The sequence below is a fragment of the Melitaea cinxia genome, chromosome Z (assembly GCF_905220565.1).
Source record: "Melitaea cinxia chromosome Z, ilMelCinx1.1, whole genome shotgun sequence".
NCBI lineage: Eukaryota > Metazoa > Arthropoda > Insecta > Lepidoptera > Nymphalidae > Melitaea > Melitaea cinxia.
In genome coordinates, this window is record NC_059424.1 from 13,636,785 (window position 1) to 13,758,695 (window position 121,911).

General features: G+C 31.9%; 2 protein-coding genes across 2 annotated transcripts; both read right to left on the reverse strand.

Moving 5' to 3' along the window:
• Positions 1–36,554: 36,554 nt before the first annotated feature.
• On the reverse strand, positions 36,555–105,110 carry LOC123668943 (protein apterous-like). The gene is made up of 6 exons (XM_045602635.1): positions 104,966–105,110; positions 99,236–99,558; positions 56,974–57,147; positions 56,580–56,836; positions 45,188–45,390; positions 36,555–36,761 (listed from the first exon to the last, which is right to left on the reverse strand). Exons 1-6 carry the CDS (start codon positions 104,999–105,001, stop codon positions 36,555–36,557), a joined length of 1,200 nt encoding a protein of 399 aa, XP_045458591.1. The 5' UTR covers positions 105,002–105,110.
• Positions 105,111–109,891: 4,781 nt separating this feature from the next.
• Positions 109,892–115,272, reverse strand: LOC123668827 (probable NADH dehydrogenase [ubiquinone] 1 alpha subcomplex subunit 12). The gene is made up of 3 exons (XM_045602519.1): positions 115,159–115,272; positions 111,862–111,987; positions 109,892–110,163 (listed from the first exon to the last, which is right to left on the reverse strand). Exons 1-3 carry the CDS (start codon positions 115,270–115,272, stop codon positions 109,963–109,965), a joined length of 441 nt encoding a protein of 146 aa, XP_045458475.1. The 3' UTR covers positions 109,892–109,962.
• Positions 115,273–121,911: the final 6,639 nt, after the last annotated feature.

Genomic DNA, 121,911 nt, shown 5'->3' on the forward strand with positions numbered 1-121,911 from the left:
ATTTTAAGGTAAGTTTGAGGTAAAATTATTTATACAATGACTTTCATATGAATATGAAACTTTAACATAGCCTTAATTACTTCAAGCATAAACTATGACATATTTAGCAAGTTGAAGTGGCAGTGGGCTGATCACCGTGGTCGCAGGACCGATGCCCTGAGGCGATTAGAGGCCGGGAGTGGCATATGTCCAGCAGTGGACTGCGAAAGATTGAAGAGAAAGGAAGACTGTGACATGCACTCACTAGCTCATACATAAGCTCATAATACTTTTAAACCTATTTATTAGGCAACCTTAGCTTTCGAGACTACCAATATTCACAAATATTACTAACATTTTATTTATGAAAGGTTTATCAAATGAGTTTTTCCACTTGTATCATAAAAATTTATTGTATTCTGGACTGTTAACCACGGTCAAATTTTGTTATATTCAGTCTCTTTCTTTAAAAAACTGAAATAAAAAAAATTTACACACCTACGGGTCTACTTTAGCTGTTCATTAGATTTGTGTTGATTTGTATACTAAAAATGTCTAGGTCACAGTGACCAAAAGTTTTTCCGTCTGATTATAATTTAATTTCAATAACCAGTTTGTCAATTTAGATTTGCATACACGATAAGTTAGGGGATAAATATTTAATTGCTTATTTATTTTATTGTATAGTATAGGACTCAATAATTCTGACGAAATGAGGAGACTCTGTGACAAAATTGTACAGGGCATACTCTATCACATCTCCGTTTTCCGGACAAAACCGTTCATCAAATTAATGCTGTAACATGAATGAAAAGGACTCAAGCAACTTTTTCTAATCTAACTTCTTGTAGAACTAAAATTTTCTATTACTCAAAGATATTTTAATAACGTTTTTATACAACAAAGCGATGTAGTTTTACCTAATTAGTAATAATTCAGTAAATATTCATCTTTAGGCGTCTGATTCTAGATTCCCGTTGTTCAAGGTTCGTTAACTTCGCGAAATTTAGAAAAAATACATTGAACAGTCGCATACCTGAAGCTGCATTCCTAATCGCCACATTTATGTGACTTGATTTTCGTGACCGTGGCGATTCCATCATCTTTTATATATCAAAACGTGAAGCAAAAACTTTGTACCCCTTTTTATGAAAATTGCGTGGACGTAGAAATATGAAATTTCCCATACTTATAGTTTATATAGACAAGAAGTGCTGAATGCTAATACTTTTTTAAAATATACATAAAAATATATTAAATAAAAAAAAAATATTACAAATATTACCATGTATTTTACACACTCACGCATATATATTCTTTTTTTTTATATTATCATAGAAGACTATAGTCTTTGACTACAGAACCTTAACAATGTTCAAACTTATAATATTTAATTAATTATGGTCAAATTTCGACCACTGGTCGACCACTAGAGTTACAAATAGGTACGGAACAAAAAATAAAGGAATCGTTTTAATGTTAATAAATGTACTTTTTGTTCTAATTATTACAGTTAAAAGTATAAAAAATGATAATTTATCATTTTAAAGAATATTGTTTACAATATAAGTTGTACCTACCTGATTGTTACTACAGACTGTTACAAGAAGTTTTAATATGACAAAAACTATTGATGCATTGTAATTGTACAGTAATTAATACAATTGTACAATCAAACTGATTGTGTATCAATGGAAACAACTAAAATTGTTGTCAAATATTTAATTATATTATGCCAAAAAAACTTTTAGAAACGGTTGCTTATTTCGGTAACTACGTATGTGCATGTTAACGTTGACATTTCAAACATCAGGCTACGTCTGTGTGTGTTGCATTTGTAAATAGATCAGGTTACAAGACGTACGACAAGTTTGATAAGTTTTATACTTTTCCAAATTTAAAACAATAGCTTGAGGATCGATTTCAAAAGTGATGTTTAAAAATAGAAACTAATTTTACTTTGTTTCTTATTCTCAATAAAAATATTCTTGATTTATATTTACAATATTAGAAATATAAAATCTGATATAAACATGGATTTATCGTTTTTTTCCCAAAAACTTAAATAATAGTAGGTGCGTAATATTTTCTAACTTAAATTATCTTCAAGAAGTGATAGGTAGAGCATTCATACATCACACTTTTTTATCGTAAAAGAGAGGTGTAGGTACCAGATAATATTCCAATGTCTAAAATAAGGCATTTAAAAGTTTATTTTTAATAATTTTGTAAATAATAATATTTTTTCTATAAAATTGTTTAATTTTAATCAGAAAAGCTAAAGTATCCCAGCTTGTGTGAACTTTTAAGTGTAATATCCCACTACTGGGCATAGGCCTCTTTCCCCATGTAGGAGAAGGATCAGAGCTTAATCCACCACACTGCTCCAATGCGGGTTGGCGGATATATTCCCTACTATGAGTAACGATCGCTATCAGATGTACATAATAACAACCGGAACCGACGACGGCTTAACGTGCTCTCCGAGGCACGGTGGGGAGACCCACAAGGACTACACAAACACCCAGACCACGGCAAACACCAAAAAAGACCAAACTACAAAAAAGTATTTTAAATACCAATTACTCTGCTATCGAATTTGTATTGACATCAGCAGACTAAAACTAATTAATTAATTCAGATTTCTATCAATAAATATGATACAAATATAACGTATAGTTTTAATCTTAAAAATGTATTCTTTTTATAAGAGTAGGTACATTCATTCATACATACATATTTCAAAATACAAATAAGCTTCGTGAAGGTAAGCCTGCCCATTGAGTATTATGCTGACCATAAAAAGATTTGAAATATTTTAAAAAGGACTTAATTTGACAAAAAATATATATGATTAAAGTTAGATAAATGCTAAAGATTACGTCTAAACGGGCTTATATGACCATCATTCATAAACTAGACACATAATGCGAAAAAAAAATTAAGCGATTATTTTGAGGATGTGTCGTGTTTTTGCGTGTTGCGCATGAGTGCGGGCGCGACGACGGCGCCTCGGCGTTCGACTCGGATTACAAAGAGCAACCCGCTCGCGGGCCCTACTACCATACTTTACGAGAATCGAGACACATAAATTCGAATAAGAGTAAAAGTTGTTAAATATTGGATATTCTTATAGCAAATTAACGTATTATTTGAGCTCCGAAAAGTACCTTCTTCGTTAAGAACCCTTGAACATATATGCCGTGTAATCAATAAAAGGATTTTTTAAAATCCTTAATTGTACTTCAAACCCTGACGCTTGATTAAGTTACGGATCACTCTATCTGCTTGTATTATTATAACCCTGAAAACGTACTAATTCAATCGTATTCAAATCATAGGTTTCGTGCGTTTTTACAAGCGTTTATTTGCCATCCTAGTCAGATCGATGGTCACATAATTTTACTCACAGTATGATGTTTATTATTTATTCGTTAATCGTTTTGCTTAATTCGAAAAAGAAGAAAAAGAAAACACACGAAAATTATTTAACTTTATCATACCAAACCAACTACTAAATAGGACATCGAATAGCTGTCTCCATGAAAATTGGCTTTTTATGAATATTGTACTATCTAACATAGATCTCCATTACAAATTTATTATTATTAATATTATATTTAGTAACACTGTTATAATCACCTAACACAGCTTTTAAACCAAAGATTCTATAATTTTGGTGTTGGTTACATGTATACAGTTCATGTTTACACAGGGTAAAACCGGGATAGATGCCTCACTTTTTGAAATAGCCACCTAATTTTAAAAATATCATTTTTATACGAATAATTTTTATTAATGTAGCTAGCTTAATCCTTCATGTTGAATTATGACTATTTTTTTCAACCTAGCTAATGCAGATTAAGCAGAAATTAGCTATTCGTGAACCCTTTTTTTTGAGGATAGATGCTTACCTATATGGATAGTTGCCTCACCATGAAAATAGTGAGTAGGATAGATGCTCTTTAAACCGTGTAAACGAAAAACCAAAAACCAAATGTTAGGTTAGGCTACTCCTAAAACATCGATTGTCTCCAAGAAACATGGGCCATAGCAATGAAAAAAATTTTGTGTTTTTTTATATCTTTTAATTGTTATAATTAGAATATAATTTTTATGTCACACAGATTACTATATATATATATATATATATATATATATATATATATATATATATATATATATATATATATATATATATATATATATATATATATATAAATTTAATTGAATTTTACAAGCATTTATTCAACAAAAGTATAAATTCTTAATTGTTGGTCTAAAATATTCATATCAAGAGTCAACATGCACATTGTACAATCATATTTTCTCATCGAAAGGCTGACTGTAGGTTTTCTATAGTCCAAGAACATACTCGAGCTCGCATTCCTTCCTTTCTTTTATATTTTCGTGGCATAGTTCTGCTAGAATCAGTAAAACATCCAAACATAAATATACGTAAATACATAAAAAATATAACAGACACAAAAAAAATTTAAACATATAAACTTTACTCTGTATATGGTGAATGAAGGGATAGATGCCGCTAAGGGCACCTATACCTCAAAAAATCAGGGCAACTATCCTTTGTGATTGGGATAGATGCCCACGTATTTTTTAAATAAATTATAAACAAAATAGCATCTATTTACAACTATATGCAGACTCAATGACCCAGTATGTAAACGTGATAAAAAATATAACGGAATTTATTACTATTTATAAAATTATACAACCTTAAATACTAGCCTTTAAAACTTTGACGTGTTTGTAAATTTCGCCACGGAGAAAATTACACACACGATCCAAACGCGTCCTTGCCACACGAATATCTGTGGATATCTGAGGTACGGGGTGTCTTCGACTCCTACTTATGGGATTAATTTTTATTTGTGAGTTCGGGATGTTAGGTTTTTAGAACATGAGGCATCTATCCCACTGCGGCATCTCTCCCGGTTTTACCATACATAGCAACTAAAAATATTACAATGTTTTTTTTATAAGTCGCTGTTTGCGTAGATATATTTTGATTATCTAGGATTTTTAATGGAAATACACAATACAAATCACAAAAATTTTAAACTCGTAAACGAATTTCGTAGTTCGAGTAAAAATGGTTATTTTATTAATCGTCAAAACATTTCGTGGTGTCGTTTGCTCCACCGTGAAGTGGGTGTTACATGTCATAATTTATGATACATTCGCTTTTAGTAGAAAAAATGTACCATTAAGGAACATAAACGGTAAACTGAAGATTTAGTTTCCTTCCAAAGAATCTGCGACAAGACAAACTCATTTACCGATGTCAAACTTGTACCATTCAAATCTCGCCTTTACGCCTTAAAGATAAGGTTGGCAATCACCGCTTATCAAATTAAGAACTGAAATGCTTTGAGCACCTTTAATAATTCATTAGACCGTACGAGGGCCGACGAGCCGTTATTTACAGTATACTTTTGATAAATTGCAATTGGAAGTTACTTTGTCTAATTCTAATTTTGCTTTTAACTTTTAAATTAATTATATTCTTGTTAGTCGCAAGCAATCGCTGAAGTTTTAACAAGACAAAGTTTATTCTTAATTGATAGAAATTCGAAATAAAAATGATCAAGTTTTATTTTTTATATTCCGTCTTTTAATGAAAATACACTTTAAAATTCATTTTGTATCTGACCTTTCTATAAATACATATACTTATATCATCGCAATTTCTTTTAGCAATACTAAAACATAAAGTAAATTTTTTAATCGTAAAAATTTTAGAATTCCACATTATTCTCAGCTGTATAAGAAATTTGTATTCACGTTTTCAGTTATTTATATAGCAAAATTATGTTCATTATTAGTTTTAAAAATTGATAGTATATATCCAAATTAAATGTAAAATCTAAATTATAGTATACTTCTTCGGTATACAATTATATATATATATATATATATATATATATATATATATATATATATATATATATAGATATATAGATATATATATATATATATATATATATAATTGTATACCGAAGAAGTATACTATAATTTAGATTTTACATATATATATATATATATATATATATATATATATATATATATATCACTTCAGCTTATCGCAGTCCACTGCTGGATATAGGCCTCCACAAGTTCGCGCCAAAAATGGCATGAACTCATGTGTATATTTATGGATAAAAGACTGAAGGACTGTTTTGAGTTGCTTTGCTATCACAAATTGACGCCTCATAAATATTTTTTTTTACATTGTATTGAGTCACTTAAAAACTACCTCCAAACTTTACAGAGATGACAATTAAAAACCTCGTTCAAATTTATTTAACATTTTATTGTTCGGTGTCTCATACATTTCTTCTAGTGAACTACTGCTATTATCTACAAATCTTCGGCGTCATGCGAGAATGAATCGCTCAATCAACAAACTAACATTTTAACTCTTACGTATAGAAATGTATTTCATACAGAATAACCGCTGACCGAAACCGCGGTGAGTTGGCATTATGTTACTAGTGGCGTATAAGTGATAGAATATACGAGCGTAAGCGTATCATGTTTTGATCAATTACAATATCTAAATTGTCATTCACCTTTTAGCTAAATTTTTTCAAGTCCATTTTTATCACCAAACACGATGATATATAAATATCTAAACAATAATTGCTATTCTACAGTTAATACCCTTTATTCACAAAAAAACTTATGAACTTATAACAAACGTACTTCAATTAGCGCTGCATAAAACGCCGTTATATAGTTCTCAGTCTGCACAAAACTAATAAAACTCAAAACTTAGTATCGACCGCTTTTTATAGTTATCTCCATTCTTATACAAATTACAATTACATATTTTACAAATAAAAATGATGTGGAGTTTCGTTTTTATACGAGTATATAGGCCAATAAACCGGTGCTCCGAGCTTAACACTTGTTCCATATGCGCGGGAGCTATACAAGCGCTAGACTTGCCCGCAATCATCAATAACGATTATCATTAAATCTGGCAGACGATGACCGCGCGGACAGGAAGTGCACGCGCTCTGATCGTAGATGCTTCACTGTTGCCATCTCTATTATTTCAATTATTTATTCGCTTTAAATTTTCTAAAAGTTTACAAGAAATCAACGTATTTTTTATTACTATTCATCCTACATACAATAATTTCTTTCAATGATATAAAGTTACAAAAAAACATATTTCAGCAGTCATTGACACGTGACATTCAGAACAACGCAGTGCCGTGAACAAGTGGACAGCGGTAACGTTTCAATCACGGCTAGAAGTGCCAAGTCACGGTGCTGACCGAACCATGCCTGTAACAAGGAATGACTAAGAATGAATGTGGTTTTTTATTATTTTATTTTTTATTTATTTATTTATAAGATCACCAACATACTGTACACTGATGCTACATAAAATATAATAATCAACAATAATATAACCAAGTGTCAGCACAATTACAGGTGACGACAACATGCAAATGAATGGTAATAAAATTAAGACCGGTACGTTACAGTGGCAAAAATATTCTATTTACATAAGGAGAACAATGTTAAAATAGAACAATATACAATAGATCTAGTAATCAGAATAGTTTTGGAAACAGAACAACAATTCATGGTTACTCAAATGATATAAGAATTTTTTATAAAGTTATTCAAATTAAAAATATCATTAAAATTAAAAACTATGAGTCAAAATAGGTAATAAATTATTTAAAAAAAGTGCATACGAAATTAACATCATTTGAAAAAAAAAAATTTAATTCATTCAACAATGTCATAAAAATTATTATTAATTAAATTATTAATTAAAACAACCAATACATAATATCAATTAGTAAGATGTCCTAAACTAGTTAATAATCAAACAATAAATCAAAAGTTGTACACAAAATTAACACCTATATGACAATTGACATGTTTACCCACTATCTATAACTTAATAATTTCCTTCTTAAATTTGTAGAGGCTGTCTGAAAAATGGTCTAACTGATCAATTTTTGCAGTTTCGTTGAATTCTTTTACAAATCTATTTAGAGGAGCATTTTTGCCTTATTTGTATTCAATTTCGAACCACTTAAAAAATTATGGGACTTTGATATTCTTGGCAGCTTATAAGGAATCGAAAAATTCAACGATGAAAGTAGTTCGGGTACGTCTAAAGATCTCACAATCTTATTAAAAAAAACTATATTTTTGTCTATGTCTATGTCTATCATTATACCTTACTTTTTCATTTGTATCTATGTTCTATACAACAATGAAAAAACACGTAATAATAGTAATAATACATAGTAGTACCAGCAGAATGAGAGTACCTAAATGAAATAATTAAATTATGAAATTATTAAGCTGTATTAAAAATCCTTTTTTTGTTAATAAATCTAACATTATTACGAATACCTTAAAATATTAAGTAGATGTAGAAAAGAATATTATCATCGCAAAACATTCATATTTCAGTTTGTATTAAAATTTTGTTACATTTTTTCTATCAGTGTCAAAAAAAGATTTATTTTCGAAATATATTTGTCTAAAATGTGAATTTTATTTCATATTCACACAAATACAAATTATTTAAATAAACTTCTTGAACACTTTAATATTGCACTATCCAATGCTATACTAATCGACGTTGAACGCACTGTCATATTCAGCTGTAGTTTGATAAATGACCGCTGCCTGCTACTATTCGACGAAGTTTCAACGCGTCTTCATTTATGATATTCAATAGAATTTAGATCTCAAATCACAGTCAATGGTGCAAGATTAAAAAACGAAGCCTTTTTGCTGGAATGTTACATAAAAAGTTTAATACTTTGACTTTAGTCGGAATTATCGTATGTACCTAAAAGTTTGGCAGTCGTATGCATTTCTACAAACAAAGGCATTCCGATATTAAAAGCTTAAGTTTTATAAGGTTCATTATAGAGTCAGACTATTATCGCAATGTCACTAAAAATATATTATTGAATTTTTTATTTATTTATATACCGAATGGTTTTATTTCTCTTGTAACTTGTACCATAAATCTTCATCTGGTATTAATGAATTATAGCGAAAAACTAGAATCCATTACATTAAATCCGTTCTGTTTAAAACTGACTTTCAAAAATAATTAGAATTAATGAATTGTAATTATTTTAATAGTAAACACTTTATATATTTTTATGATACTGTGGTAAAACAGCAGATATAGATAAAGAAAAAATAGTATATTTAAGATTAATATACAAATATGTTATACACATAAAAACCTCTCTGGTGTAGTAAGTAGTTCGACTAGCTCGTTGGCGCAGTTAGTGTGTGTCCTGCTTTCTGCTCCGCGGATTGCGGGCTCTATTCCCGCCTGAGTCTGGCTGTAATATTTGTATTTATATATAATTATATATAAAATATTTCTATAAAAAGCTATTATTCTGCGAACAGAACAAAAACTTTTTCGTTAAATGTCTAATATAAAATTTTCAAAGATATAATTTTTTTAAAATAACTCTGTAACGAATTAATGATTACTATAATTGTGTTTGCTAGGAAACAAAAAAAAAAAACGACTTCAATTACATCAACAAGTAATAAGTAGACGAAACAAATTAACAAACGTACTAGTCGCCAATACGATTTCCGAAGGTTCCCCTCGCTTTATCTGCGATGCCATCATCAGATCCTGGTTACCTTTTCATTGTACTACCCTTGGGATATATTCTTTCCAACAAAAAAGAATCAGCAAAATCGGTTAATAAACGACGAAGTTATACACGAACACACATAGGAAAAAAATATATATATAAGGTCGAACCTCCTCCTTTTTTGAAGTCGGTTAAAAATTAAAACATGAATTTATTGCATTAGTATTAGCCAGGCATATGAATCCTTACAAATGTAAAATACTTCATCAACGAGGCAATTTTATGAAGATAAACTTTCTCTTTTATAGCCTTTAATTTGGACACATAATTTAGGAGATAATGTAAAATCAAATTTAACATCTCCGCGTCGCACCGCGCGTGTAAGTCGCTCAAGTTGCGGTTTTCCCTCAAATTAACGTGGGTAAAGTCGCTAGGCATAGCTAGTACATTAATATTTAAAAAAAAAATATTAAGATCAAGTGTCAACACAAATTCACGAGATTTTTGTTGTGTGTAATAATTTAGTAGATACGTGTATAGGGCATATTTTAAAAACTTACTTCACTAAAATGTCTCCTATTTATAATAAACTGAGAGAACCTTCGTCCGCGATAAAGTTTTAACCGCCACGTTAATTCAAAGCAGCAACTATTCCCACAAGCGAAATATCAGTCGCACGTACGTCTAGCGTTATCGCGAACGCTGCGACGTGAGGTGCGATGATGTTGCGATACGCCGCCTCGTACGTGGAGCGCCCGACGCTAAATTTACGGGACGCTGCGTCTCAAACTGTTATGCAAACACACCCAGAAATAGAATAACTTTTGAAGTAAAACTTCTTTACGCAAGCTTGGTTCGGGCAGTAAGCTGGTGAAAGTGTAATGAGAGCGTTTCAAAAAGTGTCATCAGACGAGGAAAAGAGAAGTTGAGAGGGAGATATAAGTTATTGAAGATAGAAAGAGAGAGAGAGTTAGGTTTCATAAGTTTTGTTTCATTCTTGTGGCCTAAAGCACACTCGTTTTAAATGTTGGGGACGCTGCGGCTAAACTGCTCTATAAACATATCCATAAATGATATACATTTTATTATATAATTATATCGTTATTTTCCATTTTGTTTTAAATGAATTTAAAAAATTAAAATCACGCGTACCTATTTTTTAAACTTTATTGTCTATGATATATATAAGTTTGAAAAGGATTTCATATTATTAAGTAAACTACGCGAAATCTCTATATCCACTCTTTAGAAAGTTATCCTTTTTATTAAATAATCTATATTCTCAACATTAAAGAACACTGGTCTAGATCATTATAATATATTTTGTTTGTATAACACATCAAGCGCTAGTGGATAGTAGATTTCATGATATAGCGGTCGGGGCTAAGCGGGAGACTCTAGTTAACGGACTACAGAAATCTAAATGCTAAATAAAATCTTTAATTGATAAAAATATAGTTCCATATCATTAACAAAAAAAAAAAAATATTCATACAACATTGCAATCGAATAGATCGCCTAAAGTCATAATTGTTATAATTTAAGTCACACATAGTGACGATATTAGTGAAGACGTAGATAGTGATTACTAAAAGATCGTTAGCAGTATCGTAGCCATAAATTTCGCGTAAAAGAAAAACATTACACAAGTACCTACATAAAATACTTAAAGTTTAATAACATAAGAAACATTGCAAAGCAATATTTACGATCGTAAAATTCGTAGAATAAATAAAATCAACAGTAGCAAATAAAAACACTATTTATCACATGTTAACAAACCAAAAACTTATCAATAATTCACTATTCTTCGTGGCATGACCTATGATTAACCGTTGTGCTTCGTTACACCGACCTGCAATTAACATTTCGAGTCACGAAAGCTCCAAAAACAAGAGAAACTTGCCGATCTAGGGGCAAGTGTTTTTTTTTTAACATGTGATATTACGTATTTTTCAACTCACGTCTGAGCCGGAAAGCCCTATTGAACTAGTCATTTCACACTCATAGAAAACATACATAATTATATTATTCGACAGTCGTGATTTTTTGTTAACTACAAATTATGAACGATTGAAATTATCTCGAGGAGCCCATGATTATAGGCTGGCGGGTGACGCAGCACTTTCGCGGGAACTGGGGGCTATTTTATCATTACTAATTTTATATTCTTACTGCTTTTGATCTTATATAACTTAACCTACAAAACGTAGTAAGCGCGTCAAAAACGTGTACCTACTTTAATATTAATTAAATCATTTAACTTTCAGACAAAGTAACAATTTTAATAAAAACGTAATCCTCATAAAAAAAATTGAAGTAACAAATAAACTATTCATTTTGATTCTTATTTTGATTCAAAATTCAATTCCAACTTGTTTGTGCAACAGAGATCCTTTATAAGATAATTTATATCGCACGTTAAATCTATGTTGTAACATTTGCAACGTCTGACTAAGAATATCATTTGCAACACTTAGCGATGGTTTAGTTCAGAAAAACTAATACAAATAAGAATAATAAAATTTGTTTTTAAGGAGTCAGTATTAAAATGTCATTTTTCGGAATAGACCCCCAGTTCAAGCAAGTCGGTGGCATTAAAGGAAATCGTTGGCAGACAGGCAGGTGAGGCTTAGTTATGGGTACGGACAGGACGTGTTGAACTCTGATCTAGTAGAGTTTCTTAGTTTATCATTTAAAAAAAAACTGACAGGTAGGTACTGAATTCTTTTTGTTGTTTGGAGTTGCAGGGTATGGGACCGCAACTCTACCCGTGTTGTAAAATTAACATCACCTGCATGTGGTGCCCCTTACCTATAGCATCCAAGGGTCATAATTCTGAGCACATAGAGGAACAGATGCTAGGGTAAGATATGAAGACATTTCAAAAAATACACAAAATTCAAAAACAAAGTACGATATTGAAAAGGATTATTTTAAGGCAAGGCTAGGTAATAGAAGCAATATGTAGTTGTGGGTAGATAGTAATTTCGCTATAGGTGACGAAACCAAATGAGCCAATCTTAGCTGGCTTTATGAATAGAAAAGCTTTTGGTTATGATAAAATTCTTCTTCGAGTAGTCACTGCATAAAAGGTAACTTGAAGGACTCTTACTAAAATATTGTAAGTGTTGAACTGTATTAATGTAGGTATATCTAAAGTTCAAATATTTTAATTATTTATGATTTTTTGTGCTTTTAATCATTGTATTCCAAAATGTTACTTGTAAGTGACATGCGAATTAGATACTTTGTTTAATTAAAAAAATATATTATATGTATGTTGTAAGTGTGCTTTTGAAATAAATAAAAAATAAATAAATAAATAAAATTTAGTCATTTTGATCATATATTCAAAGACATCTCTGTAAAGTTGAAAAAAGAAAAAAAAACAAATGGTAATAGATTACTTAATAAAAACATTAACCTTAATATAGTGTGTATTAAGGCTGTCATCAAACAGAAAAAGATATTCAAATAATGTAGAAGAGATCGGTCTATCGGACAGAATTAGGTTATGCGTCTGAAGACCTATTAAAGCAGTATCAGAGAATAAAAGTAGTCGAAATGTTTTAGGGCTTGTTCGATTCCGTGGAATTCATGTGAAAGTAACGCCTAAGCTTGGGACAGATGGCCATTTTGTGCTTAAGAATCTTGACGTGCTTTTTCAAAAAACAGAATAACCAGTTAGTTTAACATAAAATGTATCAATTTGATGTATTTTATAACTAACTTCCTAATCAAAAAGGCTATCAATAACGAAAATTTTTTAAAACTGAATTGTATTAATTCTTGATGCAAGTGCAATCACATTTTTAGCCTTTTGGTGTTAAAAAAGATATAACATCCAGTAGTTATTTTTAAAAAAAATCTATATTTTAGACACATTCAGCGAGGAAAAGAAACGTATGTGTACTTTACAAGTTTTTTCCTAGCCGCCACTTTTACAAATATGTGTCAAGCATACCTACTGCGAGAGTTACCTTAATACGAACGAGGTGTGGCTGTATTTTTACATATATTTTTATTTATTATGGAACCTTTCATACGGAATAAAAAAAATTAAATATTTATTTGTTCCAGATTATCTGCATATAATTAAACAGCTCTTTTGCGTATGAATGTAAAATTTCGAAATTGGTTAATATCATTAAATTAATGAGTAATTTATGACAATTTGTTAAAAAAAATTAAATTAACTCTTTAATTATTATTATTTTTTGTTAATTTATGGAATTATTAGAGAAATTAATATATAATAATATGAAGAAGTACGCGCATAGCACACTTATTTTATCACGGACTGTTTGAAGAATACGTAACTAATGTATGCAAATAAAATTTGCTACATATGCGTTACATAATACTAACAGTTTGTAAAATAAAAAGTCAATATGTACACACATCAAGCGTGCCCCCTCGTTAGCTAATCTACAATATGAATAAAATAATACTATAGTCATTTTCCGCATCTCATTTCATAGAGATCAGGTGGCGAGGGAGCATCGAAGCGGCTAATCCGTAAAATCTGCTTCAAGTGACGCTTGACTATACCATGGGGGTCACATAGGATACAATCGACCCCCGTGACTTATGATACACCCAAGTAAGATTACACACGTTTGATCTCGCACCTGTCGCTCCCCGGTCCGGCGATGCTTTTACTATTGCACGTCAACAGATAACGGATCATACAATTAAAAAACGCCTCAAACTTTACATTTGCATAAAGATAAAAGTACTTAACAATCTTTATATCCCACATTTTAGTTGTTATGGTTTGTTTTGAATTAAAATTTATAGCACACACGAATGATGTAGTGTACAAGTTTTTTTCATATACAGTTAGTCACCCACTGTTTCGAATCGCTTTTTATTGCGTGGAGCACAGTTGCGTCTGCCAAGCGGTGAGAGGCAAGAGACCGAAACTCCTATCTATAATTCAATTACAAAAGCCCACGATACACAACTTTACAGTCACAATCACACTCTCCACGTTAATGATAACGATGTTTGTGTAACGAGCCTCGGAAGCCGGCAATAAAGGCAACCGACATCATTACCACGCCAGCAAACACAAATTGACAAGCAATATTTCAAACTCGATGATTATCATATCGGGCGGCGAATACCATAAAATTAAATCGCTAGGGTTGAGTTCAGTGAATGGAACAATTACTCGGTTAGAGTGCATGTGTCGTTGTCGCGACAATGACTTCATTAGTAGCAAATTGCGTGGTGTGCGAACAACCTTATGACGTATGGTGCTTCAATGTTGTAATTCGTTTTGTACAATTGTCACATGCCTGTTTTATTAACTTTTGTTTTTTTTTCTAAATTAAAGATAAAAAATATACCTAAAATATCTGTAGGTAAAGAAAAAGACGAATTACATTAAGAATTGCACTCAAGTTTTTTTTTTACGAGAAAACTAAATCTATTGCAAAAGCAAGATTCACAGAAAATGTGTGAGTCATTTTTTTCGGCCAAATGCCGCCAAGCCCAACTGGATTCTGCTATCAGCCTCGATATCGCTATGAGATACGTGAGATTCTATTTTTAACCGACTTCAAAAACGGAGGGGGTTACTCAATTCGACAGTATATATATATGTATGTTCGAGGATAACTTCGTCGTTTATGAACCAATTTTGATCATTTTTTTTTTTGTTGGAAACGAGATATCCCTGGTGTAGTACCATGATAAAGAAACCAGGATCTGATGATGGGATGCCAGAGAAATCGAAGGAAACTCGAAAATCCGCATAACTTTTTACTGGGTATACCGATTTTGATCATTGTCATTGTGGTCACATTTAAATTTCATTGAGATCTGATTACAACTTTTGGAGTAATCTTTGATAATTAAAGTCGGTTTTTTTTCAATTATTTAGTCGTATTTTCAATATAAAAATAAATAATTATATTAAATATATGAATATATATTTTTATTATACATGTATATAACTGATACGTTAACTTCACTATTATATTTTATTGCTAATTATTACGTAGCTATCGAGCTGAAAACTGATAATATTTCTAGACCAAAATAAGCAATAGGTCGAGGTAACTCAGCTAAAAATAAGGTAAATTTAACTAATTGAATTGATATTTGATTTCAGCGAAAATTATACAATGATATGAAAATATTTGTCGTGAAATATAAATTCGATGAGCACGTATCACGGTTGATTGGAGATAATGATCCAGTCAAAGCTTGGCATATGTCAGTGATCATCCCCCGTGCTCCTTGCCAATTAGAGGCGAGCTTGCAGGGGGCACAAAGAGCGATCACTCGACCGATAACTGATAATGATTTTTTTTTTTCATTGAAAATAACCTGTTCTCCCATTACTGCTACATAAAATGTTTAAAAAATCGTCAATTTATAAAACAGTAATTATGTTTTTTTTTTCTTAACTACGAAGCTAGAATTAGTAGCCTCGATTAGGAATATAAGAAATGATTAACTTATAATATGCACTAATCTATATTGTAAAGTTGCACGTTAATCTTCTAAAAACAAATTCGTATACAAACGTCATACTTATACATTACACGTGTAGAGTACCGAAAACTCCCTCCAAATCGATTTATTTGTTCCTCCAATTGGAACAGTCGCTATTCAAGTCCTAAATAAAAGTATTTATTTTTAGGTTTTATTGAGTATAATTGTGTTTGCTAGCAAACGAAAAAAAATTAACTTCAACAAGTAATAGAATGTAAGTAGACGGAAAAAATTAACAAACGCACTAGTCGTCACTACTGTTTTCGAAGTTCCCCCTCGATTTCTCTGGGCTGCCATCATCAGATCCTGGTTTCCTTATCATGGTACCACCCTTTGGTATATCTTCTATCCAACAAGAGCTACAAGGACTGCACAAACACCCATACCACGGCAAATACCTGTATGGCCAATACGAGAGTTTGTCATGAGCGGGGATCGACTCCGCAACCGTCAACGCAACCGCCACAAACCAGTGCTGTGACCGTTGCGCCAACTCGTTCCATCAATTTCTACTAATATTATAAAGCTGTAGAGTTTGTTTGTTTGTTTGCTTGAACGCGCTAATCTCAGGAACCACTAGTCCGATTTGAAAAATTCTTTCAGTCTTAGTAAGCCCCATTTATCGAGAAAGGCTATAGGCTATATATCATCACACTTATATCATAGAACTATACTACTACGGTAATAAAGAATGTTTCAAATTCGGGTTTTTTTTTTCCTTTTGAGAGCTTCCGCTGCGTGGGTTGCGTAAAGTTACGCAAAAATCATGTATATAATTGTTCCCCTTTAAAAATTCTAAAAAAAAAGTTCGCAACAGCGTATGTCTATTTCTTAAGGTTGGCTCACTATAACCTTTTTTGTGCTAACCAAATTGGTGCTAAAATAATGCATAATTTGCAAAGGTGTTTTTATAAACATGATATTAATACTTATCCAAATAAAAACGTTATTCATCACATGTATTTAATTTAAAACAAAATTTCTCTTTAAAATATTCAATTTCAATCAAATCTTAGGTCCCAGAACTTAGGAGCTATCGCAGTTTTAAAATAAAATCGCAGTAAAATAATGATCAAGTAAAAGAAACGAATGTAATTTAGTCCATCTACCGAGAAAGGCTATAAGGCTTTTTTCCTCAAATTATAACGCGTGTGAAACCGCGGCACACATCTAGTTAGAAATAAAGACAATAAAAATTAAATTTTTTTTTTATTAAGTGACACAAGATCCACTAAATTCCCTGTACCTTTTCTCGTAAACCATGCAATATTTTGCTTACCTGCATGAGCTTAAACCATGCAATATTTTGCTTACCTGCATACGCCACTTAAACTCCGGTCCGAAACTGACAGTTTTTTTCTGTTACAAGTATATTATTATTCTTCAAAGTTAATCTTCATAAAGCGCTACACGGAATAATTACAACATTCATTGAATTGAATAGAAGGCTTAAACATTACTAACCATAAAAAATTGCCCATTCAATTTTAGTGATAAACGTTAAAATTCTTACCGCAAGACAAAACAATTGGTTGAATATATTTTTTACAATAGTTTAAGATCAGGTTTTCTCCATCAATTTCTATGAGTGCAATCCTCATTATTAATATATTTTTTGTTCCATTCGATACGGTACGACATAATCGTGGCCATTTTTAAAACGGGTTTCGTAATCTCAACCCATCACAATAAACAAATAAAAATTACAATTATCATATCCTATTGTTATTTACAATGACATAAAATTAAAGTGATTATATAAGTAATTGTTTATTTATATAATAAAAAGTCATATGATAATAAAATACGCCTATAATACAATAACTGCATTATGAAAATCACACTTTTTTCGAAGTAAGAGTGTGATTTTACTATAAGAAATTAATTATAAGTGTTACCAATATATAAAATGCTTAGCACATAGCATAATTATGTAACATTAATATAGACAAATAACTGTTACTCTAATATATAATAGTCGTTGTAAAACTTACTAAAGAAGTCACAATAGGTAACTTTATATAGGTTTATATATACAACACATGCATAATATATAAGAGGAACACTGATAGTTTTTGAGCTTTCTAATGTGATGTCGTAAAAAACACATATTTTTTGTACACATATTTTATATTATATTTATTTTATATTTAGTATCAGCGTTGCACCCGTGCGAAGCCGGGGTGTGTTGGTAGTTTTACCATAAATATAGATGCTAAATAAACTTACGTAATAAATTAATGTTATTACTGTATTTATTTATACAATGTAAATGTAAATTTTCCAAATTTTGAGATTTATGATTATTCAGCGCTAAGAGTACCTGCTTGGAGTAATTGTTTAGATACACAAGTATGCATTTTATATGAAAACAATACAATAATACAAAAGAAAAAATAAAATCAAACAATGTTCTCGAATTTTAACAATCTGTAAATACATCAACCCCAACATTAATATTTTAATGTCGACTAAACACTTGCAATATATTGTGGTATAAGTAGGTATAGAGGTGAGTCATATTACTCCGAATAAAAATATATCTATACATCTATACAAATAAATAAAATTGGAGTGTCTGTTTGTAGTATTAAAATAATCGATTTTTACTAAACGCATTTTACGCACGATTTTTACTAAAATAACATTTTTTACAATTTTTGTCTGTCTGTTTGTTTGGTCTGGCTCATCTGTGAAACGACTGGATCGATTTTGACGGGATTTCCACTGACAGATAGCTGATGTAATAAGGAGTAACTAAGGCTACTTGTATTTAAGAAATTTATTTATTTTATAACACTGCGAACTGAACAATAACTTTTTTGTTATTATAAATTCCATGCTGGTAAAGTCATGGACACGGCTAGTGAAATATAAAATAGTTCGACCACGTGACATTAACCAATACACATTTTGATTTTCAATATTTTTATATTCTGTTCTAAATGGCAACATAATCTTTTAGCCTACAAAATAGTCCTAGAACTTTGTTTCTTCTTTTACAAGGTATAAGTGTAACTTATTTCCTTATATTATACGTCTTTTAATTATGTTATATTACTGGTTACATTAAACTTTTATTTGTTAAGTAATAAATGAAACGAATTCTTTGATATTCGCTGTAATATTTTGACTTGCACCACTCGTTTAAACAAATAAAGCAAAGAAGATTTGAAAAAGTATAAACGAAGGGGTGGAAACAATTAGTTCTATTTGAACGTAGTAAGTTAGCAAATATTATAAAATATGAACAATTTCACGGTCCTACTGGTGTTGATAATCATTGGGGATGGACGTGTTTGAATGTGTGACTTTTACTGTAATGTTTCTATTGTCCCTCTTGCTTACACCCCCACGGGGCAAAAATAATTCAGTTTATCTACTATAGTATGATACGAATTTATATATCAGAATAATTTGTTTTTAGAAATTTTTATTTGAAAAGACATTTTTTATTTAAAAAAAGTATAATGCCTCTTGTACTACACATTCATAAGTTGTCTGTATTATTATTATTTTCTATTTGCATATTGTGGTGTACATAAAGAGTAAATAAATAAATAAAAATAAAAAATTGGCTTTGATATATAAAAAAATCAATGATACTTGGTAAAAAAAATCTTATATTTAAAAATCTCATGTCACAATTTTAGTTAAAATACTCCTCCGAAACGGCTGGACCGATTTTTATAAAATGTTGTGTGGATATCGAGTTGGTCTGAGACTCGGCCAACATCTAAATTCATACCCATAAGTTATTAGGGGGGAGAATTAAGGGGGTTTATAACATATATGACAAAACAACGTTTGCGGGGTCAGCTAGTACTAATAAATATTAAAAGCTTTTATCTGATTAACGAGTTGTTTAAAAAATTAATTTAAAATAAAAATTCTTTGAATTATCGTGGAAATATTGCAGCAATATCGCGACGATATAGTCATGTTTTTTATAGAAATACGTCGGCAAACAAGCGTACGACTCACTTGATGCTAAGCGATTACCGTAGCCTATAGATGCCAGCAACACCAGAAGCATCGCAAGCGCGTTGCCGACACTAACCTAACATACCCCTAACCCCTCTCCCCCCCAGAAGCTCTGGTCACCTTACTCTCCACAAGAACACAACACTGAATAACATCGATTTTAAGAATGACTTTTACGAAAAAAATTGTATATTATTATATATTAGTATTCATCTAGTTTATCCTATTTTAAAATATAAAGTACACCGACATGACATGTATAAACCGAGCGGCAGCCGTTAATGTTGACGCATATAGATACGAATGCTTACAACAACAAAAGGAACTGCTGTAGTAATTCAAACTGACCTCAAAATTGTTTTAAGTGTCCCTTTATTTCATTGTTTTCAATAAACTACATATAAATTAAAATAATGCCTTCGACACCTGCCTATTGTTTCTATGAAAGGTGTTATCTTCACCAAAGACATCTTTATCATTTTCTGTCTGATTGAGTTTCGAGGCGAACCGTCATCATCGCTTACAATACTCTGAACCCTTTTTAGATGGCTGAGAACCGATAAATCCGATGCTTAGTGACAAAATGTCCGCTCGTTTATCTAACTCTGGTTAAAATAATTTTTATAAAAGATTACTATCATAGTCACTTTCATACAAACAATTGGTTAAACAATGTATCGTTAAAATGTAGATACACAATTTGGTAGAGACGGTATCTAATAAACTTTGGTAAAGTGATGTGATTTATGAACTATCTACCTAATTCCATTTTAGAGTGCAATGAGATAAACAATAATATAACAGAGGCTCCTATGTAAATGATATTCGGTGTTCTTCGGAGGTAACCGGGCCGCGCGGTGCGGTCGGGGCGGCGTGCGCCCGCGTGCTCTAATGACTGCGCACGGCCGACGCACGCGTCGCGTCACGCGCCTCTCTTCATTACTAACCTCTTTGCCAACTTTATTATTTTTCGCCACGTGTCCATTATAGCGGTTTTTATTATTTTTTGTCATAAAATCCTTTTGGGCCATGTAATCGGATCCCCATTGCAAATACGGGCGGATTAGCAAAGGCCTAATAGAATAGACGCGATCGTGAGTGATATGTGATTCGATCAACATAAACAAGCTATTTAGTGGGGTTTGAGAGGTTAATGGTAGTATTGGTCAAATGATAACTGCGCGTACTTTTACGACTTTGTGATGTAACCACTCATGGTTGGATGACAATATTTTTGATTGTATAGATTTACAGTATAATTTTCCTTAGTCGTGTCCGTCCGTTTCGTGTCCTTATTTTCCTTCCTAGTTATAGTGTAGTATAGTGTATTTCTTTTAGTCACAAACGCATTTAAGCTACTATTTTTGTAAAACCAGAATTAGTCTAATCATTGAAGTAGGTTTTACTGAACAATAAAAGTGTATTCAAAACAATGTTAAAAAATAACATCAATAAACAATAGCAAATAGAGATTAAAAAAAAATCTTTTTAATTCATGCATCTAAATCATCATGTTATGTAAAAATGGATTAAGTTATATTAAAACGGAAAAAATATATATGTGTTTAGGTAGTTATTCAATTACTTCGCATGAAAATTTGAACAAATTATTTAGACGAGGGAGCGCGTCGCTGTTAGAGGTGGATGCGAGCCGCAGTGGGGCGTCCTTCAACGGATGAAGTTTAGCAGTCCCTCCGGAAAGCACACGCTCATTAGAAAGGCCTGTCGGCTTTCCTACATTCACCATTGCCGAAGAACGTGCACTAGAGCATTTTATACGGTTGAAATTGAGTATTATTTGTAAAGGCGCGTGTCCAACGCGTGACCTATTCTATGCTCGGTTATTTGTTTTTACGTGATTTAACATGTTTATTCGGCGAAAATATCCACTAGGTTGGCAGTTGACTCTCGAGTTCTATAGCCTTAGTACGTATTACATATGGGTATAGTTAAGTTTTATTGCTTAAAATTTGTAGGAATCTACTGACGCAAATGCAAACACCATCCACAGTGACGAACTAACTTTAGTTGTTTAGTTGTCAGTATGGTTTAATGTGAAGTTTTAAACAGCCAATGAGCGCACTTGTGATTATAAAGTTTCGAGATTACATCAAACGTGAATTGAAGCTTAAAGATTAGATTAAAAACCTTTGTACGTCTTTAATTACATACATATATTAATTATGTAAAATATATGTCATATGTACCTACAAAAAATTAAACATATTTTGTTGCTATTTGCAAAGATATAAATAGATACATGTTTCTCGTTTTCTATGCGTTTTTTTTCCATATTTTACATGAAAGATAAAAGACATCGAATAATGACTTTAATTTAAACCTCATATATTTGATTTAAAAAAAAAATACCACGAAATTAATACAATATTAGTTTCTGAGTTTTAGGGAATTAATATAAGCTATTTTTTCATCGTAATTATCATACAATTAAAAGAGATTAAACACGTGCAGAGTGTTGCAGTTAGGACAAACGTCGACCCGAAATTAGATTATTTCTGTTCACTGAATGAACTTGATAATGGGGGTTTCGGTTGACTTACGCGAAAGTTTACCAGGTGTTTAATATTGAACTTTGAATCTAACTTTTTTTCCTTATTTAACAAACATAAACTGCCTCGAACAAATATTTTCGAAATACTAACAAGTAGTAGTATGTATAGTAAATATGGCAGCAGCAAAATATAATTTTTTTAATCTCCAATTCACAAAAAAAACGTAAGTATTTTTCTATGGTAAAAAACAGAGTAGTGTTGAGATGTTATACCTGTGAAAAATAATTAAAATATTTTTATTAATATTCTTGTCCCAGTCTCGCCCAAAGATTTGTAGACTGGGTCAAGAAAAGGGTTCGCTGGAAAGTTCAGCAATTGATCTCTCGATGATAACAATAAAAAATATCAGGACATGTAGATCCAGCTAAACAAGTGGCTATTGTTTTCAATGGCCATAGTGCAGAACTCATAAAAAAAAATTAATATTCTTGTAGAGACAAAGATTTTTACAATATTAGTATACTATATAACAATGCTTTCGTGAATAAAATGTTTAATTTGAAATATACCTAACGTCAAAATTGATAACTTTCTTTTTTTTAAATTCTAAACTGCGCCCACACGAACACGCCACGGGAAAAAAATAATACAAAGAGATGTATTAATAAAACGTACTATTGCTAAATCTACACCGCTTTTTCCCAAGAATACTTGTTCTTTTGTTCCACTAGTGAAGGGAAAGGTACGTGAGTTTTGGCTTGTTTTTTGACCCTAACAATGAGCCGATAGAGGGTACGCCACGTGTCGAAAATGTGAACCCATGATTAATTATTCGGAGCCAAAACAAATCCTATGCTCTTGTAACAAGGTAGGTAACTCTTATCCTACAAAACAGTAACTTTAGCAGTCTATTAAATAATATCGTGTGGTGATATTATAATTACTCGTGGTTCGTTGTTTTTTATACACGTGAAGGCAAAATTGAAATCTTCATTTGATATTAAAAAATAAATTATTTATTTATTTAATTGCATACGATAAATTAATTATCCATAAAATTAATCATGCTCTAATACGACAATTTAATGTGCGTGTTAATTTATAAAAAAAAAAGTTATATCTAATCTCCGAAATTGAAATCAGCATTTCTAAAGTTTTTTTACTCACATACTAGTCCATATAAATAAGATTTAGTTACATTATTTAACGGGGGTTCATTCACTATGAAACATAAAAAAAGTAAAAAAAATAAATCCATATTAACTTGTCAACGACCTATTTATGAATTTAAAACTACATGTTTGTAATAATAAAGCTTATCTAATTTATTTCTTTTTTATTGTAATTTTGTTAATTATAAAGGCTCTACGAGATTATTGTTTTATTTCTTTTATAACACTTATTAACGTATTATGCACCTTGAGAAATAGCAACTATCTTAATAAACGACTGAGATTAGAATAATTTATTAATTATTTTATTTAAGCAAAACTTAAATAAAATAATAATTTCACGACATGATGTTTTTGTACTCAAGTAATACAAATTATTGCATCGATAATAAATCTTATACATTAATAAATTTTGTGTAAAAGTCTACAAAAGTAATCAATTAACATTTGAGATATAACCTCGTCAAGTATATGAATGAATCATGGTAAGTTAAATGATTACAAATATGTAGCAAATGTCAAAGAGATAATATATCGAATGTAAATCGAGGAAACGAAAACAATTGATAAAATCTTGAGGAAGAAAAAATATTAACTAAACATTATTTCCTAACACACTGACAACAGAAACCAGTGCGTCCAAGCATAGATTTAAAAAAATACATAACTTATACGAAAGTGACAAAAACCCGTGTACGAGTTGACAGGGTTGACAACGTCATCGCGCGACCACGTCGGCGTTCGATCAATTATGTTTGATTCATTGAGTTCACCTGACAGAAGGTATCGGCGTCTCTCGTCGCCTCCAAATATTGTGATTTAGATTTTATCTGTTTGGAGCCAAATTAATATTACCTAGCGAAGACGAAGGTGACACCCTCTTGGAGGATTTTGAACACATATTTTATAATAAAGTAATATTACAAGTATTATAATTTTGTGCTATTATAACACTTGTAACATTACCATTAGAATAAAAAATAATTACAAAAGTATACATGGAACCTGTTCATCGAAGTATGTAACTTGTGATGAGCAAGTTGTAGTGATGTTTATCATTGGAAACAAATGTGAAACACTTTCGATATTTCGAACACTTTACGAAGTATAAAAACGAGTTTGATTAATTAGAATGCATTGAAAAAATAAGTTAATTATAATCTTAATTTAATTACTATTTCTAAAATCCGCTAAATAGTTTTAAACAAAAATAGCTCTAAATTTTTCATGCACGTATGATAATATTAAGTTAATGATATTTATTTACGTCGGAACGTAATTATAAATTAATACAGTCGAAATAATATGTGTATATTTTTTCCATACATTTGCATAATTAACAAACGATTCAGTGATCACGTCGGTCGTTGGTAAACCACAATATCCGAGCGGTTGGAAATTTCATAACATCGAGATTGAGCTATTTATTTATATATATTAAAATACGACCATTTTTGTTTACTTTTACCTCTCATTTATTGCCTATATCTCACAAATGAAAATTAATTATTGGTAAATATATACGTATAATTTAAGATACTTGAACTGATACTGAACCTGTTATTTGATGTTAAATTAAAGTAATATTAATCAATGACAGTTACTATGAAATAATTAATTGCTAGCACTCTAAGATTAATAATGAAGTATATGCCCAGCAATTGATAATTTTAGTTACTAAAACATAGCCAGCATTTATTTATTTTACACTCTCTAGAAATTCTTCTAGTGTACAATCATTACATAGTATTAACAAAGTCGCTTCCCACTGTCTGTATGCTTAGATCTTTAAAACTACAGAACGGATTTTGATTCGGTTTTCTTTAGTAAATAGAGTGATTCCAGAGGAAGGCTTATATGCATAATATAGTAGAAGAACACTGATAGTTTTAGAGGTTTCTAATGTAATGTCGTAAATAAACATATTTTTTTGCGTTACATTGCAAATATTAATTTATATATTTTATTTTATATGAATTATTGCACCCGTGCGAAGCCGGGGTGGGTTCTACTACTAGTAATTATATAAAAGTTAACATAACTAAGATACTACGAGAACAATGCTGAATTAATTAATGGTTACAATTATTTAGACGATATATGACAAAAAATAGAACAACCCTTGAATTAAATTTAGTAGTGATATTTCACGAAATTCCTACCAATCTTATCACAATGCAATCAAAACTACACAAAAGTAAAGCTAAAAATAATTTAAGAGTCGTATAGTAAAAAGACGCTGTAGTTACGGTTTGTTTTTTTTTTACCTTTGTAATAACCTTGATACAACTTTTAAGACCTTGACAACAAGAGCGGAAATGTTTAAGGCGTAAAAGAGAGTTCATTCATAAATTAATCAAGTTCATATTGGGCATACTAAATACATATTTATTATATATATACGTAATATTACTATAAATATTATGTAATTCTTAAAAATAACCTCAAACTAATCAACTTAATTTATAATCGTTATTAGATCAAATATCACTTTCCATAAATGTATATTAACATGATAAGAAATTTTTGAATATATCTACTATGAACATGTAATTGAGATATATACATAATTACTAATGGTATGAATAACACTTTAAAACGAATTCAGACAATCTTAATTACGCAGTAAATTTTACTTGTCTGTAACAAAGTTATGTCTTTTTAACCCCCGACGCAAAAATAGGGGTGTTATAAATTTGACGTGTCTGTCTGTCTGTCTGTGGCTCCGTAGCTCGCGAACGGGTGAAGCGATTTCAATTTAGTTTTTTTTTTTGTATGAAAGGTGAGTTTGATGAAAATCGGTTGAGTCGTTTAAAAGTTATGGGGGGGTAGAAAGTGGGAAAGAATAACCAAATGTCTGCAAATATAATCTAGTGGGGTCTCAAATGAAAGCGCATCACGTGCATATTACAAAATAACGTATTCAATGAAAATCGGTTAAGCCCTGAAAAAACTCTGGGGGTAAGTGGGGAAAATACCCAATTATTAACAACTTAACAAAATCTACATTATAATAAGTGTACCTATAAAAAGTATAAAATAAATATTAAATTAAAAATTAAAAAAAAACCGACACAATAAGGTTATTGTGGTCCCCCAACGCGATGTATTTTTTTTAGAATTATTTTAATACTCGTACATACTTAGGTACTTTAAGATTGAGTTTCTTTAATTATTTTTTACTTTTTAAAGGCAACTCAGGTTATTGTGTCGGGATTTTTTTTTAATTTTTAATTTAAACAACAATTGAATTGGAAACCTAACATTACAATAAATTGAAAGTCTTTCGATACTAATAAATCTGTACTAATTAACAAAATCTAGTAGTTTACCGTTTCACCAGTTACGTCATTCGTCTCTCCTTACTTCTGATAGTTTTTAAGACGGTCATGGACCATTTGCGGCCCGGATGCGGTAACTTTAGAACTCCAACCTATTTCTGTACACGTTTTTGCTGGCGCTCAACTCTGAGCCTGTGTTGCTACTGTTCCGATTAGCGTTACTGTAAAACACTTTCTGTGCAGTATGACTATATATGGTTGATAAAAAAAGTTTATATTCTACATGTTGTTATTGAATATAAAAAAAAAAATGATTCGACTGATTAAACTGACAAAAGAATAGGAAAAATGATGTAGCAAAGAAAAAGAATAAGCAATGTAACAGACTAGAAAATTCGAATGTATTTTAGGATGAATAAATAAAAATATATAAAATATATCGTTATTACATAATTAAAGACCAAGACACTTTTGGTTATGACTGTATAAAATCATTTGACACAGCCAAATGTGGCCTGAACGCCCCAATATTTAAACTGCACGCTACATTGCGTACGTCCATGATTTACGAGTATAAGATCTACTCGTACCAAAAAAAGAGACGTACAGTTGTGGTTTGAGCTCAATGTTCAACGGCTATACCAAACGGCTAGTTATAGTACATCGGTCATTTCTTTATGGGTTATTTTATATTTATTATTTTTTAATCAAATTTTATCAAAATGTAATTAATTTATACTAATATTATAAAGAGGCAATGTTTCTAACTTTGTTTGTTTGTATATTTTAAATATCTTCCCAAATACTCATCCGATTACAAAAATTCTTTCACTAACAGAAAGCTACACTATGCAGGAGTGACATAGGCTATATTTTATTGTGAATGAACAAAAAAATTCAGTAAAAAAAATCTTATATGTATAAAATTTTCGTGTCACAATATTAGTTACAATACTCCTCCGAAACGACTGGACTGATTTTTATGAAATTTTGTGTGCATATCGGGTAGATCTGAGAATCGGGCATCTATTTCTCATATAGCTAAGTTATAAGGGGGTAGGATTAACGGGGTTATACCATATATGGCAAAACAACGTTTGCTCATATAGCTAAGTTATAAGGGGGTAGGATTAAGGGGGTTATACCATATATGGCAAAACAACGTTTGCGGGGTCAGCTAGTATTGAATCAATTTAGATTCGAAGTGCATATTTGTAATTTAGATTTCACATGATGCTCAATTTTTCCTAATTTTTTTTTTTCAAAACCACGTTATTTTACAGATTAAATCTACAAATAGAAACAAGGAGAAGATGACTTGTGGAATATTTACTAATCGCTGAAATTTCAGCTATAATAGTAGTCAATTTTATATCTGTTATACTGTAGTATAAGTCTTCGAAATAATTTGGTACTCACCCTTGAGCCAGCTGTATACGCTACGATTCAGGCTGCAATATCCCACTGCAGGCCTCTTTCCCAATGTAGGAGATGGATCAGAGATTAATTCACCACGCTGCTCGAATGCGGGTTGGCGGATATATTCACTACTATAAGTAACGATCGCTATCAGGTGTACATGATAACAATCGGGACCGACGGCTTAACGTGTTCTCTGAGGCACGGTGGGGAGACCCACAAGGACTGCACAAACACCCAGACCACGGCAAACATCTGTTTGGCCAATACGAATGTTTGTCATGTACGGGATCGAACCCGCAACCACCAGCGCAACAGCCATAAACCAGTGCTGTGACCTTGCGCCAACGCGTCGCCAGCTGTATACATTTTATCTGAATACTCTCAATCACACTAATATTAATATTATCGTAATAAGTTGACCGATTTGATAAGCCGTGGTCACGTCATACCGTGACCTGGCTGTTCGCTTACGTGCCACATCGGCCTTCACGTAAAATAATCTCATTTTTCTCTACAATATATTTCTGACAACCGTCGTGGTGTGCGTAGCGCAACGGTAAAAAAAAAGTTGTTATTCGGACTAATCATCAATTTTAATTCTTACTCAAAACTGAGGATTTGTGTTTATATTATATACATTTTATAATATTATTTTACTGGAGTTTAGTATAATTGATTGATTATTTTTTGTTTGGGCATCTGCGATACAACTGTGCTGTGTACATTTGAATGTCAATAAACATGTATTTATTTATTAAAGACTAACTTGTACCCTGCGCGCGTAGTTCGCTTTTTTTATTGTTGTGCCAATTCAGAAAACTTTGTAGGCTCATTCAGAACACTTTCCTGTCATGCACATGGCACATGTTTACGGTTCTATAAAGGACATAGTACAGACAAACATTCATGTATATAGATTTAATTATTTAAACACGCGACAAAACATCCTATCAGCGATCTTCGAGTCTAGGGTGCTTATTTATGACCATTGTTCATCTTTTTAACCGACTTCAAAAAAAGGAGAAGGTTACTCAATTCGACCGTATATATATATATATATATTTTATGTATGTTCGGGGATAACTCCTTCGTTTATGAACCAATTTTGATAATTCTTGTTTCGTTGGAAAGAAGATATCCCTAGTTTGGTACCATGATAAGGAAACCAGGATCTGATGATGGGATCCCAGAGAAATCGAGGGAAACTCTCGAAAAGCAGCATAACTTTTTACTGGGTGTACCGATTTTGATGATTTTTAATCGAAAGCCGATATTTATCATGTGGTCACATTAAAATTTCATCGAGATCTGATTACAACTTTTGGAGTAATCTTTGATAATGCGTATTTACCCGACAATTTTTTCGACTACCTACGTTGTAATACTTGTCGATATAATTGAAATCGGTTTTTCTTCGTTTGCCTGCAAACACAAATATTATAGAAAATGTTGATCAATGAAACGTTTAGTGAGAACAATGTATTGTATAAAATTAAATAATTACTATTTACTCTTGACCATGTGTCCTTGTTAGTCTCCATAATATAATATTGATAATGATTGTTACTTTAGTCGGTTTTAAAGCTATAGAAATTATCCGTATTCCCCTTTTTGAGTAGGGTGCTAAATGAAACTGCAGCCTTTCTTCTATTTATTAGTAGAAGAAGTCTTTGTCCAGCAGTGTGTCATTTGAAACCTATTTCCATAAGTAAGTAATAAAACATTCGCAATTATTCTGTCATTTACTTTTAAGAAGGGCAACATTTTTTACGCTTGATAAATTTATCTTCTATGTGTATGGAATCGGTGAGTCATTCACTCACCACGAAGTTTCATAAACCGTTGACTGGACTCCTAAAAATGAAGCACTGGATAGTTTATAGTTAGTGACGTCCGCTAAGAACAAACGATATTTCGATAAGTCTGGATCAAAAGAACATCACAAGAGCGGTTTTTGACTCTACAGTACCTACTGTTTGAAACCAATTAATCACGGTCACTTTGCTTGTCGTTTTATCCATGTGCCCCTAGTGATGTCCCTAATGAGCCTCGAAAAGTACGTGAATATATAGCAAAGGTAGGTTGGGCTGAAACGGCGTAGTGAGAATAATACGTGAAGCGATACCATATGGTAAGTGGGTACCCAATGGTCCAATGGTTAATGCGGTTAGTTAGGTTAGTTAAAACAATACTGAGTTTATCGTTTAAAAGTTACCTTTAAATTTCATCGTGTCCATCTTTTGAGCATACCATGATGAGGAAACCTATATATTTCGAATAAAATTCGGATACGCTTCACGCTTCAGCCTGTAATATCCCACAACTGGGCACAGGCCTCTTTCTCCATGTAGGAGAATGATCAAAGCTTAATCCGCCACGCTGCTCCAATGCAGGTTGGCGGATATGTTCCCTACTATGAGTAACGATCGCTATCAGGTGTACACGATAAGAACCAGGACTGGCGGCTTAACCTGCTCTCCAAGGTACGGTGGGGAGACCTACAAGGACTGCACAAACGTCCAGACCACAGCAAACATCTGTATTATATATAGTATTACTGTTACTAAACTTACTTAACTTCATTAAGTTAAGTTACAGGATATGTAGGAGATATTATATGTTTCTATAAATACAATCAAATATTTCAAACAAAAAATTAAATTTTTAGAAAAGTACAAATTTTACTGACTATTTGTCAGTAAAATTTGTAAAATTTGTAGTCAGTAAATTTTGTTTTTCAGTCAGAACTTTTACTTTTTTAAATAACAACTAAGATTTTTATTTTCGATTTTTAAATAATCACCGTTAAGGCATTTCCTTTCAAAGTAAATAGAAACTCGAAAACATAAATCGATGAAGCACTTTTGTTCGATTCGAAGAATTATTTACATAAATAAAGCAAGTCTGCGCCAAACTTGAGACGAAAAGTTGTCTTCCCGTTAAGCGAGACAATATATCTGTCCTTTTTACTTATTCATAATAAATATATGTTGCATCTCTTTCACCCTTGAATGGTGACTACCGGATTGCAGACATACAAGATCGGGGACCAGTTTTTGCGCACCAACCGGCACCCACATCAAAGACAAGCCCTCCGATAGAAATTTGTTAAGATGGAGTCACCCGCGAGGGAATAAGTAAGAAAGTAGTCTGTGGTGTGACACACGAAAGCGATATGTTGTCCAATTTCTTTTTTATTTATTCCTAAATCGTGCTGTTTACATAATAAAAATAATCCTTGACACAACAAGATAAATCGTTTAATTATCTATTTATAACCTTATTGGTTTTAACAATTTCTAAAAACTTTTACTGGCAATAACGGAAATTCGAACACAGGAAACCTGAACAGTAATTATTAACACTTAAATCGTGATAGACGACAATTTTTTTATAGCTTTAGGGAAAAAAATGTTTCATGAAATAAAACGTACTACATTACAAACTAGGGACATTAAAGTACTTTGGAAAAAATTTCCGCATTGATTCACTCTTCGTGTTTCCCACTAATAAAATAGGTTTGTATACGAAAACTTAGACGACATATATTACAATTTATTCTTATGTACTTGTAGTACATAACATGTGATTTGGATAGGCATTAAATTGTCTCGCTATTTCTTCAACGCCTAACGCGGACTGCGTTAGGCGTAGTTCAGATCTTCATCGTACTGATAAACGCCGGTATTTTTGAATGAGGAATCCAATGGGACCACCCAAAGGCCCATCTGCCGACCCGCCTTATTTATTGTTTTAATTAAAACAACATAACTCAAGTTCCACCATTGGACGCGCCTATGTGACAGCTCGTAATTCTAAAGTTCAGCTTCTCTGAACGCGATCCTTAAATTAAACGACGCGTGCAACTTACGTGGGGGCCTATTCCTACTTAAATACGCAGGAACTGTTGAAATATTATTTTAAAACCATTCATAAATTGCATTTCCGCTGCTTCAGCCCTTAACACTTGATTATTTCAGAAAATGGGTGTATAGTTAAAATGGTATGAATATTGCCGATTTGTTTTATTCACAGATCTTTATCAACAGATTCTTAACCGATTTAAAAACAAAATCAGATTAAACTATTCAGGATTTTTTCTTAAAAACTTCAAAAGATAAAAAAATGCAATTTCTCTCATAAGTAGCCTATCTTTTATAATTAAATACCACCATCAAAGCTTGAATTTGGTTGGAACTTTGTTTTCTTAATTGATACTAGTGTTGCAGAACAATTTCATTGTAACATGAGTTTACTACTAATTAAAAATAAATTATAGTTAATAATTTTAATTAATTTTAGGCTATGTTAATTATTGTCAACAGTCTGTAGGTAAATGCTGGCTATACTAACTCATAAGCAAAGACTTGGTGTTAACACAATATTTCGTTAATCGTTTAAAATAAAATATTTTTGCTATATCTAAGATATAAAATTCTCGTGTCATGGTGTTAAACATTGAACTCCTCCGAAACGGCTCGACCGATTTTAATAAAATTTTGTGGGCATATCGGGTAGGTCTGAGAATCGGCTAACATCTATTTTTCATACCCCTAAGTTATAAGGGGGAGGAGATTAAGCGGGTTAATAACATATGTGGTAAAGAAACGTTTGCGGGTCAGCTAGTTAATAATAATAATATTTAGTTATTTCAAATATTTGGTAATAGCAAAAACAATTTGTAACGATGATAACTACCTACATTAGTATAAACTGTGTCGTAGTCATTAACAGTACGAATGACTGGACTTAATCAGCCTGTGAATGCTAGTCGTCTCCTATCAAGCTAAGGCATCTTCATCACATAGGATGATGATAAGATATAAGGTATATATACATAGAAATGATGTAGGTATATACCCACTCAAGAATTGCAGCTTTTTATGAAATCCTAATGAAAACTCGGTTTTGCTATTTATCAATTAATATTTATATATCGGTTTATTCAAAATAAACGTAACCCCTGTACAAATAAATGTGAAAGTAATCTTGGCGTATTCAATTCAGACTATAATTGTCTATCATTCTAACGAATATTTAAGAATTCATCAAAAGTTGATATTTATTCGTAATCTAACATTCTCCTCCTCTTTTTTATCCAAATGTGAGTGAAAAAGAAACACGTATGAAGTCAGAACGGGTCCAATGCGTTTAAAAATAACTAAACATAACAAGTTCGTAATAGTTTTCTATAGCATTACCAATCAGCTCCAGTTCCGAAGTTTCTAACAATACCTGATCTCATGAAGGTTTTTTATTGCCATTTGCGCACCATGTAGGTATTTACTGAGACACTATGGTAAAATTTTCTAAAATTATAATATTAGCCTAATCAATAAATAACTTGAAAGAGAAGAACATTACATGTATGAATTATCAACCTCTTAAAACAAATATGAAAATGGCACATCTAATCAGTATTTACTTTTTATGCTGTTTGGGTACATTACTGCAATATATTTTCGTTTGTTCTAATAAAAAAATTACAAAACCTGTTAAAATATTTTTTTTACAAATATTAGGTTTATTACTTCTTTTGTCTAAAATCATAATAAACGTGAATTAATTATTACATTGTTTACTAGATCTGTAACTTTAGTACACAGATTATACGCAGAGGAATGATTTGTTTTATACACATAGGTATGTACTAAATGTCTGTACTAAATACCAACAGTCTGTAAAAATTTAGAAATTTATGTTAAAAAAATGGACATGAACCTTGAACAACTTAAAATTCAACTCCACTTAAAAATAAAAAAGGTTCTAACATACGGTGGCGAGAAGCGGGCACTGACGAAGGGGCTGGACCACAAGTTTAAAGTAGCTCAGCATGTAATAGAACGAGCTATGCTTGGAGTTTCTCTCGCAGATAGGATTAGAAATGAGACTATCCGAAAGAAAACGAAAGTTACCGATATATCCTCCAGAATCAGTAAGTTAAAGTTGCAATGGACTGGTCACCTATATCACAGGACTGATGGCCGTTGGAGCAGACCTATCCCAGAGTAGACAACGCGTATAGGCAAACGCAGTGTGGGACGTCCTCGGTCCCACTGTATCGATGATCTACGTACGATTGCCGATGTAGGCTGGATGAAGATTGCGGAAAATCAGTATGTTTGTCGGAACTTACGGAGGCTTATGTCAAGTAGTGGACTTCAAAAAGCTGAACTGGCCTGGACTGGATATTTATTTGAGGGCAGGTATTCAAACACAAAAATTCATAAGTTGGAAATATTTTTATTAACAGATCGTTATAACTTTAGACACGTGAATAAATTAGTCCAGTTTAATTGCTATTGCGAATCTATACTCAGAAACCACTTTTAGTAACCTTAAGCACTTACAGTTTCCATTGCTTTTATACTAATATAACCTATTATATGGATAATGGATACATACAAAAAACTTACTATAAATGAAATGAGCATTGTGACCTTGAAATTTTAATATTTATTTGCACGTGAATTCGATACTGTTGTACCGAATTAATAATCACTGTATCGTCACAACTACGCCTTTTCCCTATGTACGATAATATATTTTGTATTCACTATATCCATACGATATTATATGTAAATAATTTTATTGAGAAATATGTATAATGTTTATACAAAAAGGAACTACCAGTGCATGTACTTAACTCAAATGTAATATATTCTTAACACTAAGATCATCGTTACAGTTTAAAGTATAATTTAAATAAAAAATAGTAGTAACATTTTTAGGAAAGCATTAGTAATTTGTTGCTTTTTGTCTTTGATTGGTTAATTGAATACAAAAAAAGCAATTTTATTTCACCAAATTGTATTTTGACAATTATTGTAATAACGATTTTGTTTTCGTAATCCCTAACATATACATTTACAAAAGTGATTAGTAACTTAAAATAAGTTATCAATTTAGTAATAATCACAAATGTTTTTAGAGAGAATGTAACAAAGAATATTTTCAACTCAAACTTCGGGAGCAGCCGAATGCCGAACTTCTTTTTCATAATTACTTACAACTATGTGTACAAGCCTATACTATCTTATTATGGAAATTTTTTATACTTACCTACAATTTCTTATTCTATTCTTACTTACTATATTAAATATAGGATTCAATAAATAAATAGTATATATTAATTAAAAAATCTTCCATAATTTCAATGAAATCTAAAAATTGTAACTTCCTTCATTTTAGAAGTGATAAAAAATAATTACCCTCAACACTACAGAAATAATTACTTTTCCATGTAGTAAAATGTGATGTTAAAGTTATCACCAAAACAGAGAGACGTCAGACTCATAATTTTTACAATTTTTAGTCGAATCGGTCAATTAAATGCATTTATGAAACCAAACAAAAGTTTACTTTACTAACCACAAATTTAATTTTAGTAGCCCATTACTTCAAATATCTTTGTTACCTCAGTATTTAGCAAATTAAAATATTTTGTATGTCAATTTTGTAGATTGAATAGAAACACAACGACCGACAGATAGTAAAAAGTTTTATTTCAATTATGAAGAGTTTTGAACGTGTCATCCGTCTTTTCAATACAAAAAGAACAGGCTTTGACCATAAGATTTTTTCAAAATGGACGGATATAATTAAACGCTGTGTTTCAAATAACGTGAAACTCCCTCACATCAATGAAATATTAATTGCATAAAACCATAAATTAACGTTTCTCCATCGTGTAAAGCCATTTTTAATATAATCATGCAAAGTAACGATTGTCATAACTACTACTTTTGTTACCAGTTACATAATAATACTATAGGTACTCTACATTGCAATTTACAACTTTATGTCTTGACCACAAATAGTATGAACATAATTATGGATTTTGTTTAACACTGGGATCAATATTTTAAGATCATTTCATAAATTATCATCATTACAATTACGTTGTCCTCGGTTAACTTTACGTAAAGGAATACAAGATGATCAATATCACTGATAAGTTGCACAAACTTTCACACAGTTCTTACTGAGCGCTGATCGTAAGTACACTTCCAATTATAATGTTCAGTTGCAGAGCGCTCATAAGGCGCAAAATTGTGGCTATGGACAGTCCATCGAGTTGGGGCTCGGCGGGCCGCCCATCACGCTGTAGGGCGGACTGTGCGGAGGTAGCGACTGGATCGAGCCCATCGGCCCGTGGTACATGTCCATCTCCAGCGACCCGTCCGGAGAGCACTTCTCCGCCATTTTGTTTTCTTCCTTCGTTACCATACGTCTCCATTTCGCTCGTGCGTTCTGGAACCATACCTGTAAACAAAAAACTTAAGCTTGATGTCGGCAGTGGATAAAATGCGAACGCGTTGCAATAAATTGTCGCAATTGCTATAAAGGTGGTTTTGCCTTTTAAAGTACCAAACTCAGTGGGCGCGTTGGCGAAAAAGATACCGTAAAACAAGTTACTTGACTTCAAAATCTTAACAAATTACTTGACGTTGCGATAACGAATAATTAGTAAATCGCTACTGCATTGACGAGCTGAATTTTATTGTACCTACGGTGCAGAAATGAAACGCCAAAAAACTATTTTCGCTTTTAAGATATTATTATATAAGCTTCCAACTTGAAACTTTCTTACAGATATTTATATACACAATTTAAACATAGAATTAAAATATATTTTGAGGCTTATATTTTTGAATTTTATCTAAATTCAATTACAGGTACAAAATTTTTTAATCGTTTCATTTTTATGTCACTTCTAAAATGTAGTAATTGCTCTTTAACACGTAAAGTTTTACTTAAAAAAATTGGCTGTCTGTAAAGTTGGTTTACGGACGATAGTTCAACGTGACAACATCATAACAAAACATCTCATCGGACGCATAGGCCCATCGAGTCGAAGAGAAATAGATGCGGCAAAAGCGTACAATGAGCGTAACGCAGCGTATGCAGCTGGCGTTCATCGTTGTCATGTCAAAAATATTATCAAGTATCCAAAGGAAAGTAATTTTACAATTATATATTATCTTTAAAAAAAATTAGTATCGTTTTAAAATAAAAATGGATGTTCCGTAGTTTTAAATAAGCGTTTAGTTAAATGATTAACTAATAGTTAATTATGTAGGTATCTACGTTTAGCACGAACTTTACATATAATTAAGGAATCTAGGTTAGACTAAGACAAGTTGTTATACAATTAATTTAAAATTAGCATTAGAATGTTGTTAATATAAACTTGGGCCTCAATTGAGTTTATCTTCTTATTTGTGACTTTTTTAAGTCGTAGATATACATATGCGTTTTACGTTCCAAAGTGTAGATCCAATCTTTAATTAGCATGATTACCTCGCTGTACTCCAGCCGCCGAGCGTGACGCTCGCCGACACCGTCCGACACGCTGCGAGCTTGCGCCCGTGCAGTGCCATTCTATACAAAACAGCGCCCGATCTTGCAAAATATATGCTTAACATTCCATCACGATGTTCCCGCCGTAACAATTAAACGCACGCGCTACAACTGTATTCTAAGAACTCGTGATAATTGTTAGTCATCAGGATATTAATTAAACGCTTTACCGTGGCTGCAGAAAGTGGTATCCTTTTTAATTCCACCTTTTATTAACCGACTTCGAAACAGGAGAAGGTTATTAATTCGACTGTAATTTTTTATGTATGTTACCTCAGAACTTCTGACTGGATGGACCGATTACGATGTTTTTTTTTATCGAAAGGTAGCGCGTGATAATTATTTTTTTATTTGAAAGCTGGTACTTGTCACGTGGTCCCTTTTGAATCTAATCGAGATCCGATAAGTACTTTCTGAGTAATTTTGTTTTGTTTTTCGTTTGCGAGCGAACACAATTATAATGTTTGCACTTGCTTTCGCAAATTCGTTAGGCGAAATATTTAGTCTTTTTTACTACTCTCTTTCAATACTACAATGCTCTACACCTTAGATAAGATGTGCAAAAGTAATCTATTCTACCACATTAACAGGACGAGCGAATATGATCACCAATGGCGCGCAGTTGCCCGACTGGCCCCGCCCACTGCGTCATGGCCGCTTCGAATGTTGTCTAATGCCAAATTTAGTCATCAATCAAAATCTAGCGAAGGAAATATGCGAAAGAAAAACATGAATCTGAGACTATTTTTTCGAACCAATTAGCAACAACGGTTACCTGAACGCATCAATCCGTCTCGTCATAAATTCATCATAACATAAGAAGTATGACGATAGCGTTGAGGGGCATTCGGATGAGAAATGGGAGAAAAGCAGCAGACATGCACGCGCGCACGATTGATGATGCCATGTCCGCACATACCCGCCGCTGTCAAAGCGAGATAAGACTGTAGCATGGTGGTCCTAAAATGATTTTTTTCCTTTTGAACGGCTCGACTAGAGCGTGCCGAGGCGAACATAATATTCTGTTGATTCATAGGCGTATCTTGACGGTATAATATATGGCAAAATTGATACAAATATTTTTTTATTAACTTTTCATACAACTTTTCACATACAATTATTATGAGCATGTATTCAGACCAACTAATGAATCTCTATTTTTAAGCTTTCTTATTATTTAACACATTAAATAGTACAGTGTATTTTTATATCAGACTAAATATATTTGTTCATTTAATTCAAGTCAACAAGCATCATAAAGTAATGAATGCCGCGTGCTTGGGTGTCCCTCATTGTTTTAAAAACATAGCTATCTATTACACGAGTAATCCTAATAATGAGAAATATCATTAACAGAAAAATATTATCAATCGTAAAAGATATTTTATATTCTTACAACAACAAAAAAATACTCGTAATAATGTATAAGCTGTAAGCGGAAAATAATTTTGATGATAGAGAGAGATTAATAGCATTGTTATGAGAATAATTTTTTAAGAAATTAAAATAAATATTACACACAGATTCCATAAGCATTATAATGATGGTCATTAACTTTTTTATTAGAAAATGAAAAAGAGTGTGTTATAACATTATCAAAGCGGGGGAAAGTTGCGTCTTTCTAATAAGTACTCGAGGTAGAAGCTTAATCGAACTAATTCGCTAACCAGAGTCGAACAAAGAAGATGACGCTCACATACATTATGTTAAAGGAAATTTTCAAATTGGAGTAAAGTTCATAAGATTAGAGTGCTCGTAGAAAACAACAAGACATATCGAACTTTTTTATAAACTTAGACCCTATATACCAATATGTACATTAAATTCGTTTGCAGAGAACGTTAATATTCAAGATTTAATAAATGTACGAACATACATAAAAACGAAAAAAAAAGGTTGTCGGTAAAGTCGATTTACGGACGATAGTTTTACGTGATAACGTCATAAAGAAACATTGATAAAACTGACGTCACGCGAGAAGAGAGATAAATGTGGAACAAGCTAACGCTTGGGCCGATCGTGCCACTCTATCGCTTGTTAGCTCTCGCTTGCACGCTCAAGCTCAGCCGGAACGTGACACTTTTTCGTGCGTGCAGCTGTTGTTCATCGATTTATAAGACGTGTATTGAAAAATGTATTATGTATTTCTAAAATGCAAGCATATGTAAAATGTACGCAATAGTGTAATAAATTGAAAAATAGTAATAATCTCTTTTCCTCATCACTTGGACCACGACTGCGCTATTCTTGCGGCAGGTTCGTTCAAGATTGCACTGGCATGCCTTCGGACAAGCCATTTGTTATACCGTCACAACCATTTGGATGACATTTGAAAATAGCTTTTCTCATCAAACACTATGTCTTAATTTGCTAGAACATTCATATCATAGCAATAACTGGTGTACATGTCTGTAATTTTTCAGTGAACACATTGTCTTTAGCCTGGTAGCAATTAATGTAATTGCAAAGAAGCTGTTACGTACCTTTGATGTCTACAATTGCATTTTAATGCATAATTTACAGGTGCATTACCTTTTTGAAACCGAACATAATTATTAACTCGTATAATAATACTAAGTATAACTATTTTAGGGGCATTTAATCTTCAATTTAGGAAAATGTATTTGAAGCTATAAATTTATATTTAAAATATAGATGCTGGAAAGAGACGTCAAAGTGTAATAGAACTATTTCTCGAACATGATGTTAACCTGGAAGAAGGTACAGGTACATTGACTAAGTGCTTTTAGTCGTTACGCTTGGATGACCGAGCTTTGCTCGGTATTTTTTTTATTTTTAGGTAAATCGTGTTTTTTAGAAATTTTATTTAAATACAAATTTTTCGACCTCATCGACATAAAAAAAATATGAACTGGTTATTTAAATAAAAAATCACGAGTGCAATTCGAAACAAAAAAGGAAAAAAAATAACGATCTGGTGACATGTGGACTTGAACCGGAGTCATCTCATTTCGGGATCGCTCGATTTCTGAGCTGTTATAACTTTATAGAAAATTTTCCTTCATATTATAATAATATTGTAGCAGTATTTCATTTCTTGAAATTACAGATAAAACAATATTTTCTACATATGAATCCTAGCTAGATCGAATTATCGCCCCCGAAACTTTTACTTTATTATTATCAATCATTATTTTATAATTATTATTAAAATAATAATCATTATGTTTAATTAGTATGTACTGTATATTTTATTTTTCAAGACACCTTTTAAGATATTGAAACGTATTTATATTTTACTTAGAAAGTAAACAAAATTAAATTAACTTTTGGAGCTAAAGCCCATTTGATTGAGTGCATACATAATAACTAAAGTAGTTTACATACAAATATGACATATATTAGTTTAGTTAGTTTGTTTTTTTTTTTTTTTTTGTTTTAATTTCTGGTTGTATTGTGACTTTTATACAGTTTACTAAAAATTTAGTTAAAAATGAATGATTCAAACAATTATTACATACCTACATTAAAAAAACTTGAAAGCAAATCAACTTACTTATCAATATTGTGTATTACGATTTTACTTCGTTTACCGACCAGGAATACCGTAATACCTGAATCGTGACCAAATTACTTATTTATATAAGATTTATACAAGAAATTCTTTTGAACATTATGTACACTATAAATAACTCAGATATTATTTGTTAATTACAGTTTTATAATAAATTGGTCATACGTGATCATTCATACACGTCGTAGAAGTAAAAGCGCTCCTTTTTATACATAAGTTGTTAATGCCCGTAATATATTTAAAAAAAAAATACATGTGATTATGTATTTTACTTTCAAAAAGTACGTACAATTACGTAAAGACGTATCAATAAAGCTTTAGTAATATTAAATAAAAATACATTTCTAAATAAACACGACGATCAAAGACGACACCCGAACATTCCGCTAATGTGTAAATAAAAACTGAAGAGATGTGATTAATAGTCGCGTTTTCCTTATATAAATAATATTTAAATAAATTAGGAGGCAGACATAGCACGTCCGCTCGGCGTGAGTACGCCCGACCAAATGACAAATGGATGCCTTTTGAAATCGCGGCGGAAATTATCTGCCCAACCGAGCGTCTCATGGCGATGCGTTCGTACTAATTACTAGAACGTTTGATTGTGATCTTAAGCCCTAAACAAACGGATAAACAGCTTATCTTCCAGGCCATAAAGACCTATTTTCTTCAATCTCTTCCCCTTATTATTGTCACTGAAAGTACTTAGAAAGTAAAATTATATCTGCTCTAATGTCGAGGTGTGACCATCCGCTTCTAATTGCTGGGGTTGAAACGCCTTCTGAACTTCTCGGGTTATTTGTGGGCCGTCAAGAAGCATCTTTATAGTGTCCGTGATAAAAATAAAGCAATAAAGTTTAAAACGTTTTAAATTTAGACGGAAAGCATTTAAATTGACTTTAAATTAAGTCACATCTCATTGGCAGAATATATTTATTACAGAATATTAACAACAGACTTTTATTACAAGTAATTTAGTTACAAGCACCAGTATTATCATATCCCTACCGATGTCTGCTCAAATTTTAATTGAGAAAAAATGTTAAAAAATAGTTATATTAAGATCCACTTATCAAACCAATTTTCAAAAACTTTTAAATTACAATTTTCCAAAAAATCAAAATCAGTGAAACTGTTTTAACCTTATTAAAAAATACAAACAACAACGCACAAAAAAAATTAATTATATTAACTATTATATGTTTAAAACTAAAGGGCGCGAGCTCCAAAAAGAGGAACCGATTGCTAAGACAACGAAAAACGGCACTTTTTCAATCAACTAATTATACCGTGCCACTTGATCTTGAGTCATTTTTACTTAAAAAAAATACAAACGGAACGAGTGACAAATCACGCAATTGCGGACGCACGGAGAGAATTATGGCCCGGTTTGTTCTAAATGTGCCCGCGTCGCGAGTCGGATCTGCGGTGACGTCGCGGATATATGTATTGCCTTCTCGAGGCGCCCGCGCAGGGCGAGCAATTAGACGCCTGCTCGTTTGTACCCGACTACCTTACTCATCTCAAACATAGCTCTGAAATGCTTTCGATTTATTTGATATTTAAAAATCATTATTTTTAACAAATTTACGTATAATAGTAGTTTGTAAGTTTTTGATTAGAATAACATACGAAATGTACACAACACTAATCGGTAAAAGTTGAAGTAATTTACTTAAACACCAATTCTGAGAACTTAATTAGGGATTGTTTGCCTAATTTTTGACAAACGGAAATGAACGAAACGAGCAAAGTAACAAACAAAAGTAACTTGATAAAAGATCTAATGCCGTCAGTCTAGAAATCGAGCTGCAACTTTAACTAATAACACCGACAACAGGATTAATCTTCGTAAAAATAAATCGCTATTCGATTTTATTTTTAGCAACAAATTAATTTAAATTTACTTTAATTATCAAGAAGTAAAACTTACTATTAAATTAATTTACCATATCTTACACCGTAATTCATATCACAGAAACGTAGGTCATTCAATCAGTTATATTTGACTCTTAACGCAATCGCAAACTACGAGTGTAACTTTCTATAACGTAGATAGAGTCAATTTTAATTAAAACATCTTAACTAAATAACTCTCGCTTGCCGTTGAAAAAGCATTTCATCAAGATTTTATTCAATGTTTATAAAGTGAGAATTAAATGTATACATAATTTCGTTCAAGCACTATATGATACTGGTATGTGAGTGCTTTAACATATTTAATGTAAAGTCAGCCTTCGAAGTCCATTTATTAAAAACTTGTAAGTCAACTATGCTTTTAGTACGTTGCAATCTTTTACAAATAAATATCAGAATTCCATCTGATTTAATCTTTAAAAATAAATAAGAATCCCAACATTTCACCACGGGAGCGTTCAGCCAAAACTGAATATACACAAAACGAAAAAGCTCTTATCTCGGCAAAATGGCGAACGTAAGCCGTATGCTTTTTGTGACAAAAAAAAATCTCGATCAATATTCGGAGGTCGGAGGGAGAAGGATTCTCTTTGCGTTCGTATAATTGGTTGAGGGAAAATTTATGCGGCGCGCGCTATCTACCTTTCGGGCCAAGTCGGCTTGGCTCGGCATGTCGATAAATGGTAAGGGTACGATGCCTACCGCTATATGCCTCACTACGACTTTCAAGAAGTCTCGACTTATATGTATGAATAAGTACATATAGTTGTAGGGCAACATGCAAAATGACGACGACATTCTCTTCGTCTTTATGAATGCGCAACTTTTTTGTAACTTTAAAATCAGTTTTAAATTATGGAGATAATTTCATGACTGACATGACTGAAATATAATTTCAAGTCGGTTATGTGAACATGTTTTACTGTACCGGCAAACGTGAAATAACGCTCAAAACAAATCTTACGCAAGATGTTCGTATCCAAAAATGTTGTAATTACGAAAACAAAGGAGAACTCTTTGAATTCCCCGAACGAGATCCACATTAAAGGGCCGCAGCAACAAACAAATTAGAAGCAATAGAAAGGTCTAAACTGTAAAGGTACGCCGAAGTGTATTCAACTTATTAGTAGTACGAACGAATGTAACAGTGGCAGATGCTATGTGGCTAGAAAGATATTTTGCTTTCAAATTGTATACGTTCATGTGGTATGCGGTATGTGGTTCAATTAAATTATTACAGATGCGTTGAATGTACATCGCAATTAATCCAAAATAATTATTGGAAGTAATAAAAATCTTTGCATAATACAAATAATTTGAGATGTAAATTAATTTGAAAGTAGCTTAAGTTGCAATTTGACTAGTTCGCGTGAATGCTATCACTTACCTTTTTTAAATCAATAAAATAGCTGACTCTAACTTGCGATAGATATTCTGTAATGAAAAACTAAAAATAATGAAGTTTCGTATCAAAGGTTACAATTTATCTGCAATAACTCTTCCACAATACTTACCCTTTAATTTTACGGGCCGAGAAGTCAACAATGCTAAAAATAATTAAAATGGTTACAAAAACATTTATCACTATTGCAATAGACGATTAATTCGCAATGCAGAACCTAAAACTCAGTAAAAAGTAAAGCCAAGCATGTACCTGTTAAAAGAATTCGCCATTATCGTGTTAACAACCGTCTGATTAAATACTTAATAACTAAAATTAATGATGCATATAAAATGAGGATTAGAGAAATACAATAATACGAATTTTTAGATTTTTCGATGCAAGTTTCTAGTAATAAAATTAAATGAGGCGACTCCTTAAATACTCATTCTATATGCGAGGAATATACACGTAATAAGGAATTTGTTATACCTGTAGAACTCTTTTCGGGAGACCGGTTTTCTGGCTCAACTGCTTCAAGTCTTTCGCATCCGGGTTATGGTTGATGGCGAAGTACGACTTCATGGTGCGTAGCTGGTGGTGCTTGAAGCTGGTGCGCATGCGCTTCGTGCGCGACGTAGTTCCAAGGCCGCCACCGCCCCGGAAACCCATCTCCAAGTACTCAGGATTCAGATCTGATAGGAGAAGATCACGCTGCTAAATGCTAAACATGACATGGATTAGTTCGAGCTGAGGGTACGTTTGTTTCACCCTTACACTCATGCATGATATTAATTTGTGATAAGACCTTTTATCGCAAATCAATATAATGTTTATTAAGAAGCCAACGATAATCAAGTTTTCTTTATAGCAAATTATTTATATCATAATTTTCAGTGTAAGTACACTTTATGTGTACGTATATTACATTAAAAAATTAAAAATACAAATAATACGAGAGTAAGCACAGATCTAAACACGAATGCCAAAGAAACAAAAATATATATACTCAAAAATTCGCATCGCTCTTTCGCTATAGCCAATAGACGAACATTTAGCTATTTATCAAAATTCATAAGTTTAAGACGACTACGTATATTAGATACATAAATTAAATCAATATGAAGTACCTAATTTATGAAAAAAAGTTATGCACTATTACGTAATAAAACATATCTATATTAATTAAACTATTGCGGTCCGATATTTTGGTAGTAACACGATCGTGACGCAAACTGCTCATTGTTTTCCGTTACAATTTCTCAGTTACAGCGTGACGTATCCGTGACGAGAATGGAACGCTGCTGCTACGCGACGGGTTTAACGACCAATAAAACTGCTGCCAATAAATATTCAGAAACCATAATATACGTGCCGATCTGGACACAAAAATGACACGAGAAACTTTTACTTATTGCTTACTTTAACTATCTGCACTTTACCTTCACGTAATTTTTTGTTAATATTTTAGAAACGATAAAAACAAAAAGAAATACAATAAGCTTTGTAATTTTTAAACACATTTTGATGTATAAACATACATAAATCTAGCTAATGAAAAATGAAAATTTTAAGACGACGTGACAGATTTTATCGACCTTCCGCGTGAATATTAAAATATAAATAAAAAAGCTGCGAAAAGTTTTTCAAAAACAACGCGTTCTTTAATATTGGCAAATGCCATTGTTTAATTTAAATTATGAGTAGGTATACAGCTGAAGAACACGTGACACATTTATTTGTTTCGAGATGTGAATGTGAACAATTAGCTGTGTAGGTAATTATCCGGGTACCCGTTGTATTTTACTCTTGAGCTAATGGCCGCCGCGTGCGATTTGCGTAAAATGGAACGCTTTCGAGCGAGCCGCCCGCCGCGTCGGGCGAGAATGTTTACCTTACGGGTGAACTTGATCGTGAACATAATAAAAGTTACTTACATTTGAATTTGTTTGACCCGTGAGACCTAGATCAAGGCTATCAGCGCCGAACTGATTTCAAAATAAACAAATTACAGACTAAAGCAACGATGTCTGTCGTTTTGATAGTTTTCCAGGAGCAAAATTACTATATATAAAAATATATTAAATTTTTGATTATATGTATTGTCAGAAATGTAACTACTTATTACAATAATAATCATAAATGTAAACCATATTCCATAACACAACGCTGGGCAGCGGAAATGAAATATTGCCGCGGCTATTTTAATGTTGGAGCATTTGATGCCGTCATAAAATTAATTCAAAATATCATAAGCACTTATCACAATCTTTGATAACAATATTTTAAAAACTAAAAGGTTATGATAAATAATGGTTCAATAAACGCTTCATTTTTTACTTTAAGTTACTACTTATTCATAATTGTGTTTGCAGGCAAACGAAGAAAAACCGACTTCAATTATATCGACAAGTAATACAACGTAGGTAGACGAAAAAATAGTCAAGTAAATACACATTATCAAAGATTACTCCAAAAGTTGTAATCAGATCTCGATGAAATTTAAATGTGACCACATGATAAAAATCGGCTTTCGATTAAATTAAAAATCATCAAAATCGGTACACCCAGTAAAAAGTTATGTAGATTTGCTATAGTTTCCCTCGATTTCTCTGGGATCCCATCATCAGATCCTGGTTTCCTTATCATGGTACCAAACTAGGGATATCTTCTTTCCAACAAAAATTTTTTTTTATCAAAATCGGTTCATAAACGACGGAGTTACCCCCGAACATACATTAAAATATATATATATATATATATATATATATATATATATATATATATATATATATATATATATATATATATATACGGTCAAATTGAGTAACCTCTTCCCTTTTTTGATGTCGGTTAAAAATCCAAGGGTCCTATTGTTTTTTTGTACCGCCGTGGTGACAATCAAGCGTATGATTTACCTGATAGTTGTAGGCGACAGAAGCCCGCAACACAAGGATCATCACATATGGCCGAAACTAAAAGTATTCCTCATAAATGTAAAGTAAAGTTATATACTACAATTGAATACACATTTATGAAACGATTCATTAAAATAGACAATGATTACAATGTGGCTTTATCGCGTTGAAAAAATTAGAGACGCCATTTGATTGTATCGTGGTGTCATCATTTGAGATCGAAACATTTTAGTATTTTATTTTTATTTGCAGAATTCAAGATAATTGTTACATAAAAATTGTTTTACATAAAACACTCATTATGAAACCAAACTAGTTTGTTGGCTAAAGAAGTAATTACACCGACTATAATGCAGAAATAATATTCAAACACTCTATTCATCAGACAATCATCCAACATAATAAAGGTGGTCCCACACCGATCGCAGTCAAGATGCGTTGCGTTGACGAAACGTTTGTATTTACTTGACATGATTTACGCACCCACTGTCAGCGATAAAACCGGCAACAAAACTATTAAGAAACCTTAGCGACTATGAAAATCGCTCTTTTAAAGCTGCTATATTTGTTGAGCAGTGTATAACGATGGGTCCCACCAAGCTGGTTGCGATGCATACGCCTCGAGCACTCGTGCACCGGCTAACTGATACGGTCGCTTGGCAAACAGGGAAGGATTTGCATACAAGAGAATTTCCATGTTTTGCTTACCATACCTACTACGTCTTCAACTGAAACGTTCTAAATAAATACGTTCTTATATTTTTATTTATTCGACACGTTCTGTTCTTGTAGAAAATTTTTTTAATCTTAATTTTCAAATACATCCTACAATCGATTAACCGATGGAAGACGTCACACTCGCTAAAAGAAGACGTTAATAATAGATGAAGACACAGATATACAGAGATAAGTCGAGACAAAAAATGGGTGACTTATAAAAAGATCATTGTGATCTCATAAATCGTACGCACCATTCATGTTTTAAGGTCAGCAAAAAATCGTGATTTCCTACACGATATCGTCTCGTCCGGTGGCCGCTAAATTTTTTAAGTCAAACTTTTTGTAACCAATGATGATGCAAAAACGGAAACCCTGAATGGTCGTTCGTAGGAATTCTTAAAGTATTATAGTACGTCTAAGTCCACGATATCATTAAAATATTTTTCAAATTGTCAGCATACCGTACCAGTGTGTAGGAGTAACGATTATTAATTTTGTCGGCGTTAGTGTTGTAGCGCATAGCGTGTCAGCAGGGGGCGCTACTGGCGGTCCTAACTCATACGCGACTGACTGCCGAGTGGCGCGAACCATTGAGCGCTGGTCATATTTTAACCGTTATTACTACTAAATATTGTACACTGATAGATATCAAGACAGACATAAAAACAAAATATGTATTTGTTTTATTATTTTATATTTTTGTTTCTACAGCTGCGCTACCAATAATATTTAAGTATTAGTCTCATAAAAAGATGTCCATTAAAAATCCCTTAAGATTGTGCGGCTTGGTAGCACTTTTATGCGGTTTATGTTTTATTTTTATGTGAATAAGTACGAAATTTGAAATTATGAATATATATTTATGTCATTATTGCATTTGTAGAAAATCTTGTTCAACTAGTGACACTTATATAATCACTAGCTGATGCTGCAAACGTTATTTTGCCATATACTCGTATATTACTAACCCTCTTAATCCCCCCCCCTCCCCTTATAACTTAGATGTATGATAAATAGATGTTGGCCGATTCTTAGACCTACCCGATATGCTCACAAAAATTCATAAAAATCGGTCCAACCATTTCGGAGGAGTACCCCAAGTTACAAGGGGGGAGAGGAGGATTAAGTGTGTTAATAACATATATGGCAAAACAACGTTTGTAGGGTCAGCTAGTAAGACATATAATTATTTATGTGACGTCCACACAATTATTACTAATTTTTTTATCGCCACATTGATTCATACGTATATATATATATAGTTATAAGATATACTTCATCTCGACTTTGGATAATATGTTTAGCAGTAGGTACATAATAGTTGAGTAAAAGACTTTATTTTTAATAGCTAACAGATGAAGAACCAAAATTAACGCTAGTAAGTAATATATATCCTATTTATATTATAAATGCAAATGTTTGTGAGGATGGATGTACATATGTATGTGTGTAAGTTTGTACTCTTTCACGTAAAAACTACTGGACCAATTTTAACGAACGTTGGTAGGTAGATAACTAGGGATCTAGAATGACACATTAGCTAGTTTTTATCCTAACATTCCCACGGGATCGGAAATTACGCTGGTGAAGACGCGTGGCACAGCTAGTGTAGTATAAATAACATAAAATACACGCACAAACCAATGTTGATTAAACAAAAACGTAGAACATAAATTCCTAAACTCTTGAAACCTAAGTGATACGAAAATATTTCTCACGTCTCTTCCGAAGTAACTTAATCGAAATGTATGTCTCATTTTTTGCTTTTAAAAAACAACATCTTTATTCTGAGTTCCACAAACAAAGTGTCGTATTCTAAATTCGAGAGAGGGTGGAGTAATAAATAAGGCTTTAATATAAAGCTATTGAGTCGGTGTGCCACTGATACAGATGTCTTGTGTGAGATAGCGGCGGTTACAAAACGAACTAACATGGATATCACATTAGCCGACTGACGCGTAGTAAGACCATGATCCAAAGAAAATTATGTATATTTTTATTATGTTAATATTTTCAGAACCCTCAAGTAGCTTGTCAATCAAATAGATGGTATAATAATTATTTTTTGATTAATCATTTTTGTAATTCGTTATACCTTGTTCATCAATGATTGAGTATTTTTTTTGTAAATGTAATATGGGTATGTTTAATAACAAAGATAATGCATAACATATTTTAACTGAAAATAGCCAGTGGTAATAAAACATTAAATATAATAAACCGAGATTTCTAACAACAGCTTTTAATCTTGTTTGACTGTGTTAAAAAGTTTGAATGAGTATTTAATACCCCAAAAACCGAAAATAGTGAAACAATTATCTTTTCACAGCAGTTTGTGCGAAATAAATTAACTTCATCGATACGACAACGCATCGTTCACAACTTTCGTGATGGCAGTATCTTTTAACGAAACAAAACAAAGAACAGAAACAACCTTAAAAGTATTCAAAAGGCTTTTAGTTTTAAATAAAAAAATACTTCTTTTTTAAAACGAACTACCGTCGGCCAGAGAACGCGACCACCGTCCATATCTGTACCTATAATCGTCAGACGCTACTCGAAGTATCCAGTACCAAAAACAAATTTAAAAAAATGCACCGGGCACATATTTTGGCAGGAAATAAATCACCAGTGCCTTCGGATGTGGCCATACAAAATTTATGGCGGTTTAGAGAAGACTCGACTGGTAAAACTACTAAAACAAAAGAAAAAAGAAAAGGTGAGATACCACGTGACCCTCGAGACAGATGCGACAACTTCATTACGACATAATATAATTTACTTCGCTCCCGTTATTGAAGTAGGAAGCGTTATTTTTTGTCCGGCCGTTAGTACGTAATTTATGGTCACACCGCTCGAAAAGTAAGGCGAGTTGACGGGTTCTTGCTGATGTCGAACGAAAAGTGTAATTATAATTATGTGTATGAGTTAAGTTCACTGCACCGCCGAATAATTGTTTTTGGAATATTCTTAAACATTTTCCGAGTAGATTGAAATTCTGTTCCCAGAAAAGTAAAAAGTTTTATTTATGACCTGCGTCGACACTAAGTTTTCTTTTATACAATATCATTTCTTGCGATTAAAACATGAAGTAATTTGTAATGAGGCTGTATGTACTTTTCGCCTTGTTTCTATTGTACATAAATGTATTCAATGTAAATAGTATCTTCCCGAAAGCAGCTATGTATTTTTTTATAAATGGGGTATCTTTAGATTAATCTAAATTTGAGAAGGGATAAAATAAAATAGATTAATCCTGTTATATTTTAGGTAGGTATTGTTACATACCTATTTATATCCATATTTATGTTAATTATTATCGTTAACTTTGTTGGAGTTATTTATACTAATGTTTATAGGACGAAATATTTGATTTTTTGTTTGTTACTGTGCATAAACTCAAAAACATCACTAGTAGTGGTGCTACACTATCACTGATATAGACTATATTTAACAGCAGACAACGAAACTGTCAAAACCAGTTTATTCACACGGCTAAAGCCGCGGGCGAAAGCTAGTAAGTTATGAAGTACATTGTATAGAAACGCTTAATGTTTTTTACTAAACATATTACAATTATAAACGTCAAGTAATGTGTGAGATTTACGGCTTGTATCTCAGTTACGTCACTCCCTTATGTATCACATCATCAATATTGTTGTACAAAATTATAGGCCTGTTTTAATGGTTGCTTTTTAAATTTATCTTGCAAATAAGCTTCTGATAAACTTTATCGGTAAGTAGTACAAACCAGTCATTAAGGCCTGCTTCCCCTCAAACTAATAAAATACAATTGTAAGTTCAAAAATTGCAAATAGAAATAAATGACAAATAGGTTTAACTTTTGATGGTTATAAAGAAAAATACGACAAAAAATTTTATCTGTTGGATACCGTTATACTTCAGATAGCTTTATCAGTAATCTGTGTAAGAGAGATCATGTAAAGGTATCTAGTAACGTTGACAGTAATCTGTGAAAGTATATATTTAGATATTAATTATATTTAGATAATTAGGAACTATTGAGTTGAGAACAGCCTGCCCCGAGCGAACGTTGTTTGTGACACTTACCATTTAAGTGATTGTATTTAGGTTTGTTAATAGTTGGTTTATAAAAATATCATTATTTTAAGTTCCCTAGAACTTTCAAATTATTTTCAATTATGAAAAAAGATATGCTAAAAATACAAATAAATACGAAAGCAAATAGGTAGGTAGGAGTAATTTCCAAGCATTGAGGGTGTGACAGGTAGTAAACCAAAAAAATATATATTTACTCAATTTAACAAAATAATAAGTATATAGCTTGGTATATATAAAGGCGGGTGACTCTAGCGTCGAAGTCAGCCGGTCATCATACACACACACATACGCATGCATACATACACATCACATTACGCAACTCCACGTTCCCTTATAATTGATATGGAAGACAAAAACAGCGGCCACCGCAACCGGCCCGAGCCACGAAAATGGTTGTGATGGCAAAAACTCATCTGACCAAAAGGGCGGTCATAATTTTATACGACATATCCTACTGAACGGCTAAGTGTCACGCTTTAATTGACTACTAGTGGTCGAAATTCGACCATAATTAATTTAAATTACTATTTTGAACATTATTAATGTTCTGTTGTCAAAGACTATACTTCTATAATAATAAACAAAAGAGTATATATTCAAATACATGGTGTGTCAAATACATGGTAGTATGTGTAATGTTTTTATTTTTTATTTAATGTATTTTTATGCATAATTAATATATATATATTAGCATTCTGCACTCCTTCTCTATATAAAGTATAAGTGTGTGACATTTCATACTCCTCCGTCTGCGCAGTTTTCTTAAAAAGGTTTTTGCTTCACGTATTAAAATATAGATAATAAGTATACCTAACATATATGACAGGTATATATATTATATATATCGTATGTAGTAAGTACAAGTATAAGTAGGTAGTGTATATACATTGTAAGAATGTGTCTTGATATTAATTTTGCATCAATAAAATGTAGCAAAAGAGCAAACACGTAAACTTCAAATTATTACCGCATCTCATAAACATATTTTTAACAATTGTTGGCTTCCAGTCCTCTCACTCACTACATCAGTTCAGCCTATCGCCGTCCACTGCTGGACATAGGCCTCCACAAGTTCGCGCCAAAAATGGCGTGAACTTATGAGTTTTGCCCATAGGTTGGCGACCGCAGGGCTGGCTTTGTCGCACCGAAGACGCTGCTGCCCGTCTTCAGCCTGTGTATTTAAAAGCCAGCAGTTGGATGGTTATCCCGCCATCGGTCGGGTTTATAAGTTTCAAGATGGTAGTGGAACTGTGTTATCCCTTAGTCGCCTCTTACGATACCCACGGGAAGAGAGAGGGTGGCTTCTATTTCTTCCTATCTATATCTTTCTATTCTTTAATGCCGTACCCACACAGCATGCTCACTCACTACAACAAACATTTAATTCATTCCAATTTTCATCAATTGCAATCTTTAATTACATTTTTTTTATAGGTATATATATTACTAGATCGGCAAACATGCGCATGGCTCACCTGATGGTAAGCGGTTACCATAGCTTATAGAAACCTGCAACACCAGAAGCATCGCAAGGGCGTTGCCGACCCAATCCCCAATCCCTCCCAGGAGCTCTGGTCACCCTACTCACCAACAGGAACACAATACTGCTTGAAAACAGTATTATTTAGCTGTGGTCTTTTGTAAGATCGAGTTACTACCCCAGTTGGGCTGCTCCATATTTTGAGCAGGAAATTCCTGCTGTGCAAGTTTTCAGTACAATACATATATCTCGGCACAAATACAGTATTCATTAAAAGATAGTCCAGTGTTGAGCCAGCGTAGAAGGTCGTAAACTGTTTCTATGAAATGCTTATAGAGTTTCTCGAAAGACTACGAAGTAATTGTTAACAAAACCCTTAAACTCTTAGGGTACAGAAAAAACAAACCGTCGGGGAATAAGGAAGAAGGGATATAAAGAAATTAATTTAAGTGTTATAATCAATTTTTATACCAAAGACGGTTTGACAACGGTTGACAATTTTTATACCAAAGACGGAAGAAACGGTTTTGTTTAAGTATACAAGCAAAGTAATACATTTGACAGACTCGACTATACCTATTATAAAACTTGTGATTAATTTACTGTGTATTTATCATGTCTCATCGTATTTACATAAAATATATATTTTTTTTATATTCGCTATTTTTACCGGAGGTATTTTTGATACTTTATGGTACAAAAAAACCTTTTATTTGCTTATAAAATAGTAAGGTTTTAGTAACTTGTACATTCCATTAGTTTTGGAAATTTTAACTAAACTGTATACGTACATATTTTTCATTCCCACATAAATTTCCACTGTCTTTTTTTATAACATCTGAATCTTAAAACATTAGTAATTTAAGAAATACTTATTAAAATGAGTACCGAATTCCGGAATGACATGACGGTAGGAAATAAGTACGAAACAGAAATTCGATTATTATTAGACCTCAGGTTTCAGGTTTAACGCACCCTAGATGAATATTAAAATCGGTCATAAATTTAAAACACGCGATAGGATGTAAAAATTAGATATCACATATAAAATTATAAATAATTGTTTATTTATCTTACAAATATTTTTTTAATGTACTCGGGCAACAGCCCATCAAACAATACCTACTTACGTGATGACAGATCGTTGAGGGATCGTCCAGTTTCAGTTTATTACTTGTTTTAGGGAACAAATCTTTTATTTTGTTCTTCTTCCCACGTTTGGATGCTAGTGTAAATAAAACAGTTTTCGCAAAACGGTCAAATGGGTAAAAAAATAAATCACATTAACAAAAGTTTTGTAAATTGAACTGTAAATACTTGTATTTAAGTTATCCATTTCCTTAAATAAATTACCATTTGTTTTATCGATATAGAAAATTTAAGAATAAAAAATATTAAGAACGAAAAATTGTGAGTGAGTATTGTTGCCGTTTTTAAGACAAAGGTCGGTAGAACACTTATCCGATTTCGATAAAAATAAATGACATATGTTCAAATATTTTATGGTATTCTAACTATTAAAAGAGTAACAAAGAATAGAATCTATCATCGACGGTAGTAAAATATTCTGACACATACTTTTTTTAGATATTATATAATAACTACAGTGTTTTGATATTAATTAATATGCTTATAATGATCTCATTATACACGACCAAAACAGCAATAAACAACTAATAATTCGAAACGGAACAGTATAATTGAATTACTTAACCAAGATGTCCGGTTCATTGAAATGTGGCGAGTATGATGAACCTCGGATAGCATCGGACACGCGAGCGCTCCGGGCGAAGCAAGGGACCTGTTCGTGCTATTAAAACTAGCCTATCTTTGTTAACCATTGTCTGCGAGGCACATTGCACTCCGAATGGAAAATAAATAACAATTATTTTTTAAGAAAAAAAAAAACCTTTTTTAATTTAAAAAACAACCCGCCGCACAATGCTATTTCTAATGCAGATTTATTAATAATAATCATTTATTATGATTTATAAATGTAGATAAATGACGTATTTCTTGCTCTTCGTACTTATTATTACTTTGTTTTAAATATATAATTTAAGTTTCGTTCGACCGAGTGAAATAAAATAGTAAAACAAATTATATTTTATTTGGTTGGTAATTCATATTATAGAAACAGATAGGTAATTTTAATCAATACTATTATACTTTCATACGTAAATGTAAACTTAATTATTGCTCTGTCGATAGGTAATAAGTACACGGTAGTTTTGTTTTCAAAACGAACTCACATGGCAAGCTGAGTCCTTTGAACGAGTACTGTCGGTCAGATAAACAGACTGGTTTCGATATCTCGAAAAAGGCGAAATATCCTCTTTTTATAAAACTCATACACGGGAAGTCGCCTCCGATACCTAATCTTTTAAGGTAAGTGCAGTTTTGACTTTAATGTGTTAATAAAATTGTAACCGTTTTGTCGGCCGAACATAACGCGTACACATACACTTTTACGAAAGGCCATACGACGACTACCATATCAGCGTTTTTAATAGAACGGTTATCATTCTTTCGCTTAACGGTAAAAAATAACGGTAAAAATATGGAAACTGAAACAATTTAACGAACGTAGTTCTTAGTTTTTTCTCTTTTAATGATTAGTGTGTAAATAGCGACATGTATGAAATATTCGCTTGGGCAAATGAATTTTTACGTCACAACTCACCAAGGTTGGCTGTCATGAGTTCCTGGTCTTTGGGTTTCTTTTTCCTTGGACGTCCTTTTTGTCGTGGCGGTGGCGCTGAGGTCCCATTGAAGAAGGACCCTTTAGGAACATCTGGTTCGACCCGTGCAAATTCGGGCGATGGGTATGGAGGGTAGTGCGAGCCTGGCGGGGGTCCGGTATAAGGTCCCGGACACATTTGTGGAGGCCCAGGAACCGCCAAATGAGATCCATAGTCTGGCATCGTCTCATAATGTAGCCTAAAAATACATTAATTCATTAATAGGTGTTAGACATATTCGAAATTAAATAATTCGTGTACAAAACTACTTGTTTTTTCGAATATAAGAACCTAGGAAATATATGAAGGAGTCAGTCATCATTACTATGAACTAACCTGCAATAAACAGCTGAATCTCTGATACCAAACGTGTCACCCTTCGTGAGCCTCGTACTACATAGCGCGCATGAGAAGCAGTGAACGTGGAACACGAGATCCCGCGCTCGCATCACCAGCTCAGACGCTGAGATCGGGGTGTTGCATCTCGCACAACGTTTCGAACCGTACAACCTGTGAACAAAACAAAATAGCTTTAGTATATCAAAGAGCCCTTTAATCTGTACATATAATAAAACTGTAACTAGATTATGTCTGTATAATAATAAAGTATGATCTGTCATCATAGGGCTAATGGAAGGCAACATATTATTTTTGTTCTCCACTCTACGTGACATTGGCGGAATCAACCGTGCTTCTCTGGCACAACTGAAAGCCATTAAACCAACCAATCAATCAATATTATTTTTATTAATTATTTATCTGTGCTGTTATTTCAGTGTGTGTGTTTATCCACTTATCACGCAAAATGTTGCGGACTTCTGTATAACTTTATCTGTTCAACACTAACTACTCTTAAATGGTCATATTATGGTGGACCTATGTGCATTTACGCCAAAGTACCTCGAAAAACTCCCCTCTCTTAATTAAAATTACGTCGACCGCACGCATATTCAATACGTCTATATGTAAGTATATACATACATATATATATATATATATATATATATATATATATATATATGTATTTTTTACGTCCAAGTAACAAACCAGTTAATCTGTTTATTCGAATTTCAATTTTAAACAAAAACTTCATATATTTAACTTAAGAAGAAATATTTTGAATAAATATTTTATATTTCCGACACAATAAATATACTAACAAAGATTTTATATTATTATATGTTACTATAACATTTGTTAGTGAATAAAAACTTGAACATTATACATATATTCCTGTCAAAAGTATTTAATTCATTTAATTAGTGTTTATTATGCTTTCGTTTCAAAGATTTCGAGCTTCCGGTTTTACGTAGAATGATGAAATTAATTTTAAAAATGTAATCTTTTTTATGTCAAGCCTAAAACGTCTAATTCAAATCATACTTAATTCAAGCAGGTGTTATGCAATTAACGTCTCTTCACCACAAACCCGTTATTATTTAACATATGTATATTTCAGTTTCCAACAAGGTGAATTACAACATTTAGGTAACAATAAAAGAGGTATTATTATAATTAAATATTTTCTTTAAGATATAGTAACGAATGTTAAAAAACGGAAAATGGAAGAGGAAGATGTATAATTACTTTATTCTTTCGTATTTTTTTAAGCCATTCTCTACATATACCTTCTTTATACATACAACTCATAACCTGTTACTATTTACCTTCTTCACAATAACAACAATAAAATTTGATAAAGAATCTATACTTTAGAGACAGCCTTTAACAAATTCTAGTTAGATAATTAAAACCGGTAAGGGGTCGAGATCCTAGATAGCGAGTTCGACTCCCGAGTGAGACATCCCCGTGTGGTCTCGATTCCACGACTCAGTCCTATCTCGATCGAAACGACTCTCAATTATTTACTAAATCTCAAACGAAATTAAGACATAGGTATGTCATATAGAAGCAGTTTTTTATTGAATATGACAAGACACGTTGACTCCAGTGTGATAATAATTTACGCTGTAATTTGTTTTATTATTGCCTACATATAAAATAAAATATTACTGCATACAGTGTTGTTAAAACTATTATCTTTTTTGTTGCTTATAAATTTAAAGAAATGCCTATCTTAAAGTGCAAAGATACCAGAATCACAAAAATCCTACTACTAATAATAACAAAACAAGACAGACAAAACAATAAAGTGAGCTATAACGAACAGTTTGTGACAGTGAATATACTAACACTACGAAATGAAATATTCTCATGGAAGAAAAGTTGAGCTTAATATAATTCACTACTCCACTACAGGTTAGCTGATAATTTCCCTACCAAGATTATGTTGTAGAATGTAAAAAGTGCCAGGATCTGAAGTTACCCGTACTCTAAGAGGAACGGCAGAGAGACAAGCGGAAACTTAATACATATTATACCAAAAATAAATATTTTTACAAGTACAAATATACATTAATAGCAGTAGAAATGGAACTTGCGGTCGTTGGCGCTAATGAAACATTCGTCACCACTATACGAAAACGAAAAAAAAAAAAAGTTTACATATAAAACACACATATCTTAACGTCTATTGTAAGTAAGATACCTTTACTCGTTTACAATTTTAAGAGTGCCTTGGCTTTTCACACAAGCCTATGAAATACGTTCATTAGCAAGTAATTAATAGTTTAAAAATTCTAAATTTTAATAAATGTTATCGTAATAACCGTTATATCTTTATTTGTTTTCGTCAGCAATATCTTGAGGTTAATTATAAGATTTATAAAATTTAGTCTTGAAAATGAATCGCTTTTTATGAGGAAATCGTTTGTTTATTTTAGATATATGTACAATGTACATTGTTATACACCTTGTTATTTTCATTAGTTCCAAGCATATTTTATTCAAAATGAAACGCATATTGAATTAGCATGATTAATGTTATGCTCAATTACTACACATTATATGTATAGCGTGCATGTATTATATAGCACATTACATGACGCAAGAAATAAATAACTCTACAGCCATAAGATTTTCCAAAAAAAAAAAAAAAACAAATAATATTATCCAGGCTTTAACATGTGTTCAAAAAATAGTCCACTCCATTCTATTCCACAGAACCCCACGAAATTACTGAAGCCGCAGGTTAAAATGAAGCTATCGAAATAAAGGTACCATCGTAGTCCCTGGTCACGAGCTCACGAGCGATGCTATCTGGCAACCCACAGCCACGGCACCTAGGCACTAAACACAAGGTGTCGCGTGATTATAATCTTAGAATATTTTTACAAAAGTTTTTCCGTGAACTAAGTATTTTTGTCAGTTTTGCAAAAGTCATGAAATTAAAATTGTAGACAAATACTATGTGTCAAAAGAAATATATTTTTTATGTATTTATATAAAAGCCTTTTTAGCTAAAGCGTCGATTTAGTTTTGTTAAGTAGCTAGTTTAATATAAAAAATAAAACCGATAAAACAAGAAAATTAAACGAGTTAAATATTGTGTTTTAATTTATTTTACATTTATCGGAACTTGTAATCAGTAGAAACTAATATGACTAAATATTTAAACTACGCAATAATTAGGGTTAAGGTTTTTTTTTATAATTAAGAAATAAAAAATTAAATTATTACCTTTGTTTCCTAGAAAATTTGTTTGACGGCGAACTATTGAGAGTTTCTTTTTGAATTTGTGTAAAAGTATGGTTAACCTCTTTTTCCGAGTGACTATGATTTAACGACAAGCAGTCACACTACTGCGATAAAAATTTCACGAAATTTTTTTTGCGTAATGCTTCATTTAAATCAAAAGTCGTTAACGTATTTTATTTTACTATATCATATTTTTATTCGAAATTTTTTAAGAATTACATTTTACACAGCCATATTCGAATTTCACGCGACTCTGTATAATTAGGAATGCAGTGGATATACAAACGAGCTATAAAAATTCGAAACATCACCTGACCGAGTGTGCGTTAGGTTAACGAGCATCGAATTAAATTTGGTATCCGAAACCGAACCCTTCGAAATAATTTTATCGGCGTGCGATAGCGCAGGACGCTTAGCGCGTTTCACGCAAGAAACGCACCGATTCGACACACAGCCTCCAACAATAGCGAGCGGCAAGCTTTATTTGTTAATAATGTGTCACGGCAAACGAATGTAACACGCCTATTCACCGGTGATAATTGTGATACCTAATATTTGTATTATGTCGAAAAAATACTAACTAAACTTTGTTGATTCGTTTTTATTTAGAAATAATATTATACATGTCAGATTTATAAGAGATGTTGTTATAAATATACAATGTAATATTTAGTATAACAACACTAAATAATAACTAGTAATAAAATTTTATAACCGGCTTTTAGTGGTATTTTTTTTTTTTGAAAAACACTAATTATACCTATATCACATATCTGATTTTATTGGTAATGTTATATTACTACAAAAAAAAAAATATTACGACCAGCCAATAAAACTAAAAAAAAAAAACAGAAAAGTTATTCAAACATGCTTAATGCCATTAACAAGCCACCGTTAATAAGCTTCAATATTTTCATTTCACAGTGAACACTAACATCACCTAGCTATAAAAATATAAATATACTTACATAACTCTACAATTTAACAGGTTATTCGTAACTTAGCATTTTTTTACCAATTGCACCATTTATTCATTAAATATTCGTGCAGAATAAGTACTACATCGGAATGATCAGTTATAAATTTCGAATAAGACTTGTAATACTGCTTATTATTCTACTTGCATTGACATTACAACGTCTACGCTGAGTTTCTTGTCCCGACAGGTGGTTAAAATTAAAATACCTACATTCTTATAATATAATAACCAGTAAAATAATAAAGCGAAAATGTTTTGTGGTATGTGAATACTAATAAACTGAAATAATAAACTGAAAAAATTACAGACAACTTTAAAATAAACTCATTGTGAAGTCTAAAGATTTTTGTAAGTTATAAAAAAGTAAATTACCTTTGTAAAAAGGTTTTATTTTCTATTTTTAAGCTTTTTGAATTGCCTACTTATAATAATTTTTAACCGACTTCCAAAAAAGAAGGAGGTTTTCAATTCGACTGTATTTTTTTTTTTTTTTTTATGTATGTTACATCAGAATTTTTGACCGGGTAGACCGATTTCGACAAATTTTGTTTTAATCGAAAGGTGGTGTGTGCCAATTGGTCCCATTTAAATTTATTTGAGATCTAACAACTACTTTTCGACTTATATCCAATAATGCGTTTTTACTTGACGCTTTTTTCGTCGACCTACGTTGTATTATACCACATAACTTTCTACTGGATGTACCGATTTTGATAATTCTTTTTTTGTTAGAAAGGGGATATCCCTAGTTTGGTACCGTGATAAGGAAACCAGGATATGATGATGGGATCCCAGAGAAATCGAGGGAAACTCTCGAAAATCCGCAATAACTTTTTACTGGGTGTACCGATTTTGATAATTTTTAATTTAGTCGAAAGCTGATGTTTATCATGTGGTCACATATAAATTTTATCGAGATCTGATAACTACTTTTTGAGTAATCTTTGATAACGCGTAGTTGCTTGACTATTTTTTCGTCGATCTGCGTTGTATTACTTGTCGATGTAATTGAAGTCGGTTTTTTTTTCGTTTGCGAGCAAACACAATTATGTTGGTAGATTCTATCGTTTTTTACTTCACATTTAATACTGATTTTTTTATTTATCTTTGAAATGTATTGGACAAAAAATAGTAGTAAGTTATAGTAATTAAGCAGGAGTCTGATAAAAACTAAATATTTGTACTCGTGAAAAAATAAACAATTTAGCATTTCTTTCACAGCTGATACTCGTTCATAGTAAATCCAGATAAGTAGGGTAATAGTTCAACAACGAGACTTAATATATTTTTTTACTTTAATTTTTATAAAAACCAAACGCGATTACGACGACTTGTAATGTTTTAACAACCAACAATTTTAATTTTTATGTTTTGGCCGCGAAGTCTTACAATATCAAAATGATTTTATTTAGTAGATAGTTATCTATTTTTTAAAAAAAATAGTTTTTTTTGTTTCCAAGTGGAAGTTTAGAGCTTAGTACATCACGCTGCTCCACTACGAGTTGGCGGATATATTCCCCATTATGAGTAACGATCGCTACTAGGTGTGTGTCGTATCGGGACCGAAATGCTCTCCGAGGCTCGGTGGGGAGACCCACAATTACACACATCTAAACCAGAAAAAAATCTTTGGCAAATACAAATATCAATCCCGAACGGGATTCCAACCCGCAAATTGCCGGTGTATAGATGCCGACATGCCGACACGACACACGCACCACTACACTAGAGCGGTTATTATAAGTGAATACTCAGGCTTATTTGGGTATTTTTCGACATTCTTACGATGTTCCGTGGCATCATTAGACTACCTACTTTATATGTACTCTACATTTTTACTTAAATTCTTTTATTATTATTAGGGATTACGCCTTACACAGTTTAATATTTATGAAACGATTTAAACGGCTTATAAATAGACGTTTTTATTCTTTCTGCCTGGTTTATCAAATTCAGAAAATCCTTTGTCTGTGAATCGATCTTAATTAATGACGATGAAGCATCACGTGGAAGAAGTCTTGCCATCTTCTTATTGTCTGTATATTACAAGTAGACATTTTAAATCAACTAAACAGATGAGCTAATAATCTTCAACTTGCAAACAACTCTGTTTTGTTTAATACAACTTACAAAGACAAGAACCCTCATTTAAATTACCTTAAAAAGTTGTTTCATTATAATGAGTGAAATTCGCATAAACATAAGAAAACAATAAGTTAATATTGGTTAATCCGTTTCGAAACTGCGATACCAGAGACTAAATTCATTAAAAAACAAACACTAATTCACATTTCAACTTATACCTAAGATGAAGGCCATTTATTATCTTATTTGGAAATTAAAATATTAAACTACCTACATGACATTCAATTGTACCAGTTTTTCAGAATAAGACTACAAAAGTATACAATATAATAAATATCAAAAGGAAAATTGTATTCAATCAAAAACATGTCTTAAATAGACAGTGAAATCGCAAAATTATTTAACTCTACAATTTTAAGTAGAAGACATTGTGTGTACTTTTATTTTCACAATTAACTATGACGATTCAGTGTATTGGACAACTGCATTGTTCAGACACCAACATTTTTCTCAACCATTTAACCATAAAGCAAAAAGACAACTTAGTATGTCCACGCAGTAACCAATCGCCTTTCAGCTGACTTACTCTTTGAGAATACAAAGCAGGAAAACGTATTACTACACTCATCGACACCTTACATATCAACTTCGACTATATGTCGATACGATAAGATTCAAAAATCAATAAAAGTTGTTACATATTTTGTCTTACTAATTACAACTAATTAGAAAAATTTCAAACATAGAATCAATTTTTATGTTCAACATTTATATACCTACATTACTCTCTCGGGGTGGATAATAAAAATATCTTCATATAAACATGTTCGTGCGCTTTGATGTAAGGCACCTCATTATCGTCTAGGCATAGCTTTTACTTGTTAACAAGTAATAACGATCACAATAGCGCCATTAAACTTTATATTTTGTAAAAGTTGTATATTAAAAATGCGATTTACTATGGTGAGATGTGTAAATATTTTAGAAAATATGAATTATAACTAGTTAAAAGTTGTATATTTTGTCTGTCTTCAAAATGTTCGTTTCTGATAGGTGTGTGTCTTAAAATACTCTCGACAAATGAGTGTCGCGCCAACGCCGCAAGATTGATAGGGTGTCACCGATAGATGGCGGTGCTGCCATTAATTAACACTGAACGTTTGAGGTTATGGCCCACAGTCGACACGGTGTCGCATGCCAATCGTCCGAAACGCCTTATTCTCACTCATAGAAAAAAGGAATATTTTCACAGATTCTCAAGAGAGCAATTAAGACTTAGATCGTTTTAATATAATACAGTAAGTATATTTTTTTATCTACTTTCGCTTCTCCGATTGCTCATAAAGTTTATCTCACAAGCTTATATGAGACTTTGCCAACATATCATATCAATCATGAAACTATCCCTTGGGTGTTTCACTTCGAATAATTCAATACGAATCTTGGTTTCAAAGGTTACAATAAAAAATATCTGACACATAAAGAGGAGTTTAATGAAGAAAAAAAATTACTATTGACTATTATTTTCTTATTGCTTAGTTATAACACAAACTTTATTATAATATATAACAACATTAACACACTATTAGTCTTGTAGTTGATATAACAAATACCTTTCAAGTACAATATTATAGCAAAATGAGAATATCAGTTCAGAAATGCTTTATTCAGAAACTTTATTAAGACTAAATATTTTATTCACCTGCCTCTATAATAGAAAATAAATTAAATAAAAATAGAAAATTAATAAATTAATATTGTAGAATACAGACGAAGCAAACGTAAATAAGTATCTGCTAAGTGTGAGTACCTAGGAGTTTCATGCCGGGGGTTTCGTAAACATTTTTTTTTAATCCAATAAACAAGCCGATATGTAATCCCTAAATTTTTGACTGAATATATAATAGCTACTACGATTAAAACAAAACAAATTTAAAAATAAATAATAACCTTATTTAGCAGATTGTTTGGTCGACAAATCGTTTTTAACTTATAGTTTCACAAGAATTATATTTAAAGAGTCATGTCGACAGAGTTACGGAAAGAACATTCTAAATCGAAATGTGATTATTTAAACAATCATTTTTTATACCATTAACGAAACAAATTAACTTTCCATACTTCAAAACTTGCTGCAATAGTAGGTACAAGCACTAGAAGTACATAACTGCAATTCATTTATAAAATAGCAGTTTATCTATTAAGTAAAATTATACTTAAAAATACTAATTGGATATACTAATCTAACGTTACCACTGCTATCTGCTTTCCATACAAGATACAGATATTACATAAAAAGGTTGAATAAATGACAAACAGTATAGAGGCTTCGATTTATTCTATTTATAGAATATTGAGACTTTTAACCCGTTGACATTGACAAACAAAAATATGCAAGTTGCCATTGTAAGAAAAAAATATGTTATTTCGAATGTTACATAATTGTGTTTGCTCGCAAACGAAAAAAAAAACCTTCTTCGATTACATCGACAAGTAATACAACGCAGATAGACAAAAAAATAGTCAAGTAAACACCCAGATCTCTATAAAATTTCAAGCGACCACATGACAAGCATCAGCTTTCTAATTTAAAAAAAAGAATCAACAAAATCAGTAGACCTAGTAAAAATTTATGAGGAGGAGGAACGTCCTCCTTTTTTGAAGTCAGTTAAAAACAGTGTATAAAAACAGTCGCATTATACCTATTCTCATTCATTGTACCTAGTCGTTTATTTTACCTACAGCGATGTAATGTAAGTGTTGTTTCATTTTTATTATACTTTTTAAAACCGCCATAGTAATCCGGAACACATTAAAGCACTTAATCAACTAATTTCAAAAATACAACTCTGGGTATCTGTCCTTGTGGGTCTTTACACCGTTCCTCGGAGAGCACAATAAGCTGTCGGTCACTGTTGTTGTACATCTCATAACAATCGTTACTCATAGTAGGGAATATATTTGCCAACACACAGTGAAGCAGCGTAATGGATTAAGTTCCGACAATTATCCATACACGGAGAAAAGGGCCTATACCCAACAGTGGCATATTACAGGCTGAATCAATCTCTATATTCATAGCCGGTATTTAATTCTCGACCATATCGAAAATAACATTTGTACCTATTTTTAAAAAATCAAAGTGTATCAGAAGAAAGTCAGCTATTGTGATTTTAAGTTTATTTTTAGTACAGTTATGCAAGACCGAATTGTATTTTGAACAATCTTTGCATAGGAATATCGATACATAAAAGGTACATGAATTTACGGCATTTTCGGCGCGAACTTGTGGAGGCCTAATTCAGCAGTGGACTGAAATAGGCTGAAATGATGATGAAAAGATACTTAAAACTTTTCGAACATTGTTTTTAAAACTTTCTTAATTGTTTTAAGCTGTAGAAATCGGGGCGTTACACTAGTGTTATAACAATAAAAACACAGAGAAAACATATGGAAGCTCTTCTTCACTCACATGGCACTCGCCCGTTTTAGTAGGGGAAATGGGAACTGATTTATTCTTAGGACTATAATATTAGACATTGTACAGTAAATTAAAATGAATTGATGACTCTACCTGCTTTGTACGTGATTCACAGTTACAATTTCATTATAATAAATTATTGACGTTTCTTCGTTATGTGCAGTCTGACATTATAATATGCGAATATCATTTTATGTTATACACTTTGTCCTGACAATAAAGAACACAAGAAAAAGTAATTATTCAATTTGGTTCATTCGTTCGGAAGATATGCGTGCGTATGTATATTCATATGTGTGCGTGTATGTGTGTATGTATGTATATATACACTACTGTAGATCGTAGGTACATACATTACGGCACTACATTATTATTCATATAGACTCCTAAGTATATTTTCGAAAGTAATAAATTTTCTGAAAAATAAATTAATTTATAATAAAAACAGCGTAGTTCAAGATAAGTGCGGTCAAACGAATAACAGGACACGTAGATATAAAACAATGAAACAAAATGCGTACGCCAGCTAAAAAATATTATTTAGAAAATTTCATTTATCTAGTATGAATACAAATGATTTAAAAACAGCAACATCGTGGGTCCATTGTGTAAAAGACATTCTTTATCGCAACACGTGTGTAGATTTATATCTATCGCCCACCTCCGTCCAATTTGGGAGATCAGTGAGACATGACTACGTAAATATATATGAAAATATACATAAAAACGTACTGATGATATAGATGCAAAAGATTTCATAATTCTTAAAATATTTTCATATTATCTATACTAATATTATAAAAAGGAAAGATTTGACCTTGTGTTTGTAATAGATGAACTCAAAATGTGCTAGACCGATTCAAAAAGTCTTTCACCAGTAGAAAGTTACGTTATCATCGAGTGACATTACACTACATTCAACGAGAGAAAATGGAACTGTCAAAATTGGGTAGTCCACGCAGACGAAGCCGCGGCAAAAGCTAGTGGTTTATAAAATTAAAAATTATAGTTAGTATCAACAAAAAGAATAATAGTAACATTTTTTTTAAGAACAGTGTTTTATACCAAGAATCAGATAATAATGAGTCAAGTCACAAAAGGAAGGTTGTAATTATAACTTTTAATACTAATAAAAGAGACAAGTCAGCTTGTAACATACTACTATTGTGCACAGGCCTCTTTCTCCATGTAGGAGAATAACTAATATGTAATAAAATAATCGTATAGTAGTTCAATACATCGATATACTGCCGTTTGATATACATAATATACTCGTAATTATACTAACAAGCAGCTGTACAACCACATGTTTATCATTTTTTTTCATTAAGGTGACTGCTTTTTGAAGTAAAATTTCTTTACGCACGCTTGACTTATGGAGTAAACTGGTGAATTCGTGACGAGGGCGTTACGAAAAGTGTGATCGCGCAAGACGAGGTGACGCAAGAGGTGCAAACGCACATTTTCTTTCTCTCTCTCTCTCTCATAGCCGTTAACGTTTCGTATATCTAAGACACAGTACAGGCATATAGTGTAGGCTTATTACTAGAAGTTTAACTTTAGTCGTGTGGTCTAAAAGCACAGTAATTTTTTTATTTTAATTATTTTTTATAATTAAATAAATAACACTTTGAAGGTGATGCCAAATATGTAATTTTACGCTATTACTAATAATAAAATTGTAATTTGTTTTTAAACTTTATCTTTATTACATTGTATAATTTATTTTTAATACTAAATAAATATTTTAATTACTATCTGTGTGTAATAAAAACACAATTTTTATAAATAAGTACAAAAAATGTCCTTTTTACTTTGAACCGTTTTTATTTACATCCTGAGATAAATAACTCGTTCGATAAATAAATTATGCAGCATGAATATTTAACGTTTACCGATTAAGTGTCTTCATAATTTTATACTAAAATATTAAACTACCTTAAAATTTAGCATATCGTCATGAAATTACCCTTCATGAAATCAACTTTTTTCTTCTTTTCGTATCTGTTATTCTATATCAATACCAAATTATACAAAATAAAGATTTGTTTATCGATACTATTAAAGATATTTTTTTTTACTTTAGTAAAATCTAGTAAACGGTGTAACATCACTCTAGCAAAACTATAACCATACCATAACTGCGCCACGCACCCGCGTATTGATTGAAAGATTAACATACATGCATACATCATACATAAGTACATACATCCTCACAACCTTTTGCATTTATAATATTAGTAGGAAATAATGTCATAGAAATTCACTATTTATGTACTTTTTTCGCAAATCTGATTGATTGCACCTTTATATATATTTTTTAGATTGATGAAGTTCTTTAAACGTTATTTCAGTAATAGTTAGCTTTTGTATAACTTGCTCACGCGTACAAATACAAACGCTTATACATCAATTTATTAAAAACGTAAGTATTAAAGCAATACATACACTTTTTCTCCTGTATTTACCTTTCAATAATACCCATAAAAAATAATATAACATGATGTTTACCTTCTACATAAAAGAAACAATCTTAAAAATGTGAATCACCTTAATGGTTAATAGGAACTCCTATAAAAAAACAGATCAATGGTAATATTATGCAACATATAGACATATTTTGTTCACGTTCATACGTAAGTTGGTCGTTAAACAAATCAATCGTATAATACTACTTACACACTCGGCGGCTTTGCTCATTGGACTATGTAATGTGAAGTCCATATTTTACAAATGTACTCTTTTTTTCTTTTGTATCAGTCAATCGTTCGGAAAATACGCGTCACATTTACTTTGAAGAATTTGTATCGTAACAGAAAGATTGTATGAAAAAAATAAATAGATCGCGATTATTGTTACATCACAATATTTAATTCATATCGGGCAAACGCGTGCTCAATAAACGCGTGATGATAAGGTATAATTACTAAACATATCAATTACAAAAATTACTAACTTAATGTCACCCACGACCTCTGTTGGCAATAAATACTGGATTTTATGTGTTAGTGTTATTTTAATACCAATATTAAATAGGTTTTTTTTGGAATGTAAAAGATACTAAGGCGACGTAAATTAATAATACTCGTATTAAAAAAATACACGGTTGACGGTGGTATAACAAAATAATCTAAGAAACCAATCGCGACCTTAATTCTAACTCGTATCTTTATTTCACACGAAATGATCGAACGTTCACACTCAGTATCCTACATACAATCTGGATTAGTACTATCACTTGTCCAAAAATTATCTCTTTCTGTCATGTAGTCTGCGTCTGTCGACTCGTAATACACGCGTTCGGGTGTCTGCAGTCGACGGACATCATAGACAACGTACTGATGAATGTGACTTTTCATTTCCGATACATTTCTAATTGAATTTCGTAGTATCACTCTATTAATGGAAAAATTACAGTAAGTAAACGCCGTTAAAACCTCGGTAGTCGCAATCTGTCGCCTGGTTCGATTATTATTTCGAATGTATATTTGTGATTATTATATCCAATCACAACATAATTGTGTTTATACGCAAACGAAAAACAAAAACCGACTTCTATTACATCAAAAATTATTCAAAAAAGCATTTTACCATGTTTTTTTTTTATTTTCATTTGGCGATCCTCGATATTTCGACATTAACTGCGAATGTTTATATATGCGGTATAGTACATCGTAAGTCGACGAATAAATAGTCAAGTAAATACGCATTATTATATATAACTCAGAAGATACTTCTAAGATTGCAATTCAATTTAACTAGGACTACGTAAGACACGCCCGTACCTTTTGATTAAAAACAAAATTATCGAAATCGATTTACCCAGTCAAAACTTCAGAAGTAATACATAAAAAATATATTTAAAAAAAAAGGTTGTCTGTAAAGTTGGTTTACGGATGAAAGTTTAACGTGACAACGCCATAACAAAACATCTCCTCGGACGCATAGGCCAATCGAGTGGAAGAGACATAAATGCGGCGCAAGCATACAATGATCGTAACGGGACAACGAGTCGTCCTTTTTGTGCATGCAGCCTGCGTTCATCGATTTATTAGACGTTGTCACGTCAAAAATAAAAAATACAATCTAACTGAGAACCTCCTCCTTTTTTAGAAGTTAAAAAATGATCTATGATTTAAAAATTAATCATTAAAACTTCGTAAAAATTCTTTTGATATTCGTTCTTTAAATATAATGCTAAATTTAATCAACAAAATTTGCCTAACTATAAAGACTAAATTGAATACAAAATATTTTCTGTGCTAGTATATCATTCAACAGCTTCTTATAATCAAAAACATAATCGGGGACTGTCGAAATAAATAATAAAGTTATTTAGTAAAGATGTTTTGATACTTAATTTTGCTTTATTGCGTTTATAAAAGAAAACATACTAAACTATTTCGTTTATTGCTGTTGATATGAACTTTAAAAGAAATAACCGCCTATCACTGAATATTTAATTATGTTTCTATCGACAAATACTAACATATATATATACAAGTCACATTGGAACACAATAAAAAATAAAGCCTATGTCGTGTAGTAATAACGCTTATAAATACATATAATATACTGTTTGTATAAAAACGTATATCTAATAATTAAACGTAAGAACTATGCACTTAAATTAAATTCTGCTCTAGTTTTAATTTGTTTATCTTTATTTTATGTGAAACGTTAATTAAAATATGCCAAAAAAAAATTTAAAGCTGATTTCTCGCAATTTTATCTCGACACCAGAAGACCGGACATGATATACGAGTTCTTTTATAGAGTATAAAATGTTTCGTGATATAATACACATCAAAGTTCCGAATTGCGTTTCACCTGCTTTCTTTAACGATTATTATTTTAGATATCGGCGTTGTAAAGCGGTTAAATTAAATATCGGTGTATAGTGTAAACCGATGGGATTTGTCATTTCAGTTTTACAATGCCTATTAGTCTTATCTAAATGTATTTTTTATATCTGTAGCTGTTTCCTACCGTTTTACATTTTTATTACAATGTTAGATTGATAATCTTGAAAGCTTCGGTGTAATGAATTTCTCAATTTTAGAATCCAGCTAATGGAATGAAAAATGTTAAGGTGAAATAATAAAGTTCGAGTTTTATTATAGTTTTATTTGTCGCGTCACGACTGTGGCGATTCGTGGAAATCATACATATTTCTCGAGAATAAATAAATAATACGGCTCGACGACATCGTAAATAGTAAAAATTGGAACGCGTCACGGAAGTATGAAATTCGTAATAGAGACGCAACCGCGTATCGTGTTACCGAAATTGTAACAAATTGCGATATCAACCCGCGAGGATCGCGTGCGCAGCGGGGGGGCGTACGCTCTGTTTGCAAATAAACACCCGGCAGGAACCTGGGGCCCGCAACACTGCTCGCGCACGGGGGCTGCACAATGGTGGCCAGCGTGACGCCGACGGCGCACTAAGCCCTCGCTCCGCGATACTAGTTTCTCACGCGAAATAGGAAATACGCCTCTATGGGAATCCGATTCGTAGCTCCGTGCTATACCCGATATTATTATTCATATAGCCCCGATCACCCGCTGACCGACTCTTGTGGATTTTTACACATCTATGGCATGTTACCCACTGAGTTACACGTACAAATTTAATCAGTATATTCATAAAATACACTGTACCTAACGGAAATCCACATTTTTGAATATACATTTGTAGGTATATTTCATTAAAGTTTTAAACCTTTAACTCTATATTCGGCTAAGTTTACAAACTGTTAACTTTAATTATGTAATTTTTTAAATCTTTCATTTAATAGTTATGGAGTGAACTCGAGTAGGTACATAATCCTTAGTTTACATAATCCTTAGTTATTTACAACTTTTATTATATTTGAAATAAAATAATGCATATTAAAATTAGATTATTTTTGTCTAAAACTTACTAACATTAAAATAAAATAAAAAAATACTTGTATTGAAAACAATCATAGTAATAAGCGGCGAAGTATTAAGCAAAGAAGAGACGTAAATAGCGAAGAAATACATCTTTAAAAACTATTACAGTTAATAGTAACGTTTGAGATGTCGAAATAATAATATTAACTAATTGAGCAGCATAACAAAGTAACATTGTCAACGACGTAACCAAGAGTAAGTAAACTATGCTAAGAAGGTATTTAAATAGATATAATAGTTTCTGAATCTACTAAGTAAATTATGACGTTGTGACAATGGCTTTATATTTGACGGCGGAAACAATAGCGGCGTGAACACAATGTTGGCCGCAACGATGAACTGTTGTGATACAAACAAGCAGTTATTCAAACTCCACGAAGTAGAAAAACGAATTACTGTGCGAATATTTTTTTAAATAAGCCTTAGCGGTCTTTTGTATCAATAAAATAACTTTTAAAATTTACAATGCTACTTAATAAAGAATAGTTTCATATAAAAATGGTATACAAATATTATTTAACGGTGTTATTGTTAATAATATTAGCCCCCATCCCATATTACGTGATTATGTAACGTTTTAAAACCTGATTATAGGTACGTAATGATGATAATTCATGTCTAACTTTATTAACTTAAACGTACTTTAACGGTTAACTTCTTAAAAAACCAAATTATAGAAAAAGTTACAGTTTAATAAATTAAAGCGTATATTTAAACTATGATACAAAATAAAAATAAAAAACCAACCATGAAAACAAATATTATAAATAATTGTTTAGCTATGAAAGATATTCAGATTATGCGCAGAAGATTTGCGCTAGCGTTAAAATAATAATACTCAAACCGTAACTTTAAAAAAAGTTAACTGTACAGCAACCAACGACCGTAACCGCGGGGAACAACAATATAGAGACGTCAATTGTACAATAGGAACGACCACACAATATAATTGTCATCATTCATTTGTCAACAAATCCTTGCATCGCACACACGACAAAGGTCCTTATGACCCTTGTCACGAGCACATAGAGGCTTGACTTGTGATTTTAAAATAAAAATCGTTTCCGTCAGGGCCATCTGCGTCGACAGTGCATAAATAGGTCAAATGTTTTTGTAAACACAAACATTGTGCTGTGGGTCGCCTAACGCATTCTTCGTATATTTTTATTATATTCCGTGATTTACCGGTAATGTTGCGATAAATAACAGGTTTGAACGTAAATCATGCAACTTTTACTACGAAGAAATGTCGCTTCTAATCAATGTTTGAAAAAATTTACAGCTGTTCGCTACCAGAATAAAAATACATAAGTTGAACCAAAATTTATTTTAAATAATTTTTGTACTTAGGTAAGATTATAATGAGTTACTCACAACAAAGAATCACGTGCATCTCGAGCTCTCAAAAACGGACAGATGTAAACAAAGATTTACTTAATAATCTGATATAGTACAGCACCGTCGTACGTGTAATGAGTTCATAAGTTTATCTCCCGAGATGACTAACTCGAGAGTGATGCTAACTTTTCACAATATCTGCGGACTTTGAGCTCGAGAAATAAATACAATATAATAAACGTGATTTGATAGTAGAATTCGTTTGGGCTGGGCGGCGTTAGGAAGGATTCGTTGAGTATTCACTTCGAAGACTTCGCGATGCTTGAAGACAAAAGTCTTCGAGTAATCCATCCTGCCTGTGTTAACATACGGTGCCGAGACGTGAACACTGACGAAAGGACTCAACGTGCAATGGAGCGGGCTATGCTTGGGATTTCTCTCAAAGATGGGATTAGAAATGAGATTATCCGCGAGAGAACAAAAGTAACCGACATAGCCCACAGAATTAGCAAGTTCAAGAAGCAGTGGGCTAGTTACCTGTGTCGCAGGACCGATGTCCGTTGGAGCAGACGTGTCCTAAAGTAGAGACCGCATGTTGGCAAACGCAGTGTGGGACGTTACGGATTGATGATACGGATTGTTCATTACGATTGTTCCCCCATACAAAGAGAGACACTATTATCACCTAGTAAATAAAATAGCCTACAACTTATTTTTAGACCTACTAAAATATACACAAAAACTTTCATAAAAATCGAATGAGTTGGATAACAAACGCAGTAACGCGAGATTTTTATATTCTTACTAGCTGACCTGGCGAACTTCGTACCGGCTTATATTTATTTTCTTAAATAGAATAATTACTTATATCAAAATAAAATATAGGCTATCTTTAAAATTGGATCGCAAATTGATCCTATTTGACACGGTGTGTAAATTTGATTAAAATCGGTTAAGTAGTTTAGGGAGTCCATCGCGGACAAACAACGTGACGCGTAATTTATAGATATTAAGATTAGATAAAATCGTAACGATTTTTGTCTTCATGGCGTTTTGTAAACGCATCGGATTATTATTTTTTTAATACTTAGAAAAACTTGCTATTTTGTTATAAATAAACAATGTTAAAACGGTTTAATAAGTAAGTAGGTACCTAAATAATTTAGTGTCTATATTTTCAATAACAAAAACAAATCACTAAGGTGAAACTGTTTATAGCAATAAGGTCGCTGGAACACGTTCTCGGTCTGTACTGTTTTTTGTTTTCTTATTTGTTTCGGTTGCAATAATTAGACGTTATATAACTAATTAAAGACCATACAAGTTTTAAGTTATTTATGCCATTATGTACGTGATTAATTGCGCGTTGGCGCGGTTACAGCTATGGATTGTACCTGTTGCGCTGCCGGTTGCGGGTTCGATCCCCGCACACGACAAACTTTTGTATTGGCCATACAGGTGTTTGCCGTGGTCTGGGTGTTTGTGCAATCCTTGTGAGTCTCCCCAGCGTGCCTCGGAGAGCACGTTAAGCCGTCGGTCCCGGTTGTTATCATGTACACTTGATAGCGATCGTTACTCATAGTAGGGAATATATCCGCCAACCCGCATTGGAGCAGCGTGGTGGATTAAGCTCTGATACTTCTCCTACATGGGGAAAGAGGCCTATGCCCAGTAGTGGGATATTACAGGCTGAAGTGTACGTGATTATTGTTAAACGTAAAAAATAATAAGCTTTATGGCTTTTCAGGTTTATTTAAAATAAACATTATTATTATTTTTAACTGAGGTAGGGCACAGCGGAAAATTCCTGTTCAAAATATAGAGTAGCCCGACTAGGGTAATACCTCGACCTTACAAAAGATTACAGCTAAATAACACTATTTTCAAGCGGTGTTGTGTTCCTGTTGGTGAGTAAGGTGACCAGAGCTCCTGAGGGGAATTGGGGATGGGGTCGGCAACGCGCTAGCGATAAGCTACGGTAATCGCTTACCATCAGGTGAGCCATAACGTTTGTTTGCCGATCTAATTATATAAAAAAAGATATTTTTGTTTTAACTGTTATATTATTTTAATACTCACTAACCACATTTTCAAATTATAGTCCCTGTATACAAATTAAATTGAAGTAAGTAGAATAGTAGATTCAGAAATATATAATAGTTTCTGAATCTACTAGGTATCTAGGTAAGGTCTAATATGCAATAACATATTTTTGCGCTTAGATCTGTGTTGTTGAAAATACTTCTATCAATGCTAGCATAAGAAAAAATTATGACAGTACTAAAAACCAACAATTTATTACTTACACGTATAATATAGATCAGTAGCTTACGTACTGAGTTCGAAACAGAAGCTGATATAAGCCGGTACTCGCAGTCTGCGCTACACACGTGATAAGCTATCTCAGAGGTTACCCCAGTTCTTCTACATGTTGCAATTCGAAAAAAGGTATTAGTATAAATATGATTAACCTTTATGTCTTAGATGAGTTCACATGTCAATGTATAGTGTTTTTAAAATGTAATTTATAAAATAAATATAATAAAAAAGTTTTTATTTGGAATAAGTAGCATATAATGGATACAGATATATATATATATATATATATATATATATATATATATATATATATATATATATATATATATATATATATATATATATATATATATATACGATAGTGTCTGTTAGTTAATAGTTATATAAGTACTGTGTTGTAGCACTAATGCCCATCTACGGTATAAAATAGAACAGCGTTCCACGAAACTACCAAATAAACGCTAATTAAACAAGAAAAAACAATGCAAAAACAAATGCACCGTACCTCAAAATGTGTCGCTGTAAAGTGTAATGCCTGTAGTACCTACGAGTACATGTTGTTGTCATATAGAATATTTAAAGTAATAGTAGGTATTTATTACTACCTACATACATTAAAAGAATATTCATTGTACACCTTATTGACCTCACATAAAATAAAATATAAATATAATACAACAACTAGTAAAAGAAATAAAATGATAAAAATAGGGCGCAATATGTAGGTAGCACCACCTACAACACATATGCGAGTTTATATTAAATGTTTTATTTACAAAATTACATATTAAAGTTAACAATTTGTAAACTTAGCCGAATATATATATATACCTTTAATGAAACATACCTTATACGCACTAAGCAATTCGCTAGTACATTCTTGATCCGTACAGCCAAAGAATGGAACTCTCTACCAGCGTCTGTGTTTCCAGAAAATTATAACCTGGGGATCTTTAAGTCGCGAGTGAATAGGTTACTTCTAGGTAAGCGTGCTCCATCTTAGACCGCAATTTCACTTATCATCAGGTAAAATAGTGGTCAAACGCAAGCCTATCATTGTATTAAAAAAAATACCTACATAATGTACTCGTATATTCAAAAATGTGGTTTTCCGTTAGTTACAGTGCAGTTTATGAATATATTGATTAAATTTGTAATTTATATAATATTGATGGCATCCGAACACACACTACTGATTACATATTGTGGCCAATTCTGCGGCAGCGCAAATCGCTCTCGTATTCGTATAAGCAGGGCGCAGTGAAACAACACAACTTCAAAGATAGTTGATATCACAATACGAAAATAGAAAACTAAAATAGAAATACAACGAATATTATTGTAATTATTACTATCCATGCTACATTCATTATCTGTGTGTTTACCTCTGTATCTTCTTAGCAAATGTATTAGCAAGTTTTTTTTATCAGAGAATTTACTTATATTTGTTTTCTTAAAAAGGTTGTTTTGGTATTATCTTTCTCTTTAATTTATAATAAATGTGCTCACTCGCTACGAAATAAGCCCTACTTTAATTACATCGACAAGTATTATGACGTAGGTAAATAGTCGATAAAACGGTAAATTTAATTTCATCATCATCATTACATCATTACAGCCTAAACAGTCCACTGCTGGACATAGGCCTCCACAAGTTTACGCCAAAAATAACGTGAACTCATGTGTTTTGCCCATAGTCACCACGCTGGGATTTAATTTAAATTTACATTATTAGGCAAAACTCAAAAAATACTCGTCACATCTCAATAAAATCTATTAAATAACCATATGACAAGCACCAGCTTACGATGAAAAAAAGAATCATCAAAATCGGTTAAAACACATAAAAAATATAGTCGAATTGAGAATATCCTTTTATTTTTTTATTTTTTTGAACTCGTTTAAAAAAGGATTACTTCTAGATTATCTTCTATATTTTAGTACGTGAAGCAAAAACTTGTACCCCTTTTTACGAAAATTGTGCGGACGGAGGAGTATGACATTTCGTACACTTATAGTTTATATAGAGAAGGAGTGCAGAATGCTAATATTTTTTTAAGTTAGGCATAAAAAATACTATAAATCAATAAAAAGAACCTTACACACACTAACATATATAACATATATTTGACACACACGCGTCAATATAATTGAGAATAGATCATAGACTATAGATTGATATTTTTTGTCTTTACTGAATGATATATATATATATATATATATATATATATATATATATATATATATATATATATATATATATTCAAAGTTATAATTTAAATTAATTATTGCTATTACTTATCTTAGACTTTTTTTAATCAAAATTAAGAGCTTTATCGCAAGACGATTATGCCGCCCTGGTTAGGAGACTTGGACTTATCGAAGAATTATATATTTTTGAATTTTCGAAATGTATATCGCTTATACTGATATAATCATGTTTGCATCATTATCGACATTGAAATGCGATTAAATAATTAATACGAATTCACAGGAGTGAAACTAAGTTTTTAAAAGTTTTTTGAATATTAACATAAACAAAACGGCTAGACGAACTCCATTATTGTGCTATATGGAACTGATAACGAACTTGAAACAAAGTCGACCTCATCTATTACTTGATTTCACACGCAAAACCACACACACAAACACACATATCAGCCTATCGCAGTCCACTGCTGGATGTGGGCCTAACCAAGTTTGCACCAAATATCCCAATTTCCACAATCCTCATCCAACCTCCACCGACAATCTTACGTATATCGCCGGTCCAGCGGGACGGGGGACGTCTCACACTACATAAGCTAACACGCAGTCTCCACTCCAGACACGTCTGCTCCAGTGGCCATTGATCCTGCGGCAAATGACCAGCCCACTGCCACTTCAACTTGCTAATTCTGTCCGCTATGTCGATTACTCTCGTTCTCTCGCGGAAAGTCTCACTTCTGATCCTATCTTTCAGAGAAACTCCCAAGCATAGACCGCTCCATTACACGTTGAGGGACTTAAAACTTGTAGACTAGTCCCTTCCTCGGTGTTCATGTCTCGGCACCGTATGTTAAAAGACTTTTGTTTTCAGGCATTGCGGAATCTTCGAAAGGAACTTTCTACACGAAATTGTTTCGGCCTAGTTGGATGGTATGGCCTAAGTATACATAATCCAGAACAGCTTCGAGAAAGGGGAGGCCTCGGTATGACTTGGTTGTTAAAGATAACTTTCATTTTGCCAAAATTAATATAATATTGCATCCCCGTGCGTTACCCCCCGACGAAGGAAAATGGGTCTTGTTTGCTAGTGTTGGATAGACGGTCATACCTGTTTGTCACCCCTTAATCTACCACAACTCTTTAGTGTATCTTAAGACCTGGTACATATCCAAATTCTTGTCCGAATCATTAATTAATTTTGAACATACGCTATCAATATAAGATACGAGAGCTAAGATAATTTCGATCACAACGATTCAGTGGTAAATATTAATTGTTATCACTAGGGGAGGCCTATGCAGCAGCAGTGGACTGCGATAGGCTGAAGTGTATGTGTGTGTGTGTGTTTGTGTGTGTGTGTGTTTGTGTGTGTGTGCGTGTGTGTGTGTGTGTGTGTGTGTTTGTGTGTGTGTGTGTTTGTGTGTTTGTGTGTGTGTGTGTTTGTGTGTGTGTGTGTGTGTGTGTGCTAACAATTGATAACACTTACAGTAACATATAAATGTAACTATTAACTGTAACTATTCTATAATTAGCTTTTGTTTTTTGGAGAGATTTATATCTTTCGTGGTATCACTTTATCGGTGTTCCCCACAGAATCCGACACTAATATTTATCTTAGTCCTGAGACGGCGAAAATATTGTTGATCAGTTGTAAACCCACTTTAACTAGCCCGTTGGCGCAGTTTGTAGCCCTGCTTACTGCTCCGCGGATTCCGTGTTCGATTCCCACCCGAGTCTAGGTTAATATTTGTATTATTTGATTATGGTTTATTTCTTTGTATATTTAAAAAAAAATAGCTACAACAGTCCGCTGTTACCTATAAAACAGGCTTTAAAGTAAGAAAAGCTCTAACATAGGAACATACAACTGTGTGTATGTTATATGATATTTATTTATTTAATAAGCTACAAATCAGTACGTTCCTATTGACAGTTTGTTCCAAAAAGAAAATAATAACAGTAACTAATGTACCACAAAGCACTAGCTTTGCAAATTGAATACGTAATACAATTGGCGCCGTGTCGCCGCTGTGGAGTGACCAGCGATAATATAGGTATTCTGTGGACTCCGTGGCCCATATCTGACTTTACTACGCCCGGCTGACCCGGACGAAGTTATCTATCGATAACTCCGTCTGTTGAACGCGTGACAACATTGTTTATGTTTATAGTGGAACTCATGCGCAGTTCCGGACCTTACATTATTATCTACGTAGTACGCGCGAAGTTTTTGTAGATATAATCTCAGGTGTAAATTGATAACGATGACATAAGATTCAGAGATCTAAACATTCGCTTATCTATTTAACTTGTCTATGACAGTGGAATTAAGAGGGATTTCATTTTTCGGCACATAGTCCTCGTCTCAACGTTCTTGTGTACCAGTGTGAACTGAAAGACAATGCACTACCAGTCTCACATGCGATAGCGATCAGATCGCTTATGAATGAAGTCGTGGAGCGATTGTAGAATAGATATCGTTTAAGCAATGGATTATAAATGATAGTCTGGTCTCAGTGAACACGCTATACCGCACGTCATATTACTGAGGTTTAAAGAACTCAAATGCGAAGTGGGGTCGTTTAAACACTTTTTTTTACAAGTATAAAAATGTTTTAAAATATATTCTTCAATCTTATATCCAAACAAAAAAGTTATGCTCAAACCAAGATAATATGTATTTACAAATGTAACTTTCAACATTATAAATAATACTGCAGTTAGTCATAGTAGCAATTACTGCGAATAAGTATTTAATGAGGGTTACAAAACATTTTAGATCATTAAAAACAACAAAAGTATTTTTAACGTGCAAACTGTAGGTCAACAACCGCTCTGGTTTAGTGGTGCGTGTATTCGCCTAAATATCGTCGGTTTTCGGGTTCGATTCTCTCTCAGAATACATATTTGTATTTCCACAAATATTTCTTTCCAGTTCGGATGTTTATCCTTGTGTAGGTCTCCCCATCGTGTCTTGCAGAGCACGTTAAGATGTCAGTCCCGGTTGTTATTCATAGTAAGGAATATACGCCAATTCCGTGGATTAAGCTCCAATCCTTCTCGTAAATGGAGAAAGAGACTTATTGCCAACAGTGGAAGGTTACTATAGGTATACAACGGCTACTTACAACCTCTTGTCTCTTAAAAAATGACGATGATGTTAATTATAGTAACTACGTTTAAATTAATACTAATTAGATATAACAGCTACATTCGTGTTAATAAATAATACGAAAACAGCGTTTATCTTATTATTCTTTATTGCACTTCTTATAATTATAAATATAATAACATGTTTACAGCTTTCAATTACAAAAAAAAAGTTGGCAAGGCTGAATTTATCTCTAAAAAAGATATCTTCCTTGTAACCCTTAAATAGTCATACATATATTTACAAACTCTTTACACCATAATCTTATATATCTTTCTAAACCCTTTAACTTCCAAATAAAATCTTTGGCCTCAACGACAACAACAATAGAACGTTTACTGTCGAAAATCAGTTAAATAAACTTGAGCGACTTCAAAATGTTGCGATTCAGTCCATATTTGGCTTGCGTGAATATGACCATATTTCAGAATTTCGTAAAAAGCTCAACTAGTTAGCCAGTTCGTTTTCGCTGGAATTCTCATATATTATCTCTTCTGTACTGTGTACTATTTCATCCGTCAACATCTGCCTACCTAAAGTATAATAAGTCATCATAAAACCTTAAACTGCGGATACCCCTTCACAGAACAAAGTTTTATAAAGACTCTTTTGCTGTACAAGCTGTTTTGCTATGGGATGACGTACCTGTGGCTATAAGACATGCTCAAAATTTATTTCTATTTAAAAAAGTATTTGAAAGCAATATATTTCTACCTTAGTCTATAAATTGTAATATAAAAGATCATAAACATTGCGATACAAATGTCGGAGCGAAAGCTTTAAATATTAAACACGAGTATTATTGTTATTCATATTTGACATTGTGCTTTTGTAATAAGTTGTTTTAATTTTAATATTATTAATATAATTATTATTAAAATTCTTTATATGTATTTGGTATTATTTATTATTATTGTGATTTTATAGCTGTATTTGCAAATCGTATATATAGCTTCATGGCAAAATTTATAATAATAATAATAATCATTACATAGTATAAAACGAAGTCGCTACCCGCTGTCTGTACGCTTAGATCTTTAAAACTACGCAATGGATTTTGACGCGGTTTTCTTTAGTAAATAGAGTAATTCCAGAGGAAGGTTAATATGTATACTACATTCATAATATAGTAGAGGAACACTGAAAGTTTTATGTAACCATGCGAACTCGGGGCAATACGATAGTAATTCTTTATTTCAGGTAAGAAATGACCCATAAAACAATACTTCTTACAATGGATAACACAAATACAACTAAAATTAATGAATGTCACGACAATTTTCAAATACAGCAATAAAATCACAATAATGCCTGGTTGTACAATTTGTGACTATAATTGCTTGTAATGTAAATTTTTTTCTTTATTTAGATGTGAAATAAAGTATATTATTAAAATAGAACGCCTGTTAGGAATATTCGTCAAGTTTTCTGACAACTTACGAACAGTATTTACATACAGTTTTGGCTGTCGAATATCTTTCGACATATTGAAAAAAAAAAACAATTCGTTTTACTCACAACCTCTTCAATATCGAACTTATAGACTTCGAAATTTAACAGGTCGTAAGTTCGATGAATCGGTATCTAAGTAAAAAAACGAATGTTAATCAAGACATGATTTCAATAAATAACGCTTAAGTTGTGCGCAGTCATCACTTCAGCCTATCGCTGTCCACTGCTGGACATAGACCTCCACAAGTTCGCATCAAAAATGGCGTGAACTCATGTGTGTTGCCCATAGTTACCACGCCTGGCAGGGGGATTGATGACCGCAGGGCTGGCTTTGTCGCACCGAAGACGCTGCTGCCCGTCTTCGGCCTGTGTATTTCAAAGCCAGCAGTTGGATGGTTATCCCGCCATCGGTCGGTTTTTTAAGTTCCAAGGTGGTAGTGAAACTGTGTTATCCCTTAGTCGCCTCTTACGACACCCACGGGAAAAGAGGGGGTGGCTACATTCTTTACTGCCGTAACCACACGGCAGTTGAGCGCAGTAAAATATTTTTATTTTAAAGTTGTTTCAAATTATAAAGAAGCTTTATGCGGTTGCTATAAAACAATCGGCCAAACGTTATTCTTGCACGAAATTATCACTATGCAATATCTTATAAAAACAGTTTTTCAAGATAGAGCTATAGAAACTTTTTTTCTTCTGCCTTATATTTTATTTCCACTACAGCGATAGTATTACATTTTATTATATAACTTATTGTATGATATGATTGCGATACGTTGGCGCAACGTTCACCGAACTGGTTTGTGGCTGTTATGCTGGCGGTTGCGGGTTCGATTCCCGCACACGACAAACATTTGTATTGGCCATACAGATGTTTGTCACGGTCTGGGTGTTTGCGCAGTCCTTATGGGTCACCTTAAAGGAAAGTACTTTAAGCCGTGGGTCCCGGTTGTCATCATGTACACCTCGTAGCAATCGTTACTCATAGTAGGGAATATATCCACAACCCATATTGGAGCAGCGTGGTGGATTAAGCTCTGATCCTTTTCCTACATGGGGAAAGAGGCCTATGCTCAGCAGTGGGATATTACAGGATGAAGCGCTTATGATATGGCGATGCTTATTTGTGAAAAAAAAAACGCCGTAACAGACATTGACGTCGTCATAATAGTAGTCGATGATAGAGATATAGGCAAACAGTGAAATCGTACTGACAGGGTTCCGTCAATACCACTAAGAAACCTCTAAAAGTTTTTATAAAATGCTCGAAACTTTTTCGTTTTTATTCGTATTGTAATTTTTCAATATTGGGTCAAATAATTAAAATAAATTAATTTAACAATCATGTACATTATTTAATATTTTATTTGAACTTATTTATAGCTGTAAAATACAAAAAAAAATGTTTAATTTTTTTTTAAATGTTAAACTACTTTATTTTAACATCTAAGGACTTAATGTTTCCTTTCACGTTAATTGACTTCAATGTATTTTTATAGTGACACTCATCGCACTAAGGACGTAGATACGGTGCGGTAAAAGTAGCAATTTTGACCCTAGACTTGTCAAAAAAATAAGTGTTCGCGTGATTCGCAAGAGTTTGATCGTATTAATCCATCAAGCAGCGCGCATGCGCACAGGCCGTGACGTCACGCGAGCTTCCGACGGGAATATAATTTTAATTTCGCTACAAATTTACTTTAGCCTCGAGATAAACACCATACAAGCAACAATCATCCGTATTACCAAGAAGCATCTTCTCTTTTTTTTAACGCCACGGCAAATCATTGTCAGGAATGTTTATTGGCGACACGGTCTGATAGAGTGAATGATCTTAAACTTACGTCGAAGAGTTGTGGCTACCAGATTTGAAGTAATATTCATGTTTCTTATTTATTTATATCGATATGATAAACACATTACATTTACCCGTCACTGTATCAACTTTCACAACGTGACCTTGGCGGGTTCCTATGGAGAATAACTAAATTCCATAGTAGAAATATCAAAATTTTGTCCATAAACAAGTCAGATAGATGCGCGTGATAAGACACCACAGGAGGAGACTATAAAGATATGGTACTGATAGTAATTAAACTTTATTTAGATGGAAAAACTGACAATAAATAAAATTAGTTCTTACTATTACACGATAAGTATATTTGTAATTAGTTACTTGTACACAAAAAAAGTTTGTATTTAAATAGCTCTTATTCTCTCAATAAATTAAGAACATACATATATGTAATCGCCAAACTTCTATTTCAAATTCGTATACTAGGTAGGTACATAAGAACTTTTTTCAACGTTTCCATGAATTTTTATTGTATATTTTATTAATTATATCAGTCGACGTATCTCAGAACATTAGAAATAGGCTTGAAAATTGTTACATTTTGTCTCAAACCTCAAATCCCACACATAAAGTGACTAACTATCAAAGAGAAATTAGTCTCATTTTCTAACTCTTTGCTGATTTTCTCTTTAATTAATTGGAATTCATGAGAGAATTCTTATTTAAATTGTATGATTTGTGAGACGGTTAAGCAATGTTCCTCATTGTCTAATTCTCACCTCTAAAACAAAAGCATTCGTATATTTTTGGAGCATGACAACACTTACAACAATAAAATACTTAAAATGATGGTATTTCGCATACGCATAATATAATACAATAAGTGAGGCTATAAACAAAGCTCCGCTTGACGCCGGCTCGGCCAGACTCCACTTACGACGCTTAAATACACCCTGTTATTGATAATTACCGGTAATACATATCTAAAAATATGCCATACTACCTTATAATGTAATAATTTGTAAAGTCACAAATAAAAAATACTTATTTTTTTTTTATTAAATATGAAAATAAAAATAGTTTATAGGAGTTACGATAACGTCTTCATATAAATTTAGGTAGTCTAATATTTAGTTGTACTTATTTGTTATTTTAAATGTTATGATTAATGTCTTGTATCACTCTTTATATAAGAAGATGTTATTCACAAGCTCAGCAGCGATCAAAACAACGTATTCAACAAATTCCCTCATGACACGTTCCCACAACCATCCGCTTTTAATTAATATTATTCACTGCTTTACAGTTTCTTTAAGTATTTCCGAGTGATCTAGTTTAAAACTATTTAACAGAATAACACTGGAAACCGTTGCATCTTAGTACAAAATATAAAACGAATAATAAATCGACGTTCGATTAAGGCTCAAACAAAAATTAAATAAAATACTAAAATAAAAAGAAATTAAGAATAACGACTTTAAAACGTCAAATATATAATAAACATTACTACGATAATTGCAATTGTTTCATAAAAAAAATTGTTCTACTGTAATAATTACAAATGCTTAAAATTCTTCGAAAAACTTAATTGAATTCATGAGATTATATATTTCGCGATGAAGAAGCAACCGTGATAATTAGGAGTAACGACAGGTGAAAACGGATTTTATTTAATTGAAATTCATACAGTTGACCATCCGATGTCAGAGTCCGAACGCTGCGCGCTGTCGAACCAATCAAAAGTGCCGATAGAGCTCGACCGAGAGCTGCCATAAACCCATTCTAATATACGCGTATTCGTTGCGTCGAAGACTTTTATGAGCAATTTAACAAGTGTCTCGTAGCTAGGGCCGGATTTGATTTATGTCCACATAACGTATGTTTACGATGCCCGTTTATTGTTTCTTGTATTTCACCGTCTAGGAGCTGATAATGTTATTTGAGAGGTAAAGGACGCCGAGATAAAGACAGACGGCCTGAGGACGTTTTCTCTTCGATCTTGGAATAAATTATCTAATTTTTATGTTGGAGCTGTATTTGGATATTCATGTGGTAGCTATTTACAAACAACCTAACATCTTAAAAGTCGGCGCTTTCATTGATTTTATCTATAATTCAAAATTACTTTTATCGTTAAACTACGTACGAATAAATATTTTTTTCATGATTCAAAATAATAATATTTGTGTATACCAAGAAATATTTCAGTAATCAGCAAATAAATAGTTTTGTGTAAAATTAAATTATATTTGCGTGTGAATAAATTATAAAGGCATTATAATGTTACTAATGTTGATGAAAAAATTTTTTTTCGTTTCTCGTTATTTGCAAGTTTTTTATATATATAATACTTACTTTAACATTTTATTTCGAAAATTAAATTATTGAAGTCATTGCCGTTTTTAAAACCGTTACGATCATTGAACGCATATACCATTAAAATTAAAATATGCATCACGTAGGAACTACAACTTTACTGAAAATTAGATGCAGTATGAACACTTTATTTTTTATTATTATACGTTCTTTATTGCACACCATAGAAAATTATGTAAAATTTATTTAAGTGTAAAACAGACTAAAAAATAGCAACGAACGCCTCACAATCCCATAATTTGACTTTCTCCTGTGTCGGCAGTTAAAAGAGACAGTCAATATACAAATATAAACGCTGGCATAGGCATTGGCAAATATATGTTAACCTGTACAAATATTTGCCATAAGCCGAGATTAAACCCGCGACCCTCAGCACAACAGCCTGTGCTGTGACAGCTGCGCCAGTAAATTATCTAATACTTAGCAATAAATGTATAACAAGGCGGTCATATTGCGTAATACTCTTCAAATAACTTTACGGGGTTGGAAATAAAATCAACATATAAAATATGGATAATTATGTATAACTATGACGATAACATAACAAGTCAAAAACGTAAAACACGTAACATATTAGTAATAATACAACTACTCTTACATATTAATACAAAGGCAAAATATATAAGTAAATGGATGTACAAAAGGAAGGTATATTAAAGGCTAATAAGAGCATCAGTATTTAAAAAATATCTATTCGTTAATATACAACCGAACAAATATGTATACTTATACTATAAGTACATAATTTTCTTCTAAATACTTTTTTATTTATATTTTACATCCATAGGCTCCAAGATGCCCTGGGTTTTGATGGTAGGATTTATAACTTAAACGTGGACGGTATTCTTTTGTTACAATTATATATATATTCACTAGTGATGTTCCGGATATCCGTGTCTGTATCCGCGGATATCCGCGGGAGAAATGAGGTGCGTATCCGTATCCGTCATTTTTCTCGCAGATCTTTTAGGGATCTTTTATTAATTTTCAAATTCGATTGACAGGATAAAATGCTGCATAAAAACTTATATTATGTTATTAAGTAGTATTATTAAAAAAAAAAAAAAACATTCAAATTTTTATTTTTATTTTTTATTAAAATCTAATATTTGACACCTTTAATTGCAAACATATATTCTAGTAAGTTACCATAATATTACTATTATATAACTCAAAGATACTAAATCAGCTAACTTGTGATATCACTATTACACATAGAAAGTTATGACATTTGTTTTATAAATATAAGAAAATTAAAAACAAATAACTTTTTTGTTCAAACAATTTTTTCGGATTTTATCGCGGTTTATTAAGTTTTTTTGATGCCCGACGCGCGACGTTTCCTAAACCTGGTTATTAAACAAAAATAATTCGCGCGCAATGCAAGTCAAAACCTGCCCTGCCCGTCGTTGCGACAGGCGTGACGCCAACTATCGTTTCAAGTTCACGCACCAACACTCATTTAGTAAATAAAGATCCGTATCCGTATCCGTATCCACGGATCTTAACACTAAATATCCATATCGGATCCGTGTCCGCGGATACGCATTTTTGTCGATCCGGCAGATTACTACGAGTAATATTCACATACACACACTCTCACACTCATACACGTGCACATAAATACACACTTATACATTAAATACTACTTCTAAATACTATATATAATATAATAATAGTTAAAGTAGCCTAACGCTTCAGCCTGTAATATCCCACTACTGGGCATAGGCCTCTTTCCCCATGTAGGAGAAGAATCGGAGCTTAATCCACCACGCTACTCCAACGCGGATTAGCGGATATATACCCTGCTATGAGTAACGATCGCTATCAGGTGTACATGATAACAACCGAGACCGACGGCTTAACGTGCTCTCCGAGGCACGGTGGGGAGACCCACAAGAACTGCACAAACACCCAGACCACGGTAAACACCTGTATGGTCAATACAAATGTTTGTCATGTGCGGGGATCGAACCGCAACCGCCAGCGCAACAGGTACAATCCATGGCTGTGACCGTTGCGCCAACGCGGCGTCAAAGTAGCCTAACGTATGGCATATACTTGTAAATCTCATCTAATCGTAAAAAAAATTGCCCATGACACGTGCTTACATTTCTTAAAATAGTAAAAATTGTAAAGGTTATTAATCACAAAAACCCAATAACGAATGCATAAAAAAGTTATCATTTAGTATGGGAAAAGGTTTTTCATACTCTAAATAATGGTTAAATTAAAAAATTAAAATAGAAATCTTAATGTCACTTCTTAGATTCAAAAAATTGACATCGACTAAAATACATCCCACCAAAAACATTTACATGTAAAATGTTGCCAAGACGAGATCATATGGCTCGCACTGTCAAAAAGTTATCAGATCTCATGTAGAGCCAAGCTTCTAACTCTACACGCCCTAACTCTACAAGCCCTAACTTCACAAACTCTACACCTTAGTCAAAATATGTGGCTTGGCCGTTTCGTTACTACCGGCTGCCGATGTTGTTGATGACGACTGCTGGTGAGGTGGACTACTGCTGCTGGCTATGCTGCCCCCTGCCTCTTCATTTTGGCCCCGTCGCGGGAATATATATATATTCTCTTTTTATTTTTATTTGTATTATATATCAATTATTATTCTTCTTTTTATTTTTTCTTTAATAGAACTATTGTACAACAGAAAAGTAATAAACAGTGAATAAATTTTTCACCTCACGTGGCGGTAGCGAAACGGCCAAGCCACATATTTTGACTAAAGTGTAGAGTTTGTGAAGTTAGGGCTTGTAGAGTTAGGGCGTGTAGAGTTAGAAGCTTGGCTCTACATGAGATCTGATAACTTTTTGACAGTGCGAGCCATATGATCTCGTCTTGGCAACATTTTACATGTAAATGTTTTTGGTGGGATTTCACTTCTTTTTGTAAGTTGCTTATGACAATATTTTGGTATTTTGTTCATTTTTTCTTTCTTTGTTTTGGGGTGTATTTCTCGCAAATCAGAGGTGCCTTTTTTCATAGATCACTCTCTATCTTTGCCTTTTTTCTTTGTTGGTTTACTGTTTATAATAAGCGATAGATCAAGGCGATACTTGGCTTTTAGGCGATTATATTCGTCTATAGCTGCCTGTTGTACTTTAATACTACTAAAGTCAATATTTATCTAATAACCGATTTTTATTTTTTATGTATTTTATTATTATTATTTATAACAATGAGCAACAAGGAGTCCCTATATCAATTTTCAGACCTCTAGCATCAAAATTTGCGGAAGTCTCATACAAACTTCCATCCCCTAGTTTAAGGGGTTGGGGGGTAAAAGTTTCAACCACCAAATTTCAGCTTTCTGGGACTTCAGCAAGTACTCTAAGAATTTTGATGATCATCAGTGAGTGACGAAATCGGGGTTTTTTAGATATCAATAAAATCTAAAGTATAAGAGCTATGCAATTGAAACTTTATATAGTTAATAAGTCCACTATTGACATCATATACCGAGAATTTTGTTTATCTAGTATAATCCGAACCCAAGTTATGAGGGTTCAAGAAAACGACGAAGCGCTTCGAGAAAAGATAGGTAGTGCTTTTCGTTTTTTTTTTTTTTTGGCTCGTCTTGGCGGGGGCACTACCGAGCCCCCAGATAAAGAACAGTAATAACACTAAATTGACCGCAAATGACGAATACGGACAATACTCTCAATAAAAGTAATATGTGTATAATAAAACCGAACAAACAAGAAACGTAAGAAAACTGCAAAGTAGACGAAAACTTAATAGTTTATACATATAATTATAGAATAACGTTAAATAACACGAAATCCACAGCAATAAATATATCAGAAAATTACTTTGCTGTCTTGAAAAAAAAACCACTATAAGAGAACTTAATAACTATGTCAAACGAAGAAATACAAATATAGAAAACACCAACTGGTTTATCTCCTTAAATACACTGACTCTATATTATCTTTCATAAATCACCAAATATTCACACCAAAAACTATTGTAATTAAGCTTTCACTCTAAATCAATAAATAAATTTTTAAGATGAAATGTCAAAAATATTTGTCGATTTTTATTTTTTATGTATTTTTTATTATTATTATTTATAACAAGAAGTAACAAGGAGTCCCTATATCAATTTTCAGACTTCTACCATCAAAATTTGCGGAAGTCTCATACAAACTTCCATCCCCTATTTTAAGAGGTTAGGGGGTAAAAGTTCCAAGTTTTAGAATTTTTTTGTTGTTTGTGTACTAATACTAGCTTGCATACCAAATTTTAGCTTTCTGGGACTTCAGGAAGTACTCTATGAATTTTGATGATCATCAGTGAGTGACGAAAACGGGGTTTTTTAGATATCAATAAAATCTAAAGTATAAGAGCTATGCAATTGAAACTTTATATGTTTAATAAGTTCACTATTGACACCATATCCCCAGAATTTTGTTTATCTGGTATAATCCAAACCCAAGTTATGAGGGTTCAAAAAAACGACGAAGCACTTCGAGAAAAGATAGGTAGTGCTTTTCGTTTTTTTTTTTTTTTTTTTTTTTGTTTCGTCTTGGCGGGGGCACTACCGTGCCCCCAGATTATGTACCTATGTATTGTAATGTAGCGTACAGTCCGTGTTAGTAAAAGTAAGTGTATGAGGACATTTGACGAATCAACTGCAAAAGGTGCGACATAAAGTAACTTAACGTCTTCCCTCTTGCCACACCTTTCGAGCTCTACTAGACTTCTATAGCGAGAAAAATTTGGTCGTTTGTGGCAAACTTGTACTTCACAACGATGTAGTTGGATCAACTGCAATTTTCAATTTAATTGGATATAAGGACATGAACATAGAATATCATAAAGTTAACGAAAGGAGTTTGAAATAAAACTTTTAATATTCCATCACTTTAGTATTAATTAATAATTTTCAATTCATTTATCGTTCTTTTTGCCATTGTCATTCTTTGCGAAAACTAATGTATAGAAAAACTATAGAATTATCAAACTCAAACAAATTCCCAAAAAATACATTTGATAAGATAAATGTGAACTATATTTACGCTATAATATCAATCCTTACATTTTAAGTAATACCAGTTACCACTCTATTGGTTGGCATTTTGTGTAATTTCAAAAGATTTCGATTTGATAGCGTTTAATTTGAATTAATCGAATGTGTTTCTGAACTTATATGAAAACTAAATATACAATCCTGGAATGAGATATCAAAGTAAATATTTCATTTTTAACTGTGTTTTCAAATGTAATCTAGCTGTACCCACAACATCGCTTAACATTTTCAATTACATCTCCTTTTCCAAAGGACTAGCTCTGAATTTCGAAATAAGACGATGCGTTATCCTATCTTTAGTTTATTTATACTACGAGTATATATGTATATAAACTCAAATTAAAAGATCTTTTTATATTAATTTAGTAGTTTTGGTGTAATGTGAGTCAAATACAAAGAGATACACACAAAAAATTAGTTAAAGTTAAAGTAAAAATAACTCTGTTTTATTTTTTTTTACTTTTATGTAATACTAACTGGTTTTAATGACACAGAATTTAACTACATATTGTTACCATACTAAGTTTACAAAAAATTCAGTGTGGGAACAAAAAAGTTTGGAAATATTCTAAGTGGTACATCTTTGAGGTAGTATAGCTTTGAAGGAGCAATTTTATTTTAATAGAGACAGGCCATTTATAAAAAGTATCATGAAGAAAATTTACTATGAGCTACAATTTTTTTAAGAATATAAATTTGCTACTTAACTAATCATTTTCCGTTGGCTTAAATGACAAGCAATGTGAAAATATTATATTAATATTTTGCACCTACTAAGCGATACATTTCTAAATAAAATTTTGCATAATCTTTTTTTTTTTCAATAATGATAGGATTTTGTCAGACATGTAACTAATGCGGCTTCTAATTGCCGTTGAACTACACAATTAATCTTTTTATCAAATCATGACTAGTTATAGTAACGATAAGTCACTAAACTTTAAAAAAATCAATATATATATATTGCAAGCATAACAATAAAATTTTAAAATATATTTAGTTTCCGCAACGGCCGCTGCATCCCAACGCTTATACCACGCGACTCTCGACGTCCCGTAGAGATGTCATTGAGATGCGTACGTGCCCGACGTCCTAGTGATAACACGGAGTGAATTGTGACCGCGGTGGGCTGTAAAACGTTCATCAGATACCACCTCGGATGGGTGACGGGCGACGGCCCACGTGACGTAAATGGTACCCTAGACTTAGAATCTAAGAGAACGTAACTAATTTTTCTAAGCCATATACGAACACGTGACACAGATACGTAAGCTTAGCGAACCTATTCTATTTTAAACTTAGAATTTTATCTTTGATATCTTTATTTTATTTATTTTTTTGCTCATATATATATTTTAATGGTTCGTCTACTTTTCGCGAGTTAATACAAAACTGTAATAAAAACTTAATGTATGGTTGGTACTAACTCGTTGTTGTATTAAACCTACATATACTTTGTTAGTATAATTTACATGAATAAATAATTTTATTCATTATTTAAGGAAACAAGCTCATAAGAGAATTGAATGGTTTTATTTAAAGAATAAAATTATAATTTACGTCAGAACTTCTCGTATTAAATATATATATTCTTAGTTAAAGTTTTGAAAGTTAATTTACGAATACTAAATACAATATAATATTATTTGATTATATTTTGTACAAATTCAATTCATTCTATAAAACTAAGAAAACAAATACCGTCACTTCTGAGGATTAGTTGAACATTGTACATACTCCTCAGAAACGGCTGGACCGATTTTTATGAAATTTTGTGTGTATATCGGGTAATCTAGTAGGTCTGAGAATCGGCCAACATCTATCTTTCATAACCCTAAGTTACAGGGGGGGGGGGGTTATTAAGGGGGTTAATAACATATATGGCAAAACAATGTTTGCGGGGTCAGCTAGTATTATATAAATGGTTATTTGTTCTTTAATGCTGTGATAACGTAACATCTTTGTTTCTAGTATGACTAAAACTTATAAGACCCATTAGTAATTGATATTGTTTCAAGTTATTTTTTGTGATACTCTTTGTAAAGCGATCTCAACGATCATGGTCTTCGTTTGTAACAAAATCTAATGACTAAAACTAGAAGCTGTTCCAAAATATATTTTACTGTAGCATTTATTTATATTGTACGTATATATTTATAACATTTTGATGTCCTTTACAATAGAGACTAATTTTTTCGCTAGCTTTCATTGAACGCCTAGATATCGTTTCGTTGAATGATTTAAAATCTGGGGGCACGGTAGTGCCCCCGCCAAGACGAACCAAAAAAAAAAATGAAAAGCACTACCTATCTTTTCTCGAAGTGCTTCGTCGTTTTTTAAACTAGGGGATGGAAGTTTGTATGAGACTTCCGCAAATTTTGATGCTAGAGGTCTGAAAATTGATATAGGGACTCCTTGTTATTAATAATAATAATAAAATACACAAAAAATAAAATTTGGTTATTAGTTTATGTCGAAAATTTACATTTTGTAATTTTGGTATTTAAGTTTTGGCGGAGATCACCGTTTGTATATCAGTTCAACATAAAATCAAAAACAGCGTGCTTAAACCGAATATGGTGAAGATTGGATGATATTTATGGTATAAAATGTGTCGGAGGTAAAATGCAACTACAATATTGTCATAAGCAACTTACAAAAAGAAGTGAAATCCCACCAAAAACATTTTCATGTAAAATGTTGCCAAGACGAGATCATATGGCTCGCACTGTCAAAAAGTTATCAGATCTCATGTAGAGCCAAGCTTCTAACTCTACACGCCCTAACTCTACAAGCCCTAACTTCACAAACCCTACACCTTAGTCAAAATATGTGGCTTGGCCGTTTCGTTACAACCGGCTGCCGATGTTGTAGATGACGACTTTCCTGTCTCATTTATATAAATATATTTTCTCTTTTTATTTTTATTTGTATTATATGTATATCAATTATTCTTCTTCTGTTTATTTTTTCTTTAATAGAACTATTGTATGACAGAAAAGTAAAAAACAGTGAAAAAAATTTTTCACGTGACGGTAGCGAAACGGCCAAGCCACATATTTTGACTAAGGTGTAGAGTTTGTGAAGGTAACTGAGGTAGGGCACAGCAGGAATTTCCTGCTCAAAATATGGAGCAGCCCGACTGGGGTAGTACCTCGACCTTACAGAAGATCACAGCAAAATAATACTGTTTTCAAGCAGTATTGTGTTCCTGTTGGTGAGTAAGGTGACCAGAGCTCTTGGGGGAATTGGGGATTGGGTCGGTAACGCGCTTGCGATGCTCCTGGTGTAGCAGGCGTCTATAAGCTACGGTAATCGCTTACCATCAGGTGAGCCGTACGCTTGTTTGCCGACCTAGTGACATAAAAAAAAAAAAATTTACATGAAAATGTTTTTGGTGGGATGTCCTTTACAATAGAGACTAATTTTTTCGCTAGCTTTCATTGAACGCCTAGATATCGTTTCGTTGAATGGTTTAAAACATATTTTAATATCTAGATGACATTATATCCATTGTATCATTAATGTTATAAAAAAATATATTGGCCTTTCGTAGAAAATTAAATATTTACTAAAATAAAATATTAGGTTAGATTGTCGATTCTCTTTTTAAATTGGAAGTGGCAACAACTGACCCGCCGCTTCACTTGATCGGCTAACGCTTTTATTATATTCTTTAGCTAAGTGTGGATTTTTTAACAGAAAAAAAACGATAATATGATATATATGATAGTTATGGCGACTTTTAAGTCAGTGATTCAATTACAAAACTGAGTGTGTTGTTGAATACATGGTTAATAAAAAGATTAGCTGGCGGCCACATTTGTACCCCAATTTTTTATGAAACAAAAAAACATACGTCTTTATTTATTTTGTCGACAATATAATATTACATAAATAATTTCAAAATTTTTTTATTAATCAATTCTCATCATTAAATTGTATTACTGAAACTATTGGCTTGTGGTAACTATATAAAATAAGATATATACCTATGCTTGCGATTTTATTTTGTGCAAATATCTTGAAAAAACAATATTAATAGTACGATATCTCGTTGTCGATTTTTTTGGATTGTTGTTAATACGTAAGTAAAATTTTTCTAAAAGAAATGTTTTAAGTGGGTTCTGATTTTTCATCTGCAAAATTGGCGTTAAAGTCACCAGACAAAATCATCGGAAGCTGATGGAAATTTTCACTAAGTATTCAGAAACCTCTTCAGTATATTCTTTCAGTGCTCGATGGGTGAAATGTTTTACATTGTCAATTTTTGTATTTGGTGAAATGTAGATTATTACCATAACAATTTTAACGCCATTGTTCATTTTACATATAGCTGAACAAAGTTTACAACTCCTTGTACGTCTAAAATTCACATTGTTAATATTTTTTAAGATTATATCCATATTTGGTGTTTAAAATATTAGTAGCTTTTTGATTTCCTTTTCGTTGCTGGACGTCTTTTTGACGCTCTGCATCAGTTTTTGGAACTTTCTCGGTTACAAAAATTATTCAACATTATAATATAATTATTAATATTATGACGATAAAAATAAAATAAATAATGTATTGACAGTGTAGAATACATATTATGTACATATTTACATACATTATTATGTATCCATTATATTTAATATTATTGCAAATGCAGTACTTGCAAAATGGTAGTTTGGAGATAAACACGATAAACATATTTTTTAATCTTATCATCACAATCAAATTTTTGTTTTTAAATTCATATTTATAATCAATCTACAAAACTTGTTTTAGAAACAATTTTTATTCTAGTTTTTAAATCACAATTAAATTATTCATTTTTATTTTTAAATTAATGGTTTTAATTTTTATTATTTTTAAATATATTATTTTTATTTCTTAAATATACACCTTTACGCATCAAGTTATCATTCTTGTGAAATATACAATCTCAACAAATAACTATTTAAAATATTTTTATAGAAACATAAATGAAATTAGACATATGTAGTCAACTTCCAAAATCTACTAGTCTACAGTTCTAAATTATAGTATCGAAACTAAATTATATATTAGAGTTATTATCACGATCAAGATGGATTCATTGTTAATTATTAATGTATTCAGTCTCATAAACTGCTTCAGGAACCTTATTTAATACTAATAAAAATATAGTAATGGTGTTGTACTGCATTTGACTTTAGTTAGTATTTGTTGCAAAAAAGTTATATGCTAAATGAATAAACAGTAAACGTAGCAAGTACTGCATAATTTAAATTAAAAATATGTAGTCAACTTCCAAAATCTATTGCTCTACAATTCTAAATTATAGTATCGATTACTGCAAGTACAATTAGTAGGGCAGAGTTGTATATACAATGTTAATTATTAACCACGTACATTAACTATATTTATAAACGATTACTTACGTATTTCATTTTGCGCTAATTAACTTTCGACTATTATCACTGGCAGTTTGATTTAAGTCACTTGTTAGTTCACTTGCTATTATTAGATACTATATTTAATATCGTATTGAAGATTTAAAAACTATACGAAAATAAACGTGTTTACTTACGTGTCAATTATGTCATTTCAACATCTTTTTTTAGATAAAATAGGCCATGCCCTTTACCTATATTTTAAATTTTCACGAACTACAATTTATTAATAAGTTATAAAACAATGTTACCGTAGAGGGATTTGTTATTAAGTTTATTTATTTATTTATTTATTTTACAGGAAAACAGCTAAGTAGCGTGGATTTAAATATACAAATAGGTACATAAAGGCCAATTAAAACTTTCCAGATATAGGTATACAGGTACACGTAAATATAGGACAAACACGTGCACTAATGCGCTAACACAAGACTAGAGAACTATAGTTAATACACAAGAAAAAAAAAAATAAGAATAAAAATTTGATTCCCTAAACCAGCCCTATGGTTGAAAAACTGATCGACCATAAGATTAAGTTAAATATTGTTTGTTTTTTTTATGTTGAGCGAAAAAAATGCTTACGAAATATTACAAATGTCAATCTTTTATACTAGTGTTTATTGTAAAGGTTTTAATTTTATATTATGAATATTTCTGAATATCAATTTCACTCACCCTGAACATTTTGAACGCTATCCCATTTAATATAAAATAACTTTGCCTTTTATAAAGATGCTTGATTATTTATTTATTTATCTTTTTCATAATTCTGTGCCTCTACTAATTCTTAACAAAAATATTCAATATATTATCAGGTTTTGAAATAATTTAAACAATATTTGAATATAAAATGAATTTTACTCTCATCTCTGGCTTATTAGTATTGTTCATTTCTTTGCTCTTTGTGTCACTTCACTAAATTACACTATTACTCTAATTTTCTGTGGTCGGAAGTACGCCATGTTTGTTTACCATTTAGGAGACTTCTAAAAAAATGGATTATACAAATAGACACTACACCCCAACGATAGCTATTTTAATTCATTATTTTACCAAAAAATGCCAAACATTTATAGCTGTTAATTTTAAATGAGTTTGGTTTTTTCATACGTCATATTATATAGTCGTGTGACTGATATTACGTCACTTCCGTTATATATTTTTCTTACGGTTTTAGTCTCACATTTTTTTTTTTTCAGTTCGCTCGCCAAGCCAAATCTCTATTTCCTCCAAACCTGCCGTAAGGAACTGCGTTCCAATAATTGTATTTTTAATTTATTGGTCTTTTAAACGTAATACAGTAGCAACACTGGCGATAATCCACATTTAACATTATTTAGTAATTATATGAGAAAAACAACAATTCAATGCGTAAATTAATCTAATAACATATTTCTGAACTAACCTGATGTAGTCATTTTTACAGAAAATGTTACTATCTCGAGCATAGCACCGTTGTTCTGAATCGAGAGGCATCTTGCATTCACAGCATCTCAAACAAGGGGTATGCCAGCGCCGTTCTAGGGCGAGAAGGTAATATCTGTCTGTTATTCTAGCACCACATCCTGCGCAGGCGTCTTCTGGGGGCGGCGGCGGGGGTTCGTCCGGCGGTTCCCTCTTGCGGCATGAGGTGCAGTCACGGGGGGAGCCCGGGGACGCCGCGGGCGCGACTGGCGACAACTCGGCCCCTGCCTCGTACGCCGAAGATAAGTACCGCTCACTCTGTTGCTGAAACAACATCCTTTGTTTATATGTTAGATATTATAGTCCTTTAATATTAATACGGCTCAGACAGTGAGAAAATATTGAAACTATGAAACGTGGTGACGTAAATATTAAAAAATATAACAAATCCACAAAATAACGATCATAGATATAATTGATCATAGATTTATTATGATGAAGAAAAGAGAAGTAGATACAAATTTTCATTAGCATTAAAGTTAGTAAATAAATAATAGGATTTCAAATGTTCGAATTTAAATTTGTATTTATATTAATAAGTTAACCAATAAATTTATGTCGAATATGATCATCATTGATAAATAATAAAATTGGAGGTATTTCGAGTCTTGAAAATCATATTTGTATATAGTTCTATCTATAATAATCTAGGAAAAGGTTAAACGATTTCCACCATTTTTAACCTACTTTTTATTCATATATGTGTTTGCAGGCAAACGAAAAAAAACCGACTTCAATTATATCGACAAGTAATAAAACGTAGGTAGTAAAAATAGTCCAGTAATAACGCATTATTAAAGATTACTTCAAAAGTTGTAATCAAATCTCGATGAAATTTAAATTTGACCACATGATAAACATCGACTTTCGATTAAATTAAAAATCATCAAAGTCGGTATACCCAGTAAAAAGTTATGCAGATTTTCGAGAGTTTCTCACGATTTCTCTGGGATCCCATCATCAGAACCTGGTTTCCTTATCATGGTACTAAACTAGAGATATCTCCTTTCCAACAAAAAAAGAATTATGAAAATCAGTTCATAAACGACGGAGTTATACCCGAACAAACATAAATATATATGTATATACGAATTGAGTAACCTCCTCCTTTTTTGAAGTCGGTTAAAGAAATTTCGTTGTATGTTAATTTTTATTTTTTCCGACATTAGTAAGTCATTGTTGAAAAACATTTTATTGAAAAGTTATTATACCACTTGAAGTAGTCTTATATTCAGCTGTTAAGACTATGATAGTAGAACCTCTTAGAAATCAAAAAACTCTTCAAAACAACACGTATGTTTGTTTGTAGTTATGTTTATTGAAGTATGTACAACATTTTTATTTTTATTTTTGCGAAAGTGACTAATTATCCCCATAGAAAAGACATTGTTTCAATTGAAATTGTGATCTGATGAAATGTAGATACATGTATCTAACATAACAAAACCTGTGAAATTTATAAAAATTGTTGTCACTGACGATTATCACATTTCAAAATTGCTATAGTTATACGGTAATTTTTTTTAATTCAAAATAGTTTAGATGTCGAGCCGAATAGGTATTACATTACATATTATATATTGTACAAAATGTTAACAGATTTATAGGCGCGACTTTAGGTGTTAACGTATTTTTTTAATGTTGGCTGTATAAAGAATTCTTTTAATTATTTTTTATTTATTGAATATAAAATGGATGGGTAATTAGACTTGCGTTGATAAATTTAAAAAATACATGTATTTCGTTTTCAATTATTATAGCACCTTTATTTTAATACAAACGAATAAGGACAATCGAGTTGCTACCCTCCTCGTTTTTTGTAAGTCGGTTAAAAAGAATACAAATCTCGTTAAAAAATTTACAACAAAATTATAATATTACATATTAATATATTTTTTAAAGTAGGTACTTACTAAGTTAACAATCACTCGCACAAGGGTCCTAATATGTTCTCTTATTATTGAGTATATATTCCAAAAATAAATAAAAAATGTGATATTACAGCCATATAATGTTTTCAAATTACTATTTATAATCGACATAATATTGTTTAACCTAATCCACGTCGAAATGCCCATATTTGAAATATGTTATATCGTCCTTAAATAAATCGTCCAAGTAGGTACCTAATTATTAAGTATAAAATTTTTAAAAGAGTTCAGCATCATAAAGTTCGGATGTATCTCATAAGAATAATTTTGATTAACATAATAATTATTATTACTTACATGAATTTTAATTGAACGAGCAATAACTAATAATGGGTCTTAAAAATGCTGTGCTCCGCCGCGCTTGACGGCGCGAATATTACACCCAATTTAATTCAATTACTAAATCCCCAAAAACTAATACCTTTTTAAATAACATAATTTCTTATCGTAAAATTAAAAATTTATATCTTGTATATTATTGCCCTTTTGTTAAATATTGCGAGGTACACATAATAGTTAGTATAAACGGTTAAGGTAGTAGAAATTCATTTATTTGAATAATGTATATGATAACTATATCAAATCACTTTTACTTCAAAATATAAGCCCACCAAAGGCAATTTGAATAAAATAAAGTATGAAAGAAATTAAATCAAAACTTTACAATTTTTTTAACCTCGTTTTAATCGTTCTCATTTAAATTTCACAAAAAAGTTTAACTTCCAATATTTTTGCATTGTTTTGTTTTTTAATATTTTTTTTTTATAAATAATAACAAAACGTATAACATATTCATAACAGTGAGCACACTTTGAAACATACAATCCTAGGCTATTAGGTTTACGTACTAACGCGTTTAGGTATTTACCGACGGAAAACTAACTCCCCAACAAACTTTACTCAAAGCTTTCTCGTTTTCATTGATCATAGCTTATAATATAAATGCTCGTTTTTTAAATATTTCTTTTCCATTTGTATTTATACATTGGTAATTTAAAACCATTTTATTCGAGGTACTATTTAAAAATTAAAATAATTTTTTGAAATAGATGGTCTAAATTAAACTTTTAAAAAATTTTGTTTATCTAATATTTTGTGTTAATTCCAACTTAGCTCCATTTTATTTACTGGAAGTAACGATTTTTAAATAAAAAAGGAAAAATATCAGATTTTTTTATACAAAGAAATTCTATAAAATCCTCTTACTGGTTTTTTTTTATTTCTTCTAATTTCTAAGTAATAAAAGAAATTTAATATGCTATATTTTTGGCTAATCAAAGAAAACGGAGGATTTTGCCCTAAAGTTTTATTTCTTACCGAACAAACATAAATATTCTAAAAGTTGCAATAGGAAAGTAATGAAAGCTTTAATTTTTTTCTATCTTTTTTACTTTTCTACATATTATAATTTTATACTACCTATGAATGAACCTATGAATTAGAAGACTTGTATTACTATTATAGCCCATAGGTACTATTACATTAAAAAAACTTAGTTTAAATATATATCTGCAATAAAAAAAATAAAAAAAGAGCACCTCAATACACGGTAAAAAAAGGATGTCCAATACTAGTTTTAAGTCCACGATTTTTAATCGAGTTAAGTTATATTTAAAATATATTTTTACTTAAGATATTTCTTTTTCTTTTAAATACTAAAATACATCTATTCTATTGTAAATTACCTATATTACTTCTAACTGCGTGGGGATGGATTTTATATTTTTATTGCACCGAAGTTAATTAATTGAAATATTTTCGACATCGAAACATTTAATAAATCTTGTAATAATATAATCTTATAGTTTTAACGTGTTTACGATCCTAACCTTTTTTTATATCATCTGTTTTCCGGCGGTACCTTAGAGAGAGACGCATTGGGATCGCTTTTGCATTCTACCACGACGCCCCCGAAGGAGGCTAAGCTAACCTAACCCTAACCTATCCTACTACCTAAGACCTATTTTTTTTTTGGTATCGTAGTGGAACCCATTTACGGGTTATATCCAAGACGCCCGGGTAGGCAGTCCTAGACCGTATGTCGGCTTCAGCAATTGGGGGTGCAATACCATAATATAATAGAGTATCTAAATTGCGAGCGAAACCGAGCACAAGGTTTCGAACTAAAGTGTCTATGACTCTATGAGTGTATATATGTGTAAAGTATATATGCAGGTGTGGTTCTAAAGAAAAGTTAAACTGAATAACCTTTGTACATAATATATTCGCTATAAATCGTTAAATTATTTTCACAGAATTTATAAAACTAATATAGAAAAAATGAATTTTAAGCCATGTTCGCTGTTTCCTGAAACCACGTTGAATTGATTATAATAACCTATTGTCAGAGGTTTCACAATAGCTTTCACAATACCTATACAGCCAGTCTCATCATGCATGCTAGATTACCCATAGTATAAACTGTGATTAGGTACATTGAATCTACAATACCTATACAGCCAGTCTCATCATGCATGCTACATTACCCATAGTATAAACTGTGATTAGGTACATTGAATCTATCACAAATCAATACGTAATACAGAGTACGTATATACATACATAAAACATTTGTATCTCTGAAATTAATTTAAATATCCCAACATTATATTTTATTAATAAAGACGGACATAAATAAGACTAATGTCCGAAATTAAGAACTTAAACGTGTCGTTTGTGATTTATTTATTCGTACAATGAATAAAACTTTAACAAATAAATAACATTGGCGTGTGTATGAAATCGACTCGTGTTAACAAAGCCGTCGGCAAAAGGTTAATTATCAACTCATCAGCGATAAAAAACTAAGGACCAAATTGAATTCTTATGTCTTAAGGTTTCGCAAATATTATTATACCTACAGTTTATACAGAATTTTATTGATTCCGCTCGCTAAAAAGCTTAATGGGTTATTTTACAACTATATCAAAACATTTATATGCATATATCTCGTTAAAGTATTAAATATATATATAATAAATACAAATCACGAAAGTAAATTAATTTTTGATAATGTATTTAACTATAATACGTCACTGCTACTTATGCAAACTACGATTTATTCTTAGTAACCAAATTTATTAACATATATATTTTTTAGTTATTTATGGAAAAAATAAACTATTGTAAAACAATTTAACGTTTACGATATTATAAAACTTAAATTCGTAAGTAATTATAGTAGTTTATCTGTTTAAACTTTCGAAGTTAGAAGCTTCAAAAGATTTCAACGATATCGTCTGGCTGAAAATAACACAGCACGTGAGTTCTTTAAACATTTTTCATCATTTAATTACGTTTCATATATTTCTTTAAATTAACACAACTTTAACTTATACATAAACAGACAAATATCACTTTTGGGGATTCGTACTAAAGAAAATAACTGCATTACCAAAAAATCGACGTCTTGTTGAATAAAATTAACAACTGTTTTTCTTTTAATATAATTTTTTTCTTTTAAACCTTATTTTAAAAAGTAAAAACTAAATAAAAGTTTTATAATTAGGTATATCCATTTATAAGTTATAAAAATGTAATTCCTAATAAGTACAATATGTCGTAGGTAATACTATAATATTGACACGATATTAATGTTAAAGACACCACACGTTTCAGATATTTTTAAAACAGACATAGATACATTTTTTTTTTTATTTATTTAGTATTATACTCGAAAAAAAAACTTTAATCATAAAACTTAAAAAAAGATTGTCAAGTGAATAGTATCAATATCTTACCCAGTGCATCGCCCCCCTCTCTTCGTACACTCCCATTTGGGGGTCAATTTTTCTGTTTTATATTATCGAACGTATGGGCCTCTGCCCCACTACACTCTACACTCACACCCGGAGCATAACGTGCGCGGCGCGTCGCGGCGAGCGAGCGACTGTAGTGGCACCACCGCGAGCACTCGGCGAGCTCTCCGCACCCTCGAGGAGGAGGTTCAGCCCCGCCCCTGCCCCGCCTCTCGGCCGATGCGGACACGAGCCGACTTTTTTTCATAAAAGTTGTTATTGAATTTTTGACGCAACTTTTTTTTGCAAATTTGTAACGAATTACACTCAAGTGCCTCTCAAAATAGTTTTAGTGCAGTCGATCGAATGCTCGTAGTGTTTATTTATATACTTTTTTATCTTTTAATAATTGTTTATTGTCTAAATTAATTCCCGAATTTCTAAGTAGACAAAAATAAACACAAAAATAAAAAATATTTTCCCAACTATCACCCTTATCTACATATTATATCCATTCCTCCTATAAATAACCTCTATACTTCCTCATACATAAAATAGCAGATACCTAGTTAAAATTATAATATATAATAATTAAAAATATTTTAAATATTCGTTTTTTATACTACTAGATTGGTAAACAAGGGTACGGCTCACCTAATGGTTTTCCATAACTTATAGACGCCTGCAACACCAGAAGCATCGCAAGCGTGTTTCCGACCCTACCCCCCAACACTCCCCCAACACTCCCCAACTCTGGTCACCTTACTCACCACAGGAACAGAACACCGCTTGAAAGCATTACCAAGTCTAGGTGTGATCTTCTGTCAACATATAATTTAATCTACTAACAAAGTTGTTCCTTGACGAAAAGTCCTTATTAAAACGATGGTTGGTATAATGAATACTTGACTTATCAATGTTTTCGTCACTTCCATCCTTGACCTTGCTCACATTTGATTCAGCACAGACTTTCCCCATACATTTTATGATATGCTAAAATACAATTAGGGAAGAAGAAGTCTAATTACGCCAAATTCAAATAGTTATGCTTTACTTCAGCCTCGCAAACTAATATTGATGTCTATACCTAGAGGTATTCTTGACCTTATCAAATTACAAACTGATTAAATATTTAGTACACAGAAGTTTGTTTATTATTACTTAGAAGATTATACCCAAGATATTTTGTAGACATAACTCATTGTTTATTCTATTCTTCTCTTTATTAAGTTATTATTATCATTTACTATGCTCGCTGAAAAAAAAACGATAAAACGCCTTAACTCAAAGGGCGAATGCCGCATCACTAATGTGACCATTTTCTTTTGACTGAAAACGGGACATCGTTTTTATTTCTTTACCTATCGTATTTATTTCGGCTTGTATTGATGGTTGCATATGCTTAAAACATTTGTACTGTAAGCGTATAGCAGCCTTTTACTATTGTGATAAGATTCAGTTTAAGGTCAACACATGTACGTATCATCTGATGTGACCAAATTTACGTCGACAGAAAAACACAGTGAAATAAAAAAAAAACACTTTTACTACGCTTATCCTTGCATTTATTGCTTATGCTCTCTTGTAAGGAGCATTACACGCGTGTTGGGGGGCCCTATCCCCTGCCCTTCTAAGGAGCTCTGGCCATCTTACTCACAGCAATACTTGAGGGCAGTGTATTTATCTGTAATCTTCTGTAAGGTTAGTAGGTACCTACTTCTCTAGTCAGACTGTTCCAGATTTTGAGCACCTTATTTCCTACAGTGAAAAAAGTCCGACATTTTTACGTCCCACGTTTATTGTTGCCGACATCAATAAATGTAGGACGTTGTGAACGGGACGGTCCCATTCACAACGATAGGTCTGGTCACATTACGCATCACTGAAAATAAGTTAAAGCTTTTCTTTGAAAACGCCCACATAAGGCGCGTACCATCTAAGTTAACCGACAAATATAATATATATAACTTTTAATAGTATAATTTAAACACAAAATTATATATTAAAATAATATTTAATTAATTTGTAAAGCACATAAAATTTTATTTGGAAAAAATTTCAGATTTTTCAGTACGCGAACACGAACTTTTACCTGAAAAAAAGATATCGACTATATTCGTCTAATTATATTTTGTCATCGATTTCAACATGGGTCGCATTAAAATTGTCACTCGTGCGTCTTTCGTGTGGTGTTGTACTGTCTACCCATTATTATAGTGACGTGTAATTATAGTGTCCTATGATTATACGACTATAATTACCCGGCCCTTATGACTCACTTCTACCACCAAAGATACCCAAAATTCGCTTCGACGCAGTACGGAGGTCAACGTTTAACTGAATAATTCAAATAATGAGTAAATCCTGTACTGTGGTATTTGATGGTGCCTGTGGTACTTGATGTGTACTTTGATACTTTTATTTTATTTCAAATATTAATCACATGTTTGGAGATAAAAAATATTCACTGTATACAGAAGTGCACGATATGTGTAAATTCAGGCGAAAACGAAAAGGTCGCTCTCGATTTGACGGAAATTCAGAGACAACCTACTTCCTAACAATTATAAATAGAGACCGGAATATATGAAACATAAAAAGCTTGTTATTTGCATGCAAAAACATTTGAAATATGCACGAAAATTGACAGAATATGCGAAATTAAATGATAAATTTTAGGAACCCCAAAAAAAGAGATAAATAAGTTTTAATTTTGAAATTTCAATATCAACATACAATTGAGTAAATTTTTTTTTGATAGGCGAAAGTAAATGATATAACGCAGTGTGGGACGTCCTTCGGCCCGCTGGACCGATGATCTACGTAAAATTTCCGGTGTAGGCTGGATGAGGATTGCGGAAAACCGGGATGTCTGGCGCGAACTTGTCCAATGTCCAGCAGTGGACTACAATAGGCTGAACTGACTGACTGACTGATAATAAGTACAGTAGCATTACATGACATTAAAATTATTTAAAATTTTTGTAAACGTAAACAATCAAGTATTTTTCAAAATTTTCGTTCCGGGTCGAATTCGCATTATCACTTTTATTGCATTTCGAAACCATATGTGAGTGCACTGCACTAGGAAAAATATTGTAAATCTACCGATAATATTCATCATAACTATGTAGATCATAACTAGGTAAAATATGCTATTACCGCTGAGAATGGCTTAAATAAGCAAATGCATATGCAAATATGCAAATGCGTATAATCCGGTCCCTAACTATAAACGTTACAGCAAAATTTTCTAGATGCACTAGTTCTATTTAGCTACTCCTGATTTACATCCGAAAAGCTTACATCTGTATAATAGGAAACGGTGAGAAGTAAGAAACGCGTTAACATAATTATAGTGGGTACAATAACTTCATGACGAATTGCAAATCTTTCCTGGTTTTTGTTTCAAATTGGTACGACTACACTAGGTATCATCATTACAGCCTATACAGTCCACTGCTGGACATAGGCCTCCATAAGTTTACGCCAAAAATAACGTGAACTCATGTGTTTTGCCCATAGTCACCACGCTAGGCAGGCGGGTTGGTGACCGCAGTACTGGCTTTGTCGCACCGAAGACGCTGCTGCCCGTCTTCGGCCTGTGTATTTCAAAGCCAGCAGTTGGATGGTTATCCCGCCATCGGTCGGCTTCTTAAGTTCCAAGGTGGTTGTGGAACCTTGTTATCCCTTAGTCGCCTCTTACGACACCCACGGGAAGAGAGGGGGTGGCTAAATTCTTTAGTGCCGTAGCCACACAGCACACTAGGTAAGGTTAAATCTATTTATAAAAATAACAATCTTTCAATATGTGGTTAAGTGCTAAACTTGAGAACACATTCTTTCTTTTAGTTTTCTATATCTTTGTAGGAGGGTCTTACGATAAGAAAAGTTGAGAAAATTGCGTAGACAAATAGAACATTTTTGAAAAGGTTTCCATTATTCAAACTTCAACGGCTGCCGGTTTAGCTACTACTCGATATTAAGTTTTTTACGGTAAAACTCGATATAAAAATACATCATAATAAACGGTCATCAATAAATTACGTCACACTTTAATGGGTGATAGGGGATCGACGAGGTGTCATATTGTGTGACAAGGGGTGGGGATACAAAATTTTGTGACATCACATTTCAAAGTATAATCTATCTAATTATTAGTATTAAAGTATGATATTTGAACTAAATAACTATTACTGGCTGAATTGAAAAATTAAACTTTAGATTGTTTTTTTTTTTTGTGAATTGACACTTGCAATCATAAATTTTCATACCTGTTTTTGATTGATGTTGATTTTATTGAAAAACTAGCTGTACCCCGTGGTTTAACTCGCATTGTTCTGAGGAAAAAATAGCCTTCCTTCTTCTTAAAGCATCCCTAACCTTCCTCTTTAAATAGACTATCCAACTCAGTGGAATTTTTCAATTCGAATCGGTAGTTCCTGAGATTAGCGCGCTTAACAAATAAACCAACTTTTCAGGTTTATAATATTTGTATAGATTAATACAGATTAAGATATATAAAACATGTCTTCTACACTTTCGCGACGTAAATATTTATATAATATACTGACTATGACTGAATTGACAGAATAATCTGGAATGATTCTGTGATACCAATCGATTTAATTTTTTTTTTTTAGTAATGATTTATTTTGTTTATTTGTCATTTGTTGTATATTTTAAGAATAAATGTGTATAATTAGACTAAGATAGCACAGGTTGATACCTTAGTGGTTTTTTCTTCCTATTTTTTTTAATATTTCGTGTATTACTACTTTTATAAACGATAATTTAAAAAAAAAAAAGGAAATGAAAGAGCTGTTTCAATTTAATATATTTTTTTTTGGTGTAAAAGTTCAAAATATGTGACGTCATACTAGGTGAACGGGTCTCATAAATGTAATCTTCGGTGACAAGGACGGAGGGCTCGCAAAATCGTGAAATTCGTGTGATGTAATTTATGGATTCCCCTGACTTTATAGCGTCAATAATACGTTTTATTTACCGTCCCAGACATTAATACGCGCTTTTGTAGTTGAATAGGGATAGTAAGCTTGGTCAGTGCCAGAAAGATTTTCCGAGTGAGGAAGCAACCAGCAGCGAACATAAGAGCAAGACATCAGGGAATACTTGGCACAATCATCGCTTGGCACTCGATCAGTTTTGTAATGTAGCCAACCAAACCACTCAGGTGTCACCTGTTTGACATAAAACATTATGAAGTTCATCACCAATCACTTGTTGTCTTCATTAAAAATATGCATGTATATCATTATATCTAAAAGGCGTTCATAAGAAGATGTAGAGCCTATATTAGAGTAGGTGGCAAACAATTTGAACGTTTATTATAAAACTACGTATTTAAAATTGTTGTTTAAATTATTAACAACACCCCAACCCTAAAAGACACTTTCACTGATTTTCGAAATAAAAATCTTATTTTATTATTTGTTTTGGTTGTAACAAAAATAGGGCTAGAGAAACACAGGTAGCAATAACTCGGTAATTTGACAATAAAAAAATTGAGTAAAATACCATATAAGAAACTTCATGAAGTAGGCATGTTTTTTAAACTATGGGCCACCTAGGTCCCCCTGCGTTTTTATACCACAGGTGCTCAAACTTTATCATAAAAAATTCGAATACACTATTTTTCATTTTTAAGTATTTAAAAAAAAGAAACAGTTGTGGCTAGAAATATTTTGTAATGCGCGTTAGCAAGGCCGATTATCCACGATTATTTCCAGAGAAAATCAATTCGTTATTATTGAATTTGTAGCCGTAGTGCCCAAAAGTTTGAACAAAGGTATCGAATTTCGTACTTAATTTTTTTTTAATAAATCCAAGACCGTTGCATATAGATTTGTTTTTTATCTTTTTCTGGATTGGCCCTGTGCCCCTCCACAAGCACCTGAAGGGTTATCCATTAATTACCGGACATATATGTGTAAATTCTGTATATGCATATATAAAGTATTTACACTCTTATTAAGATTTAAAGTTTATTTTTTTAAAGTATATTTTAATATTTGATGACGCGTTGGCGCAACGGTCTCAGCACTATTTTGTAGCTGTTGTGCTGGAGGTTGCGGGTTCGATCACCACACATGGTAAGCATTTATATTGGCTATACAGATGTTTTTCATGGTCTGGCTTCAAAAACCTAGTCAAAAACGTTTGTGCTTGTGTATTGTGTGTTTCCAGGCAAAGGCTAAATACCACTGGGGGCCGTTGAATGTGAGGCGTTTTATATATGAACACGTATCGTGACCTTTTGACATAGTTACCGAAATAATCAAAGTTGGTTTTTAACCGACTTCAAAAAATTAAAAGGTTATCAATTCGATTGTACTTTTTTATATGTGTTATCTTATAACTTTACACTGGGTGGACCGATTTCAATGATTTTTTTATCGAAAGGTCATGTGGTGTTTAAATTTAATCGAGATCTGACAAGTACTTTTCGAGTTACCTCTAATATTATTTACTAAACTACTTTTTTTGCCGACCTACGTTGTATTATACTTATATACCTCAAAACTTTTTAATGGGTGCACCGATTTTGATGATTCTTTTTTTAATCGAAAGCTAGTGCTTGTCATGGTGTTAAACAAGCAAACACAAGTATGGTAATTATATATTATTATACATGCATACGATACTTGCTAAATATATATGGAAAACTTGCTTTCTATTCAAATACAAATTTATAAATAGCTTAACAATTATTGGAAGAGGTTCATTAATTTTACGATTTATTGTGTATATACCTACCTAGGAACATATTAACGTTTGTCCACTAATTATCTTAAGACTCTTTATAATATATTTTTTCTCTCTCTCTCTACGTTGCAACTTAAAACAAAAGAAGCTACAAATTACATCACTATACTTACTTGGCTGGCATCATATTCCCACTTAACAAGTGGGTTATACTCTACCCAGCGACTGCGCCCGAGGATATAGTAATGGTTCTCATAATATTTATTTCCAAAACTATCACTTCCGACGAACTTTCCCTCCTAGAAAAAAAAATACTTTTTAATCATTGTAATAGGTATATCAAATTCTAAAATGTATGTACCTACTTCATTTATGCAACCAGAGAGAACCCGTACTCAGGGCCGGATTAAAGACATACCTAGTATGGGGTACATGGGATCTCGGTTTTTGATGCAATTAAATGACAAACAATTTAAAAACGCAAAAATTAAATTCATGTCCATTTACGAAATTTACAGCATAGAAAGACTAAATACTTATATGGAGTCGACCTGCTTATTTTGGTCTCTAATACAACAAAAAAATGTATTTCAATGAATGGATACAATTACAATTTTTTAAGATAAAAGTGCTCTTTGACTTGAGTTATTCCACGATTTTAAGCATTTTTTCTCGTCCGTTACCATGTCAATAGGTGGCTTTCTTCATTTTTGTTTATATGTTATACCGTGGTTAAAATGTGTTTGTTATTATATTAAGAGATATGGATCTAGATAGTCCAGATAAATCTATCTGGAATCCAGACAACCCAGATAAAAACAGATAAAAATTGTATGAAAATTATATTATAATTTTAGAATTCTTGTTTCAAACACACAATAGTTTAAAATAACTCCCCATACAAATCATCGTTTTTTATTTGCAATTTTCAGCATTGAACCTTAGGAAAAGACATATCTTAATGATTTAGAAACTGACTTAATTCAGATCATTGTACACTTTCAATGCTAATATTCCAGAAATCAGAGTTTAGGTAATTAAAAAGTCTTTCTTCGTCGATGCGAAATAAATTAGGACAACATTTTAGAAAACTTAGATATATATAGCATTTCATATGACTCCATGCACAGCAGCGATTAATTGTTTGGGTAAGAAACTTTTTTGCTTAAAACTATTAACCATTAACCATCTACTTAAAACCCACGCTACGTTTCACCGATATCACGTCCAAGGCAAATGATTTGAAAACGTCAAAGTAAGTATATAATTGTCTGGCATACTAGATGCTTTAACGATATTTCAGGTAAAAGGCGGTCAGTTATGTGATTTTAAAAAAAAATACTACTTGCAACTTGCATGATATTTATGAATTTATTATGGGCATATGCTTTTAGGTGATAGTTACGCTTTACGCATTCTCATTGTATACCTACACTCTGATTTAGTGAGAATGGCTATACAGATATGCCATAACTTGAGCTAATTATGATTTTGTAATTTTTTGCTTCAACTATGGTTTTAATGAAATGTTATTTATGTAATAGAATTATCAAAATAAGATAAATGTTCGTCAATTTTTGTTCTTTTTCCCGTCTCAAAAACGGATTTTCTAGTTTGCATACCCTAAAATGTAATTTTTTTTTTTTTCGGAAACAATTAAATTAAGCAACATATTTACGTATTTATAGTTGAGACTTGAGAGCTAGGTATAATAGTTTAGATGATAAAGCTCCATAATAAATTACATCATCCCCTCCCTTGACACTCGATGTCATGCTTTGATAATCCCCTCCGTATCCTTAACGTATGATAAATTTTATGTCTCAAATGTTCGTCTAATTTGAAACCTTACCCAATCGCAAAAAGTGCTGATTGAAGATTGCAACTTCTACTAAGGTGGCGTTATAACTTATATTTTCATACGTACATAGTGTATTTATGATCGTGTTTAATTCTTAACCATGCAGTAGTCGCGCTCCAAAAATTTACGCGAGTGGTTACGTGGATTACATACGTAATCCATTTTCAAATTGAAAAAAAAAATTAAACATAATATTTTATTAATTATATAAAAACATAGTCACTGCAGCCTTATTAAAAACATATTATCAACGAAACCTAAAAACAACGTCTGTGCTACAAATAAGTAACAAAAATAAGAAAAATTTCATTGACACAAAAATCTTAATTATATAGAACTGACTAAAAAATGATTAGTGTTAGGAACTAACTTCTAAATTATATTTTTTATGCAGGATAGTCAATATTGTCCCTAGGATCAACAGGATCCCGTATACTACAAGCACCGCTTGCAGCAAATTGATAAATTTGCTGCACGGTGTGCACATCTTTTGAGTGATTTTACAGCGCGTTCTTACAGTCCTCACAAATTCCGTAGAACGTTATTGTGTGTTGTTGTCGAGTTACTGTGGCGAGTTTTTATACCTGTGATGCTTATAAAGTAATCTTGACTGTTGGAATACTTTGTAAATATTCTTTTTTAACTCTCTTATGGGCAAATAGTTTCATCGATGCCACAGACAGGTTAATTAAAAACTCACGTGCAAACCTTATTATATCTTTTATTCACTTTTTTGAACTTTTATTGACGTTCAGCTGTTCATTTGAGCACAGCAGGTACAAATAGCATAAAATGACATTGCGTAATTTTCTGTTCAAATCAATTGTTTTGACAAGTCAGTGCGACGTTCGCTGAAGCCGCTAACCAACTTTAGCTCTTTCATAAAACTTCTCACCAGGGGTGTCTTGCTCCTCAGAATAAGATTCAGATTGATTATTCTGCTCTATGAAGTGATTGAACTCCTCGTCAATTGTTAACTCAGTTTCAAAGCTTCGTTTTTATGATTGACTACCAGTAATAATTGTTTGTAATTTGGCAAATATTCATTTTTATTCTAAAAAATAAAGTATAGTTGTGTTATAATAATCTCATACTAATAAATAATAAACACAATACGTAAACTTTGACGTAACTTACATTTTAAAATTAATTTCATAAAAACAAAAATAATAATATGTCAAAAATACTAACGTATTTAGTAGCGTGGATTACTTATGTAATCCAAGCATTTTTCGGAAATCCTGTGACAATACCAACTGGAACTTGGGCTTGTGCTGTACGAAGTATGTTGCGCGAACATTCATTTGAAAGTACCTGGAATCGCACGAAGCTAACGCGATTTTTAGAAATTATCGATTTTGTTTGAGTTTCTTTACTTATGTAATCCACACGACAACTGCATGGTTAATAATAAATATTACCTAATATTAGGTAATACCTACAATATTAGTAATTTTATAAGTAAGATACAAATACAGCGTTTTTGGTACTCCAATATTATAAAATTTACCTTGTTGGCGTCTGTATCTCTGAGAATAGAAAAGTTATAGTACATTTTTTTAATACTGTTCTTTCATTACTAAATATATAATATATTTCTACAACTTACTTTTAGTGTATCATTTCGCCACAATTTATAAATCGACTTAATAGGGCCACCATTTTTTACTATTATTTTAACAAAACGTGCCCATTTGTCTAATCCTAAAAGTCGTATGATCATTATCTCTTATTTTAGGAAAAAAATGTTTATCTTCGTTTGTCAAAATCAAGATAGGTCGTGAGATAGGTTCTTGTATCCTTCATTATTGCTATTTGACATTGTCTAGTTTTTAAATAATAAAAAAAAACTATAAAATCTTTTTATACTTTATAAATATAATAACAGAATATACCTACAGACTTAAATAATGTATACAAAGTTTTGTGGAAAGTACGAGTCAGGACAACTGAAAAAGCTACCTGGTCTTCTGATAGCCTGGAAAAAGCTATACAGCTTATTGGTGGAGGTTCTTCTATTAGAAAAACTGCTAATATAATGGAAATTCCTTTTTCAAATACTCAGACAACGGTTGGATCAATGAGCATCTCTTTGTTGAATGGTTGATACATTTTAAACAGCCCGCTAAGCCGTCTGCAGATGCACCTATCCTTTTAATACTATATAACCATGCTAATCACATTTCTCTTTCCGTCTACGAATATTGTAAGTCCAACCACATTCATATGTTGTCTGCCACCCCACACGTCTAAAAAAATGCAGCCCCTGGATGTTTCTTTTTTTGGCCCGCTCAAAATGGCCTACAAAAAAGAATGTGACTACTTTTTAAAAAGTCGTCTTGCAGAAAAGATAACCCCTTATGATGTAGCATTATTGTATGTTGTATTATGTATTGGTTAGGAAAGCAATTTATAATGTTGCGTCTATTAGTAAAGGAAAATGGGGGTTTAGATCAACTGAAATATTTCCACTAAATCCTGAAGTATTCACTGAAGAAGATTTCCTTGCTCAAGAAATTCTCCAAAATGAGACCGTTGCTATCCAAGATTGCAATGAATCTCTCGCAGCTACGATTTCCAGCTCATCAAAAGAAAGTCACTCACCAGTTCAGAGCATTTCAAAACAAATTTATTCACCAGCTCTTAGGATGTCTAGCCAATTAGTATTCTCGCTTGATTCTGAACCAGATGTTGTACCACCAGTTTTTGGCACACCAAACCAAATCAGTACTGCATTGCATGATTTAATCAAGTTGCCAGAGAAAACACCTGTTATTAATACAAGACAGGGCCGAAAGAAGCAACACGCTACAATTTTATCTTCAACACCAATAAAAGAAAATCTATTAGAGAAAGAAAATAATAAAATGAAGAAAAAAGGTGGCAAAGGAAAAGAAAAGAGATGGAAAGGCAAAGGACGTGGAAAAAAGACTAAAGATACAGAAGAAGGGTGCTGAAAAGGCAAAGCGCCAAGTATTACAAGAATCGAACGAAACTTCTGTACCAGATGTTGACACTGACAACTTATGCCAGGATGATGAGGATGAGGAAACAGTAGATGCTGGAAACAGATGCCTATTATGCGATGAATTTGAAAGAAACAACGAGATGTGGTTCAGATGTACCTCGTGTGGACTATGGGCTCACGCGGAATGCACTGGATGGAACTCAGCTGAAGGTTATGTCTGCGATGTGTGCTAGATTTGCTTTGACTCCAATTCCCCCCAGGGTGATCACCATTACCCCTATGTCGGTGTAATGGGAGTCAAATCTTTATTTTTTTCTTTTACTTTTATAATTTCCAAAGTTGATTGCCAAAGTGACTGAAATTGATCTCTAATGATAGTTCAATAAGTAAATTATGTTTAAGGGCGGTTACAATAAATACTTCTTTTTAAATTAAAATTTTATTTGAATTCTCGCTTAACCCCCATTACCCTTTATTACCCTACATAATCACACTTTGCGTTCAGATAGCGAAAACATAAATGCAATGAAACTGTATACAAAAATTAAACAACACAATGATAAAAAAAGAGTATAAATACAAATTTGAAATAAAAAGGTTGACAATTATTAAAGTATGGAAATTTTTTTTTCATTAGTGTGTTTACGGCACTAAAGAATATAGCCGCCCCCTGTCTTTCCCTGGGTATCGTAAGAGGCGACTAAGGGATAACACAGTTCCACTACCATCTTGAAACTTATAAACCCGACCGATGGCGGGATAACAATCCATCTGCTGGCTTTGATATACACAGGCCGAAGACGGGCAGCAGCGTCTTCGGTGCGACAAAGCCAGCCCAGCGGTCACCAACCCGCCTGCCCAGCGCGGTGACTACGGGCAAAACAACGAACGGTATGTGGGTATGTGTGTGCGTGGGTATGTGTATGTATGTGCGTGTGCGTATGAGTATTTATAAATGTGTCAGCATTTTGCTGTGATTTGGAGTGAGTTTGACCTATTATTTTATTGGTACGAATAGATTTTCAGTATTTTCAGTCTTGTGTTTTAAGCCAATTAATTACTATTTTTTATCAAATTTTTATTTTTATTTTATCATTTATTATGTTAAATAGTTTTGGGGCATTGTAATCGAAATGTCTTGTGGCAAACTGAGTTTTACAAGGTGGCAAAGGTAATCTTGTAATCCTTATGTTGTTTTCTATATGCGTAGGTACCTATGGTGTTAGGGTGACATCTACGCAAGGATTGCTAGATGTATAATTTTCTTACAGTAAGCACTTCACATTTTTTATATAATTCTGATGTCTGATAATATATAAATAAAGTATTAGAGAACAGGATATTCACAGACTGAGGTAAGAAAAAAAAGATTGAAATTTAACATATCCGTTTAATAATTATAGAAATTATGGTTATAAAGAAAGATAATACAAAAATTATAAATATTATTATTCTTTATTGTGCCTGAATTATATTATGACAAAAGAACTATTATGGAGTGGAACTATACATTTATTAAATATGTAATTGGAACTAAAGCAAAAATAAAAAATAATAATAATGAATTAAGATTTGTATAACTAATACACAATCAATTTACAATACTTGTAACATATTAAATTAAAAACAAGTGTTTGGCTCAAACTTTTTTTATTTATCGTTCAAAATCACAATGGCGAATAACATTAATTAACGAGTATTGTTAATAACGTGTATATGGCCAAGTGTAATAACAAAAACTGCCAAAGTATATAATGAAATTTTATGAGCACGTATATATATGTTATAAAAAAATAACCATATTTTAAGTACATACAGACATTTTCAAAATAGAATAAAGTTTAAAAATATAGCACTTTGTGTTATGGCAAACAAACTTGACCCTTCAGGCCCCATAAATAGAATTTTAAAAAAAATAACATACACTTTACCACTAATCTAAATAAATGTACATGTATAATCACCTCGCATATTATGTTTCTGTCACAATAAATAATTATTGGAACATAAAATATCAGAACTTAAATAATTTTTAATATATTTAACAGATAACAATTTCGAGCCAAAGCTAGGATAAAAGACACAATACATTGAGTACCTTGTGATTAAAGTGCGCAAATTTTACAATATACAGGTAGCTAATTACAATCTGTCAAAAAATCCTTTTTTTTTACTTATTTATAAAATAAATCAAAACACATGTACGAGTGACCACAGCGTCAAAGTGTAACTAATAAGTTTATAAATGTAACTAATCCATTAAATTTATTTCTCTATATTGTGTTTTATGTGCCGAAAAACTTTATATTATGTTTGTCTACCAAGTCGTTTTTCTAACGAATTGTGATATTTATGCTATTAGAAAAAAAATTATATAAGTACACAATTTAAGTTATTTTTTTTTTCTTATATTTATAATGAAATATTGATACATAGAGGTGAAACAGTTACGTATTTCGTTTAGTTTGCACCGTCAATCATAAAAAGAGAAAGCTACAAGATTTCTACTATCTTTATTCCTTTTTTTACTAACCGACTTCAAAAAAAGGAGGAGGTTACTCAATTCGACCGTATATATATATATATATATATATATATATATATATTTATGTATGTTCGGGGATAACTCCATCGTTTATAAACCGATTTTGATAAAAATTTGTTGGAAAGGAGATATCCCTAGTTTGGTACTATGATAAGGAAACCAGGATCTGATGATGGGATCCCAGAAAAATCGAGGGAAACTCTCGAAAATCCGCATAACTTTTTACTGGGTGTACCGATTTTGAGGATTTTTAATTTAATCGAAAGCAGGTGTTTATCATGTGGTTACATTTAAATTTCATCGCGATCTGATTACAACTTTTGGAGTAATCTTTGATAATGCGTATTTACTTGACTATTTTTTCGTCTACCTACGTTGTAATACTTGTCGATATATGAAGTCGGTTTTTCTTCGTTTGCCTGCAAACACAATTATTAACACACATAACTAATCTGAAAACTACATCTGAACATATAATCTGAAACCACTACATATTTACTTCGGAATTTATATGGTATTACATTTAATTATTTATTAAAATAACTTGTTTGGAGTGCTACTATGCTGTAAAACTATGATAGAACTTTTTAGATGGCGAACATTTATGATATATGATAATCTAAGTAATTGCTGTATATTAAATTGCTATCAATATTCATTTCGTAATAAAGGCAAGCCATTAAAGGCACAAATAATATTTAATATGGTTTGTGTTGGTGTATACCTGTCTTATAAAACTATAAAAATTCAATAAAATAATAACAACGTACATACATATATTATTATTGCACTCACAACTTCGGGCTGAAAGTGTCCTTTACATTATACATTTCAGCTTGACTTTTCAGTGAAACACCTATTTCAAGATATTAAAAAGAACACTAGCTCGCGTACTGACAAACACGTTTAATAAAATATAACAACAATGTCAGTCAAAGTTTCAATATTATTACAAAAACCAATTTGTCTTATTCTACTATGAAATATATATAAAATAATAATAAATAAAAAAATTATACATATATTTAAAAAGTAATAATTTGGCACAACAGATTTGGAAGTACTGCAAGTATTATCGCTTATATTCTAAAGAAAAATAATGAGTTTTTATAACAATTTTAAAATAATTATAAATTGTTATTGTAATAATCACGTAAGATTGTATGATTTTGTGTTGAGGTGTTTTATATGCTCAATCAATTATTATTCTGTGTAAAATTAGACTTATTACTGCGATTATAACAGAATAACATCCAGTTACCCACTATAATTAACTGGTCTACTTGATATATATTGGATTATTGGTATATTATAAGGACTGAATGAAGTTTGAACTAATAGGCTAGACCTCACACTTCACTTAGAGGGTTAACTATTATTCACTTGACGCTACATCACCATTCTATACTAAACAAATTCATTTAACTGACCAAACTATGCAATTGGTGCATAAGATTCTAAATATTTCTTGGAAATGTATTTAAACTTTTCATTTTACATTCGATCCTTTAGGGAATATCAGAGGATAGCTATTACAGTATCTCGAAGAGGTTATCCTCTCCTGTAGCTATTACAGTATGTCGAAGAGATAATAGATAATTCCCAAACCTTCAGTGGCTACGTCTCAGCTCTTTATGTCATAACAGGTGACGAGAACTGATTCGAGGACTTTTTTTTTAAATTTTTAGTATTACTGACGAAAATTACTGGGCTAAGTTTCCGCTATGCTATTTTAGCTATACTACATTCTCCTGCATGACTCCATCTGAAACTGATCCAACTTTTTGTGATCAGTCTTTATCTGTTTGTTTTTTAATATTCAACCGATCTTAAGAAGATGTACGTATAATAAATTCGATAACTGTATGTAGCGGTAAAAACATCACGTCGTATTAGAAATGAGAGACTTGTAAACTTTACTTGTTAAGGTTAAAAGCGATTCACGAATATTATAATCATATATATTAATACGCTAAGCTTTTCGATGTTTGCCTCCCCTTTGAGAAAATAACCTCACAATTACTCCACATAAATTATATATCATTTTATAGATAATTGCTTGTTCTACCGCCATCAACAACAAAAAAAATTATTATTGCTTTTGTTTTTGTTAATTAATTAAATTATTTACTGCCAATTATTAGCACAGATATTGCTAGAAATCCATTACATAGCATGTCAATTTGTAATACAAATACTCTATTGATTGAAACTAAACACGCTAAGAACAAAACTAGTCGACGTGGCACTTAAAACTACGTCATTTTAACAACATGTATAGTTATCGTTAACATCGTCAGTAATAATTGACAATTGCAATTGATCGAAAAATTGTTTCTTAACGAAGAATTTAATTTGTTATAATAACCAATCGGGTCGAAACTTATACATATATCAGGAACCAAAAAACGATCACTTTTTATTGCTATATGTTTTACACGAGCAGAAAAAACAAAAAATATTCGTACAAATTAAATTCAAGATTCAATTGATAATTTGAATACGCATTTCGTCGAAATAGCTACAATTATTTATTAGCCTAAGTAACAATAATGATCTGCGCATAGTCAATTATAGAAACAGACAAAGCTAATCAAGCTATTGTTTAAATGCCAGTATTTAATTCTTAAATCAATTGAAGTGAATATTACATATACATGAGTTGTATCACGAAACGAATACATTTTAAATTTAACAAATAAAATTACGAGATTTTAAACTTCCACAGAACATCATTTTGATTAATTTCCTTTTTAAAAGAACATATTATCCAATAAGGAGACTATTTTTTACGTGATTTAAATAAGACAGATTCTAATAATAACCCCATATAATATATAAAAAAGCAT

What these genes read in the sequence shown, in the direction of transcription:
- LOC123668943 (XM_045602635.1), bottom strand. Translation starts at nt 105,001, where the DNA reads ATGGGAGTGTACGAAGAGAGGGGGGCGATGCACTGG. An exon ending in AGAGGGGGGCGATGCACTGG is followed by an intron (nt 99,559 to 104,965) that starts GTAAGATATTGA and finishes ATGTTGTTTCAG; the next exon opens with CAACAGAGTGAGCGGTACTT. An exon ending in TCCCGAAAAGAGTTCTACAG is followed by an intron (nt 36,762 to 45,187) that starts GTATAACAAATT and finishes TTTTGTTTACAG; the next exon opens with GTATGGTTCCAGAACGCACG.
- LOC123668827 (XM_045602519.1), bottom strand. Translation starts at nt 115,272, where the DNA reads ATGATCATACGACTTTTAGGATTAGACAAATGGGCACGTTTTGTTAAA. An exon ending in GGCGAAATGATACACTAAAA is followed by an intron (nt 111,988 to 115,158) that starts GTAAGTTGTAGA and finishes TTTTTTTTCTAG; the next exon opens with GAGGGAAAGTTCGTCGGAAG. An exon ending in GGGAATATGATGCCAGCCAA is followed by an intron (nt 110,164 to 111,861) that starts GTAAGTATAGTG and finishes TATGTCAAACAG; the next exon opens with GTGACACCTGAGTGGTTTGG.